Genomic DNA, 133,653 nt, shown 5'->3' on the forward strand with positions numbered 1-133,653 from the left:
CCTATGCAGCAACCTTGTCTGCTTGTTTGTCCATCTGAGCCAAACTCAGTCAGCTTGTTTCTCCTGCTGCTGTCTTTCCTGTCAGCCTGTCCGCTCACCTGTCTGCCCGTTAGCAGGAAAGACCACTAAACATTCCAGTACACTGTGCACAGCTATGATGTCATCCTTAAACTTTCACTTCAAAATAAAACCAGATCCTCTGACCTTTAGGATTTGATGTAGCAAAGAAAATAATATAGGAAGTGAAAGGTAAATATGCAGTTATTCAAATACACAGCTATCCATCTTTCTATCTGATTTCAACTTGTGTCCCCTTACCTCCCTGTATAAGTCCCTGCAGTTGTATGCATGCCTGCCAACATGCATCATAGTTTCTCTTCATATTCCTGTATGCTTTTTTCCTGCATGTGTGTTTCATCCCCTCTCTGCAGCTCTGTGAAACCAGCTGTGTGTTTACTCTACCTGGTTTACCTGCTCCAGGAGAGCAGGCTGCCAGGCGCAGCGCTATCACTTCAAATCCGCTTTGTCAGGCCCCCATCATCGCCAGGAGGACCACATCATGTCTACCTCATGATTTGGTTGTGTGTATGTGTTTGTGTGCATGTGATGTAATTTGTTCCATCTCTTTCAAGCTCTGTCTGACCAGCTGAGCGTATTGATTCTACCTGCGTTCATCTCCTGGTCTACCTGCAGCAGAGCAGTCACTCAACATCAGCTCTGTCAGACCTAAAACAGGCTGAGAAGCTGAGACAAGCACTCGCTGCCTATCTGTCAGGGACATGTTTTTGTTTTACCAACCACGCTTCATCAGAAAATGAAATGCAGTGACATGGTCATCTGCAAATCTTGTACTGCATCCTGTTGTATGTTTTTTGTTCTGTTGTGTGTTTTGATTGTGGGGGACTGTGGATGTAAATTAGCTTTGAGCTAACTCCAGGTGCATCTTTAATGTTAAAAACTGTACACTGTCCCAATAAATAAATCCAATCTCAAAAAGGAGATCCTGTACAGGTTGGTTCACTTCTGGTGGTAGTTTTAGTTTTATTTGAGATATCTGTCTCTCAGATTTCTGCTTCTATCCCAATACAATTGATGTGAAAGGAGTTTAGTGTTGCTCACAGCATTTAAAACAGCAACATGTGTTTGTAGTAACAGTTTCCCCTGATACTCAGGATAAATCACAGACCTCACTGTCAGTAGCTTTCATAGGAACTATTTCTTCAGTAGAAAGCAGTTCCAGTGAAAACACAGTGCACAGCAAGCTCTGTGAATCAACCAAATTAACAGGAAAACTGTTTTTGTCAATGCTGTGAGGGCAAAGACAAAATTCTATTCACCTCCATTGTATTGGGGTGACAGCAGTCACCTCAGAAACCAATATCTCAAATCCTTAGTAAAAACAAAGCTATGCACTTGGCCAGACACCACAGGTAGTAAGTAAGAAAATATATTTTTCTGTAATTTGGGTGAACTGGCCCTTTAATCAGCAGACCATTTATTGAGAACAGCACTCTCTAATATAAATTCAAAACAAATACAGTTTTTAGGCTCAGTTTTTTTGTCCAAATTGCCCATCTTCATACAACACCAACACACTGAAAAGCAAAATATAAAACATGATGGAGTCAAACATAATTAAAGTTACAACAATTTTTAACTGGTTATGAAACAGTCTCATGATGCCTCTGATGCCTCTATGACCTAAATAAGCCAACAAGACCATCAGTAAGAAGATTGGTAATTTCTATATAGTTATTCGAAATGCCTACCACCGGGTCAGATTCCCCGCAAAATCAGACCAAACAATTTACGGCATGCAGACCGGAAGAGCCTACATTTACATTACACGTAGCATTGTAGCATGAGGGATACAAAGACGTTACTAGGATGTGAGGAAGACATTTCTCTTCATTTGATAAAGTTAAAAGTAGACTTCTTGTCAGCTTCCTGACTCATTTTTAAAAAGACGAGAGAAAAAGAGAAAGAGAGCACAAGTGGTCATGCAAGCTAGAGAGTGAATGAAGAGAGCTAACAGCGGTGTAGTGAGAGTAAAGGAGAGAATCTGAAAGGTAGAACATTATTTCCTGATTGTTTCACAGTGGTTACATTCTAAAGCACAAATAAACATGCCCACATAACCCCTGAGTTATTGAAACTTTAGTTAGTATGTCACACCCGAATGTCAAATCAAATATGCGAGGAAGCTTTAGCATGAGCCCACCGCCATCCATTGCTGAATGCATACGTAACTTCTGTAGTCGGAGTTAAATTTCAGCCGGGCTCATATTTGGAGACAATCATCCTTCTGTTATCAGCAAGCAGTTATGTGTGTGTCACAACCATCTGCTTAACGAGACTCCGCCACAGGACTTTCAGCTTTTTCATCTTCAATCTTACCTTTCTGTAACATTCTGTTGAAATCTCAACTGTGCAACAGCAGGTTCCTTCACATTCATCATCTGACTCCGGTTCATAGACAACTACTGTTTGATGTCTCCAGCTGTAAACATTACTCCAGGTAAAGATGCAGGTAAGTGAGCATGCATTATTCATTGGGTCATATTCCGATTGGCTGGGGGTGAAGGTGGGGGCCACACCCCCAGCCAATCAGAGTAGGTGCCAATTTTATGTAAACAGCTTCAGAGACAGCCTGCTGAAGGACAGAAGAGAATCTGGGCTGTAAGGAAAGATGGATTTAGAGAAATCTAAACAATTTTTGGTGAATAAAATGTCACAGATATGTTTAAAATAGACTCAGTATTTAGAGAAATTAGTTAAAGGCTGTAATATTAGATCATTAAGGACTCTTGAACATCCTGTGAGTGACTTAAGTAACAAAATGCTGCAAATAAAACAAGCAACGAGCAAAATAACAACAATTTTAAACATTTAAATACCTTCTGGCAAACTGGTGGAATCATGAATCTGTTCTGGTCTGTATTTCAGAATTTTTGTTGTTGTTGTTTGTTTGTTTGTTTTTGTTTTTTGACTGAGTGTTGTATTTTCCTCATGCCCATTGTCTCTCAACCAAAGACCTTGGACTAATTTTTACCTGATGATGGAATCTAGATGAAGAAAATATTGTTCCAATCCATCAGGTAGATCTTAAGATATTTTACTGGATAAGTTGAATTTTTTACCTATTGGTGACTCGAGATGAAAAATCAGGGGTTGATCAAAGTCATTAGGATTCATCCTCAGGAGACCTTGAATGTCTGAACCAAATTTCACTGCAATCCATCCAATAATTGTCAAGACATTTCACTAAAATGTCAGCCTGCTGGTAGCTCTTGATGAAAAGTCAAGGGATCACCAAAGTCATGTGGACTCATCGTCTGAGGATCATGAATGTACATATAAATCAGTCTGGACAAAAGTGGAGGACCAACCAAGTAATAGACTGACATTATAATCCCCAGAGCTACATTGCCAATATGGTTAAAAACAAATAACAGTGGCATTTTTATTACACTGACAACACTAAGAGTTGTAAGTGATTTTCCCTTTACCCTGATAATAAACACATTGATTTATCACCTTTATCACTCCATGTACTGAAAATGTCGCTGGCTCCTTCTTCCAAAAAAACCTCTTTATTACAAGTTCACTACAAGTGCACTTATTGAACACCCTGGTGTCAGTGGACATGTATTGCATGAATGTCTTCTGCATCATGAGCCATTCTTTGGCCAGGTCTGGGTCTTGCCATGGCTCTGATCGGTAAAGGACACAGCTGAATTCTCCCTGAAGCACAGAGATACACAAGCGTGTCTTACTGTGACAGACAATGACTCTCCAGCTGCCCTAGAAATGGGATGTCTTAACAAAAAGTACAGGAAATTCTGTTGGCTGGCATTGCAGAGAATCACTGTCAGACGTTATCATCTGGAGAAGAATTTTGAATACACTTTCATCTGCACACACACACACACACACTGAGAAGCCTTGGTCCCTGATTTTTATGGTTAGCATAGCAACTTTATTTTTAATGTTCTTTGACATTAACATAATTTTTACCTCACCAGAATTAAGGCTAAATGATTTCACATCACTACAGTCTGTGGGAGGGGAATAGAAAAGGTTAAGGTACTTAAATCTGATCTGTGAAATCTCATTTAAATACACAAATGAGAATTTCCATTTTCTGTTGTAATTCATCATCAGTACATCTAGTAAATGATCTGTGTCTGAAAGACCAATTAAGAACCTAATATATGCAGTCACACTGATTCTTCCATATCATATCAAATCTTTATGTTTTCCATAGTTTCCATGTTTTCGAAGGAACATAAGACATTATTCAGAACTTCATCTCCACATTTTCAGTTGTACAAATTCTTCAACCAAACATTCACATCGCCTTTTCAGCTACACAGAGCCCACAGCCTTTGTGGTTCACGTTTGATCTTGCAATGCATGCAGTATTTGATTGTTAATTTTACAAGAATAAAGGACTGAATAAATGGCACCACACCACTGACCTACAGCTATTCGTCCCTGCCCCTCCTTAATACAATATATCCAGTCCAACATCACAGTTTTTTCTCTTATTGTTAGTTTTTGTGTCCTTGCTGTAATCATACTTTTTTGTGCACATGCCAAGAACTATTGATTGGGTTATGTATTATATTGGCACTCAGTTTAATATGGGTTTGTATTCAGCCTTTTGCATAGAAAGCCACAAGAGAAAATTTTCTTTTAAAGTGATTAAAGACCATAAGACCATTCCAAATTGATTTCTTGAAACCAGAGACCTTATGCACCTCAATGCAGTGAATAGCATATTTAGGAGTTTAAAATTCCAACGTGAGTCTGAAATATCTGCTATCTTTATCATTTCTCATCCATTGCTTGGTCGGCCGCGGCAAGTGGCTGAAAAGGATTCCTGTGATCAAGGATACCGGCACCAGGCTTTAGAGGAGACTGAATCGTAGCCTGGAAACAAGTCGGCCTCAGTGTGGTAGTTGGCCTGCCGATGCAGTCTGGTTTTGGATCAAATTCTAGGCTAGGCCGATGAATCATCCATGGAATCTCTGTTTCCCTTTCAGCCTTCAAAAAGGAGTGTAATATGTTTTATTCATAATTTCTTGTCTGATTTACGAAATCCATCACTGGAGATTCTAAGTTCTGCATGGTTTGGGGATTTGGGGGTGGCAGTGGAGAAAAGCCCTGGAAGGGGTGCATATGGCCTCTATCTGTGCCCAGCATGGCCTCATTCAATTCAAGGTGTTGAATCGCCTTCATTTCTCTAAAATCAAATTCTCTAAAATCTTTCCAGATGTAGATTCTACCTGTGACAGATGCAGAAATTAATCCTTCTTGACTGGAAGACTCCTCATCTACCGAGTTGGACTCAGTGGCTGAGGGAGGTGATGCAGCATCTCAAAACTGACAAATTGAGATGCACAATATGTGGCTCCTCTGATGACTTGGAAATAATTTGGAAACCATTTATGGATTATGAATGTAACTGCAAATGGAGTAACTCACATTTATTACCTTGTGTCTATTTCTGTCGTTGTAGTCCATCATAATGATATAAGCCTTGGACATTTACTTTATGCAACTGCCTGCTTGTTAATATGTTCGCGAATGTTTTTCTTTTTCTTCATTTTCTTTCTATGTTGTTGTGTGGCTGTTCTGCATGTCCCAAAAAAGCCAATTAAAATATGTTAAAGAAATTCTAGGCTGGGAGTCAAACTCTCTCAATGAAACTCTATTTTTCCAATGTCCCCACTAATGAACGTCGCTAATTGATTGAAAACGCTGGTGGGAGGGGATGAGCAAGCAGGGTGTTAGTGTGAGAGAGCAAAGGAGTTTGGACACAACAGCATCTGGATCCGGTCCAGACTGATGCAGGGGCCCACAGCTGAGAGCCCTGAGCATTGTACATAAAGGGGGGAATATAATACAGGGTACAGTGAAGGGAGCAGATACATAAAGGGACAGTCAGACCAGACCCTCTGAAGCTGCTCCCCTGCTGAGAGTGAAAACACTTTGTAGTTAATTACAATAATTCCTTTGGGTTGAATCATGGTGTGCATTTGTGGCCAATTATAATGAGAATGCACTTGTAATAAATTTGGGATTCAGTCTAAGCTGGCCAAAGGCTACCGGAAACCAGGGATCGTGTGGGAAAAATGTCAGAAACCTCAGAACAAACAACACTCGACCACAAGGAATAACACATAAAATGACGATCTTTATTACATTAACGTCAATTCAGAAAAGGGTCCCTGGTGTATGATCGGGTGGAAGCCCTGACCCTAACTAGCTAAAGGAGGCAGCAGACCTCCTCTCCTGACACAAGAACTTGCTAACTCCTTATCGTATCTAGCTCCGTCACCAGCAGCCCTAAACAGCAGCAAACGACACACTCCCTCTCCCAGATGAACACAGCCACACAGCACAACAGCACGCTCCCCAGACTTACACACAATGCCTGGATCTCCCCTTTCTTTTAGTCCCACAATCCCACCTGATATTCATTTGTTAATTACTTGTCGGTCCAATGGTGCTAAATTCAACAATTCACCTTAACATTCACATCACACATTGGGTGTGTATTCTTGGTGGATGCCCTCATGTGCACCACACTGGCCTTTTCTTCTTTTTGTCTCACACTATATGCAAGAGAATAAATTTAACCTGACATACCAAGAAAGTAAATGCATCACATCACATTCAACTGCAAAGCATCACGTCTTTTTTTCCAGATTATTCCTTGCATTCAAGCCAGCTTGAGTATGCAATTCCTGAAACCCCATGTGATAGGACTGAGGTCACCAACCCTGTTAAAAAATCTGATTTGATCATTTGTACCTGCATTCTTTCCAACACTATCCAAAGCTTGTGACCAGAAGTGAACATAAGATCAACCAGCAAATCAAAAATTTTTGCTCTGTTGTTTAGTTCTATCTTTGCCACCATTTGCACCTGACTCACACTCAAGCTCAACATCCCTTTTGCCCTCAGTAATGGAAAATTCTCAGGATAACGCAGTGCTCCACTTCAGGCGGTTGTTTTCTGAAGGAAGAGGCCAAATTTTTCAGAGATGGATTCAAAGCGCCCACTTAAATCCACTGGGGCCTAACAGACCAGCTAGAGAACCAGCTTAGACTTTTGTCCAACTTGTTACATAGTTCTGCCACTTTCTAATGAATGTAGGTACTCAGAGTGTAGTTGTTGTAAGTGTCAGGCAAAATATGTCAGTTTCTTGCTCAAACAAGCTACAAGAGGAGGACAAAATTTGCAGATGTGTGAGGTGCAACATGTGGTCTACTTTGCCTCCAAAATTGTCCATAAATAGTCTGTACAAAGCCCAGCAGGACCTGGTGAAAATTTTTGGTAACTTGACCACATGAATTTCTATCAGTGTTGGGAGTTAATGGATTACTCAGAAACAAGTATTACAATTTGAAATGTATACATTACAGTTACTCATCTCAGAAACACTCTATTACTTTGACAATTCAGGGGTCGACTTACCTGTAGTTTGATGAAGTGTTGATATGCATTCAGTTGATGGACTGCTGTGGTACACATTAGCTTGGCTTAGGGGCTGGAGGTATGGGGAGGTTAGCTTCTACCAAAAAAGGAGTAATGTGACTCCCAACAACTCCAAAGTTGTTGTATTTATATGCTGCGTGCTCTTAGCTAGCCTGCTAACGTTTGTAACTAGTAAACCTACGTACAGGAATCGACTGACTTGTTCAGTGTTGGACGGTGTGAGAACAATGAAGCTTCACTGTGAGGACGAGACTTCTGTAGTCCTGTGTGCCTGCTAGTGTTAAGCTAGCTGTTGATGGTCAGTTACAACCCTCAAAACAAAGACTGACTGCCTGTTAACCCATAATGTTTGCTATTTCTACATGTGTTATGTAGATTATGTAAGGTATTGAGGCTCTGGAGCTGTTAAAGGCACCTTTGACAAAAGTAATGCAACAAGTCATTTTTATTTAAGGAATTATTTTTCAGGTTAGTTACCCAACAATAATTGCCATCAGTATTTCATAATACAAATTAGAAATTTGTACCCCCGAACTGAACAATTCTACCCTGAAAGTCTGCATTTGCAGGTTACGCAGGCTGTATGATTTAGTGTACTGGCACCTTTTTTTGATTCCAATTCAAGCACTGCTAACAGATAACAAAACAGAAAATGTGACATGCTAATATTACCACAGTGTGATGCTTGGTTTATGCTCGACACAGCGTCCTCGGTGAGAGGGTACGTTAATGAGTTCTGAGGGAGAATTTAATTTCATATACTGTGATCTTCTTTAGGAGCCCTCACATTTGAATGAATTTTCAGCATCTTTACATGACAGAGAACTTGTACACTGAAAGTCTCGAATGGTGTAACATCTGCTTTGATTATTCTTCACACTATTTGGCATTATTACTTATTTAAAAAACAATGATGACTTTATCTGATCACTTAATTCTAAAAATTATATCCTACTATTTTTCACCTTTTTACAATCAACTTTTTGTATGTGAAATGGTAATGAGAATACAGCTGTTTTGACAAGTCTATTTTTCTTGAAGGGAATATATTTCACGCAAATCCATGATTTGTGAGTATTTACCAAAGGTGTCAGTTGTCCCAAAGATGACACACAATGTACAGAATATATTAAAATGTGATTAATTTCAGTTTTATAAGATTTGGGTGAATGTATAACCCAGACAGTCTGAACACCATGAAGAGAAAAAGTAACGATATATACTGTATGCGTGTATCCTTCTATACGTATCTTTGAGTTAAAGTGTTTCTCCATTTCAGTGACAATGTATAAAACATAGCCTACAGTAAATGGCAGTGAAAGAAGAGATTGGATGTAGTGGTGAATCATAGGCAGATTCCTTAAAATTGTCACAATTGGATTCAGTTTGCTACATCAAGGTCACACCTATCTTTGCCACCTTTACATCTTGTAAAAATGAGATTTTAAGTATTAAATTGCCAGCGACTGTCATTGTAGAATTTTTTCTCATTATTTTGCCTGTTGCTTCTACATTGTTACAACACGACCAGGGGGAATTGTGAACAAAACAAAGCACAAATCCGGGGTGGAGCAGCTGAAATAAAGTCAACAGATTTAGATTTTAGATTTGTTATTAGTGTGGACCACATCATACATGGACACTTGAATGCCTCAAAAATGGCTGCAGTGGTTTTCTCCCCCATATTCTGTGAGCTTGACTGGTCAGCAGAGTAGAAGAAGTCTGTGAAATGACAGGATACCAAGCCTGCTGGAGTCCTCCACATCCAAATGCAAGACAGCTATTTTTCCATTCCAAAACTCAATGTATGAAAAATTATACAAGTTAGTTGCAACCAAGTAATTTGATTGGACAAGAGGCATTCCATGAGTGCTGATATAGAGCACAACAGCACTGGGGCTTTTAACTATACATGTATCACTCCGCTTTACAGGTGTTATAGAAGGCAGGGACACACATATCTTACACCAACCACAGCCTGAGAGCCACTGCCATACAGAAACTGTCTGATGCGGGACTGTAGGTGAGGGAGTTCATGGCAGTGAGTGGGCATATGTGAGATGCTTTATATAAACATACAGAGACTATAATGTGAATTGTGGTTTATAGTGAGTGGCAGAACATACAAAATATACCGTTAAATGTCTTGCAGGTCTGAAAGCTTGCTAAAAAAGTCCATCCATGGAGAGAAGGAAACGATAGAGTAACGTACTGTCTGATCAAGCTGGTAATTCATCGGAATCACACGTCAACCAAAGCGACTGTCAACAGACTCTTATTTCACTGGTTGCACAATAAATGGAAACGTACAGATAAATGTACATGATACAAAGTAGCTGTTCAGTGGTAATGTGTAGACCTACACAAAGTAGCAAGCTAGTGTGCAGGAGAATGTTTATGTGTTGCTTGGCAACGGTCTAGTCGCAGAACTATTTGTGTTGACGGAGCCAAATAAATGATTAAACAAACAAACATTCATAATCTGTTGTCGTTTATTACTGTTAACTAATGAATAGCGATTGTAGAACTGTTGTATAAAAGCAATATCACACTCGAGGTTGTGCTGTTGTACTGAATATCAGCACGGCTGTGATTATCTTCACGAGGCCTACAACCGAATCAGAGCTGTGCTGATATTCAGTAACAACACTCCCTCTTGTGTGACATTGCTTAATTAAACTAAACTGCAAAGTTAGTCAGGGGGTTACCCTAACTAATCCCATTCAAAAAGATACACATTCCTTGGAGAAAATTGGAATTTCAGTATTCATTTGTTTAAATTGTGTTTGAATAGCTGCTGAGGAATTTTCTTTTACAGACATGTTCTTGTATGATTTCTCTGCAAAGTCTTACTCTTCTTTCCTAGGCCGGTCTCTTCAGTCTGCATACAAATAACACGACTTTACATTTTCAAATTGGGTGCAGTGCATAAGCCAAAATCCAATTTTGCGTGCAGGTGATACACCAATCCTTCCCAGGGAAGTGACGTCAATATAATGCGACATTTCTTTAGTTTATAAGGTGAATTACTTGGAGGAGGAAGGCTGGTTGGATAGCTAAATAATTATTACTAATTAGTAAGCAAAAGTTTGCAAAAGCAGCAGGAGAGCACTGTTGGAGGCCACCAACTGGACATCCTCAACGTCACGTCGGGCATTTTAACCAGAGATTTCTAGCGTCACTTCAGGACATTTTTACCGCCATGACCTTTTCCCAACTCTAACCAAGTGGTTTTTGTGCATAAACCTAACCAACGGCATTAAGTGATACGCGTAAAGGTTAAAACTGCGGCGTTAAATTGGCGAATCACCTGCACGCAAAATTGAACTTTGGCGTACGCACTGCAGCCAAATCACAGAGGATGACACTGAAACCTCTGGGGCATGCATTAGGCCTACATTTTCTAGAGTATTTTCAACAAGTTATTTCTAGTGCAAGAATCTATCATAGCCAAGGTAGATTTTACATAAGGAATAAGACTGTTGGTAATTTTTGTAAAAATGAATAAAAGTCATTTAGATATATGCAAGATCCAATAGGAAGGAAAAACAGATTTTAAATAGGACTGTGAAAATCCTAAAAGAAGCAAAACCTTTTCCTATAGAATTCTTATAGGATTTTTAGAAATTTATGAGAATCCTAAAGGATTCTATTGGAAAAGATGAAAATCCTTTGTCTTTTTGACTAGGGACGCAATTTAAAACATTAAAGTCGTGTTATTTGTACGCAGATTGTGAGAACGGGTTGTCTTTTCTGACCTGCCTTTTTCAATGAACCTAAGAGTTATTTGGACAAGTTGCAGTAAATCTGCGCTTAGTTTGTTATCAAAAGATTTCGTCTGTCTCTTTTGCCAAATCACCTTGAAGCTTCTGCAGGTTTAATAGACCATGCAAGTGTTGTATTTGATTTTAGTTAAAGTGTCCTCTAAAGTGTCCTCTTATGCTTCTTTATACTTCTACTCCGATAAATTTAGGAGATAAATATTGTACTTTTTAGTCCGCTGCATTTAGCTATTTGACAGCAATGTTACTTTACAAATCAATATTTTACATACGAAATTTATGATGGGCTTATTAAATACTATGCATTTTTATAAATTAAACTACCCAACAACTATGAAATAGATAAAGTGAGCTCCAACTTGACAACAGTAAAATAATATTTACACATTACTCAATCAACATTAATGATATAACAATATTATAACACTGTAAGGGTCAGTATTGTGCATCGAGTACTATTACTTTTGATGCTTTTAAGTACAATTTGGCTACATGCGTACTTTTATTTAAGTAACAACAATGCAGGATTTTTTTTTTTTTTTTTACTCTTAACGGAGTATTTTTACACTGCCGTTTTTACTTGGGTAAATAACTGAAATCTTCCTCTACAACTGGCAGAAAGACATCTCAAGACATTTCCACTTGGACATTAGAAAAGGGGAAAATACTGTATTCAACTTAACGAACGACAAAAGTAACCAGCATTTGCACTTCTCCAACTAAACGAATTTACTATTATTTTTTATCATTATCATTATTATTGTTGAAACAAGAAGAAAAAAGGCATATTCTCTATTCCTTCCACGCCTTATCGTGCGTGCGTTGACGTTTTTCTCGATGGCAACAGACCCGACAGTTCAGGCTGATTTTGTCAAACAACACGCTCAATAAATGTAGTGATGAGTCACAATATAACAGCAAATAAAGACATAAATTAGTGATACACGTATGAGAGGCTTTAAGAAATACTGAGGTTCGGGAATCTAACAATTTGCATGGAACCTCTTTTAAGGTTAAAACGTTCTTGTTAATATTCATCTCACTAATAAAACACGTTTTGGTATTTTAAATTTAATTTATTCAAAAACCAACCACTTATTGGACAGGAGTAAAATATTGTCTTCGTAGACAATATCACTTATAAACAAACGTATACAACACTTCTCCACTGAAATGTGAAATATCATACTTTACACTTCTTTACATAGGCTATAACTGCAATCAATACATTTTCTTTCTGTAGAAATCATTCCTTAAATAAAACTGGGCGCTGCTGGCTGCGTCTTTAAGAACAGCGTTCCTCGGCAAGAAAGTGCAAGTTTAAGTACAGTGTGTTCTTCAGTGAGGCGCGGGAAGTCAGGTTCATCATGAAATAATGGAAATAAGTTTGATTATAATAATCATTATGCAGCTGTCTTGTTGAAATGAAATGCCCACTGCTGTTTTTAAAGTGCAACTGGCAGTTTGGAGGGGAGAGTGTGAACATTGTGAATGCGTTGCCCATTTTTATTCACAATAAAAAACAAAACAAAATGAAAAGAATCATATTCTTTTGCAGTTCATAATTTCCCAAAATGTGTCCATATCGAGTCTGATGGAATGTAGTGCTCTTTTTTTTCTATTAGGCCTTTAGTTAAGTAGAGGGAGACACATAACAAAAGACAGTCCTGTTATCTTTTTTACACTGCAAAAAATATATACTCAAGAAGTCCTTTAGTCTCACATTCAGCCTTGACTGTTTTACTTTTTTTTTCTTAAAACGACTGAAAATATCTGTGACTGAGGTTGGATCATTGTTCTTGTCTCGTTGCTTTTGTTTTAGAGTTTTATAGAGATGTCAGCGTTTCTGAAACACGGCAGGGAAAGACATTTTTTGCATTTATTTTTCTAAAAAAGAAAAAGAAAAAAAGGGAATTGTCTGCAACACTACTGCTGATTGAAACTCGGTTAAGAAACCTGCGTCCTTGAGCAAGACACTGAACATTTAATCACTGGTACAGACATATTTTATCTGTGTGTCTAAACCTGATCTTAAAATATGTTGCCGAATCAAGATGAAAAAAAACGAACAAAAGCTTTAATCGGAGCCCACTCTAAGTCAAAAAAGAAATATTTCTGTCATCGTTAAGTATGGAATCCAAAGCTCAGACGCCCAATGTCAAAAAAATGTTCAAATGCAAGACTCAGTACAAGACTAAAGGACATGTTTTGTTGTGTAGCTACACCATTTTAACACAGTGAGCAGTCTCTCGATGGGCATCATCTCAGTCATTATTTTTGCTCGACTCTTGGTCGCTCTGGTCGTCGGTGAAGCAGACGTCTACGTCGCTGTCATTGTCACTCTTTTGCTCCGCGTCCTCAAACAGGCCTCCCGGTTTGTCCTCTATTTTCTTCACGGTCTGCCCGGGGTGTCTGGACTTGACATGCCTCTCCAGGTCCCGCCTTCGCACCAGCACCTTGCCGCAGAAGTCGCACCTGTAGGGGGTGTTTCCCTCGGCGTGGAGCCGGATGTGTTTGTTCAGGTTGCTGGGGTCTCCGAAGGGCCTGAAGCACACCTTGCACTTGAGCGGCTTGTAACCCGTGTGAGTCCTCATGTGGATTTTCAGGCCGTATTTCCTGGAGTATAGCTTGCCGCAGTACAGACACAGGTGTCCCTTTTTCGGTTTCCCAGACCCGGTGTTGCTGGCGCTCCCGGCGGGCATGGAGTCCAGCCGCGTCCGGTTCTTCTCCGCTGCGATTTCAGACAGCTGTTGCGTGTGCATGGCTATCTCCCGGTCGATGTTGGTGATTGAGCCCAGGTCTTGACTCAGTGAGGGCGCACCAAAGTAGGACATGGACTCTGGGTACTTGAGTAGGTTGCTGAAGTGGAATTTCAGCGGATAGTAAGGTGAGCTGTACAGAAGCTCCCCGTTATAAACAGTGAAGGGCATCAGTGGGATGTTACAGTCTCCACCATAAGTTTTGACACCATCGAAGTGAGGGAGAGAGAACCTTTCAAAATGGAGTCCGGGGGGCATCTGGGGGTAACGGGACGGGGACAGGCCTGAATGCATCCGACTCTCCACGTGCTTAAAGGCCGAGGTCTCCTCCATGTGAGGCAGCAACGGGAAACCTCGGATAGCGTTTGTGCACGGCACCATTGGAGATGTGGAGTCCATAATTGCAGGTGCGCACTTGGGTGGGTGGCTCCCTCCTCCGTTCAGGGTCTCACCCACATTGCGGATTGGTTTCATGTTCCCAATGAGTTTGCTGAATCCTAGGCCGCTCAGCTTCCCGTTGGCGTCCTCTCTGGACGCCTCGGCGCCCGGAACTTTGGAGACGCCGGTCGGTTTGAAAGCAGAGCGCACGCCCGGGTGGAAGCCCATGCTGCTCAGCACCGAGGATGTGGCGCCGAGGCCGAGGAGATGTCCCTGGTTTCTGGCTGACGTAACGCTCATGTCGAGCGCCCTGTCCTGCTCCTCAGAGCTGCTTTTCTTTGCCAGTCCCGCTTTGTTTAAAAATGGCGAGGAGGACACTGTCCGCCTACCAGAGTCTGAGATGGAGGAGTTATTGTGACCGCTCCTCGGAGAGGTGGTGGTGTTAGGGATGTCTCCAGACTTTGGTGACCTGCTGAAGGTCTCTGTTCCTCTGGCCTGTTCGCTGCTCACAACCCCCCGCCCGTTGCTCAGGGCACAGTGGAAGTGGATGTGGGCCTTGAGTGTGTTCGGGTATTTGAATATTCTCCAGCAGTACCAGCAAATGTAACGCTCCTCACCTGCAGACACAAGAGCAGACATAACATTAATGATGAGATGGATGCGGATCATTGGGTGAAACAACACAGCGTGACGTCAGATAATACTGATGACGTTCAAATTACCAATTTATTCCCGTGCGTAAAATGCTAATAACAGGTTTGGCAACCTGTAGAGAAAATACCTGTGAGCGCCTGCACAGACAAATGAACCCTTCTCCCCCAACGCCACCATCAACACACATTACAAATGCACAGAGACAGATTAGAGTGTGTGGTGAAATACATAATTTTGGAGCGCAGAGGCGTAAAAAATCGATTGTCACATTAAATTATCACAGTACAGGCTCGATATCCCATAGAAAGTGTCCCTTTAAAGAGCAACATCTCCATCACTCACTGCTACATTTTACCTGAAATTTGGATTTAGGCCTAATGGATGTAATCCGGTTTCTAAGATCCGGTGCCAAATGGTAATAGACACAGCGAGCCATCTTAATGACCCCCAGTCGAGCACTCAGAGGTTAATATAGATGTAATGATTTTGTAATCCTCATACAGGCCATTGTATATGATGGCCATCAAAAGAGCAAACGCCCTGCCCAATCTGGCGCTCAGAAACTGATGCATTGAATGCGGGACTTTCCCTCTCTGTGCTCTTTCCCGTGGAAGTGACAGCAGCTGTTGCTTGAAATCGCAAGTCTCCAGAAACAATGGCGCCGGCCCATCTGTTGACGCCTAATAATGGGAGTGAGCGTATGTCCAGGAGTGCACACGGTGTGTTGGGCCGGAGAATCAGGGCAATATACACCCCACATAAAAGTTAGCATTCATTAGGCCACAATACCTTAACGCACCCACCTAATTTGCCGTGAAGCACTTGTTTTTGAATTTATTTGCTTTTGAATACATGAATATTAATGACGGGATGACATTTGTTAACCTCTGTCTCTCAGCTGAATCACAAGCCTCTTCTTCTTCCATGGCCGCCGAGACGCGACAATCCCTGCTTTAATTGCGTTTTTTTTATCTTGTGTTTCAAGCACAGCGTAATTATGTTTTGGTTTTTTTTTTTTCCGACGCAAGTTTGATATAGTTTCCAGCTTTGCCTTTTTGCTTTTACATGTAGTCTATTCAATGAGTTAGAGGCCTTACCAGCAGGAAATATAAGTAGCTATCCTATAATAATAATTATTATTATTATAATTATAATCCCAAAAACACCGTCTATTGAAGGTATTTTCCTGCAAAGTAATCTAATCTAATCTTTTCTTTTTTTCAAACGGATTATTGTCTAGTGAGCTGGTGTTCTGACAAGATTATACGGATTTAGATTAATCCCCAAGCGCAAACACCAAATCCTCATTACAGCCCAAACAAACACAAACTGATGAGATGACAAAACTCATCCAAAAAAAAATCTGAAAAAGAAGAACGAGAGAAAATGGCGCAGGTATGTTCATGGTAAATAATATAGAGATCAGTGTCTAAATTGCACGTATTTTAGGTTCTGTGCCGTCAATCTAATTAATCTGTAATGAGATTTATTTTTCCTGTGACCTTTACATGCAAACATGGTATAGCTAATTGTTTCGTTTTTGGTTTTTTTGTTTTTGTTTGTTTGTTTTTTAACAAGAGCACTGTTGTTAGGTAATTTATCTGAAGTGTCTTCAGTAGCAAATAATCAACCAAATACTTAGAGATGCAAAATAAACACTACCAATTATCATTGTTGTCTTTTTTCTCAAAATAAAGTGAGGGTTAATATACATATTGTTTGTTATTTAATGTTAATACCGTGTGTTATTTGTTATTTGTTTATCGTATCTAGATTAAATCAATTCACAAATGAGTAAAGATAAATAAATTAATAAATAAATAGGCTGCCTGAGGAAAAAAACAACATGCAATTGATTTCCATCTCTCAGCGATAAAGGAGTGACATCACGGGTATTGGCAGCCATTTAAGCGTGCAGTGATGGACCCTTCAACATGTCGATGACTGTCAGGCCTATCTGTGCTTTATAGACAGGGCTGGAGCTGGGGGCATGCCCTCAGTTTTCCACTGTTGTTGCCTGACAGCAATCTTTACCAAATAACTAAACTGTTGCTTAAAAACTCGTTTAAAATCTGAAAACGTTTTTTTTTAATAGCTAAAAGCCGATATTAATGTTCCCCCTCACAGATAATGTGATATCTGGAATGATTTAATCATTTTTATTAAGAAAAGAAAAGAAAAAAAGGTAGAATTTCAAAGCTCATGTGATGATTGTCGTAACTTGCCCACCATTCCCACTGATAGTCCCCGGATCAAACAATCTACAATCTGAATTACCTTTCTCGTCGTGCGTGGGAGTGGCTGTGGTGGGGATGTCGTACCACTGGGCCAGAGCGTTAGAGTACCAAACACTGAGCTCCTCTCCTGCAGGGATTTCTCTTAGCACGCGGTAGAAAATCTTTAAAATATGAAAAAAAGAAAAGGAGAGAAGAGAATCCAAAGTTAAACAAGGTGTCCACCTGTAGGGGAAGTGACTTTCAGAAACTCCAGTAGGCCTAAAGGTGTGAGCGGATGAATATTCACCTGTCCTCCAGGTAAATCCGACACAGCCTCAAGGTTTTGCTCTTGACTGTTCCTGGCGGCGCGGATGAATCCGATCCAGTCTGGCACGGGACAGCCCGATTCATCCACAAACTCTCCGCGTACTAAACGGATCTAAGAAGGAAAGAAGACGGTCAGAATAAGCATGAGCATAAATGAGAAGATGGGAAATATGAACACTAAAGACCCTCCAACATGCAGGTAAATAAACACATGATTACATTAATATATAGGCTACAAACACATTTGGCTTATTTCAAAGATTTTAACCGTTGCAAATTTTTATTTCCTAAATGCATTTGTTAACCCTCCTATTTATTATTTATTTATCATCATGGATCTATTTGTTTATCGATATTTTATTTAACGAATATTACCACCAGTATTGTCGTCCATCACTGGCTGCTGTAGTACCTGGAGGTGTGACCAAAACGCTCTTAATGCGTCTTTATCCGCTCTGCTGATAATTTACTAAAGAGAATGACACACAGGCCTAATTGAGTTGATATGGGAAACGAATTTGAGGAGTGTCAGAGCGTTTCTAAACTGTTCAAGGACATTAAAGATCGAAGCGTGACATTTGACACAGAGATTGCACCTGATGATCGCCGGCGGCCCGGGGCCACGCATTTAGACGCATCAATCACAACCGCTGACAGCTGCAACAATAACAGGGTGCGGCTGTAAATGCGCTTATAGCAGCAAATTGTTTACTATTGTTGATGTAAAAAGTCTGATTTTGCACGTTGATTTATTTATTTATTTATTTCCATTTTTTTTTATTTGAAAATTTCTAATGGTTTAATAGTTTTTTAATTATTTTCTCCCTTAGACTTTTAAAATATTACACTATATAATATAAACACTACGCTGCTGTTAATCTGAACAACCAGGTCCAATAACATGAATGCAGTTAGTCTGATTTTTTTTAATCTTCTATCACTGTTGTTATTATGTATATTTTTTCTTGGCCCCAGGCTGCGGCCCCGACCTCCGTGGCATCTTTCTGCGGCCGGATTACATTGAAATTAAACGGCTCATCGGAATAACAGGCCCGCCAGGCAGTGAAATGTGAGGCGGCTGAGGGCTGAAATCCCGCACAGCACACCCGGTCGCCCATTAGGCCGGTTAAGTAGAAGCACAGACTGACAAGTCGGCCACTAATAGAGCTCAATTATTTCCAACTTGACAGGCCAAACCAATTAATAACTGAAGGCCCGATGAAGTTTGACAGCACAGCTTTAAAATCCAAACCCAGTTCGTTCGTTTTTAATAACAGACCGGTTTAAATGTACGAGATTACAAAAGCAGTGTGTGTGCAGATATTTATGATTGTTTTATTAATCGGTGGTTTACATTTTTCACGCATAACAAATAGTAACAGACTTCAACATTGTTTGGAATTTCTTTACTATTAATGCAGTTTTTAAATGACATTAGTAATAAATAAAAGTTGATGTGATACTGTAGAGCTGCAGCACTTATTCAAAGCTCTCCAGTGCACCTGATTAACCTGCATCACTTCAAATACCTCAGAATGTGACGGATTATAAAATAAGACATAAAAACTAAACCCATCATTTCTTTAAACATATATTTTTTTAAAAGTCTTTTAAACTTACCTTTTTCTTGGGTCCAACTTCTTTGCGGTCCGACACGTACTTCCCCAGTTTAAAGATGCCCGGTACCGGTCCTATCTGGAGCCCGGCCGGGATGCTGCAGTCCGCAAACACACTGACGGTAGTGGGCGCCCGGGTGGCTTGCATGGCGTGGGGTGAGATCAGAACCATGAAGGCTGATGGAGACCGATTGGGAGAGTGCAGGGAATGAGGAAGAGGAGGAGGAGAGGATGAGGACCGGCCGATATCCGCCCTCAAAGTGACGCGGTGCCGTTATGCTCTCCGGCTTTTCTAGTGATGGTGCGGGCAAGGTAGCCCCCCTCCACAGCCTCCACCCCCCCAGCTACCCCCCCGACCTCTCCAGCTCAGGATGCAAGTGTGTGTGTGTGTGTGTGTGTGTGTGTGTGAATGGGAAGGGGGGCGTGCAGAGAGGTGATGCGGTGCTATAAGGTAGTTCAGATGGGGAAGCAGAGAGAGAGGGGGGGGAGCGGTCCTGAGTTTGCAGCAGCAGCAGCAGCGCTCCGGCTTAAGTGCGTTTGTGTGTGTGTGTGTTTGTATGTGTGTGTGTGTGTGTGTGTGTGTGTGTGTGTGTGTGTGTGTGTGTGTGAGTGAGTGAGTGTGAGAGAGTTGGGCTCTCCCAGCAGCTGTGAGGAGAGGGAAAACGGGCCGGCCTGGTCACATGGAGACTTTCCCTCACCCCGCCGCATAATGAATTGCTCCAAAACGGTCAAGAGACACAAAGGGCCAGGCGACCTTCCCATCCCCAAAATCCAATTTGTCAAGGGCAGAGAAAAGAGGGTGCAGAATCAAAGGTCCAGAGCGACCATTAATCCTCAGCATGTGGCTTTATCCTCCAGACAGTTCCGATATTTTAACTGACAAATCCACTGTATAATTTATCCATAAATCCTCACCCTTTTCCATTCTTCCCTTTCAAGCCAGGTTTTGGAAATCAGTGGCTACTTTAAATCTACTTGGCTGGCATTCTTTGCGTTTTTATATACTTCAAAGCGCTTTATTCTCCTCCTCCTTTGTGCCCGTAGTTTAACAAAAGGAGCAGGGAAGTTTAGAGGACTTGTTAACTTCTATTGACTCTCGGCGTGTGCCGGGTTGAGATCAGGCAGGTACTGAAAAGGGAGAACCACCAGCAGGAAGAGAGAGGGGGAATAAAACTTGAATATAACCATCACCATCTTCCCAACGCACACACACTTGTGGTTTTCTTGTCTTGTCTTCCTCATTCAGCACAGGTTGATTCTGATATATTATTGTTAAAGGCATAGAAAAAAATAATAATTGTACAAATCATTTATCATATTCGGCGATTCATAATTTTACATTCTATGGTGAATCAATTGTGTAACCTGTTTTAATAAATAAATAAATATATGTATTTATTATAAACGCCCCTTATTAAAAAAAATGAGTGATGCTATATTAATCGAACAGTTCATAATATCACATACAGCAAGAGTCCTAAAGGAATGTTTTGAACATAGATTATTAAAATAAAGAGGATGAAAATAATCGGGATTATTAGGAGAATTAAATTGTTCTATATTTCGTTCAATATGGTTTCTGTTAATCCAGGATTAAATCCCACAGACACCCCGAAGTCATTACAGAAATATCATAGAAATGATTGTGATTAAATGATTGATTTTACAATGAAAAAAAATACAAAATGTGCAACGTTGATGTCCTGTGAAAACCGTGTATCTCTAAAACGTTGACATTTTTCAGATCGTCGTTGCAACTAATGCAAGAAGGGGGAAGATTTCCTCAGTCCATAATGAATTAGTGAATCTTTCAGTTTTTCTCACAAAAAATAAATAAATAAAACTAGAAATGAAAAAAAAATCATCTCCAAATTTTAGAGATTCGTGGTTTTCACTAGACAGCAACGATAAGCAAAAATATTAACATGTCTTAAAGCCTTGTGGGAAAAGCTTTCATGCGTAGATTTCTAGAGCCATCAGCCCAACTGTAACCCCATCCAGATGATCAGAAACGTCACATTTTACAGTTTATCATCACTTCGGACCACATGACACTGGTGACAATAAGACCTGAAAAGGCACAGAGGTTTTAATGACATGAATGTCAAGAGATAAAGTCTTACTGTGATTGGAGGTCAGAGGAGCAGAGGGAGGCTCCAACATGTGGCTCAGTGGCAGCAGGTTTTTTAAAAAAAAACTGAGTTGGATCCCTTTGATGATGCGATGATGAGTCTGGACACAGAAGAACAAGAACCTGTGGGCGATCAATTCAGACCATGAACATGTTGACCTTTGACCTGTCCACTGGGGACTGTGTCTCTGCCTAAACCAAAGTCAGAATCATAACAAGTAGAACAGGACCTGTGGTGTGATGACCCTCCTATAGGTTTATTAATAACATTTAATATAAAATATCTATAAATGAGAAGTTTAACTGCATGCAATATTTGATATATTTAGAATATTATAATGAGATCATGACTAAAATGAGGAATAATTAAGCAAAAAAACAGCAATTAAACAAAAACTTTACTTCAAATACATTTCAATTTAGTTCATCTGGGCTTAATTTCCTTTTTTTTTTTTGAAACTGTTCAGGTAAAATAATAAACAATACACAGTAATCTCTCTCTCTCTCTCTCTCTCTCTCTCTCTCCTCCCTGCACTCCTCCACACTCAAAGAGCTTGAACGACACGCGAACAATCTCATCAATAGGCGCAATGTTTGCGCCTGGCTGTGCGGAGGGGTTATTTATTAACGCCTCGCCATTTGCGGCTGGTTCCCATCCACCCCGTGCGCTGCTTTAAAGTCCCGCACTTCTCCACAGTGAAATTAATTATTCTCCGAGGAGGAGGAGGAGGAGGAGGAGGAGGGGGGGCGGAGACGAAGACGTTTCCTTTCTGTTAGCGGAGCCGCTTATAGTAAAAGTCGCTGGGGTGAATCCCCGCTGCACTGTGCGCACTGAAGCCCTGAAGAGCAGTCAAAAGGCTCAGTGACAGAGTGAAAGCAGTGTTGGAAGCAAATGGGATGGAAAATTAAATGAAATTAAATGGTTTGACCGGCGGTATTGTCCCTCTTCTTTTTGTAAGAAAAAGACACATTAATTACATGGTCGGATCTTTATTCTGGGACAATATTGCGGAGTCAATCAACAGCATTCCGCAAGTGCGATTCTCTTAAATGAACTCCGCATCTCTTTAATGAACTTAAATAACGACCTGAGAAGAATCGGAGGTTTGAGAGGAGGGAGACGTTTTTTATGGGCGGCTCTGCCCGGCTCTTGCCAGCCCTTTTGGATTTTAACTGTCTAAACGGTGGGGCTCTGATTTAACTGGTTGGCCATTAATGAGCCATGAATATAGAGGAACAACCTGTCTGCAAAGCAACGCGGTAAATACAGAGAGCAATGCCCCACCAGGGATCTCCATTCATGCGCCCTGACTATACTTCAGGGGTGCCAAGGGTTCACCACCACCTCTCCTGGACTGGTTTCAATGGCCTACCATTTAAGACCCCTCTGAGCTCAGAAGAAAACACATTTTTTATGTCGACCCATAAAACTTTGTTTGGGTCTATTCAAAAGATCCCAATCATTGTCCCACTTAGCAATGTGGCCTATTTCTCAAAGATTCCCACGTTTTAGAAGTGACTTTGCGCTTGTGTTTGTCGAAATAAATTATTTCTCCGCATGTAAGCCCGCGTCTTCTGCACCTCTCACATACATTTGGTCACACTTCTTTCATTTAAAAAAAAAAAAAAAGAAAGAAAGAAAACTTCAATCCTCATGCTTATAGTTTTCTGGACAGCCTGAACTTAATCCAGCAAAAGAACCAGAAGGTATTATTATTCCTTTCAGATCTGAGCCCGCTCTCAAACAAAGAGAAAAGCTTTAGACAGGCATGTTTATCTTGTTCTTCGCCTTTCTTTCCTCTGTTTATACCAACCCGGCCACACTGAAGGTGTTTTTCTGTCTGAGAAACCTGGGGAAAGATGCAAGCTGCACCAAGGGCAGACCAGCTGCCTTGATGCGGGTGGGACATTAGCGACGCGTTTGAATAGTAATTATGCTTGTATGGGACTCCCACCAGATGACATGATTGGGATTTTAACCCAGACTAATATTCAAAATCGCATTAGAGAGGAGCCGAATAAACGGCACCTGATTGAACGCAGTTCATGCGTGATTTCTTTCAGAGTGCCTTCTCTTCTCCCTCAGAAGTGGGCTGCACCGTTTTTGTATTCAAAGTCTCTACAAAGTTTTTGCGCCGGGCTTTTTTCAGCCACATTTCCCTGACTTAAACTCACTTTGTCTCGCATGAGGAGACGCGGATAAAGGCGTGTGAAGTTGCTTGAATTGATATGTTTCGGTGTACCTTATAAATTCATACCTTTTCTCACCCGACCGCCTCAGAAAGAAAGTGTCACTCAGGCCGATTCTCTCTGCTGTCCAACGCATTTAGCAGGAGATCTATTTGAGAAGTTCATTCCTAGGCAAATGTATGCAGGCAGGGCTCTGGATGAATAGAGCAGCGTGTCAGCCGACCCTAATTGGGATTTAGCCACCCAAAGCATATGCACAAAGTGACAGAAAATCACAGGTTTCAAAGAAAGTCACAACTTTTGCCCTTCTTGGTGAATACATGGAGCTCTTTCCTTCATCTTAGAGTAAAACAGCATTTTTCTTATAGGATGAAGGTTAGTGACCCAGTCTGCAAAGCGACATGTTTCTGCAAACTAAAAGTGTGAGCAAAACAACTACAGGCAAAGAGCATGTTTGAGGATGTGTAACCTTGACTGGGCCTATATGCTTGAATGAGACGAGATGTTTCAGTCGAAGTCACAGTTGTTTGGCTGCGTGAACAAATATCTGAATCATTTCATAGCTTTTCTTCTTTTCTTTTCTCTTCTTTCAAACAGTAAAAACGAATATTTTTAAACAGATGTTTGACATGTGATTCGACCATTTTATACTGAGGAAATATTTAGTAATAATAGTAGTAATAATAGCAATAATAATATAAGTAATTTACAACAATAATTGTATCAGCCTATATTTATTCTTATTTTAAAAAAATCTACAATTTAGTTTTATAGAAATGCTGTTGGCTTATATATATACATATATATATATATATATATATATGTGTGTGTGTGTGTGTGTGTGTGTGTGTGTGTGTGTGTGTGTGTGTGTGTGTGTGTATTAGTGTGTCTGTGTTTGCACTCCGAGGACGGAGCACCATGGAGAGCTCCGCTTTCCGCACAAATATACACACATACACAAATTCTCTTCTTTGTTAATTATACTGATGATAAATTCCATCCCATCATATAGCTGAGAATGTTTGTTTTTTTATCTCCCTGAACTCAAGCCTAAATATAAAAGCTCATATACACTCTTCAGGTTGGATGCACATTAATAATTCGCTGTAACAAAATGTAATCTAATGATATGAGCGTCTCGCGGCTCCTCATTATAGCTCCGATGGACAGTTCAAACTAATTGTCTCCTGCATGTTCGGGTGGGATGAGCTTGTGGAAATGATGTCCGACAGAGATGTTGATTATTTTAACACGAATCCGCCATATAATCAGCATAAAAATATGAATAATGGGTGTAGAAATGACAGGTTTTTGAACAAGCTGCTGCTTAGACAGTTCAGTGGATCCCTCAACATGGTGAGCATACTATTTTTAATTGAGTTTGCTTGTTTTTCTTTATTTTATTACTTGAGTCACAAGTCTGCTGCTGTGCTTGTATTGAAGTATGAGAAAATCCCATTTTCATTTTTCTTTTTCAATTTGTGGGAACTATTCTTGTTTTGTTGCACATTTTGTATTGAAAATTCTTTTCTCAGGAAATGACATAGTGTGCAACATATCCATTCCTGAAGGTGGTCTAATCCCTGCACTAAAATTGTACATTTGAAGCAATAAACATTAAAATGTCAGCAATTTTTCTCATTACTTTGTGAATTTCCATCTGTATCAAAAGCAAAACATTTAAAGGTTCTACTATATGTAATGCAGAGGCATTTCACAAAGAAATGATATTAGATTTTCAGTCTTAACTTGTGTTTAGTCAGATGTGTCCTATAATAATAATAATAATGACACAGTAATCTCATTGCTGCCCTAATAACACTGGTCCTTTTCTGATCTTTGTTGCAGTTTCTGTCAGAGGATTGCTGTGTTGCATGTCTCTGCTCTCTGCCCCTGAGCAGGACACTGAGTGTGTTTGGCATCTGCTGGCCAGATCCAATCGCTCCCAATCAGCAGCAGTAGGAAAAGGTGTGGATGTGGATGGAATGAGGACAGGAAACGGCTGTGTGCCGTCACTTCGCTGCAGGACAAAATTTGACTGACACATTCCTTCGCCCTCCAGAAAGTGTCAGGGCGACCGCCTCGACCCTCAGGTGACTCTGTCTCTCTCTCTGTTGTGTTCTTCCCTCACTACCTCTTTTTCCTTTCCCTTTATCTTATCCAGCCAGTGCTATGAACACAAGCAACATCTCTCTCAGTGAAGGGAAAATACAGCTTTACCAGAGTACTTGATGATACTCATCAGGTACCTTAAACAATAACCCAAAAAAGACATCAAATAAAAGCAAGACAAGGTAATTGGATGCTGATAGCTTTATTTGCAGTGAGTAGAAAAAAAGGGGGAGTGTAAGGCACACAAAAGTTTAGAGACCATATTGAGTGTTTCTAGTGAGGCATATTTAAACCCCACGGGTGATGGTTTGACTCTGTAGCAAAGGGTCATTGATGGTCTTCTTGTCCAGGCCAAAGGGCAAAGGTCAGTGCCCAGACATGGGGTTTGGTCAGTGCAAAGCTCAGAGGGGCGTGGAAGTTTAGGGGTGAGAGGAGGTCATTTGGGAATTCGTGCTGCTCATTCGTTGTCAGAATCGTCGGCTGCACCGGTGATGGTGTAGGTTTGTTCCTGGTGGTCCGTCTCCACTACGTCATCCTCATTTTTGACTGTCCTGTAGGGGAGGAAGGAAAATGGAGAGCAAAAGAAGCTTGTTACAGCTCTTAAACAGGCTGGACTAACCCTAACGCTATCAGAAAGCATTTTAAGACACTTTATGTCATTGCTTCTTAATCAAGGGTATGTATGATTTTATTGTCCGGGTTTGAATGCTGAAATAAACAGAAGCTGTGTTTAGAAGAAATAGAAAAAAATACCTGACGGTACCTTTACCTAATGAGCACCGTCCTTCTCTCCGTCAGCTCCACTGCCTGGTCTCCATAGGGCTCAGATCCATCTGATCCCATTCCAGCACCACTGGCGTCACCCATTCCTCCGCCAGTCTTCCCCTTTCCATCAGTGCCTGACAGTGCAACACCTACATCATCTCCACCCACACCCTCACTGCCCCCGCTTCCACCACCCATTCCACGATCTTTACCTTCATCACCCTTCCCTCCACCTACACCGCCATTTCCACCACCGGGCCCCATGCCTAGTCCACCCGTGCCACTTGTGCCTGCAGTGCCACCACCACTGCCTCCAATGCCGCCACCCATTCCACCTGCACCGCCCATGCCTCCACTGAAGCTCATCCCAGAACCAATGGCGCTACAGCCAGTAAGAGACATGGCTTGCATCATATCAGAGAGTCGCAGGTTCTCTCCTTCAATAAGTTTTCTGTAAGAAAAAAATAGATATTAAAACTGTTGCTTACGTTTATTTAAATACATTTCATAATACTATGTCTATTTTTAAGTGATTTTCCTTTCACCTGTAAGTCGTAATCTCGATCTCCAGAGACATCTTGATATTCAGGAGGTCCTGGTAGTCGCGCAGGTGCAGCGCAATTTTCTCCTTGGTGGATTTCAGCTCGAGCTGCAGGGCCTCAATCCGAGCCTGTCGGTTAACAGAGACATAAAATTACTGTATGAATGAACTATTGTGGTGGCTTTGTGTCTGCATGCATGAAAGGCATTGTATGTATTCATGGCTGACTCTGGGGTGTCCAGGTGTGCACCCTGGGATAACAAAAGCGTATCTTTACCTGCAGGTCTTCCAGTTCTTTCTTATACTTTTCTTTCATCTCTCGGATCTGGGCCTCAAGAGCTTCATTCCTGGTCCTCAGGCTATCCAACTCTCGTTCCTTGTTTTGGATCTTGAGATATTTTTTGCGTGGATTATAGTTATTATAGTGATTCAGTATTAATTCTTAATAAATCATCATTCTTTCATTTTCACTCATGATACTCACGTCCTTTTTGGCATTTGTTATTTCTTCTCTAATGCCTCGAACCTTATCCACATGCCTCGTTGTCTTGTTGGTTAGATCTTCAAATTTATTTTTATACCATGAATCCATCTCCTAAAATTGAAGGATGAACATTTGAAACACTCACATAAGTTTAATCTGAAATGCCAAAAGCTTATTACAGTTTATCTTCAGAAAGGATTTTACCTGGAGATTTTTAGCTGCGATGTCATCATATTGAGTTTGGATTTGTTTCAAAGCAGCAGCAAGATCAGGCAGTTCGAATGCACTCGACGCTGTGGCATGAGCTGAATAAATCTGTTTCATCAGCTCATCAATTTCCTGGAGAAAAACAAGATTTTTGTTATCATCGCAATGAAAGGCAAAGTGTTTTCATAATCCCTGCACAAAGATGTTATCCACCTGTTGATGGACCCGTTTAAGGAATTCAATTTCAACTTCCAGCTGCTCCAGCTTCTTCTCCAAGGCAATGCGTGAGGAGGTGGCTTTGTCAACATCCTGAAGAACACACAGCATTATTATCATTTATGATCACAAATTAATTTAATAAGGAGAAGGTGATATTGGGTAATGAAAGGTAACATACTGGGCGGAAAGCTTCAATTTCGGCCTCAGCTTTCCTCCTCAGCTCAACTGCCTCCTCATATTTGATTTTGATAGCCTCTAGTTGAGCAGCTGTGGACTCCTTAGCTGCCAAGGAAATGTCCTGAAAACCAAGAAGCCAGAAGTAATATGGTCGTCTATTAGATTTGAAGGTGTGTGCAAGGGTGTGTGCAAAATCAGCCTCTTTTGCATGTTCTGTATGAACATCATTCCTGTGTGTGTGAGAGTGTGTGTGTGTCTATGAATGCATAGTCAAGCCATCTCATCTGTGCATAAAACATTGCTGAGGACAGCTGTACTCTATGACACCTTAACACGCTGAAGCACCTCTCCATTTGCCTGCCAGAAATAAGCCTGTTACCAGGTGAGGAACCTAGAAAACACCAAGTTGACGTCTTGTATCGTTGCTTGGATAGATATTCTACAGCTCAGTGAGGTGTAAACATCGCCGGGAAACAAAGAATTTAGGCTTCATGCTCTATTGAGCATCTGAAATGTAAAAAAAAAAAGAAGCAGAAGAGATGTGCGACTTGGATGATTCTGTCTCACCCGCTGAACTCTCATCTGGTCAGCAACCTTTTTCAGCTCTCTCAGCTGTTCCTCATATAGGAGGCGCAGACCTGATGGCCTCTCAAACCTGTTCTGGTAGGCCTCGATCTCTCCCTCCAATAGCTTGTTCTGCTGCTCAAGAGATCGAACCTGTAAAGGCGAGAAAACCTCTGCTGTGATATTTCAAACATGCCTGAACCAGACACCACAGTATGTGCTCACAGAGGTGAGAGGAATATGCCCCCATTTTTCAAAGAAAGACATTTTTAGTCTATCCTGACAAATATGTTCATCTGCACATGGGAGAAATGAAATCTGGTTAGTTTGAAGGCTGGGGTACCTTGTCAATGTACACAGCCAGTCTGTCATTGAGGACGACCATCTCCTGTCTTTCATTGGTGCGGGTGCTGCGGAATTGCTGGTTCTCAGCTGCAGCCACATCCAGATCTATAGCAGGTTCTCCACTGGGCCCAACACAAACCATGGCTCCTGCACCCACACTGCAAACACGTTCCAATACACATTATTCCCAGTGCCACAGACATCAAATTTGTAGATGGCATCTCATGAGAAAATGTTAATGCAAACTATCGAATAAAAATTAATGGCATTTAAACTTGATTTAAAAATTGTTGGTTACATCTAAGGAATCTTGACTGTAAGTTTTAACATTGTCTCTACTTACATGTACTTTCATTGGGTACACAATTCTGCAGGCTATTAGAAAATGAGCCTTCCAAATCATCTTTGAGTTTAAAGGACATCTGTCCATGTATGTAGGTACTGTAGCGGACACAGCTTACCCTGCTCCAATCATGCGAGACCTGCGTGCAGCTGAGACGGTCCTTCGTCCCACTGACTCCACACGCATGCCCCTGGCCCCGGCTCCGCAGGGGTAGCCGGCGGATGCATGACGGACCTCTCTCCTAGTGGGGGATGGGCTGGACACCCTGACCTGGTAGGACGAGCTGCTGCTGTCCTCAAAGTGACGGCGGTAGGACGAGATCCTCTCCGGGCTGTGGCTCATGGTGGCAGCAGCAACTGTGTAGCCTTTGGTTCTCTGAGGAAGAAAAAGGAAGAAATACTCAAGCAGGGCCTGTCTGTGGTCTTACTGCACTTCACTGCTGCTCCACTCTGTTTGCACTCCCTGATTGTCAACCCACTCTCAGGTTTTATACTCCCCATCGCCAGCCATGCCCCCGTCTGTCCAAGACTACGCAGTTCATGAGCCAACACCTGTGGAATCTTGAACCTCTGCATCAACGCAGGCTTGACCTGCTGCTCAGATATCTATCAGCAGCTTGTGAGGAGCTGAGCTGGGCTGGAACAGTGACTGACGACATCATGTACCACGTATGCGGGGTTCACTCATTAATCTCTGGAAAATACAGAGTGTGATCATGTATCAGCCTGCCTTTATCAAGACCATAATAGGCTTTTCTAGGGTTACAGACGGTTACAGCATATCCATCACCTCAGTGACTACTGCAGCACTGGGCAGCAGACAGACAAGCAGGCAGGCAGGCAGGCAGGGTCTGGTCAGTCATAGCAGCCAGTAGGTGCAGCTCTGATGTGATCTGCTCTGATGGGACGAGGGACTTTAATTGAATGCCGAGCAGAAGCTGGAGGGTGACCTGATGAGGGCTGTGGAGGAACAAAGGGCCCTGGCAAGATTTGACATAAATTAGTAGGCTACTTATTAGTCTGGTCTGTTTTCAGCATATTAAAACTGGAGTATGCAGGAAAAAAGAAAATGGAATTAACTGCTTCTGAGGGTAAATAAGGAGGCAGAAGAAGAGGAGGGGGGAGTTGTAGTCTGGAGTTTATGCTTGACATGGCACAGTGATATGAGGGGAGAAAACAGTGGTCAGGCCTGTTCAGGGCAATTCTCCATTGGCACCTACGGGGTCACTTGGTCAAGGGTCAGTTAATAATGCATAATATAATACCAATTATTGTAAACAGTAAGTCCCAGCAACATTAACCCTCCTGTAAAATACCCAACCTTATAAAATACCTCAGGTTTCACACACACAGAAAACCAAAGAATAACCAAACTATAGATTAAATCCTGTCCAAAAGCTAGAAGATATTGTTTTGTTTTGTTTTTTTTAAATTTTAGCACATTTAAAACATAAAACCCAACTTGTAAAATGCTTGTAAATAATCTTTTCTGTGAAACTTGGATTAAGTGAGCATCTATTTCTTTTCATTGACCTCAGACTTTACAGCAGCCTGGGACTTTTAGGAAGAGTTGGAGTCTGTGAGTCATGTGAACAATCTATCTCTGCTAAGTATTTATTAGTCCTCACTTCAAATGCCAAAACAACCCCACCCCCTATGTTTCATTTAACTATTAACCCTTGTGTTTTGTTGGCACTGACTCTATACTTTCACATTGTTTTCCCACATGCCCATATTCTCATATTTATTTTTCCTTTCTTCTGAACCTTATAAAACGTCAATTTATAGATAAGTTTTAAAATGATAACCCTCCCCTTTGACGCAAACTGGACTTGTACAGAAATTACCATAAAGCATTGTTATTGTACGTTAAAAGGAAGTATTTCATATTTGATGTTATAAAGACTATACATGAACACATACAGAGGGGTCACTGAATGGTTTGATGAGTATGAAAATGATATGAATCATATGCAAGACCATCACAGTCACCAGATCTCAACCTAATTGAACACCTATGGGAGACTTTGGACTGACGTGTTAGACAGCGCTCTCCACCACCATCATCAAAACACCGAATGAGGGAATATCTTTTTTAAGAATGGTTTTCATCCTTCCAGTAGAGTTCAGACACTTGTAAAATCATTGCCAAGGTGTATTGAACCTGTTCTGACAGCATGTGGTGGCCTAACACCTTACTAAGACACTTTATGTTGGTTTTTCCTTTTAATTTGTAACCCGTGCATATGTTCCTATTGTTATTCTCAGACAACAAAATGTACAATGTGTTATTGACCGTGATGTTACTTATGTTTGGGGTCAACAGTCCCCAGAGATAGAAAAACCCCCTTACTGCATCACACCTCATATGAACACACTGTTATGAACAAATAATTGGTTGGAAATCCAGTTAGACTTATTTGGGATTTGGGAGTGGGAAGAGTCATCAGTAAGTATCAAGGTGATAAAATAATGTTTAGTATGTTTTTTGAGCTGTTAAAGAGGGCTTAAACTAAAGGAACACACAATACACAGGATATGGACAGATCTGCTTTTACAGTCAAATATGAACATGTACAATTATTTCAAAGGATCGGATGCTTCCTTTGCCTCCTTGAAAAATACTTTTTAATGTAAGTACAAATAGCGTTAACACTTCTGAGCCATATTATTTACTCATGCATGTGGAAAAGTCACTCAAGAGTTCAGTTTCCTTTTGACTGTGACTCAACAAGCTGCTCATATAGTTATTCATCTAAATGTTTATGATTAAATTGAACAAGACTATGAGATAATTATGAGTTCTGTTTGGACTTTCATCTTCACATTTAAAAGACGAGGTTAATAGGGAGCAAGGTCCATGGCTGTAGTCGACGTGCTGTAGTAGAGGCATTCCTGAACACTAATGGAAGACAGCTCAGTTGAAAACAAACACATTCATTATAATGGATGATGAAGGAACCTATTAATGTTCCCTGGAGGGTTGGTGGCAAATTCATACAGAGACATGGTGGATATTAGACATGACCCTTCAATACCGTAGATCATCTCAGTCCCAGCGTGTCATCTCAGCAACCTCCTGTATGCCTATTTATATCACAAACTATCCAAATGAATGTCTTCTCATGTTGTTTTTAAATAAACCAGCTGGACACTGTCCCTTAGTTGTAAAAAAACAAAACAAAACACAAACTAATATAATTTTAAATCAAAACTATAATTTTATTCATTGAATGGTCTTGGCAACAATTGCACTGACTGCTGCATCTATGAGCAACACAGTATGTGATATTTACAATACATCAACTTGAAATGCTGAACTATTCATATTATCCAATGGAAGCCATCATTTTTACCCATGTACAGTTGTAGTAGTCATTTGCATAGATAAGTCATTAGCATTTTCTGCACATCATGTATTAATATTTGTAGTACGCTTTAGAGCAATCATCTGTTAAAAAGTTTAGAGGCTGTGAAGGGTTTGTAAATAGCTCTATGATGAAACAAATTTACAGATAACTTCAAGTAATATTGCAGTAGATCTTCATTTTTTTTAGCAGCAGACGAGTCATTGTTGATGTGTGTTAAGCCCTCTAATCTGAAAGTTCTTTGGGATTCACAGATGAAGAAAACAACTTAAATCATAAAACAACGGAGGAGTATCAACTTTTTACAAATCCTTTACAAGACCCCTTATTACACATTCTCACTTTTTCTGATCTGTTATCCCTGGATCAGTTATGTTGTTCATTTTTCACCCAGTCTTGCCATCCACCCGGATAATGCTGAACACTGAATGGAGAAAAGGGAAGAAAGTAAGTGAACTGTTGCATAAACAGAGTTGCATCAGAAATCAAACTGTCGTTGTGTTTGACTTTACTGGTGAAAATCACATAGTACCACACTGCATTTAATCATTTCATTGTCAGCCTCTTAAACTAAGCGGCCTTTTCTGTACTTTTCATCAGATACTGGATATGTGGTGTGTGGCAGCTCTCCAAATGGCACTGCATGCGTGATACATTGGCACTATGCAACCAAAGGTCATTAACCTCAAGTTAGTGAGACTTAATAATGTCTTGCGATAAGATATAAAAGTCAGATGTAAGACTGAGTTGACCAAAAACAGCCATAAAAACATACTGCTACTTTAACCTTTGTTCACACTAAAATAAGACTCAACTTTATCAAGAAATCTTATTCAACATTTACTGTGCATGACTGCGACAATCCCATAATTTGTGGACTTAATGACAAGGTGAGAACCAATGATTTTGACAGATAAATGCCAAAGAAACATGTCTCACTCTTTGTATCCCAGCGAGGCGGCCGTGTCGAGAGCGGTCTTGCTCCTGATTCCTGCCAGGCAGGTGAACACAATGTTATCTTTCGCCCCGGGCATTTCACCACCATACTTTTCTTTGAACTCTTCTGCACCCAGCTGGAGGGCCGTGTTCACCTGTCCCACTGCAAAGTCAAGGATGCACAGCCAGGTCAACTTTCACTAGTAGTAAATATGTGCCATTAGATAAAATTAAAAAAAAAACATGGAAGGTTTTTGTATTTCTGTGTTAAAGTGGTGCACCTTTACTTATCTGGATCATCTAAAGAATGTTAATCATCAAAGAAGATAGGAAGCATGTTTACCAGGTTGTCTACAGGTGACACCGCCTCTTTTTCTGACAGTTTACAGTATCCTATCAGCCAAAAAGCCATTGAAATATATAGGAGAGTGAGTCCACTTTCTCCTTAGTGATCTACCCATCTAGCTAATAGTATACCCACCTCATCAACTGTAACTACAGCCCTGGCCTTCAGACAACACAAACTACTGGACACCACACATCGCTGCTACCCAACTCCAAGTTTGTATGTATTTTTGGTGGAGAGAACAACACTCACGGGGAACATTAATTGACCCTGGGATGAAGCCGTACTCTCTCAGCTCCCAGGGCTCTCTGACATCTATTACTACAGCCTTCCGGCCGGCCAGAAGCTGCTTCAGCTCCTCGTAGCTCACATCTGTGCTCGGTGGCGCTGAGCTGAACCTGCGGAGCAGCAACTCTGAAGCTGGAAGGAAAACAAACAAACAAGCATGCCATATAGCGTTACTCTAAATATATGAAGCATTTTAAATGTTCGAGCTGAAACTCATAGCGATAAGAGGAGCACATAACTCCGCTGCTAACATGTCAATACGGGTGTTAAACTCACTTGTACAGCCGGGGTGAGTGTTGTCGAGGCGGGACAAAGAGCTGCGTCCCCCCGGGACAGAAGCCCCAGGACGGACGGTGCTGTTTAATAACAGCCGCGGGACAACCCCTGAAAACCTCCAACACCTTCTGAGAGCCATATGTGATTAATTTAAACCTAAATTATTCTCTATAGGATCACGTCTGCAATGTAAACCTGTTATGAGTCACACTGGTCACACTCACCCTGCTAATAATGACCTGCGCTTAAGCAGAAGTACGGATCACGTAAAGGACAAAAATACTCTCTTTTGACTTCTTCTGTAACGCAAAGTAAAATAAATGAACCTGATGTTTCAAAGGTCAAAATATAATCAACATATCTAAGCGCTATGTGCCCCGTGTATCTAAAACTAATGCACTCGGGTTTTACAATAAGATCTAATATATGAGGCGTTTAAGGTCGTGGGAAACAGGGAAAAGTGACAACCACTTCTGATTATGAATTTATAAAGAGCTCTCATAATAAATACATTCCTCTGAGCCACATCTGCTCTCAGGCAGTATTGGGCACCGGGTTACTAAAACTTTCTTACCACTTAATTAATAAATTACCAATTAAATTAATTCATAAGTTCTAGATCCTGACTCAGTTAAGTGTTGTATCTGTTTGTAATCAAAACAACTACACAATCTAATTCATTGTTTTGCCTTATGTCTATAAAGGACTGAATTTCAAAATGTTGCTGATTATTTCAGATAGAATGAACATCAAAGAATATAGTAAAATACAACAATAAACTAATTACCCTGTACTTACACATATATTGAAAGTAGGGCTGCAAATAACGATTATTTTCATTATAAATTAATCTGCAGATTAGATTCTTGATTAATTGATCAACTTTTATCTGTACAGTAAAAAAAAGCCAATTACAATTTACTGCAGCCATCTTCAAACATCTTGTTTTGTCCTACCAACAATCTAAAACCCAAAGATTTACTAATAATGTAAATTGAATGTTGACTATTTTGCTCAAATAGTTGTTAATTAATTTTCTATCAACTAATAAATTAATCGAGAAATCGCTGCAACTTCTTAATTTTAAGCTCTTTGAAAGTCCAGCACCTCTGAGGTTGTGCGTGTTTTGTAGGATCTCCGACTGAACCTGAATGCAGTATTTGGCCATCCAGAGCTGCCGTAGTACCTCAGAGTGCGTCACATGTCGACGAGTGTTGCTAGTTGATGCTACCGAAAGCTTGACAACATTTCGAAAGTCAAAGGCAAAAACGAACAGTTTTTTAAGAAATACATGTTCTGTCATTATCGTCGCTGTTTGCTTTGATTTGAAATGCTTCATTATCTTCGTGTGTTGTGGGAATAAACACACTTATATTCATTCTAGCTTGTCTGCTAGCCAGGAAGAGTTGGCATTTCACTGTTGGCTCCTGGTTAGCTGACACAGTCAACATAGGAGCTAAAATAAAGAGGTGAGTTCATACGGCTTTTCGTTTAATCCAACCACTTCTAAATATTGTGAAAAAACATTATAAAACATATTTGATAAGCGACCTGATGCTTCTTGTTCATTTAAACTGGACGGTCCGGGCCAATTGAGGCCTCTTAACCGTGTTATTGCCCATAACCAGGTATTTCTCCCTGATATGTTATTACCTGTTATCTGACTGACCATATTTGTTCTAAGTGACATACGGTGTGCAGCCCATTATGATTTGGACAGTTATACATTTAGTGTTGTTTTGGCTCTGATTCCCAGCACAATGCATTTGAAATGGAGCACTGACAGAGGTTAAAGTGCTGACTTGAAGCTGTAAGGATGCTCGAGGTTGGTCACGTTTCTATTGGGTGAACAGTGTTGAAGACATTGCCTTAAAAAAATCAATTCACAGCATTTTAAAGCAATGCAGTTCGACAATAAACCTAAACTTATAATAAACCAATGAGTTTTGGGGGACACACAGTACAGTGGCCTTTACTGGTCAAGTCAGTCATCGGACCTCAGTTCACTTGAGCAGGTGTTTCACCAGAATGAAGCGGAATAGACCCATGAAACAACAGAGAAGTGGAGACTGCTGCAGTACACGTTTGGCAGAGTAACATCGGTGAAGATAAAAGTGTTTGTTGAAGTCTGTAAGATGTAGACATCAGGCAGATTTGAAATAAGATTACTTTTTGTAAGTTGCCTAACTTGTTTTGGTTCACTAAAACTACAGTTCATCTGATGGGAACTCATTCACTTTTCATTTCAGATGAAGAGAGTCAATAGCCAACACAACAAGAAAATGTGCCACTGTCTAAATATATATAAACAGCACTGAAGCAGCTTATTAAAAGTGATGCCTACACAGTGTAACATGCATACAAATCTCTACCGAAACACCAGAGTGATGAGGTCGGATTATTTTGGCGTTAGAGACTAGTGAAAGCATTGTTTCAGTCAAGTATCTTTATTGAAATGCATATGTTTTGAGGTGATTTAATTGTGTGCAGTAATTTCTACGTCTGTCTTGCATCTTCACCTCTATAGCTCCAGATGCGGCTTAAGGACCCCTTCTCTTTGAAAGCCGCCGACATGACTAAGCGGACAAATAAACCGAGGAAACCTCGAGATGAGGAGTCATCAGATGAAGTCAGCGGTAAGTCACTGAAGCAGTACAGGGCACCAGACTGTGTAAGTTAGTGATGTGAGTTTGAGGGCAGCACTGATTTGGTATAGTCCTGTATTGCATAGTGCAGAGGTTCTCAATTTTCTTTCTAAGCAAAGGACCTCTTACAAGATGGAGAATATATCTGGGACCCCTAATGGAAGCCCCCTGAGGCAAATTCAGATTTATGATTTTGGGCTATATAAATAAAAATAGACTTGATTTGACAATTATGTCCCTTGGAATAATCTGACGTAGCCTATTTCTGGCTGGACCAGCCCTATAACTGCAGTTGTCCGTGAGTGAGTGAATGATGAAGTTACACCCTTGGTCGGCTGACTGAGTGTTGGAGTTTCCCCATTCGCCATTGCTCTTTCAAAATAAATCGGTGTGAGATGATGGAAGGGGAGGACAGCAGCGTAGAGTGACTGTGTTTGCTGCTCTGAGCTCTGACGCTCTCAGATCCAGTGTTAGATGCAGTGAAGTTGACTAAACAGACACATACCAGTGTCTCGCATGTCTCCTCCTCTACCGTCCAGTGGGATCGACTCACTGGCTGGCAGCGCTGTCAGCAGCCAGCAGGAGGGAGGCTCCGCGGTGCGTTTGGATTTTATAAGTGAACTAAATACAAAGACGCAAGCTTTTTATTCCTTTTGACATTTTCACATCACAAACAACGAACAACAGCATTAAAACATGAGTCTTGCAGGTAAAACATGTGACTCAGGTAGCTGTTATATCAGTTTAGTGTGGGCGGCTGCTCTGCAGGTGCGCTTGATTTGACTGTAAGTGCAGTAACTGGGCGGAGATAAGCCTCCTGAGTTTGCACTCAATATGTTGTCAAAATTGAAATTTATAATTTCTACCACAGCTTACATGATCATCGACCGGTAAAGAGGCAAAAAACAGGTGCATAGAGGCATGAGGGAGCGTGCACAGGCAAAGCACCGCAAATAACCATCACTGTGACAAAACACTCAATGCAGAGCAGTAGTGTAGCCAGAAATATTAATTTAGGTGTGCCTGTGGGATATAAAGACTGCAAGAACCAAAGTGATCTGTAGATCAACCAGAACAGTTTTTTTACTCTTGTTTTAAGATCTCATTAGTATTTGCCTAAAATTCATTGTATCGATAGCAGGCTTCTGGTTTTGTTTATTGTTGCTTAGCAACAGAGGTGCTGGAATGAGTTTTGGGTGGAGGGACATCCAGCTTTGAATGACATAATAGTCATGATTGGACCAACTCTATTTCAGCCATAACTCTAATGTAGTCTATCTCACCTCGTAAATGGTCACATAGTCTAGTAATTAATGTTACACAACAGCGTTTGCACTGTAATGTGTCTCAAGAATAAAACATGAAAAGCTGAAAAGAAAGTTGAAAAAGAGGTCGATGAGCCCTGCTAACCTGACGTGTCATTCATGAAAAGGAAGAATATTGAGTCATAACCAACCAGTCTGATGTGTGTAGAGGTGTGTGTGATTATTCTGCAGAAGACTGGTGTCATATTCATCCGATTTAATGAAGGTAAACACAGTGAACTGCTGTGCGTAGCGGCATTGCGCACTGGCAGAGGCTGCAGATTTATCAACATATCTGTGCTGCTGCCTGCAGATGCTGCAGGGATTTAATGAACTGAAGGAGAAGCTTTTCATACAGTATAAAGCAGCTGTGGACAACAGATACTGTAAGAATCACCCACATTCATTTACAGATCAATACAGACGCTTTAACCACATTAAAAGTTATTTTCTGTACCGATTTTGGTTGGAGAGTGTTTAATTAAAGTAACTTATTTATATTTCATGCATTAGTCCAATATTGCAGCACATTTACAGCAAGTATTTAGTTTGCTCTTGTTGATAAAATCACCAAGTGGCAGCGCAGTCACTTTGCTCCAGAAACAGACATGGTTCTGAGACATTTAAGACCCATTTTCCACAAAAACACCAACAACTCGCTTTGCGCTGCCTGTTTGTGCGTCTCCTCCCAGTAGTTCACTATGCATGCAGCACTGGGCACCACAATACCACACAGATGGACAAAGCAAATTCAAGGTCAAGAAAATACCAAACTGTCTGTGTGCTGCTTGCGCTGGTTGTTGCACTATCACGAAAAATAGGGCCCAATGTTGTATTTGGTGGTCAAATTACAGCCATAATAGGCCACTTACAGTCCTCTGTGTTCTGATTATGATTGGATTTAGAGATCCAACATGTTAGATATTATCGCTGTGACCTTAATACTTGGCCTTGACGTTACCACTTTATTACCAAACACCTGAAAGTGAGGGGTCAAAAAGTCTCGTCCCCCCCTACTCCAACACCAGTGCTAAGTAATGTGATAGTTTTAAGAAATAAGATGGTGGAGGAAAGCTGCAACATTATTTTTTCATTTAATGCTGCAATAATTTCCCCAATAACATTATAGCACAACTGTTGCATAGAGCAATGTCAAACCTGGAGCTCTGGTGTCTGCAATGGACTCAATGAACATCTGCAGCATTTAACATGCTACTACATTGCATCAGATTTTCTAATAGCAAGTGTAACTACACAACCGTAGGTTTTTTTTAAGCTAAGCCTATAAGCTTTTTGCACAATGCCACTACGTGACAAAAACAGACTGACAGTGTGCCACTTACATAAATTAATTAAGCATTATGTATCCAACAATTTAGCAAAGTGTGATATTAACAAACTTTAGCTTCATTTATAACCCATCATTACATTATACTCCTTCAGCCAGGAACACAATAGGCTGCATCAGCAGGTCCCATTGCAAAAATTACCTCTACCATCAAAAAGCACAATTCATACAAAAAGCACATTAGTATGACTTACATGTGTCAGCACATCTTCAAGGTTTAAAACAATAAGAAACATCCACTGAGCTGCGATGTGTCATTTCCAGTGCTTCCAGACTTCAGCAGAATTGAATGAAAATCAGAGGGGAGTCACAGAAATGTAGCTGCAGGATTTCAGTGAAATAAACTCCAGCAGTATTTGCACATTACAGTACACACAGGACCAACTGCTTACTGTAGGTTTGACATTGCTTTATATCCAAAGACAAAGATATGCATAATTATCACAAAAGTAAAAGAAATGTCCTCAGACAGTGTGGATACTATATGTAACTGGTCTTAGAATGTAAATTAATCTGTTATTTTTCTGTTTATGCAGAGCTTAACTTTCATCCCATTGCAAGACATGATGGAGCAACACCTCATTGCTTGTTAGAAATATGTTTATGTCAAATTGAAGACATGCCTGCATTGCAACATCTGTATAAAGTAGACTGCAAAACAAGAACTTTTAGGAAATGAAATGTCGAGTTATCGTTAGCAGTGCTGTTTTTCGTGTTGTGTTAAGTTACTGCTGATGAAAACATTTCCTGCTGCTGTTGCTTCATATTAATAACAAAATAACAAGGGACTTATATTGTGAAGAATTTATAGGAAATGAACTGTGTTTATCCACCGTTCTACAGTCGCTCCTTTGACCACTAGTTACAGCCATGGTGTATACAGCCTGCTGCTTTCAAACATCATCAACTCAAGACAAGCGTGTCATCAGTTAAAGACACACCTTCAAGCACTTGTAGTGGAGATGCTATCACTACAGGATCCCTGCTGCGCTTGGCTGACACGCTGAGTCAAACCGGGTCAAGCCAAGCCAACACAAAATAAGATAAAATTTTAAAAATACATTTCATGCTAATTTAAATGAATGAATCTGAAAACTTTCACAGACCCCCCGGCATAGTGCCACAGACCTCTGGGGGTCCCCAGACCCCACTTTGAGGATCACTGGCATAGTGGATAGCGAATGGGATTCACTATCCACTTGAGCCTCACTGGGCCCAAAAAAGTCAAATATTTATTTATTATATTGTACATTACTACATCTTAAAGTGTCCACCAATTATTCATCTGTATCCATTAGTACTCTCATGTGGTGCTCTTTGCTGTTTCCAACATTTGAAATACAACATTGGTTTCAACTAATTAAAGACTATATGGGTTTTCTGTGTATTTTGTGGATTTACAGGGTTGAAAAATTGTCCTACTAGACCAGGGCTGTACACTTCTACACTGTAACCAAGTCCAATGACACGAGTAGAATATCCATAACTGTGAATTTGTCTCAAAATTAATAGAATACATAACCCAATCCCATACTGGTCTGTAAAAGTGATTGAAGGGTAAATGTATCATTACAGTACAGAACATTTTGTTTTTTAATCAGGGCTGACTTGCCAGCATGTGAATAAGGCAGTGGACCTGAGCTCAGTGAAGAAATCAGTGCTGTCCAGCGTGTGGTTGGTGTGCTCTGAGTGCCTCAAGGAAAGGACCATGATCGATGGAGAGCCAGCAGAATCCCATGACATCTTGGTCTGCCTCAAGTGTGGTTTCCAGGTAAGATTTGTTTCAGGCCAACACACTGGGCCTCAGCAATATAGTGAGTATCTATAATATATTTGTGATATTTTTGGGTATTTTTGCAGTACACAGAGGGGCATTATCATTAATAACCTAGAGCAACAGTCTTTTTTGGTGTCACAGCCATTTAATTCTTTTGTTTTTATCCAGAGGGCTTAAAAATATTATGAGCTGTATGGCCGAGCTCTACCATGTGCTACCACATGGACATGTGCTCCTGGATGGTTTTTGTGCTTGTTAAATCAGACTGTTGACTAACTATGATTTTTCAATGTATTGTTTTACAGGGCTGTAACCAGTCAGGGATCCAGCATGCTGTCAAGCACCACCAAACTTTCCATCCTGAGTCTCACTGCATCACCATTAGCTTGAGCACGTGGAAGGCCTGGTGAGAAACCTACCAACTGCTTTCACTGTGATCTGGAATGAAAAAGTCAAGACTGTGTGTCAATTTGCAATGATGGGCATCAGAATGCCGCCTGCGTGAGGGCTTATATAGGATTCAATAGGCCTGTGTGTTTTGATGCACAACATACACTGACAGTGTGTTTGTGTGTGTTGCCCTTAAATCTTCCTGATCTTGGCTACCACAATTTATTTTACCTCATTTTAGGTGCAAAAATAGTCTTTACCAATACCCTGGTATTAAATGTTTTTTCCCTCCATTATGATGTTTGCTTGTGTTTATAAATGGTTTTCCACTTTAGCCAAGTTAGTCTGTTTTCAAATAATAGTTCATTTCAACATTAGTTTCTTGAGGGTGGTTAAATTCCACCCTAACTTTAAACCTTTCTGTGTCTGTCTGTGACCGTCTCTCTTTGTGACAGGTGTTTTGAATGTAATGAGGAGCTCTCCACTCACTGTAACAAAAAGGCCTTGGCTCAGACCCTGGATTTTCTACAAAAGCACTCTGTCAAGGCAGCATCAGGTAAGGTATTTGCAGAATCTTGGAGGTCTGGCCACCTACTGTTGTTGAATCAAGCTTTTATCAGGCACGTACACCCTCACTGCAGTTTCAGCAAGGCTGTTGGAGTTTTATATACACGTTCCTCTAATTTAGCAATTCTGTCTTCAGTTAAAGTAGAAAAGGATTAGCCTTGAACACGGACAATTTGTAAATTTGTAAACCAAGATATTAGTGGTACATAATTCTGTGTAATAATCTGCACTGGTGAACCCCAAACACTTTAATATGTTCTTTTGTATCCAAATTATAACAAATATACCCAGAATATAATGTGATAGTAGCAGAAATTGAAGTGGATAGTTGAGATCTAACAGCACAATAACACCATCACTGGGTATCAGAATATAACTGGCTGTCCTGGGGCCAGATCCCTGACTGTTTTAACAAAGACTTTATGCAATGACTTAGAGCACAGATGAATGTGACTTTCCTATATGACCTGGTCACAAAGCTTCAAAATGTGTTAGCAGACTGTTTGTCATAGGACTGGGCTATTAATCGAATTTTATTTTCAATTACGATTTTGCCTTCCAACAATTATGAAAACAAGATAATTGAGATAAATCGATTATTGTGCCACATTTGGTTTCACAGTGATACTCTAGTTTTGTCTTGTATTATAAATCCAGCACATCATGTGTGGGAGCAGCCCGACAGCGCAGTGAGAGGCAGACAGGCAGAGTGGAGCTCTTTCTCACAGTGTGAATGTGTCTGAATTGAACAAACAGTCACATATTCCGCAGTGGAAACTGAATTATTGAGACATCTACATGCTACTTTATTTTAGTTTCAGTCAGACTTAAGATGCTATCATTTTAGATACAAGGATGCTTTGCTTCATGTAATGATCTCTCCTTTCATCCAGTTCCTTTACACTGAGCTTTATCTGTCTGCAGTCTGTTATTGTGCACATGGTTACCTGTAAAAAGCTGATTAGAAACCGTGTTACGCATAAACATGGCAGAGAAATCGGTGTTCTCCAGTGAGTATAATCTACCTGTGGAAACCAGGTTTCTCTAATCCCAAACTCTGACTGCAGAAAGCAGGTTTCTCGTTCACATGACAGTTAAGAGATCAGCTTTCTGGAGAAAAGCAACTCTAATCTGGTTACTCAAGTGCATGTAAACATACTGCATGATAATACAATCATTTCGGTCAAACCTCTTGCGTGTCAAAGTACCATGATGAATGATCATTTTAGTATTCATCACTCTCCACACAACATGCATCTTAACAATCACTGCAATGATATGATCTCAGTTATTTTGGTCTGATTCATTTTTATTTATCACATGTTCAGTAGTTTTCACATAATTTTTACATTCATTTATTTGTTTTTCAGTTGAATTATATTTAAAGTTCAAGGAAATCCACCATTAAAAAGACGAGTTTTATTTAAAAGTTCAATAAATACATGATATTTCCAAAGTCAATGAGTAATCGTGTTAAATAATCGTGATTATGATTTTTGCCATAATCGAGCAGCCCTAGTTTGTGAGTGATCCACCCTCGTACCAGGAATGGACTGTAGTACACCTGCTCCCCCTGGTGGCAGTGGTCATCAGAATCCCTCGATTTTACCTGTAATCCTCAATGTTGACACAACCTGTCTCAGCATTCACTCAGAGTGAAACCGCTCTATGTGCACTGGCATTATTTCTAATGGATGTCACTGTAAAGCTTTATAAAAACCATATTACAGTATATTACATATTTATCACCAGTGAAATCATGGAGGAGAATTTGAGTTGCATAGCAGCTGGTTGTGTTCATTCTAATGTATGACAATCTGACTGCCTACTTTCAGTCTTCTGCCCTTTCACCTTACTCTGACCACCTGAGCCCTCCTCCCCCAGTCTGTCAACCATATAGATATTACCCCCACCCCCTCTCTGTACTTACACACACACACACCGTCTGTTCCTGCCTCTGTGCTGCCTCCCTGTACCTCCTCTACTTTGTGCTGGCATGCTGAGAGGCGTCTTAACCGGCTGTAGCTGATCAGGGTGGTGGGCTTTTGCACTTATGGTCTCACTGGCTGCCTCTGCTCAGCCCCCTGCCCGGTGCCCGGTGCCCAGTTGCCAGTGGCCATAGGCCAGCCGCCCAGGCCCAGTCAGGCTGGTCCTCCATCCGACTCTCAGCCACGGCTGCAGAGATGCAGGGTTGATGCTGTAGCAGTCCCCCACCCTCACCCTCACCCTGCACATCGCATGACTACACGCATTAGAGGAATTAGGCGCTTGAGCGATGCTTCCCGGCTGGGTTCCCTGAAGAACAAGAGCAGCTGCATGGGGTTCAGTCTCTGCTCTCTCGTTCTTTGTCTTTCCATCACTATCTGTTTCTGTCCCTTGCTTCCTCCATCGAGCCGCTGTATGTCTCACCACCTCTGGGCCTGTGTGCTGCACTAGTGGGAGCCAGGGTCCTCAACAAGTCAGAGCGACTGGATCCTAACAGCTGGAGCGCACTAACTCTCAGTGGACACACACAGATACACATATACAGAATGTTGAAAACAATGTTCAACTCAAGCAAATACCCTATTTTATTTGATCTGTATTACACATTTGCTGGCCATTACAAATTTATCTTTGAATTCAGTAGTGAAGTTAGCTGGATTCTTATGGCACAATATATTATTTGAAACGGAGAGAACAGGCACCTTCTGGAAATACATAACAGACTCTGAATAACTTTGGTTTGCCAAGTACATCACATTCCTGAGGGATTTGCAGATTATGTGAGTAAAGGATGTTTTAGAGGGCCCATATACAGTAGTTTGTGTTATTCAGTCACACTGAAGCGACAAACAAGGGATAAACAGAACCTCAGGGAGTGCAAGAAATGTATAGTGCTGAAAGTATTTAGAAATTAGGAGTAATGATGGTTGACTAAGGTGCACATTTCCAGTTTCCATCTCCATCAGACCACTCCTAACAAACCAAATCTCTCAAGTTTAATTCTACTATTACTATTCCTTTAGAATTCATGTTGTTCTTCCAGTGACTATTTTTTCATCCCAGTTTGTTGTGTTTGTAGCAAAACCAAGTTTAAGCAAAGACGACTGTGGATGAGCAAGTAGTGTGTGATTTATATATCTGGATGTTTGTGGAGCAGCCCTTTAGTGGACTCGGTGCCAACCCTAGGCCTCGTGTGGGTGGGGAACAATCTGCTGAGGTGGACAGTGGCTACCTACAGCTTTCCCCTTTGCCTCTTTAAATTACCTGTCATCTTTCCTGCCACCCAATTGTTCCTAACCGGTTGGCCAAATAGGTATACAGGCAGGGAGCCATTGTTGCAGCAAAATAGGCGGTTGTTGTCTGTTGAGGAGCTTGTGAAATTGCATTTCAGTGTGAAGGCCAGGTTTTCAGAAGAAGCTGCTGTTGTACTGTTTTCCCTATAGACCCCAAGCACAAAGGAGCCCCAGCAAGGATTTTTTTTTCAGAATCTATAATAATTTTGTACAACAGCTCAGGGAAGAAAGAAAGTCGATTAACTGTGCTCTCTCACCATCAAGGCCTTCAACTCAAGTACCAGAGTCCCAGTAAAAAGCGAATTGACCTCAGGGAGCTAGACTCCAGCTTGTAACACAGCTGGGGAGTCTTTGTGGAGCAAATTAAAATGTTGGTTCTGAATAGACATCAAAGCTTGTTTCTCATTCGAATCTGTCAATTTTTAGTGATTGTTATCAATTATATTACTGTAATATTGTATTACTATTCCATATACAGTGTATATATATTTTCTTTTATAATTTTGCAACATAAAGAATCGGTTATAAAACTGTTCTCTAGCTTAATGCTATAAGTGCTATTTGAAAATTTGTTTGTAGATGATTTATAGAAGCATTTAAAAAAAACAATTTCCATGGATTAGATTTGTAGCGTTGTGTTTGGTTGGGGCAAGAAGTCTTGAAACAAAGGCTATATCTATTAAACATAAGGTTTGCCTCTTATGTCACAGAAATAGGTAAACAAATGATAAAGGAAATAAAAGAATAAAGCAAAATGTTATTGCTAAAAAATTATGTCTGGATAAGCCCCTTAACTCTATGAGAATGTGCAAGTTCTAAATATCTACACCTAAATATTTATGCATTTTTTTCCAAAATAACTTTATTAAGGAAATAAGGATTTTTCTTGTACAAAAAATGAGATGATACTAGACTTGTACCAACATTCTTTCATTAAGCACTGTTGTGTATCCACCGAGTGCAAATGTGTTAAAGGTTAAATGGCTATATGCCGATGGAACGTGCGATTACAAAAAAGCAACACTTGAAACCATCAAAGTACGTTGTCGATCACAGCATGGAGCACATCTGTTGTACCTAGCAAACATTTGTAGAATTGTCCTTTGCATGGTTTCCAAAACACACCATGACATATCTTCATAGACAGCGACATACCACTGCAGATAACAATGAAGTGCATAGTCAAGTCAAAAAAATCTGACAAGGGCATATTATCCTCTCTCTGTCTGTCTACTGTATGTCTCTCATAGACACACAAGGCAAAGAGTCAAGACACTTGAAAGACGCATAGCCTGGTGGATTTTCCTGTGTTGTTGAAAAAATGAATATCAAGATTTTTTATTTTTATTTGTTATTTCACCTTTGAAAATGCAGGTACTTATATTTCTTATGCTGAAATCGCAAAACAGCAAACACAGCTCAAACTCACTAAATGTCTCAGAGCTCCGCAGCACAACTAAGCGTCAAACAGAACGAATGACCGAATAAGTATTGTTTTTCTGTCTGAAATGATCGTGAGATCAGATTTGAAACCGAACATGAAATCTGAACTTTTAAAGCCCAGTGTGCTGACATGTACCTGTTGTACATGGAATAATTATGTACATTTTGTTTCGAACCTCGACTGTTTGACTGCGAGGATAACACTTCATCTAAATGTTAACACCTCCATTACTAGAAAGCAACTGAGGATCCAGCTGTGTGTCTAGTTTACTCTTTGGCTCAACTTTCCATGGATCGATATCTACATCGACTCTCTGAGAGACCAGGGCCAAAGGCTGAAGTGGAAGAAATAGGGCTGAATGATAACTGCACCTTTATTCACCTGGTTTCCTGCCTCTGGTTGTCGATTGTGGAAGCCATAGTTAATAGCTCACTGTCAGTTTTGCTTAGCCGAGTCAGTAGCCAGTAAGATGCTTGTCCCCTGGTGGTGCCTTCATGGAGGTAATCAAGGGTGATTCTGTCTTTATTCCCACCACCGCACATGAAAGTAGGGCAGATAGTGGGTAGCAAAAGCTGTGTGTATATATGTGTGTGTGTGTCTGTAAGTAACGTGGCACTGGGTTCTCTTGGCCTCAGATGGCAAGGAAACAGGCTTTTCGTGCCCTGCAGTCACAACAAATTAGCAAATTAATAAGACATTTGGTGTTGCCTGGCCTTCCTCTTGACTGCCTGCTCTGCATGAAGGGAGCTGGCCTTAGCCCTTCACACTGCAGCACTGTAAGTGAACATGGAGGCATGAAGCCCACTGGCCATACGATTCGACTGTCTCTCAGCCCAACTGGAAACCACATTAGGAAGAGTATAAAAAAAAAAAAGCAACTCAAAGCCTTTTTAAGGAAAATATATTTTTACAGGCTCTTGTTTTTAGATTGATTATATCCATAAAATTTTTACAAGTGGCTGTGAGACAAAAAAAACATCATTGTATTTGAAAAGAAAACATTTTGTTTATGGCATTGTTTCATGTGCTTGAATTTTCTTAACGGAAGTCTGGTGTTGGCCTTGGTTAATTCTTCGTCTCGACAAAATGTCAAAACAAAACACATGCTCGCTTTTTTGAAAGATCGCAGTTAGCTTTGTATGTTTTTTCCCTTTCTTTAGCAAGTACTCTAATACTGTTTTCTACAAAAGTCCCATGTCCCATGTTTCTTTGTGTATCTCTTGTGTGAAAAAGAGCAGGGAGTGTAGGAGGTGTTGGTGTACATGCGTGCATGTGGACGAGCCCGAGCACCGTGATGCTTTCCTCCACCCTGGGGAAAGGCTCCACAGTGTCACTGCTGCCCATACTCGGTGGCTGAGCAAGGAGGGCCAGGTGGTGCCGAGTGCAGCACAGTCAAGCGTGGACGCAGCGCATGCTGACATTTGCCTTCGCTGACTGCTGCAGGGAGAGGAAAAATCTGCTTTTCCATATGCTTGTGCTCGTTGCAACCCTTCCCTCCACCCACTGCCCCCCCAACTGCCCTCTTCTGCCCCCCTCTCTCCAGTCTCAACCAGATGGCTCCCTGAACATTGTTTACCTTGGGTGACGGTCCCAGATGCAGAGTGTGTCCATAGGCATCCCCATTCCGCCCAGTTAGTTTCCTCATTCCTCTGCTCCCTCTTAGCTGAAGTGCTAGTCGCAGCTCTTACACTTAAGTTGCTTTAAGTCTGTTGATTTTATGTCTCTGCTCACACACACACCACAAGTAGACACACTAATGTAAACACTCTTTCTCTCTCTTAATTATTTTCTCTTTTGCTCAGTCGTTCACACTTGCTTAGACACATATTTTCACACCTTCATAGTCTCACACCAAATCAAAAAATACAGTTTGTTTTTCCTGATCGGGGCTGCTGTCTTTCCACATCTCCACTTGTTTTCCATGCATTGTGTGTGTTGACATATGGGAGCTCCCTTATGGCTTCATAGAAGAGATGGAAACCCCAGATGTTGCCAGCATGGGGGGCCAGATGCATTTAGCACCACTGGGTGGAGCGCCACAACAGCCTGTCGTCCCGACAAGCTGAACCTTCTTAATCCCAAAACTACAGGACGAGCCTCACTTTGTTTCTCATCAGTAAAGCAATGTAAATATAAAGCTACACTGTTTGTGCAGGCTAGAAAATATATTGATGTGGCAGACCTGAAAGATGTACTGTGTATGCGTGTGTGTGTGTGTGTGTGTTACAGTAAATGTGTTTTTTCCTCTCAAATGGGTTTAACAGAAAAGTTGCCCTTTTACGAAGACTCCTCTGAGTGGAGGTTGCAGGCTATTATGATGATTATGATGGTTTACGGTTCAAGTGAATTTTTTTAGCTTGGGCAAAAGCAAGGTCAGGCCAGTGACCCCACTGCCAGCCTGCTCTCTTGACTGGTTTATATGGGTGAAGTGCTCATGGACTAAACTCTTTTTGTGTTTACCAGCATTCATGTGATTTCTCTACAGCCTGCAGATACTACCATCACTCCCCACAAGAATTTTGCTATTTTGCCCTGAAATTTCCTACTAGCTTACAACAAAGGAACCTGTAGTTCTCTATTTACTATTCATAACTCATTGAATGCATAAAGACAATGATAGCACAACATCAGTCATTGAAATTTTAAAGCAATAATATTCTAATTAACATGAAAATCATTCTTTGTCTTGTAATTTTCTATAATATATAAAAGAACCTTTTAACCATTTTTTTCATTGTGTCATATGGTTATACAGCTGTGATGGAACAGCTACTGTTGTGCAAACTCCTCTTGTCGGTGTATTCAAGGATGCTCAGAAGATTTTAGACACCGCCGCTGGGAGGAATTCTATCTGTCTTGCATTAAAATAGTTTGCTGTTTAGGAGCCCACTCGGAAATCTGAAATATCAGCTCAACCTTGATCTCCAACCAACACACAAAAATGTCTCTGCCCACTTCTACATTACTATTAAATAAAAGAAATTATGCCACAGTTCTTGCGAAAAGACAGTTCTTTCCTACCAATCAGAAAATATAATGGTCATCATTCGGCACATTTTTAAGACATCTGTATGTCTCTCTTTTGGTATTTAGCTAGTGGTGCAGAAACTGTTAGAAAGACTGTGTATACAGGTGTGTGTGTGTGTGTGTGTGTGTGTGTGTGTGTGTGTGTGTGTGTGTGTGTGTGTGTGTGTGTGTGTGTGTGTGTGTGTGTGTGGGGTAGGTGCTTCGGGATCTTCCAGCTTCCTGGAGCATGAAAGACAGCACAAATAGTGTAAAATTAGTAATTTATGCGGAAGGGTGAGAGGGCCGTCTCCTGTTTTCTCTTTACAGCCTTGGGACTTCTCACTTGTTCTCTAGTTAATGCCTAATGTGATAGAACACCCTTTGTTTTTCCACTCACCAAACAGAATAATGCCAGTTGAGTTAGAAGTGATCATCTCTGGCAATAGTCAGTTGTGCATGTCTTGTTTGCATACCAATCTTCATCATGTATGCTAGATAACGTTGCAGTACTTGCAGCTGGCAAGTTACACATTGTGATACATTCAGCGCTTGAGTAGTTTACATGAAAGATGTGCAGGTGAAAGAAATCCCCATGACAACATGCGAGCAGGACATCTCAATGTCTCATGTTGTTTCTGTAAAGTTATGTTGTGTCATGTTAGAGGAACCATGCATTTCTACACTACACTGAGTCTTTCATCCACTGTAGAACATATGAAATCCAGCTTGAAGCCGATTGGCCTGTTCTTTTTTGGATCTCTTCTCTTCTCCAATATCACATTGAGTGAACACCTCTTTGCCTCAAGTAGCACCTTCTAGAGCAACACATCTTCCACTGATGGAACAAGTCATCTCCATCCCTTTACTTTAAATCCATTTGCACCACCTCAGTTTTTTTCATATTCCAACTGAACATAGTTTTATATCGTGTTCACACAGTTTCCTTTTTCCCAAAATGCAACTACCAATTTTACATAGAAAGCAATGTGAAGTGGCTTTGTGAAACTTATAATGTTTCATATTTGATGGAAGAGAGAGACATGGTCTTTCTTTTCTCTGACACTTTTTTGGAATTTATGGTGCATATTTAGTTACAGTAGAAGTAATTGGTGCTTTTTCCTACTTAATTGTTCATGAGGTGTGCTCTGTGGGGTTGCAGGCCATTACAATATGGATGATAATATGAATATTATGTTATTGTGTTTTTGTAAGATTTTTAACCAACAAGAACCTCTGCTTCTTGTCAGGTGATTCAATTACAAACATTGAACGTACAACTTGTCAGTTATCATCCCTTACTTAAATTAGTGACACGTAATGATGATACCTATACCTTTTTGCACATAAACTACCGCACAGAGCTAAGTGTTTTTCATTTCCAGCCATTATGACACTTAATGCAAAGTTAAGGATAAGGTGAAGTATCCATTTTCTGCTGGATAGCGGAGCCAATGGCCACAAAGTGTTTCTATGTACAGATGATCAACTGTGTGCTTGACCCTAAATTCCATTTTTAAGATCCCTCAGTAATTAGAGTATTGGTAGCTAGTGACACGTATCAGTAACATGCAATTGGTATTAAGTCATCATGGTGTCAGCTTTGTTGTTAGCTGCTGGCACGCCATCAGCTTTCATAGCCACAGCACCTTCCCTATTCTGTCCCCAGCAGACTATCTGCATGTCACTGTCAGATTCTGACCATCTGTATCTTAGTTGCTGTTTAAGGTTAGTTTTCATCGGTGATCAGGAGTAACAGCTGGCTCTGGAGAGCAATCTCTCCAACCCCAACCCCCACCCCCCCCACACTAACCAGCGGAAACTTCTACAGCTGTCATCTGCTTTCCCAAATGACCCAGCTTTCCTTCCAGCTGCCATCCCAGCACCCTGCTCCCAGCCCCAGCCTAGCATCAAGGCTGAGCCCAATTTTCTTCAGTATCCTGCCACAATCAAAATTTAAAGGAAGTAAAAATTTTCTAGCTGCAAGGCTGAAGGTTTCTCCCAATCCCAGACCAAGTTGCCACCCCAGCCACCATCTCAGCTGTAGCTCTAATAACCTTAAAGTAAAAGCCTAATCATGGTTGAATTGTTGTATCATTTTACCAATATACATTTGATATTCTACTACTCTGTAACACCAACCTATTTTTTGTTTTTGTGTTTCAGCATCGTCACCCAAGATCATCAAGCTGCGAGAGGAACCATCAGATTATACTGATCCCCCCAGAGGCAAGAGTCCAGCCATCAACAGCACCTTGGTTCCTGTCAAAGGCATCAATAACCTTGGTAACACCTGCTTCTTCAACGCCGTTATGCAGGTTGGTACTACTGAGTCTGTTCATATTCTCTGTGCATGTGTGAAGAAGTAAAGGCCAACATATTGCTAATTAATTGATTTTTATCATGGATTGTGAAATATGGTGCAGTAATATTACACATTTTTTCAGAATGAATACCTTATGAAATAACAGCAAGGTAGCTGTGACTATAAGTAGCTGTCATTCTAAATCTGAAGCATGATCATGACAATGTAAACACTCCTCAAGTGGCGCTTCTTTGTAGCCTGACCTATAGTAAACCAAATTACGGTCTTACAGTGACTCTGAGTGTAAATAAGCTAGGCCTTGAGGTCATGTTGAAGTATATTCAATGCAACAGTAAATGCAGTCCCGTCTTAAACGTGTTCACCTGCCCATACATGAGTGGCACTTAGTCGGTGCAGAGCGTGTTCATTATACAAATCATACATACAAATACATAAAAATCCATTGACAGACATGGGCGTCCTTACCTACAGGAACTGATCATACCACAAACCTCCACCCGCACCCTCAGAGCTGCCAGCAGCTTGCTCCTCTGGGTCCCCAGTACTAAGCTCCGCACCACGGGGGATCGAGCCTTCTGCTCTGCTGCACCACGCTTGTGAAACAGCCTTCCTAACCATCTGATGGCAGCACAGACCCTAGTGTCTCTTTTTAAAAAAAAAAAGGCCTAAAAACCTTTCTATTTAGGAAGGCTTTTTCATCTTAACTCTTATTACTATTTTCTTTATGTTGTGTTCTATGTTATTAATACAGTAGCACTTTGAGTTTCGCTATGAATGAAAAGTGTGCTACAAATTAAATGTATTATTTATTATTATTATTATACAACACAGCAAGAGCCTCCCCAGTCTTTCTCTGTTCGTGTCATGGTCACTGCAAACTGACATGCCTCTTTAACAATGAACCTGTTTTTTTTCCGCCATTTTGTTAATCACCCGTAGGGCCTTCCTCGTTGATTGAAATTCGAGTGAGCAAGCTTTACATGCTTTTCCCTCCCTCTCCCTGTCTGTTTGTATTGTCTCCTTGATGTTGCAATCTTTCTGGTGAAAATACATAATTGTCAGAGGATGAGCTGTGTCTGCGTTCACAATGCCAGCTCCATTGTGTGTTTTCCATAGCAACTGTCTTCACTGCCAGGATGTGACAAAACAAATATCTCTTGAAAGGGAAGGAAAAGATGCTTCTCTAACATGAAAGGACAATGACTGCTTCACCAAGGATCTTCTCTACATTTCAAACTCAGATCATAGATAGATTTGAAAGCTTCTTTCAGAATAATGAACTCACCACAAGTTTCCCAAATCCTACTAAAATGGAGATAACATTTCAGAAGGGTATTTTAATTGACCACATTGAATTGCCACAAGCTAAGTGTGGTTTCATACAGTTTCATATCTTTAAAGGATCGTAACTTTTTTTGTTGTTGATGTTTTTCTTGTTCACAAATTTGTTGTTGGGGTTTTTTTATTTGATACATGGTAAAATGTCAGCATGTCACCAATTTGATTCTCCACTGATGTTCATGTAAAGTATTCAACTGCTTAACTGATTCTTTATTTTCATCCATGTCCATACCGGTATTCATAAAAATTCACATAAAAGTTCCACAGGATTGATAAAATGTTACTAAAACACAGGTAAAATCATTTAATTCTGTTCCCACAGAACCTGTCCCAGACACACATGCTCATCGACCTCATCCAGGAATTGAAGGAGAAAGGGTACAAACTGAGGATCTGCCCTGCTGTTGACACCCATCTGGTACAGTTTGCAGTCCCTCACTTCTACTTTTCTAAAAGCTTACTTTTCTCATAACCAACCAACAAATTGGACAAACACAAATGACTTTGAATTGATTGTTCTAATTCTCAGTATCTGTCTGATCCTTTCTCTGCATTCATGAGATCAGTGGCAGCTGACACAGACACTAATATGACAAACGAAAGTGAATAAATTAACTGGAAGATGGTCTTGTTAAGTGCATTCTTTGGTATTGACTGCAACTTTTATTCTAATTTTAGAAGGTACAATTAAAACTTCTCAATGGTCACGCCAGAAATTGAAATAAGAACTGATTTGTTATAATGGTACGTCTGACCTTATTTTGTAAGAAGAATACTTATTTGAATAAGTGAATGAAATAAACTCTCAGTTACATAAAACCAGTTGTTGGTACACTGGTATACCCTTACACACTTTAGCTGGATCCTGTTCCTTCCATAACATCCAAATTTTTAAAATTTCTAATTTTGTCTCTACCTGTTCCAGAGTCCACTGACGGTAACGCTGCCCAGTCCAGAGCCCCTGACTGCCGCCATGTTTCTCTTCCTCCAGAGCATGAAAGAACCAGGAAAAGGCCCGGTCAATCCCAAGATCCTCTTTAACCAGCTCTGCCAGAAGTAAGTCATCACTTTTAATATCAGTCTCATGCTACTTCCTTTTCACCCTTGACCTGACCGTTTGTGAGTGTTCATGCGTGGGAAATATATGGGTATCCCAATATAAAGCTTAGATAGCCATAACACCTTGTTGGTATGTAGCAACATACATGTGGGAACAAAACTTAAGTGACAGTGTTGAAACCTGCAGCACAAATTTTATGCATGGCTAATTAAGGTTTATTAATACCCATATCATGCATGGTTTATCATTTGGAGGTTGATTGGGTTTGTTGATAGGTAGATATAAGATAAAGATAAATTAATTATATTGTAGTTGCTGTATTCTTTTGCATTTGGTACTTTTTTTGTTTTCAGTTTGGGACATTAAGTACTGTCAGTGTTGTTACAACCCTTTCTGAGCCTAAAGTCAAAGTTACTTGGAGCCATTTTCATTTCACCTCCCATTGTATCAATAAATCACTCATGGAGATGGGAGACTCTGGACAGACAACTAAGACCTGCAAGGAGAGGATCACATGACTGACCGCGACAGTCATAGGCAAGTTTTCGGTAGCCTTGCTAGCTTGTCTAGTTGTACTGTAATATGAGGTAAACGGTGAAGAAGAACAAAATACAACTGTCACTGGAAAATGGGTACAACTCTCTACAGCCAAGAGAAAAACTCGGTCAAGTTTGTTAATCAACCTGCTGTGTTTCTTTATTCTTTCAGCTCTATTTAGTTTGGACACATTGTGATTAGAACACTGAAAAACATTTACAAATGTTTAAACGGTGAGAAACAAACTCATTGTTGTGGCAGCCAACTTCCCAACTTATGACATGCTCATTGTGAATATTCATGCCAACAAGACATCAAATTTATCAGATTTTGAAAACTACATTTAAGGATCCCTTCAGTATTACTTTCCAATTTATGTATCAAAGTTATATCAACAGAATTTTCTGTCAAATTCTTTAATGTGTCGTCCAGCAAAAGTCTAATAACTGAAATAACAGATATTAAAGAGAACACAGTTCAATGCCAGTGTAGAAAAAACCTAATTTTTAACACTAATTCCTTCCATAATATGTTCGTTTAATTAAAAACTCATCAGATCAACATCATCAAACCCAGAGTCTTTGTGGTCTATAAGATGAGATGTATCGGCTTGTACATCCATGATCTGCTCGCACAGTGTTCAGTCAGTAGAAAACAGGTTAGTGGATTAGCTTGCTAGCAAAAGAGCTAGCTCAGTTACGCGCTTCAGTCATGTGATCCTGTCCTTGCATGTCGTAGTTGTCAGTTGAGTCTCCCCTCATTGTGACCTTGGTGATACAAGAAGTCCAGACCCTGTATGCAGATAATTTATCCCAAGGCCAGTGAAGTCATCAAACTGCACCACAAGTGTTGGCATTGCAGTTCTCCATCTCTACAGCAGCGGTTTACAACACAAGAGCCACAGCTTTTACCTGCTTTCATCCCCTCACTGTGATGATGACCGCTTTAACCAGCCAGACCCAGTTAGCACCTGGTCCCAGCTGAATCTCTTTCACACACTCTGAGCTCAATATATACAAAACACATTAAAGGCACTGTACCTTACCAAAATGCCTCAGAGCAGCCACCTATTTGTAGGTCTTCTGCTACTTGCCACACTGCTGCGCCACCTGTGTCATATTTGATCCGGAGTAACATCTAACAGGCTGTGTGACAGGCAGAAACGCAGCCCTACATTCGTCAAACAACGAACAATTGTTTTGTTCTCTTGTGTGAGTGTTTGGTTGGCTGGGTTCTTGTTTGAACATGGTACACTGCTGGTTAGGTCCACCCTGTGTGTGTGTGTGTTTATGTGAGTGGGAGGGGGCGGGGTCTTGCACTGTTTAGTAGTGCAGGTGGGTGACCAGGGCATTTGACGTTGGATGACTGGGTACGTCTCTGGTGCGGCTTTGACACTTATTCTGGTACCTAGCTTTCATCAAACAGGCCTGTGTGTGTGTGTGTGCGTGTGTGTGTGTGTGTGTGTGTGGACTGCCACCTCACCTGGTACCACCTCAGCCTGCAACACACATGTAGTCAATTGTGCATTCAGACAGCAGGCATTGCACACACCTTCATGCACTCACACGGATCTAATGTTAAATAGGGCTAATCTATTCCACTGACATGCATTTGAATAGAGAGATACGACTTTAAGCATCAGCACCCATCACCCATATGCTACACTTTTACCAAGTGAACTTTCACTCAGGCCAGTATGTAGTTGTTATGTACATTCAAACAGTAAATGCAAATATTCAACTGTGACATGCAGTTGTACATTGTTTTTAATGCAAAAAATAAAAAAGGAAATATGTTGAAAAATTAGATGGGTGTGTTGGAGAATATTGTCTTAATGAATGAAAAAATACCCTCTCAAACAGTGGCGAAATCTTCCTAGTGGTACCTTGTTATCTCGCTTGTTTAAACAAAGTGGAAGAGGTCATGATTCATCCAGATGGTCATCATGGGATCAGGAGGTTTTTCATGAGAGCAGACTTCATTATTCAGCTCTTTGATTGACATGGAAGAACTGGAGGCTTTATTACACTTCAAGGCCTTACTCATTTACAGCTTTTGCTATTCTCTTTAACATCCACTAAGCGCATATGATTGCAGTTGCCCGAGCTCGCACATGCTTCTCTATCAGACTCCTCCACACAGCAACTGCATTCAGCCAGATCCAAAGCTTTGAGCTGAAAGGGCAGGGTCAAGAACTGCTCCCGTTTACCAGGACATTTTCTCCATTGTAGTGACCTTTATGATGGCTGTACTCTGTGAATACATTCTGTCATCCTAACTTGTCACTGCAAGCTCTTGTCACTCTAAGAGGGCTGGGTCTGCCCTTGACCCGTAGGGACTGAGAGCGCTTTTCCATTTCTCTTTCACTGTCTTTCCCAGTGTGTTTGTGTTGACAGGCAGGTTAAGGCTTTCTGGCTCTGTTTGTTTGCACCACTGGAGCCCTATTGAGCCCGGGTTTGTGTGTACGTGTGCACATGCATTTGACCTCAACCAGCTGAGTACCCCACAGCCTGCCTCTTCCTCCTCCTGCCAGCGGAAGGGCTCTGGCCTGGACTAGGACCAATGCCAAGCTATGTGGGTTGGATTGTCAGCACCACACTCTATCTGGTGCCAGGGAGGGTCCCAGCTTGTACCCAGACCTTGTTTTTTAATAAAGCTAGTCAGTGGTGGCAAGATGAAAAGATAACATTTAATTAAACACTTTAATTTCCACTTTCAGTGTTTTTTATACAACCTGTCTACTGCTTTTGTTAATCTAAAGCATTATAAATAATATTTGTTGAGAATGTCACTTGTAATTATTACTATACACTTATAAGTGTATTGGGATGCACTGTCTATGCATGTGTAATGCATAAGCTGGATAAAAAGGCCACACAGAGACATTCATCTACACCTGCTTCTTTCAAGGACTGATTCAATTTTCAGGACAGCCACTGGACAGTTTCTTTTATTGCAAAAAAGATGAAAAGTACGCTCACTCTCTTCTCTATCCATGTGCTGATAGAAATAGCAGAGGACAACAATGGATTCCATCTGGTGCTCTGGCATCCAGGACACACAGACACCCACGTAAACACACATGAAGTACAAACACAAAGAGGCAGGGCTGGCATGCTTGTCAGCACAGAAGGAAGACCTCTCTCAGGTTGAAGAAAAGAAGCAGAGATTCACTGTTGGTAAAAAAAAAACAAAAAAAAAAAAACAATAATACAAATATTGGCTTGTGCACCTATGCTGAGCTAAGAGCCACAGTCCAGGGCTTCAAACTTTATAGTCTCCTGATTAGAGTCCATTCAGTGCAGTGTGTCTGTGAATGTGAGGAAACATGAAAATAAGGTTGTTGATAAGGTTGTTTATGTTCAAAATAGGAAAAAAAACCTTTGAATCATCACCCAAGGCTGGTATTGTGTGGTTCATTGTTAGTGGTACTGCTAGTGTTGTCCAATAGGTAACTTGCTTAAGTCCAAAACAATCTTCAAAGTTGAAATTGATTCTGTTGGTGTCTCTCAATCTTGCAAAACCTTACCATATGATGTTGTAATTTGAGGGAGACAAAGAGGCAAAGGTGACAGATGCTTATTCTTACTTCACAAATATTCACAAGCCAGCAGAAGTCTTATTACATGCCCCTCCAAAGAAATTGGAATAAATTAACATAAAATAATGGTAATTTTTGCACCATATGACTAAATATCAGTTGTCTGCAGTATGATAAATGATATGTTCAGACATGGTCATATGGTCAGATATTGTATGGTCTACATACTATACCATTGTGTTTGACTTGGCTATATAATGAGGCAAAATGCAACAAATAAAAGATGACTGAAGTGTCAACAGTAATCACAGTCTTCCAAGGTAAATGTGTTTTAATTAAAGGAAAGAAAATAGGAAGTAGAAAATAATTTTTTTCTGTTAAGGTGTTGTTAAAGACCTTTCTGAGGGACCAGATGTCAATACAGTGCAGTACATTTTACTGGACATTTTAATTCAAAAAATAAGTAAAGCTTTTCACTTACATGTATTTGTGGGCTTGACCTGACATTGTGATTGGCTGACAAGTATTCAGATATACCAGTAGATCATTATAAAGCACTCTTACCCCATCTCTAACAGTGCAACTTCCAACAGTTTATCCTTTTACACCTGAAACCTAGCAACATGTTAACAGCCAACAGTTTTTCTTTCGGGTGAAAATAGATTATAAGCACATTATCATTGTCATCTATTGGCTTTGAATTTCTGTGTGAAGTCAGTCATAAGCTTTATGACTTTTTAACACTGTAAAGCTTGGTAGTCTTGGCAAGAGGTAGGAGTTTTTAATGTTGGTACAGAGAAATAGTACAATCGGTCAAATCAATAGAACAAATGTGGAATAGCACCAAACAGAAGTCTGATGTGTTAGATGCTCAGGCATTCAGACTAAGTCCAATATGAGTACAGCTTCTGTTTTGTAAAGGCCTCTCTATTTGTGTTTTGCACATTTTTTATGAACATATTGTAAATCATTGAGTCACATTTCTAGTTTTTATGCCTGTGTGTGTGTGTAAATACTGCATGAATTTATTATATGAACTGTGTGCGGGTGCATTGTGTTGCTCATATGTGTGTGTTTGGGGGGGTGAGCTTGTGTGGCCTTGTGTCTGGTACTAACTCATCCGGCTGTTAATTGTGTTAGCACCGCAGCTGTTTGCATTGGCCAGATTGAGAGCAGCGCTACAGGGCCCTTCTGCTTCTCTCCACTGGGATGAGCTTCCAGACCTCCTCATTCCCACTGATCCCAACCAAGCTTTTCATTTTTTTTTCTCTCTGTCTCATTCTGTCTCTCCCTCTTTTTCTGTCTCACTCATTTCCACCCTCTTCTTCTCTTTTTCGCTTTATAGTTCTCTCTCTCTCTCGCTCTCCGGTAAAGTGACAGACTAGTTAGCAGAACAAGAGGGAGACATTCCTTCACATGTTGTTCATTTTTAGGACTGGCGAATAAATGACATATGTGCTTTCCACCATCCTCACCCCTCCTCCCAGCCTTCCCCATGTGTCTGCACAAAAAGGGCAGAAGAGACAGAGCTTGTGTCAGTATGTAAGGGTGTAGGGGTGACTTTGGGCTCCTCCAGACCTCCTGGTTATGACCTGTGTTTAGGGCAGGTGGTTGGCCATCTCTCCCCCGGCCATGGGCATCCATACTTGGGTCACATGTCAGCGTATCTTAGAGAGATGACTCAGTATAAGTAAATTCCTCTATATTTATTTATCTAAATTGCAAATGCTTTTGTAAATTTATATACTACAGCTTTTATTGTAAAAGTTTTATTTTCAAAGTTAACTTCGATTATAAATCAGTGTAGCGGAACAAACTAGTCACGTCTGTGTTCCACCATCACTATAAATGGACAGAAAACAGAAATCTTAAATAGCTGTGAATATTATTGCAGTGTTTAAGTAGTAATAGATCATTATCAGATTGGTACCAGCCATCTGCAGTGTGGAAGAATTGGTGACCAGCATCTTTAAAAATATCCTGTCAACCCAAGAAGGACACCATGTTTGACTCTTTTAAAGTGACTCAGAGACCTGAAGGGCCTGAAGACCTCTAGTGTAGACCATGAAGTACCAGTAAAGGACCTCCATAGTACCATTAAAGGAGTTAACCCACCACCCAAACCCCCGGCCCTCTGAACATCCTCAACATTTGACTGATGGTTTCCCAAACCAGAAATGTTGCCTCTCAGAGTGTGCTGTGCCTGTCAGACCAACCTGTCCCCTGGTTATGTGGCAGGCTCGGCCCAACAGGTTGCAGTGGCTCTAGTCTTGGCTGCCCATCTGCCCCTGGCATCTGTCCTAACATCTGCTTCACTGTGGACGGCCAGGGGACGGACCCAAGGAGAGCCTCCCCTCTAAGCTCTCTGGCATTAATGTCCAGGATGGTCTAGCCTGCTTTGCCAACAGAATGCTCAGCAAAAAGTCAAGGAAATAAATTACCTGACAGCCAATTATTCTTATCTTCGTTCTGTGTGAAGTACTTTGCCTTGTAATGGACCCCTGTATTCTCCCATCCAACAAAGATTGGTGTAAATTCTTTGGTTAAATTGGCTCTTCATTTTATTGGGTTGTCCCTTGTCTAAGAGTTCCTGGCAGCATAAATTGTTATTGAATATCTATGAAGTCACTTTAAAATACAGAATTATTGAAAAACAGCACAAGGACAGGATCTAATATAATAAATCATTTAATATAATAAATCATAGGATACTAAAGAGGATACTAAAGAAGAGATAATAGGTAGGTAACTAAAGGTTAATGAAACAAGGAGAGGGTCTTAAAGCTATTTTCACACATTTATTTACAGTTTATCTGGAAACAGACGGTCAACCTGATAAGGCTTTAAGCAGACATGATCTTTCCAACAGTCAAAGGGAATTCTTGGGGGCAACTCAAAGCAGAGACTTATTGTTTCAGTGGCCAATTGTGGTGCACCATCTAGAATGATCTACAGTACCAGTCAAAAGTTTGGACACACCTTCCTATTCACTAGAATGAGAAAGTGTCCAAACCTTTGACTGGTACTGTACATTGACTCAGTCTTTACCAGAATATGTTAACACACTGATTAGTTTTCTTTATTAGAGGTGTCATATGCAACATTCAGCCCTACTAGATGTAACACTAAAACACCAGCATCAAAACAAATGCTTACATTGTTTATTCAAATTTGGAAGGAAAAAAAAAAAAGAAAGAAAGAAAGAAAGAAGCATCTGAACACACGGCTCACAAAACTCAGATTGTTTTTTTGTGTACAAATCATTGAGTCTTTTTCTTTGTTAGAAATTTACTCCCACCTTAATGTTGTTTGCCTGTTATCACTGTTTGTACAAGTCTGTAACTTTGTTTAAACAACTGTAAGCAAAAACTTTCCAGGTTCGGTGTCTTGCTCAAGGACACTTCGACACGTGGACAGGGGCAGCTGGGGATTGAACTGCCAACCCTGGAATTTCATTTGTACTTTTATTTTGTTTTTCTCCAGGGCACCACGTTTCAAGGGCTACCAGCAACAGGACAGCCAGGAGCTTTTGCACTACTTACTGGACTCCATACGAGTAGAGGAAACTAAAGTGAGCTTACGTATACACACATGCCCCTTTCACATATGCACTCCAACCCTGAACATATCTAGACATTACCTGGAGGATCTGATGTGAGAATGCAAATGTCCGAATCAGTTGGACCGGACAGTAAAGTTTACCTGACAGCTCCCTAGTACAAAGTCTGTGTAATGTCCAATGGAGCGCACTAGTGTTACTCCTGCTGGCCCTGCCCGCAAGTTCCCGCTCAGCCCATAGACTTTACATTGTGATGACATCACAGATTTTTAAATCACATTTCTTGGGTTGAGGAAAGTTTTACAAATATAAAACCTCCATGGATCAAAAATTCATAATATAGAGAGTAATAGACCTCGTTTGCAGTTCGAGGCATCTCGTCAAGAGTTTTACAGATGTCTCTTTTACGGTGGTGGTCTATGGGGAAATGCTTTTTGGGCCGCAGGGGAATTTTTCACTGCAATACCGCGAGTGGCCACTGGGTAAAATTGGAAGTAAGGCTGAGCGACAGTGACGTATCCAGTTCCTATTATACAACCATGGTCATCTTTGATGTGCTGTTAACAAAACACCGCGATATCCGCAGTGTACTTTTTGTATCATGTCCTGCCTCCTGCACACTCTGCCCCGGCGCCACCCCTCACCTAAACCAAACAGAGTATTTCCAGTGGGTGAGAACGCGCCTGACACGGACAATCTCCTTATGTGTGCTACATGTGTGAAAGGGCAACTCTAGACAATGTCCGAGCCTGATTCTCCAGACATTGTGCGGAGTTTCTATGAGAAAGGCTATGCTTTTTCCAAGTCCACAAAGACTTTTTGTCGTGTTCTATTGAAAATTGCTAAAGTTTTACTTTTTGTGACAGAAAGGTCCCTCGAATCTGTATAAAGTACTCCCTGTATTCGTGTGTTTAAGAAAAGTTCCTTTACAAATGCATTCAGACAATTTGATAATAGAAAATGTGCAAAAAGTCAAGAAACTGCATGTACTTGCAATACCTGAGCAATGCAGGCAAACCAGGGTTTTATAACTGGCTGTCATTTTTTTGTGGCTAATTTTATTCATTAATTTATTAAGTATTGATATTTTCAAATGTAGAACTGGACTGCTAGAAAACAAACTATTGCAAAAACAAATCAATAGACAAAAAGGACTGAAAAGAAAAGTATGATCAGTGGGACACACTGTTATATTTGAAGGCCATTAGTGTGAACACCAGGTCAAATACTGTAATTGCTGTTACAGACCTCTCAGTCCTTCACAATTGCTTTATATTTTGTGTTACAGTAAATATCTTATCCAGTGTACCCTGTGTTCAGTTCTTTGTTTGTGGGTGGCTGCAATCCAATGTCTTCGTTTTGCTTGGCCAGACAGTTTTTGTGTTTTAACCTTATGGTGCCATGTTTTTGGCAAATACACAGCACTCCCGCCCCCACCCCTTCACAGGGCAATTAGGAGACCCCACAGCAGCCCTTTGCAGGGCTGAGTCGGCCCCCGTGGCCCCACCAGTGGCTACGTGAACCTAGGAGGAGAAGTTAGCGGGTGTGTTTAGTGGTCAGCCCCGGGCCCAGGAGGGGCCGCAGTCTGGGCTCCCCTGCTCCCATTCAAACTTGTGAACACTGACAGTTGTGCCACTTAGGGGACTTGCAAGTGGCACGACCGGCATCATTGTGTGATCTTGGGAAACCCACAGCTGCTGAATGGGCTCCAGGGCCGTCCCATTGTGCTTGAGGGTCACCCACCGCCCCCTCCTACACACACACAAACACACATTCATCAGCCATCTCCCAATCCAATCAAGGAGGCATAGAGGGAGGGGTACGGCCTGCTCTATTCATCCACTCAGAAACTCATTTATTCAGCCAAGCACATTCAGAGATACAGTGGCATTTTAGCCACGTTGTTGGATAATTTTTAAAATGAACACACACATCATACCAGTTACTAACTTTTTTAATAAAAATGATGTACCATATATTTAATTATTATTGATAGCTTGTTCTCAAGCGTCACATAAACATATTTTCTTAAACCAACAGTGGTTAAGTCATACCTAGAGAGCGTGTGTAAACCCAATGATCTTGAACTGAATTTGAAATAACACATAAACACAGTCCAGTTTATATACACACACTGTCCTTCGTGAGTGTGTGTGCATCAGAGGGAGACTGTTTTTTTTTTGCAGTGGGTGTCACCAACCTTTTAGAGGCCCTAAGTGTTTGTGTTGATTGGCCATTAGTATCAGAGATCTAAATATGCTAATTTGGCCGCAGCCAATTATCACCAATTAGCTGAGACGGTAGGTATTACTCTCTCAGGGCATGGACTGTCCTTCTTTACCCCATCTTCATTTTTGTTTCCACCCCTGCACCCGTGTACCAGCAACCCTCTCCACTCCCCCCAACAGCCCCCCTCCCACTGCCCATCCTGTGTGGGACAGTGCACGCTGTTATTTGGGGAGGGAGAGTGGGGGTTACTGGTAATTAATTAGTAGGAGAGCTTCAGCCTGGTTTGACTGTGCTGACTGAGTGGGGTGCAGGCTGGCCGGGGTTGGGATTAACAGGGCTTTTTGACCTAAATAGCCAGTCCAGTGCGTGGGTCCCGGGACAATGGGGGATGACTGGTCTCGACTGCAGACATAGACCATGGCCAATTATCTATTGATTGGTGCTTTACTGTGGCTGTGCCTCTTCACAGCTCTCTCACCAACACACTCACTGACCATGTCACCTTCAATCAGAGGGCCCCATGGAGAACTTATACACACACACACACACACACACACGAGGATGCAGAGTTAATGAAGAGTTTTACATGTTAACAGTTTTAGACAAGCACAATAATTATTTTACACTGCTTGCTTATACACACACACATGCTTATAATAGATATAACTGTCAAACTGAGCTGTAGCCTAGACTGTGATATTTCACTAATGGATGTAATCAAGAACAAGAAAAACACACAAAAAAACACACATCTATTTTGCATCTAGGAAAATGACTTTAAGTCTGCATTATTTCATTATTTTGTGTTTGATGTTTCCAGAGGGTGAAGGCAGGCATCCTGAAGGCTTTCAACAATCCCACAGAGAAGACAGCAGATGAGGAGACCAAACGCCAAGTTAAAGGTTCATATGCACGCCGCACTAGACAGACAGCCAAGATCAATAGTCCCATCTTGTGGCAGCTAATGGAAATACAATTACTGATCAGCCACATAGCAATTTGATGGAGGAAAGGGAATTATGCCCTTTGTTAGACAGAATTTAAGAGATATTATCAAGGAAGACATTCATATAGCCTTTAGTCCACATCCCATTTTTTAGATACTAGTGACTAGTATAACCAAAATGTTTTAATGGAGAACATTGACAGGAGGAATAAAGTGTTTATATCATAAACTTATAAAATTGGTAACACCTAATATTTAATTAAACATTGCTGACACGTGTAATTAATCGAAAATTATGTTTGTCTTTCCCACCAGCATATGGGAAAGAAGGTGTGAAGATGAACTTTGTTGACTCCATCTTTGTAGGCGAGCTGACCAACACCATTATGTGTGAAGAGTGCGAGCATGTAAGTGTGTGCGTGGGTGAACTATAGAAAAGGATCCAATTGGTCAGCATGAACCAATCAGGCTTGTCCTCATAACACAGCTCAGCATGGTATTCTCAATGGAACACGTATGAGGCACAACAAGGTCGACACTTTCTCCCTCCAACCTTGTATTCAGACACAGTTTGCTTCTGAATCCAAGTGTAACCCTTTTACGCTTTGTTGCGAAACTATTTTATAATATTTATTTTCATTTTGCTGCTGCTTTAAAAGATGGCTGCTGGAAGTACAACAGATAGCCAGACAATTTCCAGCAACACTCGCGTCACACTCGTAAATTGTCATATATTTGTCATTTGAAGTGAATAACAACCAGCTGTTACATGCAAGGCAGATCTCCGAACCATAGGACAATCCTCAACTATAAAATAAGTCAGAGGACGCAGACCAGATGTATTAAAAAAAAGAAAACAACAACAACAACAAATAAAGCACTTCAAGGACCAGCGCGACACCAGCTGTTTGCAGCAGGCATTTACTATAAATGTGGGAGCTCAGGGTTGTTAACAAAGCAAATGCCATTGTGCAAAGAATATCATTGAAGGTAGAGAGCACCAGGTGTGGAGCTGGAGAGGAAAAGCAGAGTAAACAGCCCCTTCTCAGATTTCCTCCCAGACCTGTTTGAAATCCGCAGCAGAAGTTAGCAACTGGCTGTGATTTTGACTATAAAGGAAGTTGATATATGTATATGGTGACACTGACCGACATGCTGATTTCTTTTTCAGATCTCCACAGTGAAGGAGGCTTTCATAGACATTTCTTTACCCATCATAGAGGAGAGGGTGAGCTGCTACAACTGCTCTTTAGAAAATGAGTGTAAATAATGTAGAGGATGATGATTAACACTTTCATACAGTGTGAATAAGTTTATGAGTAAGCAATACTACAGATATAGCCAAATCTTTTAGGGCTCCACTGATGATTATTTTTTGCACTCAGATATCGAAACCGTCCAACCCTGGCAGGCTAGGGAAGGGCAGCCGGGAGCAAGACGCCCACGCGACTCACAGCGAGCAGGTTCTTTCTGCAGCACACTCTGTCAACAGAAACACCAGGAAGCTCAGTGGACAGGTGTGTATGTAGAGAACGCACTGGCACAAGAGTTGCTGTGCATGCTGATCATTTGAAAAGTGATTCTCGATTTGCTATTTGTATCCACACATCTCATAAAGTTAATTATATTGTGAGGTTGTTTGTATTTTTTCTTTTTTTGTCTTTTGTTTTTTTCTTTCTTCTATTTCTGTTTCATCCCAGTTCTATTTTTTCTCTATTGTCTTCAAACACATACACATTTTTAGCAATGTGCAATGCCGAGGCTAAAAGCAGACATTTATTTTATCTCAGTTTCTTTTTTTTCTATTGTGATATTCAAGACAAAGCGTGGCTCTTTAGATTCTACAAAGCAAAATTCTCATTGTGGCTCTTCAACCAATTAAAATACAAAGGAATTATATGACGCCAGAAGAAATGGTGTAATGGTGGGTAAGTTCATAGCTGATGATCTTCTTCAGATGTGTTAATATTAGTACATGTACTGTATCTATCAAATTTGATTCTTACCCTTTCACATCAAATGTCTCTCCACAAAAAAACATTGTAATGTTTCTTCATAACTAACATTATGGAAATTTTCCATGTTGACTGTTTTCAATTATTACTGGACTGTGATGGATAGAGCCACAATGCTTGCACAGTATTTGGCATCTGACACACCAGACAAGGCATCTCAGGAATGTTTCTATGAGGTACAAGGCATGAGGTTGTTTACTGTTACATCATCCTCAGTGCAGCTTTCTCATTTTGGATTCTAGCTTTAGCTCTACAAAAGTAGAGTAGCTCATTTAACAGAATTCATTTCAAAATGATCTATGTATTCAAGATACAGCATTTAAAGCATCACTTTCTAGTCTTTGTGAAAAACTTCATAAAGAATGTTTGAATGCCTCTTACATGCCTTTACTGATCCTTGTAAAAATGTTAACAGAAACTGTTATTAACTGCTCTTCTCAAACATGACACTATCATGTTAAACTTTCAGTGCATTAAAGTGCATGTCTGAAAGAGGTTAACATGTCCGTTTCTTCCCCAGAAACAGCAAGGGAGGAGGTCTTCGAGCTCTGTGGAGGAGAAGGGGGCAGGCTGCGGTGCGGAGCGTCCAGAAGAGGAGGGGGTGGCGGGTGGATCGGCCCGTGGTGTCACAGTTTGCAAGATGGCCGCTGCTGGCAGCCTTTCAGATGGCAGTGAAAGAGACTCAGGTCCTCAGGACAGTAGTAACGATGCCGACAGCGAGGCTTCGGAGAGCGAGTGGGCCCCACACACCCCCTCCTCCAGCCACGTCCACAGTCAAATGTCATCTACTCTCACTCCATCCCCTACACCCATCTCCACCTCCTCACCCTCACCTTCACCATCCTCCTCCACTAGGCAGGGTGGTGCTGTAGAGCAGCTCGTTTCTGCAGTGTCTAAAGTCAACCTGGGCTTCACTCCTGGGGACTGCTCGCCTTCCACGCACTGTTCTCCAGAGGAGTTGGGAGAAACGCAGTCGCGAGATAATCTCCACCATCAACACCACCAGGGGGCGTTCCAGGCACTGTCCCACAGTTATACCCCCAGCTCCAAGGAGTGCTCCATCCAGTCCTGCCTTCACCAGTTTACCTCTGTGGAACTACTGATGGGCAACAACAAGCTGCTGTGTGAGAGCTGCACCGAACGCAGACAGAAGCAGCTGCGCAAGAGCAGCTCAGCTGGTAAGACAAAACATCTGGAACCACGCTGCAAAGAAGTTTGAGGAAGAGCAAAGAGTCAGTGTTGTTCACCTGCTAATGATTGATATGGTGACATGACATTGCTGTGTTTTTATGTGTGTTTCTGTGTTGTTGGCTTAGATAAGAAGATGGAGAAGATTTACACCAGCGCTAGGAAGCAAATGTTGATTTCCTCGCTGCCTCCTGTCATCACACTGCATCTCAAACGCTTCCACCAGGTTAGCAGCCACACACAGACTTTTGATTGTTCTCCATGTTATCATGGAGATATTTAAATCCTGTTATATATGATCCAGAGGTGTGTGACGGTATGAGGGTCGTGTTGTGGTCTACAAGCCTAAATGTTCATGTACTACGGTTCTGTTTTTGTATTTTAAGGCAGGGATGAACCTACGAAAGGTGAACCGCCATGTTGACTTTCCGCTGATCCTGGATCTGGCTCCGTTCTGCTCGGTGACCTGCAAGGTACCACATTAGTCCAAACTGGAAAAATACTCAGTTTTCTTCACATTTCTCACTCAACATTTTTTCTATTCTTCCTCAGTAGTTCAGTTTGTAATGAATGTCCTTAGTTGGTACTGTGGAGACCCTCGTAATTTTCCTTTTTTGGCTTTGTTTCCCTGTTTGCTAATTTTTTTTTCTCATTTTTGCTAGAACCTGGCAGCCGGTGAGCGCGTCCTTTACAGCCTGTATGGGATTGTGGAGCATAGCGGCTCAATGCGGGGGGGCCACTACACCGCATATGTAAAAGTGCGTGCTCCCCAGAGGAAAACAGAACAGCACCACAGAAAGCTGTCAGGTCAGAGTTCGGCTCTCTTAAGCTCTTTTAAGACCTTTTATCTTTATTCTGTGTTTGTGTGCAGTTCATGAAAGCGGTCAGTGTTTGTGCAGCAAATGCCTCACTCCTTGTGACCTTGAAGATGTCCTCTACAAAGGGCAGCATGAATGGAGGTGTTTATGTTCAATACATCGATGTTGTTTTCTCTTTTTATTTCTCTCTTCTTCTTAAGGAAGATGCCCGGATTTACAAAATAGGGTTGAAAGGTTGTTGAAAAATCAAGCAAGCAGTTGCCCTTGCAGCTAACAGGCTAAAGCATGACTTGAAATATTGTAATTGGAGCTATTGGTTGTTTATGACAGAAGGGTCAAACCTGTGGCCATAATGACTGCTCATAGACTTTGGTTCAGTCATGTGATGTGCAGTATGTACCCGCTGTAACATCTACATTATTTTTTCTTCTTTCTGTTTAAAAAATTCTTCACTTCAACATTTCCCTCCATTGCCCCCCAGCTGCCTCACTTAAAAATATGAAGTTAAATAGTTGCAATTGAACTTAATATTTCAGGGTTCAAAAATGTAACAAAGGCTGTAACAGATTGTCATGTTTTGTTCCATGTTACTAATCAGTTGCATCTTTTGAAGCAAACATGTTGGCAGCATTATTGGTTTCCAAGATTCTGCTGTCCAAATGAATGATTCCAAGCTAATTGTAATTTTAAAACTTACAAAATGTGTTTCTTAAGTTATGAAGAGTTGTCGTATTTAAAGCATATTAGTGGAGCACAGTTTATAGCATTGAAAATCATTGTACTCACTGACATTTGGCCAGATATCTTTTTTAAAAGAAATAATGTATCTCAAGAGTCTTCCTGGTGTTTGATTAAAAAAAAATCAATAAATGTGATAATTTTACATGGGATTTTAATAATATTGGAAAAACAATCTTATTTGTTTTGATATTGGTTTGAACTATATCGCCCAGCCCTTGATCTCACCCATACAGTAGGTGTCTGAATGTGCATTTTGAAGTTAAGATATGTCTATCCCTCATCAAAAAAACATGGGTCAGAAAAGCCAAATTTTGGCAAAAGTAAAGCAACCACGCTGCAACCACCACAGTTGACTGTGATGTACAGAAACACATGTGAATCAAGCAGATGTGTCTAAAACATGCATTTCTATTGGCCCACAAAGACACACAATTAAGTATTATCCAAAAAAAGCCAACATCTAGTAGAGGAACCGCAGCTTAAGGTGCTTGTGCTGTAGTTTCACCATCATAGGCACCTGAGCAATGGAGTAAGTGGAGCAAATGCATCCCCATTATTCAGTTAGGGGGAGCAAAGTTATGGTTTTGCTGCCCCACTTTTTGTCTTTTTAAAAATAAACTTATCATCATACAGTCCCCACAATCAGGTGATTCTATTTAAACAACCTATATCAATGATCATTTTACTATTTTCAGCAACTTACAAAAACAAGTAATAAAAAAAATCACAAATCTTTGGACCCCCCTTTGAGTTGGTTCAGTCAAACCCATCACTGATCATTAGCCAGTGCATGCTTTGGCTGTCAATCACAGTCTGTCAATCTCGACTGTTTACAAAGGTGAGAAACATGCCATTTAGCTAAACTGCGATCGTCATCGTTGAATGAAAATAGAACGTAGGAAAAGATAGTTAAGTGTATGTTGAATGAACCTGCTTGGTCCACTGACTCCAGCTAAAGTTGAAATTAGCTACAAGTAGGATTGTACTGTCACAGAATTGCCAAACCGATTTGTGAGTCAACGTTAGCTAATTGATCTGCTTTTGAAGATATGATTATTCAGTCCTGAATAACATTACAACTACACCAGCTAGTAACGCTATTGAGAATAGCTACCACTAGAACCTGTGGATAAAATAAACAGGTGGGATTAGATAGTTGTTATGAGGCCATTTCATTCATCCAAATTATTTGTACTTTGTTGCAATTGTCAGACTTTGAAGATGCCTTGTGAATATTCTAGCAATAATAATAATAATAGCAACCCTCAGGTTCAACATTGTTTCACCAGGTTTAATTATCCCAATCATATTGTGATGTTTTGTCAGGCTATTTCATTTATATAAATTGTTTGTCCTTGTTTGACCTTAAAGATGGCCTAGTAGCCTGCAGCCTACTACCATTTTAGGCTACATAATGTATCCTGATCCACCCATTGATATACTGTTCTTGATGCATTCTTGGTTTATAGCACCCTCAATCTAACTAATCTAGACTAGTGCAGGTGGTTGTTTTGTGACTTAATCCAAGAGGTTAGGTGGAGTAGAAATGCAGGAAATTTGTTTTAAATTTAAATTTGTTTTCTGGGAGAGGACCCCCAGACACCCCCCTACCACCACCACCACCAACAACAACAACAACAACAACAACAACAACAACAACAACAACAATTATGTATCTTTCCAAGTTTGCTCCCCCATTTTAAAACATAACCAGGCTTCCATGTTCACCACGTAGCTTTGCTGCTTGCAGATCAGTAGAGTTTTATCAAATGTGTCATGCTAGTTAGCCTAAGTCCATTTTCCTCACTGTAGACTTTGTAATACGATTTTAGCTTTGTTGTTGTGAAGTCGTGTTATGACAACACATTTGGGCACCGAACATGATTATTCACTTATTTGACAGAAATACTACTAAAACCAAGCCACCAGAGGATGGCTGCAAAAAAACCCAAACATAGGATAGTTTTCTTCTTAGTTTTTTCCTTTTTTGATTTATTTGTTTGTGACATCCCAACCACAAACACGACACAAAAAGTTGCTGCTTTATCAAATCAACCTCTGTGCTCCACAATATTAACACTGTCTATGCGTGTGTGTGTGTTTCAGGTGCGAGGGATGCCAGCAGCAGCTCCCAGGGCCAGTGGGTCTATATCAGTGATACCACCGTTCAGACGGTACCAGAGTCAAGGGTACTCAACTCTCAGGCATACCTGCTCTTCTATGAGGAAATGCTGTAATGTGACCGGAAGTGTTTTATACTAGATATCTGTTTTGCTTTGTATTGTTTTTGGTACAGCCTGTACAAATCCTCTTACTGTATCTGTGGAGGAGAGAAGAAAAGGGAAAGACTATACACTCACTTTTCTTACATGAGAGGAATGACCATTGTGTCATTTTCAATCTAAAATTGGCACTTCTAAATCTTAGATATATATATATATAAAATACATCAGAAGGTAATTATTTTCTGCTTTGATATAGTCCCAGTTTTCATTCATGTTTCCTATTTTAAAAATCCTACCCTGTAATAAGAGGTCAGGAGAAGAGTGTTATTGAACCTGAGCTGTTCTAACTTCGTCGTCTATCTCTGTCACATTCTGAAACTGAAAAGTTGATGTCAATTGTGTGTGTGCGCACACTGCACATACAAATGTATGAGAGGATGAGTGAATGAGTGAGTGAGTGAGAGACAGACAGGAGAATGTAATTTTAAGGTGCTATGTGTATCATTTTCACATCAGTAAATGATTGCCACATACAGGTTGAGTCAGTAGTGTAGTTAGTATATAATTAACATAAACACGCACAAACATCATGAAGAAGATTGGCTCCTCTGTCAGTGCTCTACACTAAAGATTGTACATTTTGTGGCCCTGGCTCAGATTTGGTGAGAAATCTCCTTGATTGTTTCTGGCAATGACAGATGATAGATGTAAGAAACACCAATGGAAAAATGCATTCGGACGTGTTTGTCCTCTTCCCTAAAGAGAATGATGCTGAGGATGAGGACAAATCTGGTGTCCTTTATGACGAGGTTTACAGGAAATGTGGTTACATATGAGAATCTTGATCACTAATAATACCAGTGGTTAGTTATTGTCTGAGCTTTGGCCATATTTATTTATGATCATAATAATATTGACATACTGGTTTGAATTGCTACATATAGCACCTTTAAGTAGTAGCACAACACAGTTATTTTACAGCCTACATTGGTAAAACGGATTGTTCTTTTTTTTTTTTTTTTTACATCAGAATGTATAAATGTAAGACTATCAGTATGTTACATTTGCCAAAGACGGGTTTTGCAACTGCAGGTCATAGCAGAAAATCAAAACCAAACACACAAGGAGTTTCTTTTACATTTGTTCAGGTCATCAGTATGGTTTCGAGTGTTGTTGCACAAACAAACTACTCAACCTACATTCATCAGATCAACAAAGCACCTTGTCTGCCTTCATTGTATTTCAGCTCAACTATAACTGTTTAGGCGCACACACAAACCCATTAAGATGTTCAGCAAAGAGTTAGTGCTGCAACAGACGGACTTCTTAAACACTAATACCATCAATAAGGTTCAGCAAAAAAAATAGAAATAGAAAAACTCAAAGGCTCTAAGCCCTACTAGAAAAAACATCTTTGCTGTCTTGTGCATGGGGTTATGTTATAATGAATGTATTGCCTATTCTTGAAATGTCTGTGTTAAATGAGCTGTTCATCTTTTTCTATGAAAACATTTTAGATGAAAACATTTTCATTTTTCTTGCTTGTTGGACATTTGCCAAATCAGTAGGAGGGAAAGGGTTTAAGATGTGTGTTAGAATAAAGAGGTTTATTGTTTTCTTATGCTTAAGGTTAAGAAACCTGTGCATGGTGAGAAGAAAAACATATGCAGAGTTGAATGCAAAGAGGGAAATGCGTGGCATATTTATGTACAGTATAACTTACTGTAAGCAAAAATAATGAGTATATGTAATTGTATATACTAAAAACAATACAATCATGGTGCTTCAGGCTTGCAGGGTTTTTCCTCGAGACAGATTTTTGTTTCCAGAAAAAACATATTTAATTACAAAATGATTGATGATGAACATTTGGAATGAGTATAACTACATACTGTATCAAAAACAAAATAAATCTAATTTATGAAGTGAATATTCTACAAGAATCGTCTCTCTCTTTATGTTTTAGCCCCTCTTGTTCATCAGCAATAGTAGAAGAGAGATCACGATGGAAAAGGTTTTGTTGTTTGGCTTTGGAGTTGATGTCATCCTGCTTTTACTCTAAGCGAGATGTTGTCGAGCATCGCTCTCGGCTGTCACTGTGTATCCCATGGTGCCATATTCAACCCATCCTCGCCAGTGATCCGCTCTGACGGGTGCAAAGCAGCACTGCTTCAGAACATGTCGCGAGCTGGTGAAGAGGAGGTGGGTGTGGAATCAGGAAAAGGGCAACGTCCAAAAACATCGCCTCGCGCGTCCTCTTGTTCCCACATGCTGTGACATCCAAGTCGTGCTGCTGGAACATTAAAACAGGTTGTCAAGCCGCCACCAACAAAAGAGCAAATCTTTTCTGAAATGTATTTGTCTATTTTTAAAATGGCAGGGGGGTGGCTTTTGGCTCGGGGACATGCTGCTGAAGCATTAGATGTGATTTAATCCCAGTTAATGAAAGGCACCCTCCCCCCTGTGTGAGACAGTTGTAAGAAACTGATAAGGTGGTGCTGGAATGCTCCTCACTATTTACCTTTCTACCAGCAGTGGAGGTTAAATTTGGATGCTCTCACCATGCACAGCCATTGCCACTGTCAGTCTCACCTAGCTTGACACCCCACCACACATAGCCTGCATTAATGCACAACACTGTAAACACATTTGTTCATGCAAACCTCTACACACACTACACATGCCTTAGGCTTTGCTCTTCACAGTTCTTACACATCAACGCCACAATCTAACACCAACATAGCACTTTGCAGAGTACTGAACAACACCTGCATGTAACCCTTAACTTAAACAGAATATGTGTTAAATACATTTCAGACATGTTCTTGGAAAATGGTGACACGCTGGAAGAGCTATACCTAACACTGTAGTCACAAGCTCTTTATTTTGCCACTGTCTTTTGGCTGAAATCACACTCATCAATCTGTAATACTGGACTATCAATGACTGCAGTTTATATTTTGTATTTGGCTTTTAAAAAATGTTGCGTTGTCAAAAATTTGCCAATGAAAATTATTCAAGAAAGACACCAACACATGCTTATGCTGCCCTCTACCAATAGACATGTTTGTGCTTTGACAAGTAAAGGTGAGGATAACTGGCTGGATTATCAAGTGGGTTAATTTGTGGGAATTTAATGAATTGCAACTTTCTTTGGTATTATCCCTCAAATAAATGTAAGAAGAGTATAAACTGAAGTGCTTGGCTTTAACGCTCTTCAGCAGTTTGGTGAGTGCATCATACTATAATATACAACCATCTCTTAAAGGACGGGTCCACAGTTTCTCAAGTCTATCTTAAAACAACAGTCAGGTACCCAAATAGATACTGAAAGAGGTTTTTCTTGCCATAATCATTTCTCCTGTTCATACTGGCCATTACAAAATGGGAGCCAAAATTCACAGTCCTCCTCCTATGCTAAAGTCAGAAGTTTACCTGAAGCTGATGTGAATCTTGGCCATCTACATGAGTCAAATCAAGTAGATATCTCTCAACATTAGTCTTTTTAGTGTTAAAGTCCCTATTTTTTTTTGTCGTTCCAACACAGCTCAACAGGGAAACAGTCCAAGGAAAGACAAAGAGGGAATTGTGTTCCAGTGAGGAAAACCTCTTTCAGTGTTTATATGGGCACCTGACTGTTGTTTTAAGACATACTTGAAAATTGTGAACCAAGTGAACCAATCCTTTAATACAGATTGTATTAAAGTCCTCTATGAGGAAAGAATTGAGAATAAAGAATTGTTTGTGGATCTATATCAGCAGTTGCTAAAAGGTTGATCCTGCCTTTCTGTGTTGAAATGGTTTGTTGGTTTCTGAATCCGTTTCTTCTCCTTCCTGTTCCTGATGCTTTGTCACCAAAATAAGAAGTGCTCGTCATTTACATACACCCCAGATGCACTTTACAAAAACTAAACCTATACTGTGTATGCAGTATTACATATGTAGCCTACAATATACAGTATGCAACATAGAATTCCTGAATTATGTCTTAATGTTACAATTTTATTATTTTACAATAAATAACAATGAACCAGACAATCAGGCTACTGTGCAAGGCAGCACTTCTGTCCCAGAGTCGTCTTCAGGCAGGAAGCCGCAACAGATGTTTTTTTTCAGCCAACTGAAGATGCAGCTGAATCCACTCGTTTCTGTCTTTGTGACCTTCATCTTGACTGGGTGCCCCATGATGATCAACTCATGCACTGCAGTGAGGTGGTGGAGCGAAAACAGTCGAGTCTGTTTCTGGGCTGGGTGTTGGTCGTTCCTCTGTTTCATCCAGGCTATTGTTCAAAGCCATTGTGGACAACAGTATTGGTAAGAGGTTCAGCACTAGCGGTCAGGTCATCCAGCGCTGCAGTGATGACAGGAGGTTCATCAGTGGGAGTCACAGGAGGTGGTGGAGCCAAAACCACAGCAGTATCTGGTTCTCTGTTGGGCTCCTCACTCAAATCATCACAATCAGGACTGAAGCAGTGACAGAGGGCTCATCAGGAGGAGCCTGAGGAACTGGTAGAGCTGGTATCCTAACACATTCTGGTTCTGCGGTGGTTGTTGGCTATTTCTTTGCTTCATCCAGGACACTGTTCAAGCCATTGTAGACAGTAGTATTGGTAAGAGGTGGGGTTCAGTGTAGGAGAAACAATGGCAGCTTCAGCAGCCACCACTTCTGCTAGCTGGATGCCAGTGGCAGACTCAGACATATGTCTGTCCTTTACAATATAAAGGGCACCTAATACATTCAATCAGTGCCGCAGCTACGTACACAGGCATCACACGCTGTGCGTAGGGCTCAAGTACCAGAGGGACCACCAAACAGCACCTCGATAAAGTTGGAAATATATTCACAGATTGGAACTTCCCGGATCAATAACTCATAAGCAAAATGTTATTTAGATACAAACAACACCTGTTTTCTACTATAGTAAGTTAGACTATGAGCTACAACCTAATTGTCCTCCGAGCTGGACTAATAACATTGGTCTCTATGTACAGCCGGCTGTGAGATGAGTGCACAGGGACTGTGTAAAAAGTGCAACACAAAGCAATTACTCAGCACCCAAATGGCCAACAGCAGCCCTGCATTCAATGGGCCCCATCAGCAGAGAACAACAATGCATTTTGGTAAACAGGCTACATTCCCAGTTAATATGAACATTTTATAGGGTGATTCAGAATATAAAGAAAAGAACACCACTGTATTAAAAGTATTTACTTTTTAAACATTTATTTTGCAAACATCTCTGTACAATAATACAGGGAATGGGTAACGTTTTAAATGTTTATCAAACACATCTGTAGTAAAAACATGGAACTATTAACATGTTGAGAATGAGCTGTTTTAAGCAGTCTTTTCAAGGAAGCAAGATTGGTGAAATGAAAGGAGAATTGTTTTGGCCACAGGTCTGTAAATGTTAGTGACCTCGTTATGGTCAGTTTGGACATCCCTCTCAATGGACAACAGCAGAAGATCTTAGGGCCTTCCTTCTCCGCATGTTCAATGTTAATCTCCTTCTCTACAAGTGCAAATTAATCCAAGCTAAAGGGTTGTAGACACAGGAGGGTGGGCATATCAGGCATAGCATTAGACTGGTTTATATTTGATCTCATTGACAGAAATTTCACCATCTCTATTGGTGACTTTGTGTCTGATCCCTCTCCACTAACTTGTGGTGTCCCACAGGGTTCGGTTCTGGCACCCCTGTTATTCTCTTTATATTTGCTGCCTTTGGGACGGATGATAACTAGATTTAATATTGCTTATCATTTATTTGCGGATGATGTCCAACCCCACTTTATATTCAAACCTAGTGAGGCTTTTAGGTCATCTAGGCTCCAGAACAGTCTTAACGCTACTAGGGACTGCATGGCGGAAAATTTTCTACAGCTCAATGCTGATAAGACAGAAGTTCTGGTTGTTGCCCCTGGAAAGTATTATGCAAAGTATTGGGCCTCTTTCCTCCACTGCCCACTCCAACCTGTGTAATGTAGGGGTAATATTTGATCAATCCTCGTTGTTTGACACCAATTTTAAGCAGCTGACCAGATCTTGTTTTTTTCCAAAATATATAGTAAATTGGGATCTGTAGTTTCAACAACCAAACTAGAGATGCTTATACATGCCTTTATCTCATCTCACATTGACTACTGTAACACACTTTGCTCCTCACTTAGTACCTCTGCCCTTAATAGCCATCAGGTCAAATAGACAGTCTCACATTACCCCTATACTTAAATCTCTTCACTGGCTCCCTGTTGCATATAGGATCCAGTTTAAAATTTACATTCTTACTTACAGAGCTTTGCACGGTCAGGCTAAACTTGTTGTCTGTCCCACACACCCGCCTAAAGACCTGTGGTGATTGAGCTCTTGAGGCCGTTGCATCAAAGCTATGGAATGCTCTGCCCACACTGTTACGGTCTGCTGACTCTGTGGATTCATTTAAAAAGCAGCTAAAGACACCCCTGTTTAGACAGGCATTGGGTAATCTGTATGCAACAAGTCAGTATTTGATGTTTTTACTGTGTATTTTATTGTGGATTGTGTTTTTCCTTATTGTGTTTTTTAGCTTTGCACTTTTTAATCAAGTGACTTGGGAGATCACCTCATCTGTTATGATTTCGTTCTTTTTTGTATGTCGCATTCATGCTCTTGAAAAGCACTTTGTGACTGATGTCTATGAAAAGTACTATAAAAATAAATTTTGCTTACTTGAATAAAGAATACTCTAATGATTTCCTTAAGATATTACTACACCACAAGGTTGATTTCCAAATATTAGTATAGAGATGGCTAAAGAGCCTACGTATCTAGCTAGCTAGCTACTATCCATCTAGCATATTGTTTAGCATGTTATAGAGCTTTGGACAGGCCTACATATAAAACCAACTCAGAAAATACCATCTACATACATTAGTAATGCATCCTTAGTAATATTTAACCCATATACTCATTTAAATGGTTAAAAATCCTTGCCAGGGTTCTACAATAACAGTGGCCTGATGGCCTGGGGCCAGTAAAAACTAACATCGAGCCAGTCAATTGAGCAAAAAAATTGGAGATTGCAAAAAAGTATTAAACTTGGGACCTCAGTGCCTCAGTCGAATGCACAGAAAAAAAACTATGCTGATAGTTCTCTACCACGTTTTGTTGTCATAAAAGTTGGGTAAAGTGTTGGGGCCAGTCGGACCAGTGGCAAAAAATGTTATTGTTGAACCCCGCTTGCTATGTGACCTGCACTGATCCAGGGACAATAGAACAATCTGAGGGGGGTGTGACTGAGCAAACTAGTGAGTAGTAGCTACAACATGTTTTTAAGGGTGCTTTATTTTCCTAATGGTCAGCCTACAGAAAGCATCATGGCCAATTTACTCCATCATAAAGGCATCTCATAGGGCAATGTATCTCATGTTCTTCTCTGGAAGGGCACTTCAGCACACTTTTTTTTTTCATTGAAAGGGTACCCAATTCAGTATGTTAGACTTAGGGGAACTTTGTTTGTTAGTTTGTTTGTTGTTTGTTTTTTATTGGTTTTTCAGATTCATAATAACTTTTACCATCTATTCAGTTTTTCTTTTCATGATGTTTGCAACCATATCCCCGTTAGTTTTAGCGGTTAAAGGCAGTGTTTGGCTACAATGTTGCTACTATTGAGTATAAATAATTAGAACCAAACAGAAAGCCTTAATTATTATATTTACGACAGGAAGTGAAGGCAGCAGCAGTAGCAGAGCGTCAGTTCACACTTCCTCCAGCAGCAGCTCACTAGTTCACTAGTGCACTGCAGCCATTTTGGAGCCGCAGCGCTGGAGAGAATCTGTCTGGAAAAGGTGGGATTATGTTGCTCAAACACAGCGCTGATATAAATTTCCTTCACACGTTCCCGTTAGTATGGAGTTAAATTTTAATGTAAAGTCTCATTTGTTCACCTGTTTATGGTATTGGTGCGACTATCTGTTAACGTTAGCTTAGCTACCGTTAGCTTGGTTCAGCTTCCTTAGCTCGCTAACGCATGACCAGCAGCGGGTTTACAGGCTGGTTATTTCACCAGCACCACATTTATTTCGGTGTCATGCGGCAGTAATGACGCAAGACCACCTACAACACAGCTCTTATTTGCTCTATTAGCTGAAAAGAGGTGGTCCGTAGCTGTTAGCTAGAGTCGCTAACACACAGCTAGCCGGTCAGTTTGCGCTAACGCTTACTATTTCATTGGTCATTAGGTGAGACCCGACTGTAACATTATAGTACTTCAATCACAGCAGCTGTCGGCATGTCAGCAGAAGCGATGCTCGGGGTGCTAATCAAAATGTAAATGCATATTTCAGGTTTGAATCCAGAGGAGAGGGATGTGGGATCAGGGAGGACAACCCTGGCCGCAGTGGCCTCTGAGCCAGCAGCAATGGATGCAATCTTTCCAGCACCAGCAAGATCCAGGTCAGTGAGCAATGCACCACGGAGACCACCTGCAGGTTTTTCTGTGCACATCCACCCACAGCTTTAAAGGACCACTGTGTGCGATTTAGGGGTATCTATTTGGCAGAAATGGAATATAATATCCATAAGTGTATAATCCCATGAAAAAAAGAATTTTTGTGTCTTTGTTACCTTAGAATGAAACCTTTTTATCTACAGAGGGAGTTGGTTCTCTTCCACAGAGTCTTCCATGTTATACTACCATGTTTCTACAGTAGCCCAGAATGGACAAACCGAACACTTGCTATAGAGGGCCTTTCACATTTTTTGCAAGTTTTGCAGCCACCACTTCTCCTACATGCTTGAAATTGGAGGGGAGGGATATTCAGTTGGTTGCAATCTGCAACCTCACCGCTAGATGCCACCACATCCTACACACTGGTCCTTTAACAGCCCTGCAACTACACCTGCAATACCTTATGTGAGGGTGTGTTTTCTGGCTTTGTGCAGGTCAAGTGGACTGGGCTGCCCTGGCACAGGCGTGGATAGCACAAAAAGAGTCGACAGGAGCAGAGCAGCAGAGCATTCAGCCCAACGGCCAGGACATCCCGGGCCTTGAACCTGTCGCCCAGAGCAACCATGGGACCTTCCAGGGTGACCCAGCGTTTGGCAGAATGTGGCAGCCAGGTACACAGTTAACCCCGGGTTTCTGCCTGTCTTTACACCAGTTTTTCTTTCGGTACTAAAAATGACTAGAAACTCCTTCCAACAGTGTGTGTATGATGTTGGTACATACAGTATTGACTTATCAACATTTAGTAGACTAAAGAGAATTGGTGTGATGTGATCTGTGATGTGTACACACTTAAATGAAAATCAATGACCTGGAAGTCCTTCTTGAGCAGATGTTTAGACTGAAAAACATGATTAATTTGGTAGAAATTCCTTTTGTTTATACTGCTCTGGCTTTTGTTTACAAATTATTTTGCCATCAACAGAATGGGGAATGCATGGCCAGCCCCCTCCTCCTCCTCCACCCCCTGACCAGGCCTGGATCCCTCCAGGGTCAGGACCGATGGATGTGGTGAACCCCAGCGAGGACAGCAACAGCCAGGACAGCGTGGAGTTCAACTCTGAAGCCCACCACGGGGTTTACCCCCAGAACAGCCATGGGTATGGGGCACAGCCCGACAGCTACGCCTTGGCCCCCATGGCCATGAACCAGTTTGATTATCAGGTATGCAGATGCTACAGTAGAAACTGTTGAAGCGTTTGGGTTTTAGTGTGACAAGAAGGAGCAATCCATAGAAACTGTGCCGGGTCCAAGCATCTAGGTGTATCAGTCATTGCTTTCTTGATGCGGTGCAGAGGAAAGTGTTGGCTTGTTGTGGATCCAGCATGGTTTGGTTTTATTTTCTTAGCTGATTTTTGTTTTCTTTTTGAAATGAAGCAAACTTTCTAGCCCAGTCAGGAGTCATGGATGAATGTCAAGACAACAACACACCCACGCCCAGTCAGTGCCCCTTAGTGGCAGTAACAGAGGACCTTCTGTACTTTGAACTACTTTTAATTTTGATTTTGTGCTGTCTCTCCACAGCATGGAGCTGCTTCATCCTTCGCTCCCACACCTACAGGCTTCCACTCCCCATACTGGCAGGGTCCTCCTCAGAACAGACGAGATACCAGACCGCCTGGTTTCAGGGACCGGCCTCGATCACCTATCCAGCTCCCTGTCAAACAGGAGGCCCCAGCAACACTAGGTAAGTGTGTGTTAAGTTATTGGGAAAACTGCTTGAGGTGCACCAATGTACTAGACAGTTTATGTGCTACACAGGTACCTCAAAGAGGGTGATGCCTCTTTATATTTGTGCATAATTAAATAGCTTTGATGTTATTGTCTAAGTTGTAAAATAGCCTTGCAGCTAGACAACACATAAAAACTTTATTTTTAGATACAGTTTACTATTGAGTATCATTTAAAATCTTTAAGATGATGTATCAGTTATTAAGCCTTGCCTGTTTTCACTGTGTGAAAGACATGACTTCAGACAGTAGCATAACGTGAAAGCACTCTGTATCCTTTAAATCACAGTATTGCAACATGATAGTAAGTTCATGTTAAATTTTAACTTCTTCAGTTGGTTGAAACTAGGGCTGCAAATAACTATTTTTATTAGTGATGCATCTGTTAATTGTTTGGTCATCCAAGTCCAAACTGATTTCTTCTCTCCAAACCCAAAGATATTCAACATACCTACTGTATACAGTGGATTAAGAAAAGCAAATGTAAAACATTTTAGAAGTCAGAACCAGTGAATTTATGGCACCTTTGCTTAAAAAAATTATGTAAACGGTTATCAATATAGAATGTAATTAATTATCTGACTGTCGACTGATGGATTAATTAATCATGTCAGCTCTAGCTGTAACTGATGTTTACAGTTGAATTGATATGGAAAAAGAGAGTTAATGTAACGCAAAGCACAGTGCAGCTCTTGAAACTGTCAGCAGGGTAAAAAAAATCAAAACAAGTCATCATACAAACTAATGTAAACAAAGATGTAAAATGTAAACAAACAGATGGAAAACTCATCTTGATCTTGGATTTCACCTTCAGATGCTGTAAAAAGGCGCACACTACCTGCATGGATCCGAGAGGGCCTTGAAAAGATGGACAGAGAGAAGCAGAAGAAGCTGGAGCGAGAACGAATGGAGAAGGAGCGTGCAGAAATGGCAAAAGACGATGGCAAAGAACACGAGACAGATGAGGGAGGTGATGGGCCTCGCGTACCCCGCAAGAGTAAATTTGTAAGCAACCCATTTCCTGCCTTGACTGCAGAGTGTTTTCTTTTGAACAGATGACATTATGTGTGTTGTGTTGTTGATGAAAGGAGATACAAGGTCCTGAACTGCTCTCCCTGGCACATGTATCAGGACTGCAGCCATCACTAATCACACTTTGCTGTTTTGTTGATTGAAGCTCAGTCTCTGCTTTTGTCTGCATCAGGACAGTGATGATGAGGGAAACGATGACAATGACGACAATGAAGAAAAGACTTCCATAAAGAAGGAATTTTCTGTCCGGAGTCCATCGCCTCCCGCAGAGGACAGCGAACCTGAAATGACTGAAGAGGAAAAGGAATTCCAGCTGGTCTGTTTAACCCATCAGATGATCTTTTCTGCATGCAGCCTGTTTCAGTTGATGTGACTATTATCGGATAGGAATTCATGAAAATAATGGATTTCCCTCGTTTTTAGATGATCATCACAAAAACACTTCTGACAGAGATCCTTCTAGAGGTCACTAATGAAGAGATCCTGCACGTAGCCAAAGAGACTCACCGGAAAGCCACTCGAGGTCTGCTCTTTTTTTTTCCCAGTTTACACATCATCTTTGCTTGTCACCAAGACATTATGTTAAAGTCTGAAGAGAATCCATTATATGCATAATAGTCTCTTTTAAATTAGACTCAAGTATGCCCTGTAAACAAGGGTGGTTGAGCAGCAGACATGGGAGTATGATATGGTATGCATTTTCAACCATTCTCTGCTAATGTATCAGAAGGAGAGAGAGCAGTATTTGCAAACCTGTTCCTGTGGTTCATGGTATTGAAGGTCTGCTGAATGACTGTAACTGAATAAAGTCTCAGCATTGAGTCTGACCGGCACCCACCTATAGATACAAATGAGGTCCTCCATTGAAGTGACTGTGCATTAGTACAGATTGGTTCTTTCCCTCCTGTCCGACTGTTTGACTTGGATTGTGTGACAGAAGATTGTTTGTTAACCCTCTCTCTTTTCTCCATTTTCTTTTTTTTTTGTTTTTGTTATTTTATTTTTCTCTTGTTACCAATGGCAGCTCTTGTGAATAGTGCTTTATCTGTGACCCCCCTTCTCTAGCGACTCTCTTGCCTTTGAGAAAATGGCAGTATGTGTTTTAACATGTTGTTCCTGTTGTTGATGTGAATCAAAGCTCCTGCAAAACAGCTGGCACAGTCAAGTGCACTGGCTTCTCTGACTGGTCTCAGTGAGTATCCCTTCTTCTGTTACGGGGGGAGGGAAGGAAAATATTTTTAATTTTATTTTTAATTTATGGCGGGGTGTTAGCAATGTGGGAAAAGCTGCTATCGCAAGACACATCGACCCAAATATTTCCTACGTTTTAACATTTAAGACAATTGGCATCTTAGTGATTGATAAAGGTTTAATTTTCACTTTTAATAATAGAAGCATGCTCTTTAATACAAAGTATTTATATTAGTTTTTTTAAGGGCTATATGTGTTACGTTCTCCTTAAGGGCCTTATTGGATTGAAATATAAACCTATAGAGGATTAAGTGCCTTTCACCTTGGGTTTAGTTTGAGTGTTTCACAAGTGGAACCTAATTGTGAGAAAGAATGTCGGTCTTTTTCCAACACTCAACATTCTCGGGGCTTTGTTGTGGCAGGTGGGCTTGGTGACTATGGTTCTGATGAGAGTGGGGATGAGGACGATCGCAGCGTCCACGGGTCTGAATCCTCCGACACCGATGAGGAGGAGCTGCGCCACCGCATCAGGGAGAAGCAGGACGCCTTCCGCCGCAAAGAGCGGGAGATACAGCAGCTACAAGAAAAACAAGCACAAGAGGCTCTGCTTGCACGTGGTAAGACTTGTAGTTTGCATATGCATGAAGGAGGAACACACTGCATCTCTTTGGAATACATGGAAACCTACAAAAGTCTAAGAATCTGGTGAAAGCAGCAGTTCTACAACACTGAATCTAATAAATATAATGGTAAAACAAAGGAGGATGTTGAGAATTGTGTTTAAAACCATAACATCACTCAAGAAAACAGCTATAATTGATGTGAAAAGGTGTGTGTTCTTAGTCTAACCAGCACCTCATGTTTCCCTGTTTTAAAATGAGACTTTATTGTTTGTTTCTACAGAAGAGCTGGTGAAGGAAAGATTGAGCAGAGAAAGGGGGGAATATGATGAGGGCCAATCAGAGAATCTACACAAACAGGAAGTAAAAGAGAGGGAGGCGGAGCCCTTGGTAGAAAGGCGTAGGTCCCGTAGTGAGATGGAGAGTAGTGAGGGCAGGCACTCGGGCAGAGGGAAGGAGCGATCAGGGAGAGGGGGCAGTGATTCCCCAGCCAACGGTCACAGCAGCAGCTCCCGCTCTACCTCCAGCCACAGCAGCAGTCGTTCCTCCTCCTCCTCTTCTTCAACAGCATCTTCCCGCAGTTCCTCTCGATCCTCCTCCCCACGAAGGAAGAGGAGGCGTAGCCGCTCTTCGTCCTACAAGGCTCGGCGGCGTAGCCGCAGCCACAGCTCCCACAGACATCGCAGTGATCGTAGTGAGAAGGTCAGGGACAGGAGGAGGAGCAGCACAGACCGGTCAGGCCACCACAAGAGAGACCGCAGTGATTCCAGAGAGCGCAGGAGCCGCAGGAGTAGATCCAGGTCTAGAGATAGAGACAGGGCTAGAGCCAGGGCCAGAGACAGCCGCAGTCGCAGCAGAGACAGAGAGAAGGAGAAAGACAAGGATAAGGAGAGGAAAAGGAGCAGGGAGCGCAGAGACAGCAGTCATAACCGCAGCAGCAAACACAAGCAGAAGGCCTCCAGCAAAGAGAGAGAGAGGAGGAGAGAAAGAAGCCGCAGCCATGAGAAAGACAAGAAAAAGAAGGATAAAGATAGGGATAGGGATAAGGAGTCTGATAAAAAGAAAGAAAAACCAAAGACCAAAGAGAAAGAAAAGGAGAAGGAAAAAGAGAAGGGCAGCTCTGTAGTTACAGAGGAGAATGGCAAATTGAAGAAAAGGAAAGAGCGTGACTCTGACTCACAGAGCGACAGGCACTCCCGGCAAGATAGTAAAGCCAGCAAAAAGGGCTCCGCCAAAGCTAGCAAGAGACGCTCAGACTCTGAATCAAGTAGATCCCCTACACCTGAAGTTAGCAAGGAAAAAAAATCTAAGAAATCCAAACGTAGTCGCTCAAGGTCGACGGAAAAATCTCACAAGTCTGGTAAGAAGGCAAGCCGCAAACACAAGTCTAAGTCGCGATCAAGGTAGTATTCGTTTTTTCTCTCTTTTATTCCTATTACATGTTCTCATTGTATGTGTCATTGTGATTTCTCTGGAGTCCTCTTAATATAGCTCAATAACTAAAGGAAAATGATGACAATTGTTTACTGAATGTTTTTCAAAATTTCTGTCAAATGCAGTCACAACTGCTTAACTGTGCAATAAAGGGTTTTAATGCTTCATGACGGTCTTATCCATCAAATGCAAATGTGCCATTTCTGGATTTCTAACAGTTACATGAAGTTTTCATATTTCCCCCTTTTTGAAAGAAGAGCATAGGCCTCTGTTTCTGTTTAGTGCCTTGTTAAAATGTGAATCTGGCCATTAAAAGAAAAGTAGAGGGGAAAAATGTAAATAAGGTCCTAGTAATACCAAAGTGAATGGTCCTGCGCTATTTACTTCTCTAGAGTTTGCTGAACATTAGCTTTTTGTGCTCTGGGAGTGTGGCTGGTGGGAGGGGGGGGTGTTTGTGCTTGTCTATATTTTGTAGTCTACATGGGTAAATGTGATTGGTGCAGTATTAATTTTGTGTCCACGCCTCTCTTTCAGGTCAGCTTCACCCTCCCGTCGTAGCAGACGCTGAGGAGCACAGTTAACTCCCTGATCTGTGCATTTTACCATTTTAAATTCCATGAGTTGAACAGGCTTGTCTCATTATAGAGGCAGTTGTGTAGGTGAACCCCCCTCATATATTTCTTTCATCTTTGTAAATATGTTGTTATTTTTCAAGTGTGACTGAAGAACAAGACATTTTGAATGGTAGGAATTTTCACTTGTATCATTATGCAATGCTTAATAAGACCTGGTGGACACTAAAAACTCAAGTATCATTTTAAACCATAACAGGATTCACTTTTTTGCAAACATTATTGTAAGATGTCCAATAAAACTGTTTGTTCCTTGTCTTACCTCTCTGGTTCCTTTTTATTTTAATACCAAAATTAACAGCAAATAATATTTCTTAATGCTTCAGCTACATAATGTTACATGTGTTAGTAAATAGAATCACAAAGGACAGAAGACTGCTATTGCTCTGTTGGATCATAATGGCTCATACTTGATATGGTTAAGGACTACATGACTGAGAAAACAGCTGAAGGTCAGGAGGGATACATGGCTGAAAATGTTCTCCCATTCATATCTGTAGCTAACAGGTTTAAACTGCTTGGAATAGTGTGGTTAACATCCCGTTAGAAGAGATTAGATGTCAGGAAAGAAGATATTGTCACAAACCTGATATAAGTGGCGTAAACTCAAAGGATGGATGTGGATAGTAGGGTGGCAAAATGTGCCATACAACATGACGATGTAACAAAAAAAAAACCTAGCAGCAATGACTGTATGGAAATGACATTAAAATGATCTAATAACCTTAACACTAACATTCAAATAACCACTAGGAATCAATTAAATTACAATCAGACAATTAAATCGCTGTATGCATTTTTTCCAGTGTTTGGTGTTGAGCTACTTGTTTCCCGTCGGTACCAGCGACGTCAAGTGTTCCGACCGGTAGGAACTAAAGTGTGTTGTTCCTACCCGAGCAGTAAAGACTTCAGCACTGTCGGTCACTGACAACAGTCACGGTGTTGTGGATTACATAGTGTTTTATGATATTACCATGTACTCGAATAAATTGAGCCGCCTCGTGTTAGGGCTCTACAGGCGTAAAGCAGCAGCTGTGTGCGGTGTGGTGGTGCACAGTCCCGCGGGCCGGAGCACATTCAGCTGGGCTGCGGTGTGTAAACAGCGGACACTGTGGCTGCAGAGGAGTGCCAGTCTGGAGCTCCGTCTAACCAGGTACTGGAGTGAACGGTGGATGAGACCTATACCTGTGTCAGTGTTGTAATATCTGAGGAAAATAGATGTAGCTAGTGAGTAACAAATAATTTAGCTAACCAAAAATGGTCAAGTTGGCAAACCCAATAGAGTGGAGCTGTTAGCACGTAGAATTTAATATTAATTTGGTAACACAGTATTTAACTATTGGCACATAGGGGTCAGTCATTTTCAAAGATCCCCTCCAGACATGTATTAAGTCCAAAAATACTTTGCTTGGAACAATAGTGTGTGTCTGATTTGGTTTTTCCAAAAAAAAAAAAAGTATAATTACCATATTAAAAGTTAAACTACATTACACAAGGTGTCTCCTACTTCACTGTAAAGTCACTCTCATTGTATATGCACCGGACGCTACACGTCTCCACATCACACTTGTGTAAGTTGAATACTGGACCAGGATTGGCTTCCAAACTAGTCGTGAAACCATATATCATGCTCACAGGCCCAATATTATATTGGATTTTCAGTGAGCTCAGAGAAACTTTCCACTTTCAGCAGATTAATGTGAAAACAGCCTTCTAGTGTCAAACTGCACATACATCACTCTACACAGTGAAGCTCACACATTCAACTCTAGGAACAAGAAGAAAAACATATTTTTGAGTGAAGGGGGACTTTAAATATCCCGTTTATGTATATAAAATACTCTGTTTTGATTAATAGTTTGTGTCTGATACAGTTCTTCCACAAAAAAAAATTACTTAAAATAGTATCTCCTCCTTCTCATTAAAAATTCCAGTATCTATGAATATGTAAATATTTTAAATTTCTAAAGTTTTGTTACTGGATACAAGATGTCTCCACCATAAAGCCTATTCTCAGTGTTTGTGCACTGGAGGCTTCAAGTTTCCATATCGCACTGGACTGATTGGCTCCAAACCAGTTGTGATGTCACAAAACCTCCTCGTAAGTACACACACCTTAAACTCAGATTTAAGGTGAGCTCAGACAAACAGATTAATGTGAAAACAGCCTTCTAGTGTCAAACCCTACACATACATCATTCTGTGAAGCTCATACATCCAACTGTAGGAGCAAGAAGAAAAACACATTTTTGAGTGGAGGGGGACTTGAAACTAAATGTAAAGATGGTTTTATGACTGCAACAAATTATTTTATATATTGATAAATCTGACAATGATTATCTTTGATTTTTCTGTTTGATTAACCATTCCTGAACAGTCAGAAAGTGGTGAAAAATCTAGTGACCGCTTCAGATTTCTTCCTTCAAAATGATATGAAACAGAAAAACAGCATATCCTCACATGCAGAAGCAGCTAATGTTCAGCGTTTCTGCTTGTTAAATGACTAAAACGCTTAACTAATCATCTAGCTGTTGATTACTTTTCCAAGATGCTAATTGAATAATCAACAGATCATTTCAGCACTAGTGGAAGATTATTTGGCATCGTTATAGAGGCAGAAAATTGTCCTAAGACATTTTTCCAGTTTTTTTATTGGCTCTCTTTTTAAAATGTGATGTTTAGACACACAGTATTGATGTGCTCCTGTTCATTTTTTCTCATGCAGCACTCGGTCAGCCTCCCAAACCACAGTGGACCCTGATGAGGTGAAGAAGTTCCAGTCACTGGCCGGCAAGTGGTGGGATGAACAGGGAGAATTTGGCGCTCTTCATGCCATGAATGACCTGAGGGTGCCTTTCATACGGTGTGTGTTTGTATAGGATATGCATTTCAACATTCATCACATTTTTGTAACACCATGATGTCACGCCTAAGTCGCTGTCTATAGAGGAAGGTGATTGGCCGACAAACAATTGTGTCAAAACATAACCTGAAGGAGATCCAGCCTTGTGGCATTTGGGAGCCAAGAACACATCACAGATAATACTGAAGTAGCAGAAATCGAAAGTGACAGAATTCCTCCACACATCAGCACATTTTCAGCCAATAGCGTGTCAGCCGCCCCAGCGCTACATATGTGCATGTTTTGGGGGGCTGACTGGGGCTGTTTTGATTGATAAGATCTGCTGTTAGGGCGCTGCATGATAAACATTGTATTACTCATCCGACTGAGAGCCTAGTCCTGCTCCCCCCCCCCTTCCCCCTCTGTGGTCCTGTTGGTGGTGATGATGATGTGTGTTTGTGGTGACAGTATGACAGATTCAATGCCAATGTATGTCTTGAGCGTGGCTGATTTGCCTGATGCAGCTCTGGCCTCAGGGTGTGTCTAAATGAGATGCAGCACCACTGCTACTGTTGCTGCTGTTTCTTTTAGACTCTGACATTCTTACTGTGATACAGGAAACGCCGTTTGTTTCCTTTGTTTCAATAATCCTGTCTAAATGCAAACTGGTGTTCAACATTTAAATGTGTTACACAAATGTTTGATTTTTTTTCCCATTGCTTCTTCATTTGAGGAACGTGCACATGTTAGAATGTTTTATGGTTGCTTTGGCTCAATTTTTACGTTTCAGTTTAAGTTTTTAAGTTTTAAGTTTTTAATGTAGTGTAAGAATGACTCTGGAAAATGTTAAATTGTATTTACTGAATATGGTGTACCACTGTAAATATAGAGTCTGACCTTACACTACACTAAGTCCTGTGTTCATAAAAGGCAGAATGATAATTGTGATAATTGTATCAAAAACGTTTGTGATTTTATTCAACAAACTAAACCTGAAAAACCTTAATCAGTCATCTAATATATAGTAAAATACAGTAACAATGCGATGCTGGAAAGCATATAATATTAAAGCACAATGTACACTACTAAGGACTAAAGCTGCATTTACCTGTTTCTTTCTCTCCACTACACCGCTACCACATATGTGAAATGTAAGGCAGCAGTGGTGAAGTGATATGCAGTTATGTTGCCCTGCTGCTCATTGAATTGAATGAACTGTATGTTTAGTAATAAGCATTGGAACTTAGTGTTGTATTATTATAGTTGTATTGGAGCATTTTGTCAGTTTGTATTTTTTGCAATAAGAGTTGTGCATTTTTTTGACCCAAGTCAATCAAAAACACAGTAGTATATTTAATTTGCTGTCAGAAATTTGTGTTTTTATTTTAGCAAAATATGATTTTAAATGAAATAGGATAGCATGTAGAGGTAAATAAAATAACACTCTTTCTGGGAGTGGAAATTCAAATTTAAATTTAAAGGTAAATACCTTGAAATTGGCTTTAACATTCAATGGAAATGGAATTGGTAATGGATCATTTTAACTTCAGTTTAACAGTAGTCTACATTAGTCAGACTATATTTTTTGTATCAGGAGCATAACAAATCTCCATAATAAATAAAAATGTGAATACTTCATCATGTAGCTTGACATTCATTCCGCTCAGTCTGGGGCTTTGTAGCTTTTGTCAGCATCTCTGTGTGTTGTGTTGTGTTGTGTTGTGTTGTGTTGTGTTGTGTTGTGGTGCAGTTTGGAGCTAGTTAGATGCATATCTGTCAACACCTAATCTTTTTTTTCCTTCATTGTTTGCACGAATGCTCTTGCACCCCAGCAGAGCTTTAATGAGGATGATGCATGCCCAGACCTCGGCCTGTTCTGCATGCTTCATGCCTGAGGCAGACAGTCATCAGACAGTGTGTGAGGGAAGGAAGGAGGAAGGTAGGGAGGACAGAAGGAACACAGGAGCGAGGTAGGGATGAATCTGTAGCTGTGATTTAGCCAGAGAGGATAACTTGAGGTTATTGGGCTGGCTGATTGTGTAGCTCAGGGCGATGTGTGGGGGGGGGGTTGGTTACCTCCTTTACATAAGCAGCATTATGTACTGTAGGCTGTGGAGGATTAAGATGCACACATGGCTCCTTATCATGACAGATTTGACTCCTGATTTTGAAGGAGGAGGATGTATGTGGTGATGGGGTTGGGAGCAGTCTTTTGATTTGAAAATGTGAACTATTGCTTATTTTCCTATTCAGGGATAATCTGCTGAATGTGCACAGAGCTCGTCATCCAGGGAAACCACTTGCTGGACTCAGAATACTGGATGTCGGCTGTGGCGGCGGCCTGCTCACAGAGGTAAAAAATGTGTGTGTGTGTGTGTGTGTTTTGACTCTTGTGAGAAAGACAGAGTCAGTGTTAAAATGAAATGCAGACAGAAATATGCAACTGTCCCCCTACACAATCTCTCCAACCTCAATTGTTTCAATTGCAACCTTTCACGTCAGATTTTCTTGTCTTTCCAGATATAAGACTGTTTCAGTGAGAGAATCTGCTTTCAGTGCAGTCAGTCCTATCACATACATACATACCAGTACTCAAGAAAACATTTAAACGTCAGCCCGATTCTTGTTCTCTGTTGATTTGACTGGTCTCAGCTTGGTGGAGTGGACAGTCGGTCGTTTACAGTTGTTTATCTGTTTGTTAGTGTTGATAGCTGGGCAGCGAGGACAGAGCTCCTGTCTTAGCTTTCATTTGAAGTGAGGGCATACGAGCTGTGCTGTGTGATCTGGAACGACAAAATCAGGTCCTGTATTTATGCGGCTCTGTCACACAGGCTGTCATATTCAGATACAGACACATGAGGAAAAACCAAAAAGTGTCTGTTGAGATTGCAACTATGAAAGCATCTCTGGATGTCTTGTCACTGTAAACCCCTCCTATCAGAAGGGATCAGATGTGGCAGGATGGAGATCAGCCTCTGGGCACACAGGGCTGTATGTTTAGTGTTTGTCCACAAGAGGGCGCTGAAGTTCACATCCGACCACCGTTAATGCTTATTATCAGCTCTGACATGCTGTTAATGAATACTGGTGCATAAAACTGTAAAAGTGTGATGAGAATATAATATTTAGCATGTTTAAGTATTATATAGCAGTTGTAGGCACCTGTTCTTATAGTGAAACGCCAGTAAATCTTAATCTGGGGCACATTGTGGATGTGAGGACTGTAAAGATATGATCCAGCTGCTGTCAGGGACCTGGAGGAGGGTGTTCAGAGGTGCTAGAGTGACAAAGAGCAAAGAGATAGTGTACACATCCCATACCATATTTTTTAGGTCAGGTGCAGGACAGCAAATGAAATGAGGGAAAAGAGAGTCTGCACACTGGATTGTAGCTCCTAAAGTCTTTTTATTACCTCCCACTTTACTGGGCCTCATCAGGCAAACTGCCAACATGAAAAGAGCAAGGCATCAGCATGATGTAACTTATTTGGTGTCTATATACTGTACGCCTCACTTTTTGTCATGTTGAATGATCTGGTGAGGTTGAACCGTTGGCTTTTTCAGTTGGTAGTAAAGAGACTTTGGGAGCTACAATGCAGAGTGACAAAAAGCAACATCATCTTTAGGAGGCCACTTAGTGCTAATATTCCTCACTGATTGATCCGCTGCTTATTTTCTCAATTAATTGCTTAGTCTATAAATTGTCAGAAAATAAACCCCAGATAAAGTCATTAAAATCAACACTCTGAAACCTAAAATGATTTTTTTTTTACTATCAAATCAGACAAAGGAAAGCTGCAAATTCTGACAATTGATTTTGCCATTTTTGCTTGAAAAATGATTATCAAAATAGTTTTCTCCCTCCCTCTTCTTCCTCCCCCAGCCCCTTGGTCGTCTGGGAGCTGATGTGGTGGGTATAGATCCAGTAGAGAACAGCATCGGCACGGCACAGCTGCATGCGTCCTATGACCCGGATCTTCGTGAGCGGGTCTGCTATCGGGTCTGCACCCTGGAGGAGCTCTCAGCAGAGGAGGAGGAGGGAGGAGAGGAGGAGGAGGAGCAGAGATCGGGCCAGTTTGATGCAGTTGTAGCGTCCGAGGTGGTGGAACATCTGGCCGACTTGGAAACATTCGCCTTCTGCTGCAGCCACGTGCTGAAGGTGTGTCCCTTAACAGTGTGTGCTTTCTTCCAGCTGTGATTTCATGTCAGATATTTCTGCATCAACATACAGTGTGTGTCTGTGTGCTCATGTGAGCGTATGTTAATGTGCATATGGTGATTTTACCTTGTTTGCATCTGTTGTGCGTCAGTGGGAATAGGATGTGTTTTTATGTGTGTAGTTTGCATTGAACCTCCACAAGCTTTAGTGAAAGCTGTACATCAATACTGAAGGCAGATGATCATAATCTCCTGGGTTAGCGGGCCAGAGGAGTTGAGAGGAGGAAATGACAGCCTAATCTTCACTTAATGCTTCCTCATTTGGTGAAGGCACGACTAGACTTTCTCTCTCTCTCTCTCTCTCTCTCTCTCTCTCTGGCCAATTCTCTCACTCACTTCTGCTCTTTTGGATAAAAAAACCCTTAAAATGTGTCTCACCTCAGGGCAGCTTTGCAGAGATGCTTAGGTAAGAAATCCTGTATTGTGTGGATTCATTTTCTAGAAGAACCGCATTCATGCTTTTATTTTCTATCTCTTCCTCTCTCACTCCCTCCCCTCCTGTCAAATTGTTAATCTTGACCGAGGTTGAACCTTGAGGTTTGGCACCGTTACTTTGTGGTCATGAGACTGTCCACTGAAAGCCCTTAAATCTATCCTATAAATACTCTCCTGCCTCAGGCAGCAGTGCACCTCATTTGTGTGTTGCAGGAATGTCTGTTTGTAAAACATGTTTTCTAAAGCAGCATCACCACTACAACAAAAACTACAAATATTTCATACTTTATAAACTAAAACTGTCCTTTTTGTGTGCTTTGTGCAGCCAGGCGGCTCTCTCTTCATCACTACTATTAATAAAACCAACCTGTCATACGCGCTGGGTATTGTTGTAGCCGAGCAGCTGCTGCGTATCGTTCCCAGTGGGACACACGACTGGGAAAAGTTCATCAGCCCTGTGGAACTGGAGCGCCTCCTGGAGTCCAGTGAGTCCTTCTCATTCAGAGAGTCACATAGTTTCCCTTGTGAATAAAAAAACACCAGAAACACTTGACTTTAAGTCACTCTATTTAGCATTATTTAAACATTACTAAATAGTTTATAACACTATAATGTGGTTGTAAGCAGTAATAAGGACATTTGTAAGTGTCTATCAATGTACAGTATTTGTCAACAATTATAACTTCTCATGTGAAGACATATTTTATATTATTACAACTGTGTATTTACCATAATGTCATTCATTATCTGTTTATACACCAGCCTCCGCCTATGAGTGCCCACAGGAGGAGTTACACATTAACACTTATCATATCTGCTAACAACAAAATACTACTCCCCAAAAACGTTGATCTCATTTGTGCTGCTCTCTTCTCCGGCCTCTAAACCCACAACCCGCCCCCTTCATCCTTTTATCAGATGGTTTCTCAGTGCAGTCTGTCCAAGGAATGCTGTACAACCCAATATCTGGAGCCTGGAGCTGGACTGACAGCACAGCCATCAACTACGCCCTCCACGCTGTCAAACTGACAGAAGATCCCCAGCCAGACCCCCACCCAGAGGACCCAGCCCACACTGCTGCCACACACAGCTGAGTCTGGAGAAGAAGTCAGAAAATGGAGGCAAAAAAAAAACCAAACAGATGTGCGGAGTCCTAAACTTTCCTGAGGCCAGCTGTGATGCAGCATATGAGACTTATTCAAGGAAAGAGACAAAGACATGTACTACAGTTGCTGGTTTTGCAGGATTAGGATTGATGTTCATATTACTCTTTTTTTAATATATTTAACTGAATCAGTTTGCTCATTTCAGCTGAATTTTATGTGATTTGCTTTATCTTCTATTAAAACGATGCTTTCATCAGTTGCGTTTCTTAACGGTGGACATATGACAGTAGAAAATGGAACTGGTTTTGCCCTGGCCACTAATAATAAATATTATTTCATGTGGTTTAATAGCATTTTTAGCTTCCAAAGCCTTCGAAGGTTTGTGTCCACACACGAGAGAGCACAGTCACATTCTCTGGGATTATAATGGGTCTCATGTGGAAGTATTATATAATACAAATAAAGCCTGTGGTGGAGAATAAGTCATGCTTGTATGATGTTCTTAAAGAGACCAATACTCAAGCTTCAGGAGTTGTGCAAAGATGGTGTTTTCCTGTAGTGCAGCAGCAGTTAACAGAATAGATTCTGGGGACTACAGGGGTTCTTGAGGGGTTAAAGGAGACCCAGCAAAACAAAGAATATTACTGGATAGAACTGATCAAAATTCACGTGATGTGTAACACTGATGATCTAATAAGGAAAGAACTCCCCACATATCCACATGTCCAGTTTAGTCTCTGCGGTTGTTCCCTCACTATTTCAGCTGTCTGTAACAACAAACTCTCCTGCTCTAATGCGCGCTCATTAAAGCCGCGGGAGCGCGCGCTTAACTTGCAGTAGCCATGGCTGCAGTGAGGACTGATGTACAGCAGCGTCATAGATTAAATGCACACAGTTCATTTTCTGCTTAAATGCTCTTGATGTCATAGATGTGGACAGATTGTCAGCAGTTGACGGAGAGGAGCCGGCGTTTCAACGGCATCGGGGTGATGTAACCTAAAGGAAGGATCTTAACCAAGTCTTCTTTTCTAGAAGTTGTCCTCATCCATCTCTAGGCATGCCCGAGAAACAGATCCAAAACACACCCGATGGATTCATTCGTCAAGATGAATTTCTTCTTACACTTCCGAAATTGCTCCAGAGTGAGTAGATTTTACAATCTGCCTGCAGTGTGTCAGACATTTATTCAGGTTTGTTTACATAGTTCATACATCAGATGGTTATTAGCGCAGCTTAACGTTAGACCTGCAGTAACGTTACAGCTGATCTGAAACAATGCAGGCTACAGTTATTACTTAACAGTCTCTTCTGCACAGGCTGTGTGTACTTACAGTATGTGTGGTAACCTACTGTTGGTTGCTATGAGAATTTTATATTTTATTTCATGAGGACAGTTTACAAAGAGTTAATTTTATTTGCGGGTTTTAAGCCAACAAAGATAAACAAATAAACTCTACAGGCAACAACAGTGGTCACTAACTCTGTTCAATATGGTTACCATGGATACAGTTTAACTTATATGAACGTCAGAAGGATGTCGTCACTCAGTGTTGTTGCCCAATAGACTGTGTGTTCGCTATGGTGAGCCACTGGTTTCACTGGGATGCAGGGGCTCGTCAGGGCGGGGTGGCTCCTCTACTGAAGCAGACAATAGGCCCGCTGCGTCAAGACACCGGAGTTTGACGCATCAACACCGGATGTTGGACGAGTTTGCTTTTAAAATAAAAATATGAAAAAAAATATTTTGAAACTGCCAACATCTTTATATCTTGATTAGTTGGCTATTGATATGAATATATGTGAGTGCAACAATAAGATATGACACAAAGAAAGAACATAATCTTTCCAGAACTTTCAGCAGGCCTCTCAATTCTCCTTCATTTCCATCACACTTTCATTTCCATGTCCAAGAATTAACTATAACGCTTTTAACACTAAAGCGACAGAAAAAAAAGAAGTATGAAAGAACTAAATATAAACTGCATAATGTAAATATATACCAAAAATGTGTTAACAACTTTACAGCACTGAGCCTGTTTGGAAAAGGTGAAATAAAGGTGCTGTGCTGTGCAACTCAGCGAGAAAAGATGGACATCAAGAATGAAAATCAGAAAAATTATATTTGAAAATATTAAACAATTAACCATTGAAATAAAGGGTATATGCAGGAAAACCGGTAGGGACTGTTACAGTGGAGGACTTACTCTGATAAGAGAGGTAAAAGATTTCACATAAGCCAGTCCTCGTAATCTACTTAACACGCCAATGTAGCTCTGTAACATGCCAGTGGTCTAGTGTTAGTATTGTCTAGAACAGTGGTTCTCAAACTTTTTTTTGTCCAAGGGTCTCCCACATCATAAGATTTTTGCTTTTAGATGTTTTATTACAGAAAGTGTATGAAACCTATGACCAAAATAGTCATACACTCTGTCATTGTGTTATTTATAGATGCAATTATAGTGAAAATACATTATTCTCCTTTTTTCTGCTGATCCCTTTGAACCCCCTCAAGGACCCCTGGGGGTCCCTGGACCCCACTTTAAGAACCACTGCTCTAGAGAACAGTGCACTAGCCAGCAAAACAACACTTTATTTTGAAAAGCGTGACCGGAAATCCGTTGTTGTGATTCTGATGAGCTTGATAAAGGTTTCTAAAAACCCGCAAAGGAGAGCGGACTGGGTGCTGAGCATCATCCCAGGGAGGGGGAGCGGAGGTGTTTATGGTTTTATGGAAAGATATTAGCCACACCGCCGCCATGCCGTAGACAACCTGCCGGGCGTTTGGATGAAGTCTACCGGGGACTGCAGCAGGGAGGAAGCGGGGCGGCTGTAACCGAGGCAGGGAGGATGTACTGGGCTGCTGGCATCGCCTCTTCCCGGCCGTGTGTGGTTGAACTCGGGCGGAATCACAGCCTGCCTCTCGGGCTGTGCGGCTCCGACCAGCAGCAGTCTTTATATGGCTATATCATCGCCTTCCCTTTGCAGGACTACGGAGGCATCATGACGGCTCTGGGCTCGGACTCCTGGTGGAAGAAGACCCTCTACATCACCGGGGGGGCCCTGCTGGCGGCTGCAGCCTACCTACTGCATGAACTGCTCGCCATCAGGTAAGGATGCACAGTACCTGCCCTGTTTATCATCATCAGGTCTTTTTTTTATTTCACCTCCAAAGCTTTGGGTGTGATTGTCAACCACAGCCCTGTTGACAGTAATGATTAGTGTTACTAGACTGTGATAAAACCATGAATGAATACGGGAGTCCAGACACAGGCTCTCATTTCTCCGCAGATCTCGCGGTTGTTGCAGAGATTTCACTCCCTGTTTTCCTCCTTCCAAGGACATGACACTAGGTGGGAAAAAAAAATAACGAGTCACGCGTCCGCCCGTGTGCCAGCTCCCGTGCCAGCCCCGGTGGCACCTGAGCGTGAATAAATGAAGCGCTCCCTGACCTTTAATGCTCTCTGCCCCGAGAGAAACAGCTGCTGCCTATAGAAATATAGAAAAACACGCCTATATTTGCAGACATGTCTTCTAATGGCGGCGGATGCATACAGTTTGATCAGCCTCTGCGATGTAAAACAGATTAACTCTAGGCTATTGTTAGTGCGGAGAATGAGTGCGTGTCAATAGCTGGATTATTTGGGGCCAGGTCAGTGCCGGGGAGTAAGTACATCCTGTGACAGTGGCCTGGTAGTGTCTACTTTCACTCCCCCCCTCTCCCTCCCCCGTGATAATCTGCGTAACCTTGCATTTCGTGCAGAAACGCTCCTGCTGAATCACGTGCGGGATACTGAGGCTAGACCCGCAGCCATCATCTGTCCGGGCCATGTGATGGGTTGTTGGCAGTGGCAGCGGCTCTGCCAAGCTAGTCGGCTTTTATTCTCTGCGTCCCTTTGTGCAAGAATGTGTAGAGAGATCTCTGAGCGGTTCTTCAGGGAGATTTCAGCGCCATATTGAGGTGGACAGAGATATAAAAGACAGAATAAGATGTACAAGACAGATCAGGCATGCTAGTGCAGAAAGATGCCACCAGATACTTCAGCACCATGTAACTGTGGACAGCGACTTATGAGACCTGGGACAGTTTCAGCACCACAAGGCAGTGGACAGAGACACAACAGCAGCACCACAGTGCAGCAACTCAGCTCCTAACATTATCAAATCCTTATATTGACCATCATAAGAGAAACAGCCGCCACTGTAAACAAGACAAAAAGACCCAGTCTAATTCAGTAACATACAATGAGCATAAAAACAGCAAAAGTGGCCTTTATAAGGTGTGTGTGATGGGTTTAACAAAAACCTTTTGCATAGTCCAACATGGAAGATATCTATGGTCACTTCAGAGGCTGTGGTTTATAGTGCTGTTTAATTGTCTTATACAGAGAGGTATTTCTAATAATTTGTCAACAGCTCTCGAAAACAATTCCAACAAAAACTGAACATTATAACCTTTATGAAAGTAGGAGTATTTGTATTACACTGCATTAGTTTGAGCTATTTGTGCCTGATATACTGGAAAACCAGAGTAGTATTCATGAAATAATGTTTGATAAGGAGTAGAGTGCATATTGCCAGCGTCCTGTACAGTTATATTAAATTATTCAAACTTAAAGAGCATTGGCCAGTGATAAAAGAGACATTGAACAGACCAGCCAGCATATCTCTGCCTGTCTGGAAAATGATGCTAATTCTACTTTGTAAAGTCTCCTTTTGCTCCTTTTTGTTTGCTGCATTAATAATATGTGAGGAGAAACAGGAAGTTTGACATATATAGATCAAAACTGTATTTCTCCCAAATTTTCTAAATGCTTGAACACCATAAATGGTCAGAACAGGTCCAACAGACACGTTTCATATCTCTTAGATATTACATTGAATTCTTCTGCTGTGTCATTGATCTTATCTCATGTCATTTAATTTTATCTTATTTCAAAGGAGAGCTTCACTCATTAATGTTTGCAGCCGACAGTACAATAGCTCATCATGAAGACAGTGTGTGACTGCAGCTGTAGAGAGGGATGGGAAATGTCCAACTGGAGCAGTGTGATGACTCATTTAGTCAATAATTTCAACTCTAATGGAAGCTCTTAATACCTCTTAGCTCAGTGGGGATAGTGATACAGAAGATTAGTATCAACAGTATTTTTCACATAAATACTGTTGGAATTATAGGCAGCTCCAAACTTCACTCCTCATTTCAAAGAAAATTTGACCCTAAAATACTTAAATACATCTATTGCCAGTGGAATATTTCCATTTCTTGGGCTTTTTTTAAATTTGAGACTCAATGAGGAAACCTGAGTGGCTGAAAATAATTAATAAAAAGTGTATGTTGATGGGTTGTAGAGAGTGTTTAAAAAAGCAGAGCTCAGGGACACAGGGACCATCACTACTGTGTCACCGTGCTATAATAAACTACAGGTGTGACCTGTTCCCCTGAGGAAGGTTTGTAAGAGCCTGAAACTGAACAGCAAGTCTTGCTCTCTGTTTGGATGCCGAGTGCTGTTCTGGTTTTTCGTCACAGCACTGGCTGACCTAGAAAACAGGTAGTAACACTGGTCGCTCTCGGCCAGACTGGGGAACATTTTCATTGAAGGATTCCAGTGCTGACTGTGATGTTTGTATCAGGAGTTTTTAAGCATTTTTTTCTTGCACACTGGCAGACAGTAAAACTAGTTAAAGACTAATGTTATTTTCTTATAAATCAGCGTCTTTTTCTGTAAGGTGGTTTTGTTAGCTGTAACAGTAGATACTGTACATGCAGGTTAGTTTTGACACCATCAACATGGATTTTTATACAAAATTCAAATGGCATTTACTTATTTTATACAGTATTCAATGCAAAATAATCATAGGACCATCAATGTGATGCAGACAGTAGTATAAATGACACGACTGTTCTTTTTTTAAAGCTTTTGTTTTCTGTGTCTGTGTAGGAAGGAGCAGGAGTTGGACTCTAAAGATGCCATCATCCTACATCAGTTCTCCAGGCCAAAGAACGGTGTCCCCAGCCTCTCACCCTTCTGCCTCAAAATAGAGACATACCTGCGCATGGTGGATCTGCCCTACCAGGTGATACACAGCAGACTCTGCTTCACTAGTTATTAAACACAAAGCTGCAGTACAGGAGAGGACTTTTATGTGCTTGAGTCTATTGTTTCTGTCTGCTGAGTCATCATTCCTCAAGCTAACTACCCACTTCTTCCAATTTTAATGCAGATCAACAACAATGTTACCAGAAATGTGAAGCACATCACTTCCTGTGTGACAGAGGAATTTTCATAGTATTGTGCCAAAATGTGCATCCCCTAAAGAAGTCATAATGCTCTTGATTCATGACAAGTACAGCATTTTTGATTTTCCATTTTGAATACTCTGAAAACCTTTTGCTTTTTTTCCCTTGAATCAAAGCTTTGTGTACTTGTGATGTGTTTGAACATGTTTCTTGATGTTCAGCACTGGAATCAACGAGTTATTTTTCTTTCTCAGATTGTTTTCTTTGGATGCTTTTTAGGGGCCTGAAGACATCAAATTAGTGCAGAAATGATCGTTTTATTATCTGATTAGTCTTTCAACAGAAACTGAAACAAAAACTGAATTTTGATGATCAACTAATTGTTTATGTCATTTTAAAAAACAATTTGTTGATGTCACTTCAGGCTTTTGAAAAATGTAATGGACAATTATTACAATTTTCTTTCTGAGAAAATATATGTAATTCACTACAATAAATAAGATAAGATAAAAAAGTTAAAAAAAAGAACAACATCATTTTGTGTAGCAGAATTATGTTTTTTCTCTTTTCATCTCTTGACCCCTATTCGAAAAGTCATCAATAAAATAAACATTTTGTGGAATTTCAACTTCTAAACATGACCTATAAGTTTAAAACAACATGTTATTTTTGTCCAGAGCATGTGTAGAATTCCACATGTTCTCACATGAAGCTGTGTCTCTCTGCAGAACTACTTTGATGGGAAGCTGTCGCCGCAGGGCAAGATGCCCTGGCTCGAGTACAACCACGAGCAGGCTTCAGGGTCAGAGTTCATTGTGGACTTCCTGGAGGAGAAGCTGGGTGTCAACCTCAACAAGAACCTCACCCCACAGGAGAGAGCCGTGTCCAGAGCTGTCACCAAAATGGTGGAGGAACACCTCTATTGGTAAGTGACAGTGAGAAAATGCTGCAATCGTGTTCCGTCTCAAACCATGAAGCCACTTGTGATTTTAAAGGCAAAATGCAATCATGTATCTATAATTTGATGTAACTGTTGTGCTTGTGGGCAAAATTCTGTTTTATTGACTTGAATATGTACGTTTACATTTACATATTCACATTTAAATAGATGTTTTAACACCAAATCATCTTGAATAGCAAACCGCCCACACAGAGCCCAATGAAAAAACACTGCCATGTTTATTTTAACAGCTAAAAAAAAGATCTCATTTTTGAATTGAAGTGTCATTTATGCAAAGATACCCAACCTTCCATCCTCACCATCAGTATTGTGTTATCAGCCATGCTCGTGAGTCTCTGCAGTACCTCTGGGTGAGAAACACACTTCTGCTGCTGCCAGGAAATTGTTTACCACTTCTCCCACACCCAGAGAGACCATTACCTAAAAGCTCTATCCATCTTTCACTACCCTTACACACACACACACACACACACACACACACACACACACACACACATACACACACACACACACACACACAGTCATGTTTCCATCACTTCAGAGGACATTACATTGACTTACATTCATTTCTTACTTATCCAACCTTAACCATGACCACCACATGCCTCACCTTAACCCTTATCCTAACCATAACATAACCCTAAACTAACCTTAACTTTAAACCAAGCCTTCACCCTAAAATTAATGATTTTACGTTAAGGGGACTTGCTTTTTGTCCCCATAAGGGAGGCAAGTCCCCACAACATGACTGTGTAAACAGATTTATGTCTCCACAATGTAAGGAATACCTGGACCACACACACACACACACACACACAAACATACTGATCTAATTCTTTGATTAGTTTAAGGTGGCCTATTCTTCTCTATTAAATGATGTCAGGACACATTTTTAACTAAACTCTTGGATCTTAGTCCTCAAATTGAGCCAAACCTCAATGTGTAATTCGGGGGGAAAATAGGTTGGAGATTGTACCATTTGTCCATTGAAAACAGGGAATTCCATAACATTTCTTCAAAGCCATAGAGGTCATTCATGTAATGCACATCCCCCTCCCTCCCTCTCACCTCCTTGCTCTCCTTCCTGTGCTCTTCCCTCCGCCCTGTGCCATGTTTAGACCCACTGATTGAATTATTTATGTGAAGGAAGGGCAGTGTGGCGGCTTGTTGCTCTTTGTGTAGTCAGTTGCAGGCTAGCTGGAGCCCTCTCTAACCTCCTTTTCCTCTGTTGATGCTGCTATAAAAAAAAAAGATAACAGGAAACTGAAGAACTAGCAGCTGTGTTTTATGCTTTATCCACTGTTTCTTTCTCAACAGTTTCTTTAATAATTACTTTTTAAGGATGATGGCCAACAAAGAAAAAACAGCCTTTGAAAAAAATGTATTATATTTTCAATAATTCATCTTAAAGCTGCACTAAACAATACATCAAATAACTCTGTGTCGCTTCTAGTGACAAACCCATGAAGAATTATCATGACTGCAGATCTACGGCGCTTTTTTATCTTTTGTAGTTCTCTGTTTTGGTTTTCTAGCTTGCAAACTCTGTTCCCTAATTGGCCTCACTTCAGGCAGCAGCAGGCAACTATTGTCAGCAAAAAATCTCTGATAAATCTACTGTAGGCTACCTACACAGCATCAAGCATCAGACAGAAAAATAAGCGACTAGCTAGTGAACATAGTGGAGCATTTAGCAGCTAAATAGAGATATTTTTCTCATATTTTACATTTGTCTGCTTGTCAGGAACTCGACTCCAAATGAATACTAATGTCACTCATGTATGTACTAATGTATCAATAAATGTAGCTTTAAATCTAAAAATACCTCCACTTTTTTGTGTTTCTGTTTTTAAAATGTACTAAAAACACGATTTGTGCATCTAATCTTTTTGTAGGCCTCATTAGTATGTTACCACTAGGAAAAGCAATGCAATTTTTTTGAGTTTTACAATATAATTATCTCATCTTCTAAATTGCCCCGTTAGGACTTTTACCAAGACAGCTGTTACAGTAAGTTTACATTCCACTCAAGGAAGCACTACTGCTATTACTCATTATCATCATCAGTACATACGGGGTGAAGGAGTTCTTTAAAAAAATGAACTCCCTTTACTCGATGCCTTATAAGCTTTGATGTAGACCCCAACATCCCTTATTGTACTTATTTCAAGTGTTGAAAGCAGTCATATGTTCACTAAACCCAGAGGTTGATCTGTTCCAATGGATCCAATTGAATTGTACCCATTCTCAAAAATAAGTTCATTTTTCATATTTTAATTTGTTTTTCCTTTTAACTATTTTCAACTTTACTTCAGGACGCGAAATCAGCTCCAGTCAGATGGTTATCCTTCCATTCCTACCTGCCATACAGTCAGGCTCATGAGTCATAACCATGAGTGGGAAAAACTTAAATGGAAAAGATTTTTTTAAAAATCAATGTCTTAATGGCACCCACTCTCATTCCCCTTGAAGTAACCCCCCCTGGCTAAATTGTATTTGATATTTTGGTCAGCTTAGTTGCATCCAAACAGCAAATCTGGAAACAAAGGACAGTAGATCCTCTTGGGACAGCAGATGATGTAACAGGAAGTGGCGTGCGGCCCCCAGACAGTCACCACTCCCAGATGTAATATAGGCCAGATGCTTTTATCCAATTTCCATCGAGCGCCCGGTCATATAGAGTGATCCAGAAGACTGCAGGCAGGAGACAGATGCTTCTTTACAGTCATATCACAGCAATTATGACATGAGGCTTCTACCCTTTCAGTGGGGAGCTCAGACTGTATTGCAAGTCTTGCAGTCTTGTGTGTAAGGATATAGCAGCTTAATCTTGTTAGTGTCTACACGCACAAAGCAGATTGGCTGGAAAAAACCAACAGATCAGAGTTGACACCGAATGTACCAAATATTAGAGACAGTTACTCTTTTCATTATGTGCATTAATGGGATGAATCCAGGTAAAACTGCTGTCTCTTTTTGGTTTCTTTTTTTAGATTTATACCAGTCTCAAAGGGGCAGATGCAGATAAATTAAAGCAGAGTTAGGGAGGGATTCTGAGGCTTTGAGTTGGGCTTGTTTTCACACACAGACACACAGGATTTGTCTGTTGCCTGCTGTGAGACAACTCTCTACTTGATGTCAAGATTGCTCTTTTAAAATGCCCAGGTGTCTTGCTTTTTTATTCAACCCAAGCAAGATCATCTAAATGCTGCTGTTTCTCCCAACCTTGTGGAAATTTTGTTCACCAGTTTTTAATCCAAATCTGTAATAGAATTTCTCGGATGTGCGCACAGTCACCTTTTCTCCTCTAACCTATTTCTGCATGAGTGGCAGGGACAGACTCAGAGCATTTTCTCATGTTTATAACTACAAGCTGACAGTTTGAAGGGCTAAATATATGATATTGTCTCCTGGCAGCGAGCTGAAAGCAGTATAGCTGATGAATGGGCAGGGGGGGCGGAAGTGGTGGTGCACTTTTATTGATTAAGATGAGGGCAATTGTCCATAAAGCTTTGTTGGTAACAGGACACAGGCTGAACCTCTGATTAAATAGTCATATTGCTGACACAACTGTACATCACTATATGTTGGATTCATGACGAGTGTGGTTGGTTTACGTCCTCTGTCAGAGCTGGAACTGTTGTCATGAGGAATTGCTTTTGGTATCCTGAAATAATGTCTGTCTCTGAGGATTTCAACATTTTTAAAGGCCCCCTCCAGATGTTTTAAGATTTATATCTTCCTCTCCCTCTGAGAAATCCAGAATCTATGAATATGCAAATATTTTTCATTGTGGATGTCACCTACTTCATTGTAAAGTTCTCAGCATATGTGCACTAGAGGCCTCCAGTTTCCACATCACACTTGTGTAAGTTGCATACTGGACCATGATGGGCTCCAAACTTCTTGTGATGTCAGAAATCCTGCTCACAGGTACACACCTTAAACTCTTTATTTAATGTGAGCACAGATAAACTTCTTCTAGTGTCAAACACTGCAAATACATCATTCTGCACAGTGAAGCTCAAACATCCAACTGAAGGAACAAGAAAACATTACATTTTTGACTGGAGGGGACTTTAAAGTACCAGTTCACCAGCTTTTTCTTTTTGGTGAAGATATACCATGTGGAAGGAGAACTACAGTTGCATATTCAAATACAACCACTTGATGAACATAATACTGAATTAACCCATATAGTATTACCACCTTGATAGCATCTGGTTAGACTAGAGACTTTAGTTCATGTAAAGTCAGTTTGCAATACTCTGCAGTGTGTCTGCACTCAGTTTAGCTATTCATTACCGGCACTGGCTTTGATTGTTGCTTCCACATGAGAGCAAGATCAGAGCTTTTAATGTTACAAATGAAGACAGCTTTATTTCCTGTTGTCATGTTGATACATCATTTATCATTAAGCAGCTCATAGCAAAAATGACCAAGACCACATCTTAATACAAGAGAAACAACTCACTGTTAGAAGAGAGATACTGTAACATCTGGAGGATCAGAGGGGCAATGGGTCAGGTGTAGCATCCTGTTTGTTTACACAGAAACTACTTCTAACACTATTTATTCTTACTTAGAAATATGGATTTATTTTGGGTATGTGTTCCTATAATGTGCAAAAGTCAATCATACATAGAATCAGTCAATTAGCTGATCGATAGCAAATTAATCAGAAACTATTGTGACAATTGATTAATCGTTCATTTTAGGCAAAAATGCCAAACATCTGTTGATCCCAGCTTATAAAATGTGAGAATGTGAAGCTTTTCTTTGTCATACATTATAATAAACTGAATATCTTTGAACTGTTGGTCAAATAAAACAAGACATTTAAAGATGTCGCCTTGGGCTGAAGGATGTTAAAGCAGGCATTTTTCACTATTTTCTGACATTTTATAGACGAGGTAATGCATTGATTAATTGAGAAAATAATCAGAAGATTAATGAATAATGAAAATAATTGTTAGTTGCAGCCCTGGTTGTATGCACGTGCAGGAAGATGATCTTGTTACATTGTGTTTATAACCTATCGTGATATCGTGATAACCTATCGTGATAATCTACTTTCAGTTAAGTAAATCACTGTATAGTAGGCTGATGTTGTGTAAAGGTTGTTTTGTTTTGCTTCGCTTATACAAAAATTACTGTCACTGTTAAGACACAACTGAATTGCAACGGTTCAAGTCCAGCTGTGGACCTGTGTTGCATGTTGATCCCCATCTCTCCCCCTCATTTCCTGTCAACTCTCTACTGTCCCTATCTAATAAAGGCATAAATAAAAGATATCTTAATGATAAAAAAAAAAAGCCAATAGGAACCTTATATATTTATTGTTTGTTTTGAGCCAGCCATAATTAAAACTTTTGTAACACCAGCAGGTGAGACCATGACTCCAGACTGCAGGTGTTGATCTGATTAAAAGAGGTAACCAGTGTAACTTTATCATGCCTGCTGTGTGTGTTCTTTCAGGACGATAGCCTACTGTCAGTGGGTGGACAACCTGGAGGAAACTCAGAAGCTTCTGGCGATGAGCGGCCCTCTGAGCGACACGCTGAAGTGGCTGCTGAGCCACCTGAACGGGAGCATGGTGCGCAGGGAGATGTACGGCCACGGCATCGGACGCTTCTCGAAGGAGGAGGTCTACGCCCTGATGGAGAAGGACATGAGGACACTGGCCACCCTGCTGGGTAGGAGGGACTGTTTGTTAGTGTGCGTGTGTGTGTGTGTGTGTGTGCGCCATTAAAATGTATTCCATTAGGGATTACCCAAACTCCGTTATATAATCTCATAATATAGTTACCATATTTTTATAATTTATTTTATTTGAACTGCATGCATTTGTCACTGTAAAACTGTAGTAATTTGTAGAAAGAGTTCTTTGTTTCTAAAAACCAAAAACACTGTACAATCTCAAATTTATTTCATTTATCATATTTAAACCCATGTTGGTGGATCGTTGTGGAGAAATTTGAACTTTTTTAGAACATTTTTTTTCTTACCAAAAAACCTGAAGTAAATATCAGTGACAGCCTCAACAGAGGTTAGTTTGTCCCGTCAGGCACAGGAAGTATTCATGTTGATATGCATAATATAAAATATCAATTGATAATTACAACACGTTTCCTTGAACTGAGACAACATATTAAAGATTTATTCCTATATGTGGTTTCCATATAGGCCAATATAAAAAATAATATCTATCTTTGCCTCCTTCTGTGTGTTTGTATTTAAATGAGATATAGAAAGAAATTAGTAGAAACAAGGAGTTTTGTACTGGATGTCAGACACAGGGATACATTATCAGAGTGTTCAGATGGAAACAAACAGGCAGATGCTGCAAAGAAAAGTGATTTGCATCGATCTGTTTGTGCCATTTCAACGGACAACGCCTCGTTGAAAAATGGAAAGCTATTCCCAGAGTGAAAGCATCAGTACGCTCTGCTAACATACAGCTTCTCTTATGTTTTGCTGTTCCAGACTCAAGTGCCAGAAGTTTGAATCTAAAATCTGCTGTTGTTGCCAGAAGTGCAGCTCTCCCAGCCTCAAAATGAAATTAGTTTATATGATGAACTACATCCTCTACAGGAAGATTATTGATTTTAGTCTTTTTTGAGGCCAGAAATACTTTAAATATCAATCATTTGAGCTTGACCTTTCTGCAGTGATTTGCTTTCCTATCATTCATCAAAATTGGTTGCATGTTTTTATTTAAAAGTATTCAGATTGCTTTTTCTGGTAACTAATAAAGGGTTTTTATAATAAACCATCATTAGCATATTTCCATGTAAAAAACAGTGAAGATTTCTCTGTATTAAAACTTAGAAATTCTGTTTTGTGTGTGTCCTGCAGGAGATAAGAAGTACTTCATGGGTTCTAAGATGTCAACATTAGACGCCACAGTGTTTGGGCATCTGGCCCAGGCCATGTGGACTCTGCCTGGGACAAGACCAGAGCAACTCATTAAAGGTTTGTGAAATACTCAGATATGTATGGAAGTTGAGAAGCGCCATGCTTGCAATTTTCTTTTTTTTTACGCTGGTATCTCGAGATCACAACTTAATTATCTCATTATCTCGAGATAACAAAGCTCATTTTCTTAACCACATCATAAGGTCTTAGCATTATTCTGACTTCAAAGAGATATGACCCAATCTCTTAAGAATAAAAAAAAACTATAATCAGTTTAAGAGAATTCAAAGTGGGTTTTACACTAAAGGCTTTTGATAAAATTAGAACTTTTTGTCTTTGCATATGATATGCTCTGCCAGAGTTCACAAAGGGTGCAGTGTCAGTTTTATTTCTCATCTCTCACTTATTATTGTGTTATGTTAGGCCCATTTGCTGTATAAAATATGGATTCATGGACATTATTCATAATTTGATTTATTATGACAACATCAACTTGTTTGGTCTGGCAACATCTTGAAAAGTGCACAAATACATGTACAATTTAGTTGAATAATTGCGATAGTGAAAAGAAAATATGTTTCTACTAATTACTAATTAACCTTGTCTGTCCTGCCAACGAGATTATCGATTATTGCAACTGTTCTAATAAGCATCTCTCTAACCTTCTGTTATCTTGAGAAAACAAAAGGCCAATTTCTATTTTGAGAAATTGGCCTTTTGTTTTCTCAAGATAACAAGATAAATTAACCTGTTATCATGAGAAAACAAGCTTTGTTATGTCGAGGTAACAAAATAATTAACTTGTGATCTCAAGATAACGGCATTAAAAAAAAAAAAATGCAAGCATGGCCATTCTTGGCTTCCGTAGATTATGAGTTAAACACTGCATATTTCAAATCATTGAATATCTATGCTGCTGTTTTATTTTGAGCTTTATCACTCTGTTTTTCCCTACTGCTTTGTCATAGATGTATGTCTCTGGTCCAGCCACTAGATGGCAGTGATAGTCTGCTGCAATGCAGAGTTGCTGACATTAGCTTTGATTGTTGTTTTCACATCTCTCACAGCACCGAGATAGTGGAGAACACTTGAATCGCTTATCTTTTCAGAGAGCAAAATCAGAGCTTTTATTGTCACAAATGAGAACAGCCAATTCTCTGTTGTTTTGATATGAATTTATGATGAAACCACTTGTAGTGAAGGGATAACACAAAAATGTCTTTTTTACATCTCCCACATGTATTGTCTGCCTCTGTGTCAGACTCAGCATCTATAAAAGCTCATACATTTGATCCTGCTGCGTCCTTACAGGAGAGCTGATCAACCTGGCCATGTTCTGCGAGCGGATGCGGAGGAGGTTCTGGCCTGAGTGGTTTGTAGAGGTGGAGGATGTTTATTACGACGGAGACAGTGAGAGCAGCGGCAGCAGCGGCTCCCCTACAGGCCTGGACTTTGGCCTCTTCTCCAGGACTGACACTCTGGAAGACAGCGACGGCAGCATCCACTCGGCCGGACACACACACACACACACACCCGACTCCGACCCCTCGCTCTTTGACTCAGACGTGGGCACAGGGTCTGACAATGACATTCAGCTCAAGGAGGAGTTAATGCCAGACCTGGAGGTTTGACCTGAGATTGGTTGACAGATTGAGACTGACGGGAGGTTGGAACAGCTGCTGTGTGTGGAACAGCCTGTCCAGACAACAGCTCTTACAGCTGAAGAAAGTAATCCAGCTCCTCCACCTCCAATACCCCAAACATTATAACTTCCTAATGGACAGAGTGGGTATTTATATGCAGAGCATTAAAACTGAATCCCATAATTCACATGCTACTGTACGGTTTGTCCCCTCCCGTAACGTCAGAACTGTCCCTGCGGCAGTTTCTCTTTGCCTTATTTGTCTCATCCTACGATACAGAAGACAGTGTGAGGGGTTAGCAGAGAGGAAACATCTCATGAAGGTGCGGAGACGACAGAAAAGCGTTGAAGACAAGACAGGTGGCACTTCACTTGCTATGAAACGATGCAACTAATCACCACACTGCCACATGTCTTACCGCAAAAACCCGTTCAAACAGGTGGAGATCGATCATGTGGCTAAAAGGAACAGCTGCTATGTCTCAGCTGTTAACCATCCATGTGCTGAAGAGGAAACACAGCTGACTTTGAGTGCCAGTTCATGCCCTAGATTGATCCCCATGTCATTTCCTTTATGCTACTGTATGTGGGAATCTGTATCAGAAAATTATGTCTCCATCAGACCACAACCTCAGTGATATTATCACCTGTAGGCCTGTGGAATAAGAAGTCAGGTGGAAGGATGAGCAGATTTGTGCCTGTTTCATTTACTAGTTATCTTCCTTATTTCTCTCCATTAAGTAGATATTTGCTTAATTTTCTTATCTGGGAAGTTGGAGCATTTGGTCATTAATGTCCTCTCAGTATCTGTGAGGCTGCAGCTCTTATATTTGACCACTAGATGGAGTTAGCAGACAGCCTCCTTCATTCTGTAACATCAAGGTCATTCCACCCTGAGGAGCTGCAGCTGCTTTAACACAGCAGATCATTTCTCCTTCAGCCCTAAACTTCAATATTCTGGTTCCCATTCATACATGACATGTCTTGTGCACAATTAGGAACAAAAAAGTGTTTAGTGTGTGTGATGTGTGTCTGCATACTTGCATAGTGCGACAGAGCTCTGCTACAGATCAGCCTTAGTGCTTAGACTAAAGAAAAGGGTAAAGTGAACACAGTTTGCTTTTATCCTGCAACAGTTTTAGTTTTTAACATAATTTAATATCAGTGCCACTTTATTTTTCTTTCTATATGATTGTATGTGTCAAATATATATATTTTGTTAGTCTTTCTTTTCTTATTGCTCTCAAAGAGAGACATTATTTTGCACTAGTGGAAATTAATTTTCACCTTATTTCAGTGTGAGCAGTCTGCTGTGGAGGTATATAGGTGGGGAACAGGCCAAATTAATGGGAAATGTGTAGTGCAGGATGCTGAGTGTTCTGATAATGATTGTGCTGTGAGGGGACTGTGCTGCTTATGTTGGCTGTGTGTATGTGAATGTTACTGGGTGTGAATGTCATCAACGAAGCAGTTGATGAAAAAGTCTTTGTAGAGACGGTCAGAATACCAAATCAAACAGGAGTGAACATCACCAGTTTAAAAAAAAGTGGACCAAAATGTCAGAGGAAATGTTCACATTTGTTTGTCACGTTAAGCTTGGTGGAAGTGCTCGTAATATGATGGATGTAAAAAGATTGTGGTGCATATAGAATAGATGTAATGTAAGTTAAAGGGTCAGTTTACTCAAGTTGCACAAACATATTTTCTCTCTTATCTCTTGTGATGTTGAGCCATGCAGATAGTTTTACTTTTATTTGCCCAGGCTTTGATATGTCTGTCTCTGAAATTTGGAATCTGGAATTTAGTTTGTGGTGCTCACAACACTGAAATGTTCAACATCAGTTTCCACTTCCTGTTACTCTAGACAGAACGCACTGTCATCAGTTTTACTATGGACTATTTCTTTGGTAGACAGTGTATCCAATGTTCATAATAGGTATGTCACTTTTTCAAAAAAAATCAAGTTTGAATGAATGATAACTAACATGTAATTAATAATTCATATAATTGTTCTAATTCATTTGAATGCAAACGTGGCATCATCCTAAATTATCCTGTAGTTCATTTGCGTTCTTTCCATTTGCGTTCTCCGCTGCCTCACAGTACAAGACATGGTCTGTTGTTGCAAAAAAAAAGTTCCAAAAAGCGAGAAAGTTGAGGTTAATGTCACACATACTGTGAATTTTAAATTTGAACAGATTGTTCCAGATTAAATATTTAATTTTTCCACTTGTTTGAACAGTAGTTTGAATTTCAAATAAAAAGTGACATCTCTAGTTCCCAATGAGATCTGGGATTATTCAGACTAACAAGGGCACAGGTTCTGGAAAGAGATGTATCTGTTGAATTATTTAAAGCTGCCATAATCAGTATTTTTTATAGTAACAATGGATCAAATGGCTACATGTAATGTGAAGGCAGTTGCTTGTAGTCATGAACCTACAGAGAATTATCAACCATCTCTGCAGTTCCCCAGCGCTACAGAGTATTTTAGCATCTTCTAATTCCTTGTTTTAGTTTTACAGCCCCACAACTGATTTGGTTCAGTATCACCACTGCCATCACATCCTTTCCATATGCAGCAGGCAGCTTTTTTCAGTAAAACAAAAACACAAAAAGCCACTATACATGCTCAGCACCAACAAAGTTAGCTAGCTAGCTAACTAGCTGGTGAAAGTAGTGGAGCATGTAGCAGCTAAAAAGAGTCTCAGTACATAGTGGAAACCAAAACAGAACTATTATGGATTTACCTTCATCAGGTGGTCAGAAACACTGCTAATGCTAATGTTGCTGCGTAACTGCTGGATGTGTAAATAAGCAACTTTTTGCTAACATTCGTCATATCAAGTTAACGGTCAGTGTTGCTTACAGCTTGTTTCCACTGCGTCCAAGTGGACAAAAAATCACTTACAGTCATTTTTAAATGTCATTTTTAATGCTGTGAGCACCACAAACAAAATTCCATTCACCCTCATTTCATCGGGGTGGAGATAGAAATCTCAAAGACAGATATTTCAAAACCTGGACACATAAAACCAAAATCATCTGCATGGCCGAATACCACTGGAAGTAAAGAGAAGATATGATCTGTTTGTAATATGGGTAACCGGACCCTTTAATGATTGAAGCCTGGATGGGTGAGTTGGTGACAGAAGGCCAGACTTTGATCCGGTCTCTGGAACTCTAGAAACAACCTTCTTCCATCATGTCGTCCAGTGGTTTGCACCCCGACCCCCCGCCTGGCCTGGGTTGTGTGCTTTTCAGTCGCCTCATCCAGTCTGGACATCATTATATACAGTTGGACTGATTTTAATCAAGCCATATTAAAACTAGATGTCTTGTTATTGGAACCATGTCATAGCATTACTGCTGGGGTAATGTAAATATTGTATGTGTGACAAACTGTACCATAATGTATGTAGAGCAGACTGATTGATCAAACTACCTATGGATGTGCAGTCATAAACTGGAGCGACTGGATGATTTCAATAAAGAATAGCTGTGACAATTTTAAACACAGTTGTAATGAGTTTAATTTGCATCCTTATCATGTGTCTCTGCGTTAATAAAAAGGTGATGATGTCATGACACTGCTTTATTGAGCTGCACACTGTGTTTTGGTAATCATAATAGCCAGCAGATATGTCTGACTGTATTTTATGTGTAAGGTTGTGTGTTTTCAATCAGACTACAAGTCACAATCATTCAGGTGCGGAGGGGGGCTGATTAAGACTCTGCCTGCCGCTGGAGGCAGAAGGAGAGGAGGGAGGAGGAGGAGAAAAGAGGAGCAGGAACTGGAATTGGCAAAGTTGGAAAGGGGGGGGGTTGAGGAGAAAGTTGAGCCAGAGGTGAAGGGGGAAAACAAAAGGTGGAGGTAACCCAGAGGAAGAGGAGAAGGAGGGATGAGGAGGAGGAGAGGAGCAGGTGGTGGAGAGGAGAGAAGAGGTGAAGAGGCCAGGACTGAGGAGTGAAGAGATAGAGGGAAGTCACTGGGGAGGAGTAGAGACGAAAGGAGCATCAGGAGTTTTTGGAGAAGAGAGATGGAAGGTTTAACTATAATGGAAGGAGGAGTGTAGAGGAAGAGGAAGGAGGCTGTAGAAGCGAAAGCAAGAGGAAGGAAGTCGGTGGGGAGGAGAAAAAGCAGAGAAGAAAAGCAGGAGGAGGAATGAGAGGAGAGGAGAGGAGAGGAGAGGAGGCGGCTGAGCTGGGGGCCAGGGAGGAGAAGCGAGGGCCACGGATCAGGAACCAGGCTCCCGGGGGAAGGAGCAGGTGCAGGCTGCAAGCGAGGCCTTTGGGCCTGAAGGGGCTGCCAGAGCTTAAAACAATCTGCACTGCTCCTTTTTTAATTTGGCTCTCTGAACAGCCCACCCTCCACACTGACTGTCTCTCTCTCTCTCTATGCTTAACAGATCAGCGATCCACAAAGAGGGGTAAACACACACAGAGCAAAATTAAAATCGGAACTCCCCTGGCACAGCAAAACAAATTAGAGCAAACAAATTACAGAGAGTCAACACACAAACAGTGGAGCATCTGTGGCTCTCTGGACTACTGGAGCCGGTGGCTACCTCCCACACCACCACCACCACCACCACCTCCTATATGTGCACAATAAACTCTGTGTCAATCCCACATGCTAAAACATATTCCCTTTAAATCACTGTGACTATCTATCTTTAAAACAATCCTACACATGGTATCGTTTTGCATGATTTTCAAGTTTTTAGCAAAAATTCTAGCATGTTTTTGTTTTTTACATTTTGCTTAGTTTTTTGGATGTATGTGTATGTGCATCAGTGTATTTCATACATACATACATATATGTATAGTATCTTTTCTCTCTGTTGTTCTTTGGTGCTCATTCATTTAAATCTTGAAAGGAACATCCACTCTAAAGATGTTGTTTAGGTATTCTACATTTGTGGAACCATTCTGGTGTTCAGTGGTGCATTTTTCTTCCCATTACATATCTTGACAAATGTAGATGATGTGACATCATATTAAGATATTTTCAGTGCAGCTACAATTCTGTGTTGTCACAGAAAAAAACATAATTGATGAACATCTGGTTTGGGATCCAGTGTGAGAAGAATAAAAAGCAAGGTTTTCCTTTCAGAGCTAGTACAGGGAAGGAAAAAAAACTGGCATGTCTCATGTCCTGATGAAGGCCTGTGCGACCAAAACAATGAATTGAGCACTTGCAATAGAGATAAGTGTGAAGATGTTTGGATCTGTTTCCATTTGTTTGTTTTTTCTGGACACTTTCAAAAAGCATTGTTGAAGATATAAAAATAATAAGGATAAAGGATATTTTCATAAGTTTGCCCCACATTAGTTATGCTAAAGCTGTACTCAACATTTTGTAAAAGAAGTCAAGAAGTCAAGAAACACGAGCCATGTCTGACTTCTTTTTGACAATGTTGTTATGTTCTGACTTCTCAGCAGTTTCTTTGGTAAATACAAAGTTATCATAAATTATGGACAGGATTGTCAAACCTATGAAAACAAGAGCCAAGTTGTAATAACAGAATGATCCTTTCAGGGTTAGTAGAGCAACTTAAAATGTAAATCATAACATCTGATCACGAAATAACTTGAAATGCAGTGAACATCACAGCTTGATGATGTGTAACAATGCAACAAACCAACTAAAGAATATGAAAAAATCATATATGAGGTATCTAAGGATCAGTATAAATTCTATTTGAGTTTTGTATTTCACATGTCTTTCATGTGTTACTGTGTTTGTCTGTTCTTTTCTTTTTTTCTGTGTGTGGTTGAGCTCAGTTGGTCTTGGCTGGCCCTCTCCCTCGGCCCTGTGGCCCCTCTGGCCCTCTGGCAGTGGCTGTGGCCTGTCCATCTGCCTCCCACTGTCTGGGTCTGGTGGGAAAGGGGCCATGGAAGACCCCCCACACCTCTCTCAAACCTCCTCCCCACCAAACACCCTCACCAGCCCCCAGGCCAGCTGCTCAGGCCCCAGAATCTGCACAACGCTGCCAGGTGGGCCCCAGGACACGCAGTTACACGAAGGAGCTCACAAACACACACTCGCACACTCACAATACCAACACATATGCTCAGTAAGCCTCTTTACAAATGGAAGCCCTGCAACACACATGGTTACATGGGTGGCCCACATGAAAAAACTTCCTCTCATACACACACATCATGCATGTTTGCCAACCCTTTAACACACAGCCTTTGCAGGCTCAGGTGTTTCTCACAGCTCCCTATAACGTCTGAGTTCACAGGGGTGGGACACCAACAGGTGGCGCTGTTTTCTTTACTAATTACAGCTTTATTTATTCATTGGCATGTAGAAGCTTCCAGATGACTTTGGCTGGCCTGCTCATTGGCAGGATAGGAGCCAGTGTGGTTGTGTGTGTGTGTGTATGTGTGTTTTCCAGGATGGTTTCTTCTGTCCTGTGGGACACATGCATCACCTGCCTTTTAGTACTTTTATACTTTGCAGTATTTTTATCTTTTGATACATTCTTACGGTGAGTAGAACAAAATTAAATATGTTAGATGAGATATTATGTAATCCATAACTTTGTCTACCAGTGCCCACAGTAGCAGCGTGACGCTCATGTAGCCCATGGCCAATGATAAATGAGTAAACTTGCAGGTAAACAGATCTGTATTCAATAACACTTTTCTTCTTCTTCTTTCTACTTCTCTGTTCCACAGGGATGACTACTTGGACCACTTTTGTTCTGTGTATACATGCTCCAACAAAACTACAGCATAAATTATCACTGCCAAATCTATATTCCTGTAACAGCCAATGACGCCTCCCAGCATGTGAAAGTAGAGAACTGCTTGTCAGAGTTCCATCACTGGATGTGTCACAACCTCCTGCATTTGTATTAGCAGAGGGTCGAAATGTTGATGTTGAAATGATAAAGCAAGACATAGATCTGTTTTCATGGATGTTTCCATTAATCTTGACGGCTGCACAATTACTCAAACAGTCAAGAATTTGGGAATAGTTTTGATCTCTCTCTTACTTTTATGCCATATATCATAAATGTCACAAAATCTGCCTTTTTTCATTCATGTATTAAACAAGATACGCCCCATTTTATCAAATTCAGGCACCCAAGTCCTTGTACATGCTTTAAAAACACCCAGAACTGGTTACTGCCATGCACTTTTTTCTGGCCTACCCATGACAGCAACAGAAGGTTTTCATTTTGTTCAAAATGTTCTTACAAGATCTAAGAAGTTTGATCATTTAACACCTGTCCTGATGTCTTTGCATTGGCTACCGATACCAGCCAGAGCTGATTTCAAAATCCTTCTGACTTAAAAAGCTTTAAATGGATTTGCTCCTACGTCTCTAGTCGTATTACTCCATATGCTCCATCACATTGTTTATGCTCCATAGATCCTTGGTATTTAATGATTCCTAGAATTAATCAAAATATTTACGGAGATAGAGCCTTTACTCATCAGTCTCTCCTTCTTTGGAATAAACTGAATTTGGGAGGCAGGATCAATTGAGATTTTCAAATCTCAGCTTAAAATGCTCTTTTTTTCTCTAGGCTATGGCCATATATGGTCACTTGTCGTTTCACTGGTTGGGTGAACATTCAATAGTTTTCTACTTCAATAACTAGTGACCTAAAGTCCGTTATCATTGTTGTTTTAACTTTTTTTATTACCAGGCAGTGACAGGTTAAGAAGTAGTTTCCGGCTAAGAAGTAGTCTAGGACATAACCCCCCTATAAAAACAACAAATTATCATTTCTACTCTTCTGTGTTTTGTACGATTCAAACAAACAAGTCTCTTTGGGGTGATGTGCATTGTGAGTAAACAGAAGTTGAAGTATTCTGTTGTGGATATAGTAACTTTTCTGCTCTCCTTCACTTTCTCTGATTTCTGTCAATCCGTAAACTGTCATACTTTAAAAACTTTTTTCCTTGTCAAGTTTCCTTTATTCTTCAAGCTCCTTGGAGACAGAGTGAGTCAGTGAGTCTCCTGATACTGTGGTGTGTTGTAGCAGAGAGACAGAGACACTGCCATGGACCAGACCCTATCATAGCTCCCCTTCTGTCGACCCATTATCTCTCTCCCAGTGCTCCGCTTCCCTTTTCTCCCTATTCCCTCCCCTCGCCTTCCTATGGATGTTATCTCCAGCCGCTTATGCCCTAATACCCCAATTGTTGTGCTCTAAAAACAATAATTAGCAATCCCAAACGAGACTGAGGGGCAAATTTAACAGCTTTCTTCTGATGTGTTTTTCCATCCTTTTTTCTCTTTATCTCCCCCTCCTTTTTTCATAAGAGCAAAGAGAGGTGGTGGTGGGGGGGTGGGGGGTGGTGGGGGTTTGGGGAGGTGTTGGCAAAGCCTCTTTAAACTCTCTGGTATTATGGAGGATTATTTTGTGCCGAGATCCTGGCTTGTGTGTCTGCACCCCCCCCCACCCCCCTCTTTCTCTTCCTGGTTGTGGCAGACACGCTAGGTAAACAGTTTGTGTCACACTTGATTGCGTTTGAGAAATTAAAAAACAGAAATGACAATAGGCCAGGGTTGGGGATGAGGACTGGCGGGACACTGACACCATAAGACCCTAGCTCTTTGGGGACCCCTGGTACGCTGTGTGACAGAGCGGCCCTTGCAGCCACAACAATACAAAACCTCGTCCTTCAGAGAACACTCCTCGCTCGCAGTCTCTGAGTCTATCTGCACTGGGCCATCTGTCTCTCCCTCTCTCCTCTTGCTCCTCCTCCTCCTCTTCCATGACTCCTTTTGGAAAGAAGGTGTGTTTGAATCAGGCTCAATTATTCAAGTGTTTACAAGCATAAACACTCTGCCAGGTTGGAGGTGTGTGTTTTTGTGTGTGTGTGTGTGTGTATGTTTTCTAGACATATTCCCCTTGTGATTCACATACAGTCTGTGTATATACACATAGAGAGAGCAACATCTGTGCCTGTCACCGAAATCAGTGCAAAGGTTATAAACAGCAAGCCTTTTACAGTTTACACTGAATAAAGCTCAGCTGAGGAGAATGTTGCTAAAAAGCTTCTGGGAAAATGTAATTCTCTCTTTGTTGAAATGTAGATCTGTAGAGTGCTGTGAAAACAGCTGGGTTTATGACTGAAACACACATCTCAGTCTGTGCTGAGGATGAATCCGGTGCTGTTAGGAGCCAGCTCTATAGAGGGCAGTGTTATACTACAAAAGAAAACTGATACTGGACTTCATGATTTCATGGTGAACACTGAGCACTGGAGCCACAGGAAGGTGTAACTAACAGTGTTCAGTAGTCTATTGAAGGCATATTAATATTTCTACAGTGCTGTTTGTTGTTAATGATTTCAGCTTTAAAGTGATCTTGTGGTAAATAAAAGGAGGTTAAACTATAACAAGGCTACAATGAGCAGATTCAAGTTTAAATTTGAGGTCATATTTCAGTTGTGTTCTGTTTTTGTAAAGCATTTATGTCCCATTATTATTATTATTATCATTATTATTATTATTAGTTACTTTTTGTGCATGTAGCCAGACCAAAATTTGAAACCTAAAGTGATGTTCCAATTTTAAATCAATCTAAACAAGGAAAATACTGTTAAGTCAAAGTTATACAGCTACAGCTAAAGTAAAAGCCAAAGGTTAATGTAATGTAAGGTAATATTTTATCTTAAATCTGAAACAGCTTAACCTACAACAAAGCTAAAATCTAGTTACATCTAAACTTTCAACACTAAACCTGAACTTTAACTTCAGTTAAATCTAAAATTCAAGCTAATTCAAGCTAAAGTGTAACCAAGCTAATTCTAAACTTAAAACCTAACTTACAGCTAAAGATAAATCTATAGCCTAAGTCATGTGTAAATGAAACTAAATTGGAAACTTGATGCTAAAGCTAAAGCTAAAAGTAAATTGAAAGCTATTTATAACAATAAGGGTAAAATGAAACATAATTTACAGCTTTAGGCAGAGAGCATAAACCAGGTCACCAGTATTTTTTTTTAAATGAGCTGTCTTATACTCCACCTGTGAAAACTGAGAGACAATTACTGTCTGTCTCCACCACATGAAGGTACTGAGTAGACTTTCTGCAAACAGGCGGCCATGTGACACTGAAATGCTGAGGAAAGCAAAAACATGTCTGGGTGGAGGAGAGGTGCATACAGTTTAACCTTTACCATGGGATTAACTTTTCTAATGTTCATCCTTACTGAAAATTGTGTCAGTTGTCTGACCTAACAAGTCATATCTGGCTTGAAACCCAACATTGTTCTTATCCAGTGTACTGGATTAGAGCTGTTCCTGTGTGAAATGTATCAATATTTCATGTTCATGTACTAAACTTGGAATTGTTTGAGTTTCAAGTGGAACCTTCATATTATTCATGTAGTATCTCTGTTTCAGTAATCATCCTCATTTCACTAAATTTAATGAGGCAGTGTTGATATGACAGTTGCAGGCAGCTGAAGACCAGTTTATGTCAGGCTCAGAGACCCATGCCTGCTTTATTCCCTTTAGTCTTTACTTTGTGTGGAAGCATTTACTTGTGGCCAGCTAAAGCCACAGAGACTAGCTTAAAGCCAAACACGGGCACTAACCCATTTATCACCCGGGTCTCCCCTGCCTCTGTTTGTGTTCTCCCTGTGTTACAATCAATCATGTTTAATTCAATAACAGGCCTCACTTTGCTAAATCAAATCTGGAGTTTTGGATAAGAGTTTGTGTTTATTCGTGCAGCACCTTTGCTTATGATTATTTGCATTTGACAATTTAGCAGGAGTAAACCTGACACAGGTTCCACCCAAACTGTCACACGTCGTGCCTCTGTCGAGGGACCAACCTACACCGGCCTGCCTGCAGCTTGCAGGCCTCCCCTAATATATAATCTGTTGTTATACTGTCACCGCAAGGAGCACAACCAACCCCACGGAGACACCACCGAAATTCATTAATCTAATTAAATATGTCGTATTGCCCAAATGAGACGCTGGTATGGCTTTGCTGCAGGATAAGTGCAAAGTAAGGCTGGGTCCCACAAGAGTAGCATACAGCCGACGTGCGCTAACGCTACTGCGCTTCATTACACTCTTAATTACCTATTGTTTCTAACTAGTTGGTGGCGTTTTAATGAGAATCTACAGGCAGCTAAATGTAATCTAAATTTTCTAATCTACTGGTCCATTACCAAGGAGTCAAAATGTTATTGGTTTTGTGAGTAATCAGACTTTTAAATGGTGCTGATATCACTCCCGGAGGGCAAGGAGTGGGTTTCGACTGTGTAATTGAATTCTGTTTTTTTTTCTCTTCCTTCTTCTTCTTCCTCTTCTTTTCGGAGAGCTGAGAGGAAGATTTTTCTGTTGCGGCTGATCGCTCAGGTCGAGGAGCATGTCTTCGGTTCCAGTTGGATCACAAGGTTTTTCCGCTCATGGGTCACCATGGCGACCCCTTCAAGAAAGTGTGTGTGTTTCTCTACACAGCATATATGTGTACGTGTTTATGTGGAATGTGAATATGTATGTGTGCAAGCATTTTCGTGTGTATGTGTGTGTGTGCATGTGTGTGTATGTGAGTGTGTGTGTGTGTGTGTGTGTGTGTGTGTGTGTGTGTGTGTGTGTGTGTGCGTGCGTGCGTGTGTGTGTTTGTGCCCCAGTCAGCCTCGGTGCTCTGCTGTGCTGTCACCTGCAGCCAGATAAGCCAAAGGATTTATCACCCAGTGAATTGCCTTTGAGTGGTGGATAAAATGGCTCCAATACATTCTCATATGAAAACGCTGCGAGGTTAATGAGAGCCAAATTCACAGAGGGCTAAATCTATTAGGTTTTCATGGATGGAATCAATCAACATGCACCACACCGGCTGATTTGTCATATTGAAGCATTGCCCGTTTGAATTCCAAAACACAATCCTCCTCACGGAATGATTCACTTTGATTTTGATTGCCTCTTCATCAAGAAGATGACAGCTATGAACTAATTTTCTTTTCTATCATGTTACACACTTATTAGCTCCGGCTGTCCTTGGCAAATGACTGATTCTCTCCTTTTATAGAGCTACAGCTGGATTTTCCTCAGGTCTGTTCAAACAATCACAGTGTATTCCTGTATTCTTTTTAAAATCAAATTATTTTTCACGATTTTCATTTGCATAAAGGATTATCCCTTCACTAATTAAATTCTTTTAGAGATCTGCTCATATACATTCTTACAGATGGATTCACCTGACACTATGAGTTGCTGCTTATAGTGCTCATATACCTTTACATTCCCAATGATTCAATGTTTAAAATAGAATAGACATTTGATATTTTAAGAAATACGCAAGCCCAGCAGCCAGTTAGCTTAGCTTAGCATAAAGACCAGAAACAGCGGGAAACAGCTAGCTCACTAGTTAACATGACTCATATCTCATGCGTCTAATCCATACAAGAATCACAAGTTGTGGTTTCATGGAGGGTTTTGTGCTGGAACTATTTCTTGGCCAGGTGCAATAATTTCCTGGAGTCTCCACTGGTTGCCTGACAACCTCCCAGTGACAACAAAACTACAGGAAAATACTGCACAAAGCCAATACAGGCACATAATCCAAAAAACCACACTTCTGTTATGTTTTTTTACAGATTACACAAACAAGATATAACGTATTAATTAGTGAGCTTTGGAGGTCCTGGTAGGGATTTTTTGTTATATTCAGACAGAGCCAGGGTAGCAGTCTTTGTTCTAAACTGAGCAGCTTCTGACTGTACCTATGACATGAGAGTGGTGTCAATCTTCTTATCTAACTCTCATTAAGAAAGGAAGTAAGTGTATTTCTCAAAATGTCAAATTATTCCTTTAACAAAATAAAGAAAGCCCAACAGACATATTATTAAGATACTGTACATGAGCGTCTAGTATCTCTCTAGGAACATCCTGTTTGGATGCCAAATTGCACCGATGACGAGTACTTTTGTGTCTGGTGAGTCGGTTCATTATTGTCTGGTGTGCTGATACTGGAGTTAATATTGTGCTTTCCAGCAGCTCAGGTCTTGTCTAGATTTTCAGATCTGTCTTCAATAGCTCTCTTCAGTTGGCACCATGTACAGTACGAGAGAGCTGGCATCACTTTATTCTCTTTGTGTGGATGCTGTGAAACTCCACAAGAGAAAATGTCTAATCATTGCGGAGGAAATAAAAAACAGAAAGACGCATTTGTCTTGGGCAGCTCGTACCTTTCTCTCAGCGCGGTGATGGATGACAACCTTGGTGTTGAGTGTGTGTGTTTGTCTATCGCAGCGGTGCAAAGTGACCAGGGACAGGCGCCAACAGAAAAAGGCCCTGTCCCCCAACTAATGAGCAGCATTATTCAAATGGAGTCTTTGTTGTCAGTACACTGCGCTCTAGTCCACACACTGCTGTCACAGGCAGCATCGCCTGATGCACCACTTCCTCATTTTGATGCTCTATCAGTTTATCGCCTATTGAAATGCATGTAGGAAAATAAGGCACCTTCAAACTGATGGTAAGTTCAGATTTTGCTCCCTGTCCTGTATGTGCAGCACCCTGCAGGTGATCATCTAATAGTGATCATCTAATAAATATTCTCGTCCTCTAAAAACAAAAAAATGAACCATTTTGTTGCACCGTAGCCTCAAAGGAGTCAGATGAAAGCTGTTACATTGGAGGATTACCCTCTGTGCTGCCAATACATGGTGTCAGCACAGGATCAAACAGTAGGTGGGCACTGAGCAAAAGGCACAAAAAAGACAGCAAACACAAAATGTCAACAAATAGAGGAATATCACCCAGTTTGTCTATCACACTGTGGAGTCGCATGAAAAAAACGAGGAGAGGAGCTTTCAAGGCCTGCACCAGCTGACAGGAGGAGCAACGGAGAATAAAGGAATAGGAAAAAAAGACAGGAGTCGAAAGAGAAAAATCGGCCTTTCTACAAAGAAGGACGGGGGAAAAAAAGAAGGCCGGGTGTTGGAGGAAGCTCCTCCGACCGAGCCCATCTCCAGCTGTCACAAATCATTTCTGCTCGGGAAGTGAGGGGAGTCGAAATGTCAAAATATTTGAATAAATTCCACAGAAGCCTGTTGAGAGTGGGGCGGTGCGGTGAGAGGGGTATTGTTGGCGCCAATGGGGTGGAGAGGGGATGAGAGGGTTGGGGAATAAAAAGGGGGGTTGGGGGGCAGTAGCAGAGAGGGGGCTTGCATGTGAAATAGCCTTCACAGGCCTCAGGAGGAACACAAGCTAAATGGAAATCAAAGGTTTGACCACTGCAGTGAAATTTTGGCTCATTTTAAACAATTTCCTCCCTTGACTTAGATTACTGATAATGACACTGACAACACACAACAGTGTAAATATGCTTTGCATTTTCACTGCTCCTGTGTACTGTTCACAACATCCATATCACATTCTGTACATACAGTATGTGATCTGCTTCTGTAAAATGAACATGTCTGTATGTACAATCATACATACAGTAGGGTATGCTGGGCTCTTGTATTTGATGCTTTGCACGATCTCATAAGTCAATACTGTGTACTTTTTTCACATTTTCTCACATATTTTTAAATATTTAAACGTCTTTAATAATGACATTGTTCACTGAATGTTTACATTATTCTGATTTGTCCTATTGTTAGTACATTCTGTCAAAATGTATCCTATTTCTACATGTATTTATATTTGCAAAGGTGTCATGTTATCTTGATGTATATTCAATATGACTGTAATGCTTCTACAATACTAGATGGTTAAGTTTTTGTCTCACTATTGCTGTATCATATTCTGTATTACTTAGACCACAGCCAGTTCTGGGTTTGTTACTTTCTGGTGTCTATCCTCTTAAGCAGCAGAGAAACTTTTTCAACCCTACAACACTGTAGGGAACACAACTTGTTGTGAGGGTTGTAGTTTTACATGAGGGTGCGTGACTGTGTCAGCGGTGTACTGCTTGGCCGTTGAGACTGTCATAATCCTGCAGTGTGCCTACTCTTACAGAGATGTTAGAGGGTGAAAAAGGTGCCTCAGACCTGATGCATCTCACCAGTTTCTCAACTACTGCATCAGAGAGGTTTTCTCTTTGTCTGTCTTTGACTGACAAGCAGCTGTGATTGTGAAGCAGTGGAGGAGTTCACACCTCCATGGACTGAGCCAGATACTGAATACTGCAGGTCAAGAACTCTCTTCTATAGGAGCTTTCTTGTCTCCATTTATCTGATTTAGATCTTGATCGTTTGCCTAGTATTTACTCACTCATCATTACAGGTATACAGTGAAAATGTCATGACTCTTGTACTGGTGACTTTCAGGATTTATTCATTGAAAGATTATTAAAGGAGGCGAGCCTGTGCAAAGAAAACATTCAGTTATTTGAGATGGCATGAAGAATAGGCTGTTCCTTTTCTATATAGGTAACTTTTTCAAAACCAAATATAAACTCTAAAATGCATGCTAACAAGCTGATGTCAGGGCTTATTTTTCTGTAGAAGCAGAGTACTTTACATATTTCCAATGTGCACAGCGAAGGGAAAAAAGTCTATAGAAGTCAAAACTCTTGCAACAATTGTAGTATATGGAACAACTATATTGTTAGACCAACGGGTTTTGCCTTGTGGCCTTCATCAGGGTCATCCAGGGCTTAGTTTTCTGAAAGTGAACATTTTCATTGTGAAGTTTTTACGTGACACCTGCTTTCTATTTCTTCTCCACCTGTTACTGCAAACAACTGAGTCAACCCTACCTCCTAGTAATTACGTTCATATACTGCTCATTTGCAACAGCAAATGTGTTTTTAGAGAAACATAATGCCGCCTCAATTACATTTTTTATCAGCATAATGAGAGGTTTTTAGTTACCCTATCTGCCAAGTGACAAAATGTTCTCACTGAAAGAAACACAAAGTCATCTGACAACATATTTATTTTCCTTTCCTTCAGTATCCGTTCTTGAAATACTATAATCTCTCATTGTAATTGAAGTATGATAAAAAATTTAATGATTATGTTTAGGCACTCAAAGCTCTTAGTTAAGGTTAGAGAAAATCGTGGTCTTTGAGACTATTGAGAAAGTCTGCAGTGACTTGAAATATGAGATGTGTATACTTTATTTACATTTAGCCAAAATCACAATCATTCCCTAACCTTAATCAAAGTGCTTTTGTTGCCCAAACCAAATGCAAGACACTTGCGGTTTGTACATGACCATCTGACCCGACTGCCTACCTCCCAGCACTGGAACATAGTTCTTCGCTCCCTAAAAGAAAGGTTTTTTCACTGCAGGCAGGGATCACGTTTCCTGCAAAACTTCACTGGCAGAACAAATTAGTAGCATTTAAATGTAATGGTACCACTTTGTGATAAGTAACCCCTTGAAAAGGATTTAGCAGGTGTAACTAATGGTTTTGTTACTGGACCTGTTAAGGGGACCTATCATGCTTTTCCTTATTTTCAATCATCTATATAATTTTACAATGTGGGAGAAGTAATCCCTGTGAGCCAAAAGCACCAGCTTCAAACTGCTCTGAACGCTCGGTTTCCAACAGTTTTTTCTACTTTCAGCCTGAGCCGACATCAGCTCGTGAAAGATTTCTTTATATGGTCATCTTCTCCTCACACAGAGCACGAGTTCACTGCTTCGCTCTGCTAACATTATGGCATTTTTTCCATTACACAGCACTGCAAAGTAAAAGAAGTAGTTTACCTGTTGGAGGTGTGCTGGTTGTCTGCAGCTCTTCATCAAACATCATCATCACTGTGGCTGTTTGTACTTGTACTATTCTTCCCTGCATTATTTCTAACTGACAACTTTTGGGTTACCAGGTTGTGTCTTGGACTTTTTGAGTCATTAATAGTGAAGTCATTCATAAAAAATCATCTGTTGGCTCACTAGAAAGTCACTACTGAAGAGAAATAAACATCAAGTCAACAGTTATACCATATATGTTAATAAGTCATCTATAATGAGTCGTGAGTTTTGAGCTTTCTAATGAGCTAATAGCAAAGGTAAGTCACACAGTCACACTGAAAAAAGCAATAAAATCACATCAGAGTTACAGTATCATGAGAGCACATCCTCCAAGTGATTTTTGGATTGTCCATTTTGCAATTGCCAGGCAGAACTTGCAAAATTACAATCTTCACAATAACAAGAGAAGACTCCAGACTATGACTTTCATCTTATGACTAATGAATCAAGTACTCCAATATGTTAAAATACCTAGCTTGGCTGTAGATTAACCACTCACACATGAGTGTGATTAGCTGTTGATGACAGAAGAAATTTCAGTTACTGAAATTATTCAATTACCATCTACATAGTTCTTGAAGAAATGAATAGACATCCAATGACTTTTAGATTGTAGCTTGCACCATGAGCACAGTTAGTTTTGGTTATATGGCAAGGTTGTGACATTTTTAAGCTCATATATTGTTTGCTGTGTTTTACCCTGCAGGTCTGAACTGAAGTCAACATTATCATGAGCGAATGTTTAGTTTTGCTTAATTTCCCCCTGCCTACCTATTAATATTTATCATGCAAGGTGAAGAGTGAATTAAGGACAGGTTCTGGTGATAAAGGTCTGATGATGCTTGTTTGTTCAAAGTCTCTGAATTCATGTTCTCTATCAGACTGTGTGCATCTACTCTCTTTGTTCAGATGATCCCCAGGGTGCATTAGAAGTCGCAGGGTCAGTGTCTCCTCTGTTTGCCTCTGAACTCACTAACACTGTATTTAATTAGGCCTCTAATCAGCCACTAAACACACAATAAAATGAGACAATCTGTATCTGTTTACCTCCCCCTCAACTCCCTAACACACATACACACACACACTGGATATTTGCATGTATAGTTGGTAAAAAAAAAAAAAAATCATTTATCAGGGAGAAAGATCAAGGTCATGACTCCTCTTCACACCCGATTCCCTGAAACCAATTAAACTGTCGGTCGGTGAAGTTCAGTTGGAGGACACGCATTGGAAAACAATAGCAGATGACAGCTTCTCTCCGCTATCTCTGGCTGGTTTTTCTTGCAGCAGTAATTATATTTGCAGATTCATGTCATTAACACTGAAAAGCCAGAGAAGTTTTGCAATCAGTTGGAAATATTCAAAATGCACTGTGAAATGGCGTTATCAGAATTTGGAAACACAGTCAGATGTCAAAGATGCTGACTGGAGGTCAGACCTCTGTGACGACTCAAATGATGAATAGATGTAATCGGAAATGTAAAATCAATCAAGTGGACTTTCATGAAAGCTTGGGAACATTTGACTTTAACCCCCTCCCCCAATGTCGCATTTATAAGCAGTATATGGAAATTTGATAAATGGTTTATAATACACTATAATGCAGTTGTACGCAGATATAATACATTTGTATAACTGTCAGAATTATAATTGCTATGACACATCCATAACTGGTGTATAATGAATAATGAATGACACATAATCATGACAGTTATATACACGTACAAGTCATTCAAAGGCAGATTTAAAACTGTTTATAACTGTGTTCAAAACTAATGAAGACATGTCGAACTTAAAGGTTCATTCTTGACCTTGGAAATGGTACTTGGTTGTTTGACAAACCTTTTTTTTTAACTTAAGGTTAACTTGCTAGATTTCTACGAGTGCTTCCAGCTGCATCCCATGGCCTTCATCAACATCTTCATCAGTGGATGGAGTTTGTTAAGTTGTCATGAACAGTGAAGAAGAAGTATTTAAATACTTAATTAATAATATAATAATTAATAAATATAATAAACATAATGAATGTGGTAGCACTTTATTTTTATTTTATTTTACATTACACAATAAATAATTTACAGTATAACACAACACAGTGGCTGTCATTTAAAATGTATCTTTATATTTTTGATTATATTAATTCTAACTATAATAACTATAATTATTTATATATTTGTTTATTATATTCATTGACAAAACATTCATTCTAATGATCAAATTTATTCATGATTTATTTATTCATAAACACTTCTTGACTCTCATTAAAGGCCACAAGATGTAGCTAAAAGATTTTTTCAAACTCATATTTCCATTGTGAAAAATGAACCATCAAACTCTTCATGAGTCTTAAACACACACTATATAAAGAGTTTTACGTGTAAAAACACCTGTGAATGATTTGTACGTGTGTATGTGCAGTTAGAAGCTTTATAACACACTCTGACACTTCATGTGTGTTAGCATGTATCTTTAAATATGATGCTATGTTACACTGTGTTATCAGTCATCAGTTGACTGTTTATAGATCAGTTGAGGATGCTTATAATTGTTGACAGATACATAAATAAACACTTAAATGTCTGTACAATCTTCTCTATATAGATACACATTCCTAAACACTTGAACTTAGACTACATTATAGTTTGTTGAAAACTTTGTATCAGTTGTTTGTACTGCTTATAAATGCTAAAAGGATCATTTAAATTAGAGCCATTGTCCTTATTGACTTTTGACTTTGACATATCTTCAAAGCAAAACTACAACATATATCATTTACATAGTTTGATTATTCACTCTTATGCTTTTATATGTGCACTCAAACCTGTCATCCATACTGACTGATTAACAACAAAGTAAATCTTTACCTGAGGACAACAGTACTGCTCTGCAGCCTGTGTGCCAACTCTACCTTGTTGTCAATCTTCTGCAGCCCTCTTAGCTCCAGGTACTTCACACTTTAACTGCCCATGCAGGGTTTGCACTGCTGACATGCCAAAATGCATAAAACATGTTAGCCTGTCAGTTATATTTAAATGCATGTGAATAATAAATGTCCTGCCACCTGGATGTCATGTTTATAATGGCACTGACCACAGACCTGTCTGAAGTAAATTATGCTGCACTAAAACATATGAAGATCCATTTATAAATCACAAGATTCTACAACTCCTCACTGTTGGCTCAGTCTCACAGTGCATAAACTAGGACAATACCATATGATGCATTGCTATATAACTGGTGTTTTTTCCTCTTGGAAATGTGTTAAAATAGGAGGTTAGCTACAGTGCAAGGCTGCCTATCACTGCCTCAATCTAAACAAGGATGGGCAGGCTTGCCCGGATATTCTCAGAGCCTCATGAGACATTTCCCCATGTGGGTTGACCGTGCAGCAGCTGGGAGAAAAGCACACATACTGTATACTGCTCTATACAAGCAATAACCAGCTTCTCAGCCTCTATGCAAAAAAGAAGGAGAGCAGCAGACTCGTTATTTAACTGGCTTTTGACAGCTGGGGCATAGCAGAGGGACAGAATGTGTGTGTGTGTGTGTGTGTGTGTGTGTGTGTGTGTGTGTGTGTGTGTGTGTGTGTGTGCGTGTGTGTGTGAGACACAGAAAGAAAGAGAGTGTGTGTTTTTGTGTGTGTGCGTACACATGTACTGTAATGCGCTTATGTGTGTGTCCATCCCCCATTTGCATTTGTGTGTGCTCGGCCATGTGCATATGTATGTGTGGCACAGTGGACCAGAACAGAGCTCTGACAGTAGCAGGACTGCTGCTCGCTGATGCCTGCCTGGAGGAGCTGACAGCGGCCCGGCCTGTCAGTCACCGACCATGCCCACTAGCCCCCTATTCACATCATCCTATCTTGTTAACTCTAAATCTGGCTTGGTACTGTTTATATATTTCCTGTGTGTGTGTGTGTGTGTGTGTGTGTGTGTGTGTGTGTGTGTGTGTGCGTGTGTGTCGAGTGGGGTGATGGGGTGGTGCATCCTTTTCTCTGATGTGCTTCTGTGTTACTGTTTAAGCTGTGTGGGTCAGTTTTGGACAGAGATCAATCAAGACAAAGTGATAGAAAACTGTTACAAGCCAGGGATTGCTAAGAATCACACCATGCTGCGAGAGTTAATCCATTTTTGCAGAAACATGTCCAATCAGTAGATATAATGCATTGATGCCAAGGTGAAGCTGATTATTCAACATATTCAAGAACTATTAAGCATTACAATCAAAGCACCTTGCGAGGCAAAGACTTGTCCCCTATCAAAGCGATTTAGTCACACTGGGTCTATTTTTATCTCTAAAGTGGTCCACAGTCTCTATGATAGGCCAGGCATTGTTGCCATTGGGAGAAAAGGAGCAAGAGCTCTTTAGTCAAAGGTAATTATCTCCTCTTATCACCCACAATGGATGTCTGCTAATGAGAGCTGGACTCGTGATTTGTTGCCCGCGGGTCTGTGGAGACGCTCAGCTCTTTTGGTTTTGACAATAGAGCCTCGGTGCACTGCAGAGACAGAGTGACTGGACAAGTCATTCATCTATGCAAATGCCAGCCAAAATGTGACCACCGCTGTACACAAGATCCATTAGGCTCTTAATTATCAAGGGATGCAGGGGGAGTGTGTGTGTGTGTGTGTGTGTGTGTGTG

The 133,653-nt window shown here is 40.7% G+C and overlaps 7 protein-coding genes across 10 annotated transcripts; 4 read left to right on the plus strand and 3 right to left on the minus strand.

Moving 5' to 3' along the window:
• Positions 1-12,367: 12,367 nt before the first annotated feature.
• prdm13 (PR domain containing 13) lies at positions 12,368-19,538 on the minus strand. The gene is made up of 4 exons (XM_067602328.1): positions 19,246-19,538; positions 17,606-17,737; positions 17,360-17,480; positions 12,368-15,045 (listed from the first exon to the last, which is right to left on the minus strand). The coding sequence occupies exons 1-4, from the start codon at positions 19,411-19,413 to the stop codon at positions 13,556-13,558; spliced, it is 1,911 nt and encodes a 636-aa protein (XP_067458429.1). The 5' UTR covers positions 19,414-19,538; the 3' UTR covers positions 12,368-13,555.
• A 6,322-nt stretch (positions 19,539-25,860) lies between these two features.
• zgc:172323 (uncharacterized protein LOC564165 homolog) lies at positions 25,861-29,955 on the minus strand. 2 transcript variants are annotated; one of them, XM_067600149.1, is made up of 11 exons: positions 29,438-29,955; positions 28,975-29,134; positions 28,635-28,784; positions 28,069-28,188; positions 27,885-27,980; positions 27,669-27,803; positions 27,465-27,575; positions 27,258-27,368; positions 26,985-27,109; positions 26,444-26,890; positions 25,861-26,225 (listed from the first exon to the last, which is right to left on the minus strand). In XM_067600149.1, the coding sequence occupies exons 1-11, from the start codon at positions 29,659-29,661 to the stop codon at positions 26,132-26,134; spliced, it is 1,773 nt and encodes a 590-aa protein (XP_067456250.1). In that variant the 5' UTR covers positions 29,662-29,955; the 3' UTR covers positions 25,861-26,131. The 2 variants fall into 2 exon arrangements, with proteins under 2 accessions (XP_067456250.1, XP_067456251.1); XM_067600150.1 differs by having other exon boundaries at positions 26,176-26,225; positions 26,438-26,890.
• A 2,561-nt stretch (positions 29,956-32,516) lies between these two features.
• Positions 32,517-34,924, minus strand: tstd3 (thiosulfate sulfurtransferase like domain containing 3). 2 transcript variants are annotated; one of them, XM_067602336.1, is made up of 5 exons: positions 34,533-34,924; positions 34,221-34,388; positions 33,626-33,785; positions 33,029-33,110; positions 32,517-32,711 (listed from the first exon to the last, which is right to left on the minus strand). In XM_067602336.1, exons 1-4 carry the CDS (start codon positions 34,669-34,671, stop codon positions 33,053-33,055), a joined length of 525 nt encoding a protein of 174 aa, XP_067458437.1. In that variant the 5' UTR covers positions 34,672-34,924; the 3' UTR covers positions 32,517-32,711; positions 33,029-33,052. The 2 variants fall into 2 exon arrangements, with proteins under 2 accessions (XP_067458437.1, XP_067458435.1); XM_067602334.1 differs by having other exon boundaries at positions 32,517-33,110; positions 34,533-34,915.
• A 776-nt stretch (positions 34,925-35,700) lies between these two features.
• usp45 (ubiquitin specific peptidase 45) lies at positions 35,701-74,744 on the plus strand. The gene is made up of 18 exons (XM_067602330.1): positions 35,701-36,001; positions 37,060-37,168; positions 41,431-41,600; positions 41,912-42,012; positions 42,452-42,552; positions 52,455-52,606; positions 54,278-54,373; positions 54,881-55,011; positions 62,577-62,664; positions 65,702-65,783; positions 66,143-66,234; positions 66,999-67,055; positions 67,213-67,344; positions 68,363-69,020; positions 69,159-69,256; positions 69,417-69,503; positions 69,693-69,837; positions 72,696-74,744. The coding sequence occupies exons 2-18, from the start codon at positions 37,066-37,068 to the stop codon at positions 72,824-72,826; spliced, it is 2,424 nt and encodes an 807-aa protein (XP_067458431.1). The 5' UTR covers positions 35,701-36,001; positions 37,060-37,065; the 3' UTR covers positions 72,827-74,744.
• Positions 74,745-80,527: 5,783 nt separating this feature from the next.
• Positions 80,528-88,200, plus strand: pnisr (PNN-interacting serine/arginine-rich protein). The gene is made up of 12 exons (XM_067602329.1): positions 80,528-80,641; positions 81,140-81,248; positions 81,738-81,914; positions 82,226-82,464; positions 82,825-82,987; positions 83,845-84,035; positions 84,235-84,378; positions 84,486-84,585; positions 85,201-85,254; positions 85,676-85,870; positions 86,157-87,276; positions 87,842-88,200. Exons 2-12 carry the CDS (start codon positions 81,161-81,163, stop codon positions 87,873-87,875), a joined length of 2,505 nt encoding a protein of 834 aa, XP_067458430.1. The 5' UTR covers positions 80,528-80,641; positions 81,140-81,160; the 3' UTR covers positions 87,876-88,200.
• Positions 88,201-88,821: 621 nt separating this feature from the next.
• Positions 88,822-96,795, plus strand: coq3 (coenzyme Q3 methyltransferase). Its single transcript, XM_067602333.1, has 6 exons — positions 88,822-89,092; positions 90,665-90,802; positions 93,035-93,134; positions 94,664-94,939; positions 95,759-95,918; positions 96,352-96,795. The coding sequence occupies exons 1-6, from the start codon at positions 88,914-88,916 to the stop codon at positions 96,525-96,527; spliced, it is 1,029 nt and encodes a 342-aa protein (XP_067458434.1). The 5' UTR covers positions 88,822-88,913; the 3' UTR covers positions 96,528-96,795.
• Positions 96,796-97,022: 227 nt separating this feature from the next.
• faxcb (failed axon connections homolog, metaxin like GST domain containing b) lies at positions 97,023-115,813 on the plus strand. Of its 2 annotated transcripts, XM_067602332.1 has the most exons (7): positions 97,023-97,681; positions 99,525-99,646; positions 102,479-102,614; positions 103,506-103,702; positions 109,217-109,434; positions 110,597-110,713; positions 111,968-115,813. In XM_067602332.1, the coding sequence occupies exons 1-7, from the start codon at positions 97,628-97,630 to the stop codon at positions 112,285-112,287; spliced, it is 1,164 nt and encodes a 387-aa protein (XP_067458433.1). In that variant the 5' UTR covers positions 97,023-97,627; the 3' UTR covers positions 112,288-115,813. The 2 variants fall into 2 exon arrangements, with proteins under 2 accessions (XP_067458433.1, XP_067458432.1); XM_067602331.1 differs by lacking the exon at positions 97,023-97,681 and having other exon boundaries at positions 97,702-99,646.
• The last annotated feature ends 17,840 nt before the right edge of the window (positions 115,814-133,653 follow it).

This window comes from Thunnus thynnus, chromosome 10 (genome assembly GCF_963924715.1).
Source record: "Thunnus thynnus chromosome 10, fThuThy2.1, whole genome shotgun sequence".
NCBI lineage: Eukaryota > Metazoa > Chordata > Actinopteri > Scombriformes > Scombridae > Thunnus > Thunnus thynnus.

Coding starts and splice junctions, on each gene's coding strand:
- prdm13 (XM_067602328.1), bottom strand. CDS start 19,413: ATGGTTCTGATCTCACCCCACGCCATGCAAGCCACCCGGGCGCCCACT. Junction 17,481..17,605: donor CGGATTTACCTGGAGGACAG/GTGAATATTCAT, acceptor CATATTTTAAAG/ATTTTCTACCGCGTGCTAAG. Junction 15,046..17,359: donor TCCCACGCACGACGAGAAAG/GTAATTCAGATT, acceptor TTGTGTCTGCAG/GTGAGGAGCGTTACATTTGC.
- zgc:172323 (XM_067600149.1), bottom strand. CDS start 29,661: ATGAGCCACAGCCCGGAGAGGATCTCGTCCTACCGCCGTCACTTTGAG. Junction 29,135..29,437: donor TCTCGCATGATTGGAGCAGG/GTAAGCTGTGTC, acceptor ACGTGTTTGCAG/TGTGGGTGCAGGAGCCATGG. Junction 27,981..28,068: donor AAATTGAAGCTTTCCGCCCA/GTATGTTACCTT, acceptor TGTGTTCTTCAG/GATGTTGACAAAGCCACCTC.
- tstd3 (XM_067602336.1), bottom strand. CDS start 34,671: ATGGCTCTCAGAAGGTGTTGGAGGTTTTCAGGGGTTGTCCCGCGGCTG. Junction 33,786..34,220: donor AGGGTCAATTAATGTTCCCC/GTGAGTGTTGTT, acceptor TTGACTTTGCAG/TGGGACAGGTGAACACGGCC. Junction 33,111..33,625: donor GCCTCGCTGGGATACAAAGA/GTGAGACATGTT, acceptor TTCTCCATTCAG/TGTTCAGCATTATCCGGGTG.
- usp45 (XM_067602330.1), top strand. CDS start 37,066: ATGCGGCTTAAGGACCCCTTCTCTTTGAAAGCCGCCGACATGACTAAG. Junction 52,607..54,277: donor TCTTCAACGCCGTTATGCAG/GTTGGTACTACT, acceptor CTGTTCCCACAG/AACCTGTCCCAGACACACAT. Junction 67,056..67,212: donor TACCCATCATAGAGGAGAGG/GTGAGCTGCTAC, acceptor TTTTGCACTCAG/ATATCGAAACCGTCCAACCC.
- pnisr (XM_067602329.1), top strand. CDS start 81,161: ATGTGGGATCAGGGAGGACAACCCTGGCCGCAGTGGCCTCTGAGCCAG. Junction 81,915..82,225: donor TGGCAGAATGTGGCAGCCAG/GTACACAGTTAA, acceptor TGCCATCAACAG/AATGGGGAATGCATGGCCAG. Junction 87,277..87,841: donor AAGTCTAAGTCGCGATCAAG/GTAGTATTCGTT, acceptor CCTCTCTTTCAG/GTCAGCTTCACCCTCCCGTC.
- coq3 (XM_067602333.1), top strand. CDS start 88,914: ATGTACTCGAATAAATTGAGCCGCCTCGTGTTAGGGCTCTACAGGCGT. Junction 90,803..93,034: donor CTGAGGGTGCCTTTCATACG/GTGTGTGTTTGT, acceptor TTTCCTATTCAG/GGATAATCTGCTGAATGTGC. Junction 93,135..94,663: donor GCGGCGGCCTGCTCACAGAG/GTAAAAAATGTG, acceptor TTCCTCCCCCAG/CCCCTTGGTCGTCTGGGAGC.
- faxcb (XM_067602331.1), top strand. CDS start 99,387: ATGTACTGGGCTGCTGGCATCGCCTCTTCCCGGCCGTGTGTGGTTGAA. Junction 99,647..102,478: donor CATGAACTGCTCGCCATCAG/GTAAGGATGCAC, acceptor GTGTCTGTGTAG/GAAGGAGCAGGAGTTGGACT. Junction 102,615..103,505: donor TGGTGGATCTGCCCTACCAG/GTGATACACAGC, acceptor GTCTCTCTGCAG/AACTACTTTGATGGGAAGCT.